The sequence below is a fragment of the Aphidius gifuensis genome, linkage group LG2 (assembly GCF_014905175.1).
Source record: "Aphidius gifuensis isolate YNYX2018 linkage group LG2, ASM1490517v1, whole genome shotgun sequence".
NCBI lineage: Eukaryota > Metazoa > Arthropoda > Insecta > Hymenoptera > Braconidae > Aphidius > Aphidius gifuensis.
Window position 1 is genome coordinate 15668578 of NC_057789.1, and position 144179 is coordinate 15812756.

The 144179-nt window shown below is 31.2% G+C and overlaps 9 protein-coding genes and 1 long non-coding RNA gene across 22 annotated transcripts; 6 read left to right on the top strand and 4 right to left on the bottom strand.

The window, feature by feature from the left end:
• Window positions 1–2587: 2587 nt before the first annotated feature.
• On the top strand, window positions 2588–35738 carry LOC122849193 (heterogeneous nuclear ribonucleoprotein A1, A2/B1 homolog). Of its 5 annotated transcripts, none has more exons than XR_006373530.1 (7): window positions 2588–2962; window positions 4592–5116; window positions 5320–5641; window positions 5995–6210; window positions 6943–7091; window positions 35021–35259; window positions 35344–35738. XR_006373530.1 is itself a non-coding variant. In XM_044147813.1 (6 exons), the coding sequence occupies exons 1-5, from the start codon at window positions 2942–2944 to the stop codon at window positions 7062–7064; spliced, it is 1206 nt and encodes a 401-aa protein (XP_044003748.1). In that variant the 5' UTR covers window positions 2589–2941; the 3' UTR covers window positions 7065–7091; window positions 7784–8841. The 5 variants fall into 5 exon arrangements, 3 of the variants coding, with proteins under 3 accessions (XP_044003748.1, XP_044003747.1, XP_044003746.1); XR_006373529.1 differs by having other exon boundaries at window positions 2590–2962; window positions 35024–35259; XM_044147813.1 differs by lacking the exons at window positions 35021–35259; window positions 35344–35738 and adding an exon at window positions 7784–8841 and having other exon boundaries at window positions 2589–2962.
• LOC122849196 lies at window positions 13778–17535 on the bottom strand. 2 transcript variants are annotated; one of them, XR_006373532.1, is made up of 4 exons: window positions 15001–17535; window positions 14847–14904; window positions 14404–14558; window positions 14149–14327 (listed from the first exon to the last, which is right to left on the bottom strand). It is a non-coding gene; the product is annotated as an uncharacterized LOC122849196 (long non-coding RNA). The 2 variants fall into 2 exon arrangements; XR_006373531.1 differs by adding an exon at window positions 13778–14133 and having other exon boundaries at window positions 14207–14327; window positions 14404–17535.
• On the bottom strand, window positions 30314–32801 carry LOC122849195. Of its 3 annotated transcripts, none has more exons than XM_044147814.1 (7): window positions 32058–32801; window positions 31461–31961; window positions 31264–31384; window positions 31087–31190; window positions 30914–31023; window positions 30626–30831; window positions 30314–30535 (listed from the first exon to the last, which is right to left on the bottom strand). In XM_044147814.1, the coding sequence occupies exons 2-6, from the start codon at window positions 31662–31664 to the stop codon at window positions 30765–30767; spliced, it is 606 nt and encodes a 201-aa protein (XP_044003749.1). In that variant the 5' UTR covers window positions 31665–31961; window positions 32058–32801; the 3' UTR covers window positions 30314–30535; window positions 30626–30764. The 3 variants fall into 3 exon arrangements, with proteins under 3 accessions (XP_044003749.1, XP_044003750.1, XP_044003751.1); XM_044147815.1 differs by having other exon boundaries at window positions 31461–31615; window positions 31904–32801; XM_044147816.1 differs by lacking the exon at window positions 30914–31023 and having other exon boundaries at window positions 31461–32801.
• Window positions 35739–52944: 17206 nt separating the features above from the next.
• On the top strand, window positions 52945–80401 carry LOC122849197 (protein arginine N-methyltransferase 7). The gene is made up of 8 exons (XM_044147818.1): window positions 52945–53496; window positions 53567–53716; window positions 74722–74943; window positions 78247–78615; window positions 78839–79068; window positions 79164–79722; window positions 79919–80079; window positions 80149–80401. Exons 1-8 carry the CDS (start codon window positions 53365–53367, stop codon window positions 80399–80401), a joined length of 2076 nt encoding a protein of 691 aa, XP_044003753.1. The 5' UTR covers window positions 52945–53364.
• On the bottom strand, window positions 80148–94255 carry LOC122849203 (ATP synthase subunit C lysine N-methyltransferase). Its single transcript, XM_044147828.1, has 4 exons — window positions 94015–94255; window positions 93677–93849; window positions 93415–93603; window positions 80148–80932 (listed from the first exon to the last, which is right to left on the bottom strand). The coding sequence occupies exons 1-4, from the start codon at window positions 94109–94111 to the stop codon at window positions 80777–80779; spliced, it is 615 nt and encodes a 204-aa protein (XP_044003763.1). The 5' UTR covers window positions 94112–94255; the 3' UTR covers window positions 80148–80776.
• A 2840-nt stretch (window positions 94256–97095) lies between these two features.
• Window positions 97096–98834, top strand: LOC122849199 (torso-like protein). Its single transcript, XM_044147824.1, has 2 exons — window positions 97096–98376; window positions 98436–98834. The coding sequence occupies exons 1-2, from the start codon at window positions 97732–97734 to the stop codon at window positions 98829–98831; spliced, it is 1041 nt and encodes a 346-aa protein (XP_044003759.1). The 5' UTR covers window positions 97096–97731; the 3' UTR covers window positions 98832–98834.
• Window positions 98835–99172: 338 nt separating this feature from the next.
• On the bottom strand, window positions 99173–132524 carry LOC122849198 (tetratricopeptide repeat protein 5-like). 5 transcript variants are annotated; one of them, XM_044147821.1, is made up of 11 exons: window positions 132301–132524; window positions 101783–101953; window positions 101573–101715; window positions 101244–101421; window positions 100985–101157; window positions 100685–100927; window positions 100550–100603; window positions 100294–100479; window positions 100062–100231; window positions 99834–99978; window positions 99173–99441 (listed from the first exon to the last, which is right to left on the bottom strand). In XM_044147821.1, the coding sequence occupies exons 2-11, from the start codon at window positions 101907–101909 to the stop codon at window positions 99322–99324; spliced, it is 1539 nt and encodes a 512-aa protein (XP_044003756.1). In that variant the 5' UTR covers window positions 101910–101953; window positions 132301–132524; the 3' UTR covers window positions 99173–99321. The 5 variants fall into 5 exon arrangements, with proteins under 5 accessions (XP_044003756.1, XP_044003754.1, XP_044003758.1 ...); XM_044147819.1 differs by lacking the exon at window positions 132301–132524 and adding an exon at window positions 102036–102222; XM_044147823.1 differs by lacking the exon at window positions 132301–132524 and having other exon boundaries at window positions 101797–101995.
• On the top strand, window positions 106060–107617 carry LOC122849200 (ultraviolet-B receptor UVR8). Of its 2 annotated transcripts, XM_044147826.1 has the most exons (6): window positions 106060–106221; window positions 106328–106585; window positions 106701–106830; window positions 106933–107059; window positions 107164–107335; window positions 107408–107617. In XM_044147826.1, exons 2-6 carry the CDS (start codon window positions 106375–106377, stop codon window positions 107575–107577), a joined length of 810 nt encoding a protein of 269 aa, XP_044003761.1. In that variant the 5' UTR covers window positions 106060–106221; window positions 106328–106374; the 3' UTR covers window positions 107578–107617. The 2 variants fall into 2 exon arrangements, with proteins under 2 accessions (XP_044003761.1, XP_044003760.1); XM_044147825.1 differs by having other exon boundaries at window positions 106060–106585.
• A 773-nt stretch (window positions 132525–133297) lies between the features above and the next one.
• On the top strand, window positions 133298–135241 carry LOC122849202. The gene is made up of 7 exons (XM_044147827.1): window positions 133298–133440; window positions 133534–133707; window positions 133827–133964; window positions 134053–134311; window positions 134392–134597; window positions 134697–134919; window positions 135005–135241. Exons 4-7 carry the CDS (start codon window positions 134101–134103, stop codon window positions 135115–135117), a joined length of 753 nt encoding a protein of 250 aa, XP_044003762.1. The 5' UTR covers window positions 133298–133440; window positions 133534–133707; window positions 133827–133964; window positions 134053–134100; the 3' UTR covers window positions 135118–135241.
• Window positions 135242–143654: 8413 nt separating this feature from the next.
• Window positions 143655–144152, top strand: LOC122850426. Its single transcript, XM_044149577.1, has one exon. It carries the CDS (start codon window positions 143655–143657, stop codon window positions 144150–144152), a length of 498 nt encoding a protein of 165 aa, XP_044005512.1.
• Window positions 144153–144179: the final 27 nt, after the last annotated feature.

The window sequence follows — 144179 nt, forward strand, 5'->3', positions numbered from 1 at the left end:
AATACACGGGTGCTGGTAAGTTTCAAATGTTAATACCGTTGGCATTAATTCCTTGACAAATACATTTGCATAGTTTTTTCAAATTTTCATATGTGAAAAAGGAAAATTGACCATGTCATTAACCGAAAAAGTCATTATATGTTTTTTTTGTCATGTGAAGATTCTTAACATTGATATAAACCGACTTCGAAATGCAATTCTGAATTTAGAAAGAGAACATTCAAGTAATTGTAATTTTGAACCTTGGTTCGGTCATTTATTAGATAACGGCATTCTCAAATCTTTGGATTATTGTTGTGAACCCTGTCTTACTTGTATAACTCTTATCTATCAAAATAGAATAAATATCATAAATAGAAAATAAATCGAATATAATAAATAGTATGATATATCAATAAATGGGTGCATTCCTTTAATAAAAAATTTTTTTTTGCTCTGCAATTTCGCCCTGTAATACCGACAAGTAGCTAGAAACAGAAACAACGACAAAAGTGATGAAATTCTCCATGCAATATCCTAGACTTTACTAATGTCTAGTATGACCTATGTGACAATAGCAAGCAAGTACAACAAGTCTATTTTCTATTTATTTCAGTTTGATATAACAATTGAACAGTCATTTAGGTAATTCTTCCAATAATTGGAAGCTTAAAAAAATAATGTCATGTGTCAGTACTGCCATTACAAGAAATAGCATTTTCCTATAAAATTTTGGTCGGTATTACAGGGCGAAATTGCAGAGCGAAAAAAAAATTTTTATTACAGGAATGCACCTACTTATTGCTGATTATTGCTTTCCCATTTTCATCTGGTTTCATTTAGTAACGGCGCAAAAAAAAGGCGGTGCGTGATGGCAGTGTAAATCATGCTTCATGCGCAATAAGCTTGTGCGCATACATCTAGTGAATTTTAACCCATTCTTCAATTATTAATTATTCATTAAACTATGCATTCCCAAATTATGAGAATCATTTTCCAAACGTTCCCAAATCATTCCCAAACGATTCTATATCTTAGTTTTTTATTTTTCATAATCCTGCCAACCAAGTATATGGAGCCCCATCCCTGCCCATCACTGCTGCCAGCGAAGGAAAAAAGCCGTGAATTGAACTACAGCACCCGTATTCAGAGGATGTTCTCATTAGGGCGTTTTTTTTCCGATGGTGGCGTTTGTGAAGCTTTTCTATGTGAAATCTATATAAAAAAAATTTTGTCAAGCGCCATCAGCGGAAAAAAAAAGCCCTAATGAGAAAGATCAATCTTCTTCTAATTGCCAAAACAACTGTGATTATGACACGTTCGGTTTGGTGAGTAATTCACGATACTATAACAAATGTGACTATGATGTGTAGCTGTGTTCGATGGTCGTCTCGGCTCAGTTCCGTCTCACTTACGGCTCACTTATGGCGCTAGCGACGTACGGTTGTTTGAAGAACTACAAAGGCACAAAATCTCAATACAGGTGCTTATCTATATCATCACTGTATCAATGCTTCAATAAATATTGTTTATTTACTTTATGCAAACAGTGTCATCATAATAATCTATTACAATGAGTTGATAAATATATAATCAAAATGAATATAGAAAATATAATTCAGGTGAGAGCAAATAGTGAATGAAAGAAATAAAAATGAAAATACAAATTTTGGAGATGGAATTATTATCTGTGCTATTGAACAATAATTTTTTATCTTTTATACATAGGAAATAGATGAAAACAATCAAAATAACATTATGAACTCATTTTGTTATTACAAAATTAAAGTTTTAATAAATAACAATAAATTTTGAAACGACAACGAACAACAACAACAATCGTCATTTCGTCAATCAACAATATTTATTGGGGCATTGATACAGTGATGATATAGATAGGCACCTGTATTGAGATCAATTGAGATTTTGTGCCTTTGTAGTTCTTCAAACAACCGTACGTCGCTAGCGCCATAAGTGAGCCGTAAGTGAGACGGAACTGAGCCGAGACGACCATCGAACACAGCTTGTATGCAGTATATTGTGTTGTACTAGCAATTTTTACGGCTCCTTGAAATTACTCGAGTGAACCCCTGTTTGTTCTTGTCGGCATTACTGTTTGGCGTCGTATTTAATGCATGAAATGAATGTATTGTGAAGATTAGATGTTCAATTAGAAGCTACTTTTGAGATGATAATGAAGGGCATTTTTTCGACGGTAGTGGCGTACATGAGCGGTGAGACCAGCACCCGTATTCAGAGGATGTTCTCATTAGGGCGTTTTTTTTCCGATGGTGGCGTTTGTGAAGCTTTTCTATGTGAAATCTATATAAAAAAAATTTTGTCAAGCGCCATCAGCGGAAAAAAAAAGCCCTAATGAGAACAATTTTGCCCCATGAATACGGGTGCAGCACGGGTGTATTCACGGGGCAAAATTGTTCTCATTAGGGCTTTTTTTTTCCGCTGATGGCGCTTGACAAAATTTTTTTTATATAGATTTCACATAGAAAAGCTTCACAAACGCCACCATCGGAAAAAAAACGCCCTAATGAGAACATCCTCTGAATACGGGTGCTGGTCTCACTAGAGTGGGTATAAGTGCTTATACCCACTCTAGGTCTCACCGCTCATGTACGCCACTACCGTCGAAAAAATGCCCTTCATTATCATCTCAAAAGTAGCTTCTAATTGAACATCTAATCTTCACAATACATTTCATTTCATGCATTAAATACGACGCCAAACAGTAATGCCGACAAGAACAAACAGGGGTTCACTCGAGTAATTTCAAGGAGCTGTAAAAATTGCTAGTACAACACAATATACTGCATACACATCATAGTCACATTTGTTATAGTATCGTGAATTACTCACCAAACCGAACGTGTCATAATCACAGTTGTTTTGGCAATTAGAAGAAGATTGATCTTGAACGAGTGCCCGTCATTGATAAGCTTCATTAAGAATGGTCAAAATGGAACATGAAGTAAGTATCTGCAACTTATTTCTTTAACGCTTTTATTTCTTTGTTTAGTATTTATTGAAATCATGTTAATCATACTGAAAGCTACGGCTAAGAGATAGAGAAAAATGTTTTTAGTTATGTCAGGTACCATGATACTGTTATTGAAAATTCTAAAAATGATCATAGTCCACGAAATTTTTAAAGTCGTTAATCAATAATAATAATATTATTAGAAAGTTTATGTAGTTTTAATGTATCTCAAGTCATCAGCTCTTGAAAATGTAAAATCAGATCAATACATTGATCACCTGGTATTAGGACATGAAGCGTCCTATGGTGTAAAACTTGGTGTTATCATCAATCTATACTAACTGTGCAAGTCTACCTTCCTTATAAGTTTATTTTTATTTATTAATCAAAAAATTCTGATGTTGAGGTCAAAGTAGTAATGTTTAATAGATAGTAAGCAATAAAATAACTCGAATGGTGTGTATCGTTGATACAGTAACATGCTCAGGTTTAATTATTCTTAGACTGAAGCTATTAGCTCTATTTTAACTTGTTTTACGAAGGCGTAAGAGAATATTATTAGAGATTGCGGCACCTTTTCAATCTCAAAAAATTATTTTCCCATATAACCCAATAAACTTGAAACTATTTTCGTTATTATTAATTCTTCCGTTTAATATTACAACAAATCGAAATGCAATAGGTATATATTTTATAACGTTTCGTTAACTTCGTATGCATAGTCACGTTACGCAGAAAAGTTATAGATATCGAAAATCACTCAATACAAGTATTTTTGGCCATGCTCTCTATGTTTTGCTTAAAAGACATAATCAAATTTATCTTTACAATAAACAATAATACAATTTACCAAAGTTAGTTTTTAGCCTTCCCCTACTCTTTCTTAAAAATATTTGGTGTTCCCTTCTCCCAAACTAACTTTGGTAAATTTTGCTCTATCTTTTTTTGGATATCTCTAGATATTGTTATAATAATCGAATAGAACACAAAAGATACTGGTGCTCTCGAATATTGATACGACTACTTGTAATTGAAGGTATCCCCTTTCACATGCAATTTTTGTGGGTTTTTTTGTTATTTTTCAAAATTGTGCTAGCTTTCCTCGTAAGCTTGCACAACTCAACTTTTTGACCTAACGTTTTTTTTTGATACGATGAAATTTTTTACATAAACTTACGTGTTGAAATTACTACTTCATAGTTTAATTAAAGATTTAATTAAAGTTTTTTAATTGAATTTTTAAATGAAAAAAATGAATTGTTTATTTGAAAGTTGTGCTAGCTTGAAACCAGAGCTAACGTAACTTGAAAATTAAATTTTTCAGTTTTTTATTTTTGTGTTAGAAAATGTGTTAATTATGTGCACTGCACGCGAATTTTTTGAATTCATTTGTGTGGAAAAAAAAGCTGAGAAAATTTACGAAATTTGATAATAAAAAAAACTTAAATCTGGGTAAAAAACAGTGGTACAGTTGTTTGGTAAACTCATAAGCGTGTACCGGTACTTGTACTGGTATTTAGTTATCTGAATAATGAAATCTCCGTTGCCCAATTTAAAATACTTCTTTTCTAATACTGTGTATGATGTATCATATTTTGTTTGGATATTTGTTTATTTTAGGATGGTAAAAATGAACCTGAGCACGTCCGCAAGCTTTTTATTGGTGGTCTTGATTACCGCACTACAGATGACTCTCTCAAAAAACATTTTGAGCAGTGGGGAGAAATTGTAGATGTAGTGGTGATGAAAGATCCGAAAACAAAAAGATCAAGAGGTTTTGGTTTTATTACCTATTCTCGTGGCCACATGGTTGATGATGCCCAAAATGCAAGACCCCACCGAGTCGATAATCGAGTAGTTGAACCCAAAAGGGCAGTCCCCAGGCAAGAGATTGGACGACCTGAAGCTGGAGCAACGGTTAAAAAGCTCTTCGTTGGTGGCTTGAAAGATGACCACGAAGAAGAGGATTTAAGACAATATTTCCAAGTATACGGAAGTATAAATTCAATTAGTGTCGTCACTGACAAAGAGACTGGAAAAAAACGAGGATTTGGGTTTGTTGAGTTTGATGATTACGATCCGGTTGACAAAATTTGTCTTCAAAGAAACCATCAGATCCGTGGGAAACATGTTGAGGTCAAAAAGGTAAAATTATTGAATACTTTCATATTCATTGATATTGGTCAAACAAACTTCGATACGTAAATTTATCTAGTTCATTTTTTTTATGACAATTGATTTTGATTTATTCAATTGAGTAAAACTGCAATTGATTTTTTAAACACCGATTTCGGTAGTTGAACAAGTTAATATTGAGTAACTAATGTTTTTCTTGAATTTTTATCCAGGCCTTAAGCAGAGCAGAAATGGCATCAGCGTCTGGAGGTAGTGGTGGTGTCGGCGGTGGTGGTAATGGCGGCGGCGGTAGTGGGAGCGGAGGTAGTAATAGTAGTAACCGCGGCGGTCCAGGTAATACTCGCGGAGGCCAAGGTGGTGGCAGAGGTCCTCGTAGTAGTGACGGTGGAAGTTGGGGTGTTCGTGGAGGAGGTAGTAATGATTGGAATAACGGTGGTGGAAATCAAGTGGGTGGGGGCAATCAAGGTGGAGGTTATGTTGGTGGAAATCAAGGATGGGGAAGTGGCAACGGACCATGGGATAGCCAAAATCAAGGTGAGTCTCACTATTTAACTAACAACAATTTATCTAGTCAACGACCAAGTCTTTTACTCCAAAAAAAATGGCGTCAAGCTTTTCATCAAAGATTTATTTCATCTATTGCTTTATAAATTTAGTTTATTCATTAGGTTGTTGACTTGAACATAAATTCGCAAATATTATATTTCGATAACAAGTGCCTAAAACTGTTTTTCGTAGTTTTGAGAGAATTTGTGGCATATGAACCTAAAGTCGAGAAAAAAGATTGATTTCGCCAAAACCGAAGACTCAGCGTAGTCAAGACATTTTATCTTCAGTTTTGGGTTTTATTTTTATGATTTACAAACTATTTTCCATTACTCTGTTAGGAGGAGGATGGGGAGGCCAAGGTCAGGGTTCATACAACAGTGGAGGAAACTGGAGCAATGATAACTTCGGTAGTGGATACCAACAAGGTTATGGCGGCGGACCAGTTAGGAACAATTTCAACTCCGGTGGACGGCCGGCACCCTATGGTAGTAGTATGGGTCCAAGTGGTCGACAATCTGGAGAATCGAGGTGGATTCCTCAATTTGGTGGACAAGGTAGCTTTTAACTTCCTAATAATTGGAGCTCAAATCCTTTCTGACCGAAAATTTATCTATAAGTCATCAAAAAAAAAACTCTTACCGAGTATATTTAGGCATATTTTTTGTTGGGGAAGTAGTCTATTCGTCCTGCTCTCTCGGCTGGATCGAAGGGCTAAACAAGCGGCCGTAATGAATATATATGAAAGCATATGACATTATATTTATTTATTTTTTAATCAAACTACATTAATAATTATCTGTGTGTTAATGTGTGCCAAAATATTTTTAAACGATAAATTTTTTTTATCAATTAAACAACTCATAAACAGCCGAGAATTTTCAATTGTTTTACCTTCTGTAATGTTTCACTGATTTTTATACAGCTATCTCTCTTCAATACTTAAAAGTTATACATAGTAGATATAGGAGATATTTAGGTCTATTCTGTTATTCACTTTCTAATAATATTAAATAAAACAATTAACATGGAATAGTCTTTTACCATGTTTGTTATATTTTCAGTTTTATTTTTTACTTTAATAACCATTGAAATTCTTCATTAATAATGATCAACAATTTTTTCAATTACAATAACTTATATTTGTTTCATAGTTGAAATTCAAATCTACTACGGTAATCGCAGCTGTTTTAGATGAATATTAGAATATATGTAGGGTTTATACATGTATATATATTTTTATTCAAAAGAAAACTAGCTAATATATTTCATTATTTTTTTTTGTTTAGGACCGATGACCGGAAACTCTGGCGTCGGTGGTGGCTATGGAGGTGGAAATCAAGGTGGTTATGGCGGGAATATGGGAGGAGGTGGCGGCAACATGGGCGGAGGAGGTGGAAGACGATACTAAAAATCAACAGAACAACTCTCTTGAACGGTAAGTTTTCTTTGGCTCATACTCATCGTGATCAATCTTTTTTTGGATAAAAAATTTCCATTCATACATACATTGTCAGTTCGAGTCAACTATTTTTGGTTAATTATTAATTTTTCCCAGAGAAAAAATTTTTATTATTAAATATTAAAAGTACATTGTTTCAAAACATCATATGATCCGTTAATTAAGGTTGAAATTGACTTATTTTGAAAGTGATCAAAATATAAATTAAACATTCAACCATAAGAAAGATATTTCAAACCTTTATGTATGAATAAGTTAATTTTGTGAAGACGTTTTAAAGTATTAGAATAGAAAAACCAATAATGGTTATATGATTTGCTTTAGTTTAGAACCTACACTTTGAAAATTTTTCAATGTTCTAATTCAAATTTTTCTTAGCATTATCCAATCTTTAGGATTGGTTGTTGAACCATAAAGAATTTTCAGATTCTATTCTGGAGGGTTTTCTTAGATTGAAAAGTAAAAAAATTCCGTAAATATATCGCTTTTTGAATTATTTAATATTAACTGTTTTTTTCTTTATTTAGTAAATTACCATTTAAATAAATTTATTAAATTTTTTTATCAGGTTGAGTAAATCGGCCGTAACCTTAAAAAGAGAAAATAAAAAATTTATGCGAGAACGTATCAACTCGAACTAACGTGATTTTGTCAATTTTGAACCTTAGGTGATCCCCTACTACTTGTCTTCTAGTCACACCGTACAATCTGTTTAGTTGAAGGAGCAGGCAGGCAGGGCTAGACAGGACATGGCAGGACAATCAGGATACTGGCCAAAGTGTGAACGAAGTCATTCAGCCCTAGTTGTATAGTTTGCAATTGGGGGAAGGTTTAATAAAATAGAAAAATTTCACTGTATAGACATTTTGTAGCATCAAGACAAAAAGAAGAAAAAAATATCGAAAATTTGAATGACCAATTTATGGGAAATCCATCATATAAGTATGTTATGTTTTATATAATAAAACCAAAAGTAAAGATAAATCAGCTTGGATTCGATTGAGGGATTAACGATTTATCTAATATCATTAAATGCATGTCAGGGTTTATGTTCATGCGTTTTGTATTGTTCAAGATCAATAGGTGTGATTGCTGAATAGAAGTGCATTTCATAGTAAGAATATCGATTTTTTTTACACAGACGAACCGTTCGAAGAGTATGTTGATAATATTTAATATTTAGCAAATAATAAGATAAAAAGCAAACTGAGGAAAATAAAAACAAATAAGTAAAAACAGATTACATACAGTTGAGCGGCATTTTTTGTATCGGTGTCTAATTTAAGCATTCAATCACTGATAGTGTTATAGTTGTATGGTGTAGATTAATATATACTTATAATATATCGTTATATATTATGATATATTAGTATTATACGTAACTAGTGGGTGTATTGGCTATGTAGTTCAATCGAGTGTCATATGCGGTGCTCGAAGCTACAACGAGAGAAAAGCCTCGAGTGAGGGCTGAGAGTGACGCAGATGGCACGAGAAAACTACACCAATGCATAACGAGTCACGTAGTTTAATATATGTATATATATATAACATTTAGTGATAAAAAAATTGTGAAGAGCTAAGCAAAGAAGTTGAAAGAAATTTAATTAAAAAAAGAAATAAAGCAAGCATGATTTGTATTCTTGACGATAGTAAACGCGATTCAATACAATTTAAAACAAGAAATAAAAGCCTCTAAAAAGACAACCACTTTAAAAACAGAAATCTATAAATACAAAAAAAAAAAAAAAAAAAAACACCTAACTTTTATTTGTAACCTAAAGAACGAACTAAAAATTTTCATAATCGACTGTGAACTCGTATTTGAAGTACACTTGAGCTTTATAAGTTTGTAAGTCATAAATTTTTAATTACTTGACATGGAATTGAATAATAAATGTAAAAAGAAAACTTGATGTCCACAATTCCAAGATTGGCGAAGTTTTTTTTTAAATTGACCCTAAATAGCAATTTTTTTTTCATGCTATCGTTGTCACTTGACATGATTTTTTATATAGCTTTAAACAAAAAAAAAATGAATTTTCTAGAAAGAAAAGATGAATATAAAGAAGGGTTGATTGAATCACGAAGGCGCCATGTTTGAAATTTCAAATGCAATGGTCAGAATTATAGCAGCCATGTAAAAACGCAAAACTTTAGACAAGCAAAAGTTTGCGTTTTTTCATGGCTGTCGTAATTCTAAATGTAAAATTCTATGTATTTCCAATACGACGATCATGTTCGCCCGCTCGACAATGTTTAGCTGGTAAACATTGCCGTCGTATTTCCTAAATACATGGGATTTTCCATTTATAATTACGGCAGCCATAAAAAAAACGCAAACTTTTGCGTCCTATAAGTTCGCACCCTTAATGTGCAGAGGTTCGTTCCACCCAGGTAGGAGTTCTCGGGCTTGAACAACTGTGCCAGGCTTGTGCGAGGGTCGTGTATCGAGCCTGGGGAGCACAGGCTTGACACAAGCTTGTGCCCATTGTTTTCTCCGGCCTTACACGAGCCTCGTTAACACAGGCTTGACACAAGACTTTCCCCGTTGTCTTTAACCGGCCTCACACAGGCCTTAATAATTCAAGCCGGTGTCAAGCCTGTGTTTTTTGTTTTCCCCGGCCTCACACGAGCCTCGTTAACACAGGCTTGACACAAGACTGTCCCCGTTGTCTTTAACCGGCCTCACACGAGCCTCGTTAACACAGGCTTGACACAAGACTTTCCCCGTTGTTTTTAACCGGCCTCACACAGGCCTCAATAATTCAAGCCGGTGTCAAGCCTGTGTTTTTTGTTTTCCCCGGCCTCACACGGGACTTGACTTGTGCATATATTCAATTAAAAAAAAAAAATAAATTAATTAGATCTATAAATTGTAAATAGACATTTTAAATAAAAATTATTAGGTTTTGACTATCGTGCCAGGCTTTTACAAGGACTGTGTATTGACTCTCGAATAAATTCATTCATATAAAAAATTTTGACTGACTCTTTCATGAATCCCCCGTGGTCGACTTGATAGAGCATTGGAGTTCCACGTGAGAGACCTAGGATCGATCCCCCGTTACGCCGTTTATTTTCGTTCATATAATCATCGTTAATTCAAATTGTATCGCGTAAAAAATAATAATGTCAAATTAATAAATTAATAATAATTGTTTATTTATATTTTTTTATAATTTTTTTTGCAAGCCGGTGTCAAGCCTGGGAACACAAGACTGTGTCAAGCCTGGGAACACAAGACTGTGTCGAGCCTGGGAACACAAGCCTGTGTCAAGCCCGATACACTAGTCCGACACCAGCAAATACATCGTGAACATTCCAGACTTGACACAGGCTTGTGTCTCAGGCCCGACACAGGCCCGAGAGCCGGGTAATCAGGCTTGTCCCAGGCTTGTGCCCGTCGTCACTTCCTACCTGGGCATGGTCCGTTCGACTGAAGGTGGATTCATATTCATTACATTGACTTACGACATAAAGATGACAGCTTCACGACGATATATGCAATACTCCTATATTGCTAGTAAGGCTTGATTGTAGCAAGTCAGTGTGAATCCACCTTGAATCAGTCTAGTCGGATCGACTCAATAAATTATTTCCTTATTAGTGACAAGAGATGCATTTATTTATTAAGGGATTCTTTTCTGCCCTGCAGTATCGGCAATTTACTGGGTAAGCTGGAAACAGCAAGAACTATAAAATTCTCTATATAATTTACCATTTTTATCGTATTGCAGAGCAAAAAAACAATTAAATAGTTAATAAACGGACGCACCCAAGCTTGTATATGTGTAATTAAAAAAACAAGTTACTCCGAAATATCAAACAACAATACTTCATTATTATTATTTTTGAGGTACAAATTGTAATTTTATCGGTACAAATTAGCCTTTGTTCTGCTCTTTAAAATAAAAGAAAAATTATTAAAAAATATTAATTTTTAAAAGCGCCATGCAATTGTTTATCAAATATTTTTATTAACAATTGCATAGCGCCTTTAAAAATCAATATTTTTCAATAATTTTTTTTTTTTTAAATAACAAAGCAAAAGCTTATTTGTACCGATAAAATTAGAATTTGTACCTCAATACTTGAAGTAGATATGCAATTGTTAATTATCTTTTTGGAGTAAATAATTTTTTTTTGTTGTTATTCTTGAGGTACGAATTCCGGGCTTGGTGGTACAAATTAGTACAAATTATTCTGCGTCTGTAGCAATTTTTTACCTGTCATCTAGAAAAAAGTCGATATTTAACCCTTTCTGAACTTTTAATTTTGAGGTACAAATTGGTGGTACAAATTATACAAATCCTTTCTAATGAAGTATCTAATACTAGGACCAGGTACAGGACTATCATGCAAGTTACCAGATTTTAAAGGTATTATAAGAGACTTGAATTTTTTCGCTTAGGCCTTAGATACTTTTATATGATTGGCCTTTTGTTGTTGAAAATGTTTTCTCAGCGGATTTGTTGCTGAGTTATTTCGTAATCTGAATTTATTCCGCAGCCATTTGTTATGATTATTTTAATTTGTATTGCGAAAATTGCTAAGTAATTAATGAAGATTACTAATTATATTATTTGGCTACATCCTTTCCTTTTCCGAAATCAATAAAATAAAAAGCTATTGGCAAATGTATCTAAAGAAAGGCTGTAGCTAAAAAGATTAATTTGTAGTTCAAGTCTATTCCTCAGCCATTTGACATAATAATTTTAATTTATTATTCAGTGCCAATTAATTTATTCGATTTCATCTATTCCTTACCCATTTGTCAATCAATTTTTGATTTATCATGGCAGATAAATTAATTAGTATTTTTTATGAAAATTCTGACAGCTGTATGATGCTGCATTCGGTTTTTGCTACAGGATGTTTGATGTGCGCATTGTAAAACAAGTTACGCACATTACCGGTAGAGTGGGTAAAATCAGAGTGACGCCAAAAGCAGTTCAGGTCCGCCATATCGTGCTTTTTGTATGGAGGGGGATATAGAATATACGTCACTTCTGCACCCGTATTCAGAGGATGGGGTGCGTTCCGTGGCTATCCAGTCCGTACGAACTTCAAAATGGCGGAGTTTGGAAATTTTTTGATTATTTGTTGTGGTAGATCTGATTTTTTTTATTTAAAAACAATCTGATCAAATTTGACATTAGCCAATTTATTTGACAGATTTGAAATAACTAAATAGAAACTTTGCCAACTTAAACCTAAAAAAAAAAGTAATACTTAATATTTTAAATTTTTATAAATCTCTGGCCTTCTCTCTGCAGTCTAATTCACAGGGCATTACAATTTAGGGCTTTTTTTCACCACTCACGGCGCTTGTGAAGCTTTTGTATGTAAAATCTATATAAAAAAAATTTTTACAAGCGCCATTAGCGGCAAAAAAAAGCCCTAAATTGTAAAAAATTTGCCCTGTGAATTGGACTGCTGGCTATAGTGATGTATCAGAGTAACTTTTAACATTATTAGGGTTTTCATTTTTTTCGTCGCCGTTTTGAAGTTCGTACGGACTGGATAGCCACGGAACGCACCCATTTTCTCAGGGCTTTTTTTTCCGATGGCAGCGCTTCAAAAACTTTTTGTCAGAGTTCTGTATGAATCCAATTCTATGACAAGAGAGCTCATTTTTATGCTGTCGAGCTGGATAGTACGGAAGCCCGGTCCGGCCATTCCAAAATATTATACATGGTGCAGGAAGCGGAGTAAGGGGCAGTAACTTTAAGGTGGGTTTACAAAAAAGCATCTTTAATATTTTCATGTAAACACAAAATATAACCTGATGTTATTGTTTATATGTATTAAATGTCACCTGTACATTTCTAATATTATTTTTTAAAATAGACAAAATTAATTGATTGAATAGATAAAAATGAATAAACTAAAATCTAGAGGTCACAGGAGCTTTAATATCAACAAAATTAAGTAAGATGTACAATATAAAATAATATAGGTACTCAATGTTTTTATTATAAATAAATAATGACTTGCTGATATTTTATTTACTTATTTTATGTTTTTTTTTTCTCTTCAGAACAATCACGATAAAACCTTAGATATTTTTGCTAATTGATTATTATAAAAGAAGAAATTGGTAATATATTATTTCTAGTTGAACAAATGGTAATTGAATAATTTTTTTACATTCATAAAAAAACCCCATTATTTATGAAAACAATTTTTGTTTATTTTATTACAGTGTATGTTGTGGAGTTGGTATTTGGCTGATGATACATAGTTTGATATTATTGGAGAAGTTAATTTAGTCGTTGCAACAAATCATTATAAAATTTCAGCATTTACAGTTGTTACTTTGTTGATAAGTTCATGGATAATAACTGGTCTCATAATCTAGAGGTCATAAAAATTAAGTAAGCAATATAAAAATAATATTCAAGTGTTTATCATAAATAAATAATAACTTGCTGGTATTTTATTTACTTGTTTTCATGTTGTTTTTTTTCTCTTCAGAACAATCACGATGAAATCTTAGTTATTTTTGCTGATTAATTATTAAAAGAAGAAACTGGTAGTACATTATTTCTAGTTGAAATAATGGTAATTAAATAATCATTTTACATTAATAGAAATAACACAATAATTCATCAAACCAATTTTTGTTTATTTTATTAATTAAAGTAACAACTCTGTAATGAAAAAAAAAAACAAAAATAAATAAACGATACGTATTTATTTGAATTATATAATAAATAATAAAGTTATTATTTACTCTGTATGTTCTTGAAAAACAGATAAAGAATGTAATGTATCTAATACTTCTTTTGGTTCCTTCCACTCTTCACTTAATCTATTCAAATATCTTTTTTCTTTTTTTTTCAACTAGAAAAAAATTCAATAAACAATAAATGATTATTCATAAATAAAATCTATAAATATTCTTACCTCTATATAAAAACTTTCTTGGTGACGTTCTTTCCATGCTTCGAGTTCATCAATAATTTTGGAAGTCAACCTGTCATCAAGAATTGATGCTCCTATCCAAAATTATCTTCTACAAAAAAAAAAAAAAAACCAAATAAATACTGTTTATTGTAATTATTTGATTATTTTATTTCTTTTGTTACCCCAAGCTTGTAGATCTGTCTTTTTGTAAGGTCCAAGATCAACAAGCTTCATCGTCATCCAAACACCTCCAATTACATCACAACTATTACATGACAAATTACTATCATCCTGACACTGCAACTGTACCATGAATGCTATTAAAAACAATACGAATAAAATGAAAAAAAAATACAAATATGTATTTTCAATAAATTACCTCTTTATAATAAAACAATATCTCAACATCAAGAACACCCATACAAATTTTATCAGATGACAATACGAAATATAATTTACATTCAATGTCTTTCAATTTCAACTGACTGTCAATGGTAATTGGAATTTTTGAATGTGTTGTTGACATCTTCTCAGCTTTTGAATGATAAAATTTAATAAAACAAATAATACATTTAAATTTCATTTATATTTAACAATTAAACATTGTCAATTAAAAAAATTATCCAGACTATTCTGTCTGACTGATATAATCCTGATTTTGATTTGAGACTATTTATGGTATTTTTAAACAATAACAATGATAAATATCTGGATTTGAACTACTTTTTTTACTACACTGGTGTATTAGGCTACATAATTATGTGAGCTTAATGTTATAAATTTTTGAACAATTTATAAATTATATTAGATATTATTATTTACCAATTTCTTCTTTTAATAATCAATCAGCAAAAATATCCAAGGTTTCATCGTGATTGTTCTGGAGAAGAAAAAAAAACAGTAAATAAAATATCAGCAAGTCATTATTTATTTATGATAAACATTGAATAATGAATATTATTTTATATTGCCCTACATAATTCTGTTGACCTCTAGATTTTTGTTTATTTATTTTAATTAATTTAATAAATAAATTTTATCTATATTTTATTAAATAATAACAAGAATATGAGGTTAGTTGTACTGACATATAAACAATAACATCAGGTTATATTTTGTGTTTACATGAAAATATTAAAGATGCTTTTTTGTAAACCTGCCTTAAAGTTACTGCCCCTTACCCCGCTTCCTGCACCATGTATAATATTTTATAATGGCCGGACCGGGCTTCCGTAGGATAGCTATTCTCGACATAATTATCCCTTCAGTTATCCCCGGCGACTGGGATAACTATTTTGTGGAAATTCACCTTAATTTATGGCTTTATTTGTATCTTTTTCAATGGTTTCCATCAAACGACTATATCGCTTTCGAGCGTTTTCATGTTATCCCCGGTACAGGGGATAATTATGTCGAGAATAGCTATCCTGGGGTTCACATCGATGTATATACGACATGTTTTGATGATTTTGAGCACTATAACCCTATTAAGAATGTAAACAAATAAAGCTGTCAAATTTTCAAGTTGATTGTTGTTACTGTTGCAGACAAAAATAGAAATAGAGAAGGACTAAATGAATATTCCAGGGAGATTAAGATGAATTAATATGAGGTTAAACAATAATATTCGAAATATGTCTGATCCTATTGAATATATGAGTGAGCAACAGTTTTTAGAAAAATTTAGGTTTTAAACAAGATATTTTTTTTATTATAAGTGTTAAAAAAAAATAAACGTGTATTTTTATCAAATAAATTTTTTAAAAAAATTTACTTCTTGTCATCATTGTCCTAAATAGTATAGGTATATATACATCGATGTGAACCCTAGCTCGGCAGCATGAAAATGAGCTCTCTTGTCATAGAATACGATTCATACAGAACTCTGACAAAAAGTTTTTGAAGCGCCGCCATCGGAAAAAAAAGCCCTAATGAGAACATCCTCTGAATACGGGTGCCCGTATTCAGAGGATGTTCTCATTAGGGCGTTTTTTTTTTCGATGGTGGCGTTTGTGAAGCTTTTCTATGTGAAATCTATATAAAAAAAAATTTGTCAAGCGCCAACAGCGGAAAAAAAAAGCCCTAATGAGAATAATTTTGCCCCGTGAATACAGATGCTGGGGCTGCTTTTAGCCTTTGGCATCACTCTGCTTATACCTACTCTAGTTACCGGTAGAGTGTGTATAAGCAGAGTGAAGCCACCGAGGTCCCATTAGTCCGACATTTTGTGCTCGCCGTATGGAGTGGGTATAAGAGCTTTTCGTCGCTTCCGAGCTCACCGTATGGAGTGGGTATAAGGGGGTTCCGTCACTTCCGAGGTAAAAATCATCTATGGTTCCACTCTGCTTATACCCACTCTAGTTACCGGAATACTGCAGCGCTACTCAATTATGCGGCGATCATATAGCGATACGGTTTCCATATACACACACAGAGAAGGATATGTTAACAGTTAACATATCCTGTTTAATGTTAACATATGCCATGTTAAAATGGGTGGTGGCTGATAAGTTTACATCAATGATATATATATTAACATTAAACATACGTATCTTAATAGTTAATATGCGTATGTTAACTATTAAGATATCTGTAATTGACACAATTTGAAGGTTAGGCTGATAGTTGAAGACATTTACGTATGTAAATATGAAAATTGAATGTAAAATTAAGAATGAATTTACAAAAAAACTAAATTTAAATAAATTTATGACAACACGAGTACATATTATATTATATTACAATTAGAATAGTATCACAATATAATGTCAAAAAAAAAAGATGACAAGAAGTAGACTGGCGCATCAAAATATTTGGCCGCGTAAAGATACATATGTTAACTGTAAACATACGTATGTTAACAGTTAAGATATCTATGTTTATTGTTAATATATATATCTTAACATTAAACTTTTGTATGTTTAATGTAAACATATTGGTATGTTAACTGTTAACTTATCCTTCTCTAAGTGCAGGCGAGATAGGGACTTCGTCCTCCTGTATTTCTAGTCTTCTTGATTGCTGAAGCGGTGTCTCCCCGGTATAGAAATGCTTGCAAGATCTTTCATCACTAGATAATTACTAGAATTTTGGTGGAAATAAGCCTTTAAAAGCCTTGCAAGACTATCGCAGCTAATGGGACATGTTCCATTTTTTCGTGCAACATCTTGCTGCAAGAACTTGCTGAGATTTCTATTGGGAAACGCACAATTCACCACGACGTCTGGTGGTAAATTTCTGGAAACTATTTCATACACCCATTCATATGTGGTATACACAGTATATGTGCTAAATTAATAAACGAATAATATTTTTACAAATTGTTTAAAAGGTCTGGTACAAAATTTTCCGCAAAATTGATTAAAAAAAATAAAAAACAAGACTTTACGTTTCTGGGTGCAACAGTAATTCCAGGAGAAATAGAGATCTGAGTTTCTATGCATTTTTGAGGTTAGACAAACAACAACCTGTCAAAGTAAAATCACATTTTGATAATATATCAAGTGGCAAACACATGATACTGCATGTTACTCATCACTTGAATCAATTTTTACACCAATACTTGTAATATGTTCCGCATATATAATACGATTTTCTTCAAGGGAATTTCGTGAGGAATTCGTTTTTCGTGCCCATGAAAGTATATACTCAATAGTTAATAACGCCCACAGTGCGTTTCCCAATAGCGTGAAGACACCGCTATAGAAATGCTTGCAAGATCTATCATCACTAAATAATTACTAGAATTTTGGTGGAAATCAGCCTTAAACAGCTATGCAAGACTATCACAGCTAATGGAAAGCGGTGTCTCCACGCTATAGAAATGCTTGCAAGACCTTGCAGCAAAATCTTTCATCACTAGATAATTACTAGAATTTTGGTGGAAATCAGCCTTAAAAAGCCTTGCAAGACTATCGCAGCCAATGGGACATGTTCCATTTTTTCGTGCAAGAACTTGCATAAAGCGGTGTCTCATATGGTCTCATATGTCTCCACGCTATAGAAATCTCATGCAAGTTCTTGAACGAAAAAATGAAACATGTCCCATTGGCTGCGATAGTCTTGCAAGGCTTTTAAAGGCTGATTTCCACCAAAATTCTAGTAATTATCTAATGATGACCGATCTTGCAAGCATTTCTATAGCGTGGAGACACCACTTAAGAGCGTCAACGATATATCCTTCTTTTTCAGAGGTGTAAAAAATGAGAAAGAGTAGGGAGCGATAAAAGTCAACCACGTTACCGGAATACGGCAGCGCTACTCGATTATGCGGCGATTATATAGCGATACGGTTTTTTGAGGCAAGTTCGTCCTTCTGTATTTCTAGTCTTCTTGGGGCCGATGTCTAGTTTTCTTGTAGTCCATAGTTACAGTTAGCCCGGAAAAGACCGATCAATCAGCCGAATTTCTGTCTGGTACAGTAGACTGGCTCCACCTGGATCCCAACGTATATGGTCCCATAAAAGCTACCCCCACGGTCGAAATTTACTCTCCTGGTCTCTAGTCTTCTTGGTTAAAATATTTAACTACTAGTTTGTGATTAACTTTTTATCGGCTGCTTTATCATATTGATACAAATCTCACATCTGGATGTCAGTACGTCGTCTTTTTTGAAAATAGAGTCGAGAACAACATAAGGAAGGACTTTTGGAGGTTATAAGATTAGTTATGTATATATGTATAATATGATTTATTTATTATTTATTAACAACAATTATTAAATAAATTGTTAAAAGTTGTATTAATATCCTTAACTGTTGGCGTTGTTGTTGTAATTGATCATTATTGGTTGATTATTTATATCAATTGATCATGTGATGATTTTTCTATTTCAATTATCATAATATATGGATTTGCGTTCATATTGGAAAAATAAATTGAACGTACTGATGAATCATTAAATGTATAATATTGTCTAGCTGATACTTGTGCATCAGCAATATAATGACCACAATTAAGAGATGGTCTCATATGTCTTACAATTGACATTACCCAGGAAAAAATCGCGTAGATCTACGTAGATCAAATTAGATCTAACTGCTTTAGATATAATTAGATCCGCAAAGTGGCGCGATCTACTCGTATATAACTAGATCTAATTAGATCTAATTAGATATACTTAGATCTAATTAGATATACTTAGATCTAATTAGATATACTGAGATCTAAGTGGATCTACTGAGATTCCAAAAATTTATTGATTAAAAAAAAAAAAAATTTCAAATTGTTTGAACAATTTTATTTTTTTATTTATATAATTAATGATCTATTGGACCGAAAGATTTAGACCACAACTTTTTACCATCACCTGGACTTGAACATAGTATCTTCTTGATGAAAGTCCAGAGCCTTACCTACTCAACCATAGCAGCAATAATCAAAGACAACGAAAATTTGTTCTACTTGAATATTTATCATGACAACCCTCAGCTGATGATCGGCAAATTATATATGCATAAAATAATATTTATAAATATAAACAATTAAACATAAATTTCATTTGTATTAGTTTTATAGACCCCGGAATGTATTTTTAAAATTAAAAAAAAAATTTTTTTTTTATTGGAATTTTCGTAACATGAAAAAAAAGCAGCAGAATAACAGCAGCTTTCTATGAAATTCCGACATATATAAGTATATATCGAGATATAATCAGAACTTGCCGCCTTTTCGATATGATTACATCTGGGGTGCTATTCTCGGTTCCGTATTGCGGGAGTTATGGCAGGTCCCGAAATAAAGGCTTGTGGCCACTAGCATAGTTTTTCGACCAAGTTCTATGCCATAGTGCTATGGAAGGAAAAGTTCACATATGACGGCTATAGAGCGGCGTTTTAATCGTTTCTTGAAATTGTTTCAGCTGTACCAACTTGCTTACAAACACATAAAAGATAAATAAAAATATAACCTTTTTTATTTGTTGACAATTTGATATTTTGACAGTCAATCATTATATATATGTACTATACATGTGTAAATATAAACAAAGAAATTTATTAACAACGCTAACCATTGTTGTTGTATTTTTTTAATGTTGGCTGTATCAAAAAAAACTAGTGTGAAGTTAGCGGTTCTATGCTGAAAATGCTGCATGCAGCATTTTTTCAACATAGTCCTCGGCGGCCATTTTCTAGTAAATTTCTAGTTAGATATAGTGACACAAGTGCTATGGCATAGAACTTGTTCGAAAAACTATGCTAGTGGCCACAAGCCTTAACGATTCGCCGACAAGAAATTTTAGTCGCAATAGAAAAACATGAAGGCGCTTGTTGTTGTTTTCATGTGAAGCTGCCATAGTGGTATGCATATGCAAAAATAAGGTAGAATTTACATAAAAGCAACAACAAGCACCTTCATGTTCTTCTATTGCGACTAACATTTCTTGTCGGCAAATCGTTTTTGAGGGACCCGCAATAACTCCCGCAATACGGGATCAGATCTAATAAGATCTTGTTAGATGTAATTAGATCTTAATAGATGTAATTACATACAATTATATATATAATTAGATCTTGCCTTATTTTCGATATGATTAGATCTGAATATATCTATTTAGATCTGATTATATCTACGTAGATCTGATGAGATCTCGTTAGATCTAATTATGTATGCTTATATATAATTAGATCTTGCTGCATTTTCGATACGATTAGATCTGATTATATCTACTCAGATCTGATTATATCTACTTAGATCTAATTATATTTACTTAGATCTAATGAGATCTAGTTAGATCTCAATAGATCTAATTACATTAAGCATATATCGTGCCGCATTTTCGATATGATTAGATCTGATTATATCTACTTAGATCTGATTATATCTACTTAGATCTAATGAGCATATATAATCTAAGCATATATAAGAAGATCTTGCTACTTTCGGATCTAATTAATCTAATTTAAGTAGATCTAATTTGATATACGTAGATCTACGCGTTTTTTTTCCTGGGTAATTTATAATTTAATTTAAGTGCTTGTTCATTATTTTCACGCTATAAATATATCGTCTCATATTAATTGTTTGTTTAAATCCAATACAACGTGAATCCAATAACACCAAGTACACTAAAACATGTTAATTGCACACATAAAACTTTGGGTGTTTTTTATAAACTGAATTGTTTGGTTAGTGGTACACATCTTTTACAGAATTCCTATTGATAATCATTATTATCAAGTTGTTAACGACTAAAATAATTTGATGATGCTTCATCAAGTGTACTTGCTTTTATACTATCAACAAGTGAATCTTAAAAATGTAAAAATGTTGTTTAAATATGACGGCAATGACGACATCCAACTCAAGTACCTATATAACCACCGAAGATTTGATTAATCGGTGTTGTTTTTATCAAGTTAACTTACTTCATTTAAATATATGCACGTTCCATACCCTCAAGAAGATTACGTAAAAGTTCATGTGCATTTTCTTGGTGTGTCTTCTTTGTATTTGTCAATTATTATACCTGATCTACCTGTTGTTGATATTGTCGTATCCTGTTTAAACAAATTATTTATTTTAATAATTTAATTACATTTTAAGGATTAGAATTATAATGTATATGTTCGGATAACAACTTTATCATTATTAGTGGCTCTCAAATGAACACGCTGACCAAGTGGTGAACCAGATACATGTTCTGGTGTTCGCAAACCAAATATAAATCTTCTTCCTTCTTGTATCTGAACCAATAATCTCTTTTTCAATTAAGGAATTTAAATTTTTAATTAGAAAAATATTTATACTTAGTATATTTTTGAAATACTATTACAATTTTAGTGAAACACACAATATTTATAATTTTTTCTAGCTAACTTTTTTCTTTTACAAATTTTTACTTAGCTAGGACATTTTAGTTTAAAAATCTTTTAAATAGTCCAATTATCTCCAAAAACAATAATATCTAAATAATCTTACAAGTTTAATTTTTCAAAAAAAACTACATTTATAAAAAAGTTAAAGCGTAACTTGTAGACAAAAATTAAAAAGTATGTTAAAAATATATTTTAAGGAATTATTAAAAAAATCTAGGAGACTTGCTTCGAAATGATTCTAAAAACCACGGTAAATTTACCTTAAAGTCACGGTAAACTCACCTTAAAGTCACGTTAAAATCACAAAATGGTGCAAATAGCCGCGTTCATTTGTCAATTATTATACCTGATCTACCTGTTGTTGATATTGTCGTATCCTGTTTAAACAAATTATTTATTTTAATAATTTAATTACATTTTAAGGATTAGAATTATAATGTATATGTTCGGATAACAACTTTATCATTATTAGTGGCTCTCAAATGAACACGCTGACCAAGTGGTGAACCAGATACATGTTCTGGTGTTCGCAAACCAAAATATAAATCTTCTTCCTTCTTGTTCATCTGAACCAATAATCTTTTCACTATGAATTTGGAAGCTTTTTTCGGAATATGATAAAGAAATGAAATTTTATACAGTAGATTTTTGAAATACTTCAATACATTTTATGTGATTTTTTGGTAATTGTTTGAAGCTCTTTGAACTTTTTATTAATTTTTTAAAGTTGACAACTTTAACATTGGTTCTTATAGAGAATGCGATTTTCGTCAAAAAATCCATTGCAAATACCTCTAATATTCCAATCGACAATATGGCACTGCGAAAAAACTATCAATTTATAAAATGAGACAAAAGAAAACGTATGGAAAAAAAAAAAAATAAAAGAGGTTTGGACATAGTTTTTTACAATTAATAATTTCAAAAGTGGCCAAAAAATAGCATTTTTTATGAGGAATTACTGAAAATCACTAGATACCTCTTTGCGGACATTACACTCAGAAACACAATATTTCTATGTTTGCTAAAAATACCAAAAAGAGCAAAATATTGTTCTCCATTTTAAAAAGCGTCAACCAGCTTAAAGCAATTAAAACTTGACTTTTATTTTTCAATTAACAAAAAAATTCTTAACCCGTTTAATTGCGGAATTAAAATTGTGATCCTAAACAACATTGCCGACAAAAATGTCAGTCGCGATGGAAAACATGAAGGCACTTGTTGTTGTTCACGTAAGTTCTACCCATTTTGCATTTGCATACGACTCTAGCATCACATGAAAGTTAAAAAAAGCGCCTTCATATTTCACTATCACTAGAAAAATGGCTGCCGGCGAATGTTAATGCTGCATGCAGCATTTTCAGCATTAACTAATTACTTTTTTGATACAGCCAACATTAAAAAAATATAACAACAATGGTTAGCGTTGTTAATAAATTTGATTGTTTATATTTACACATGTATAGTACATATATATAATGATTGACTGTCGAAATATCAAATTGTCAACAAATAAGAAAGGTTATATTTTTATTTATTTTTTATGTGTTCGTAAGCAAGTTGGTACACAAGAAGACTAGAAATACAGGAGGACTTACTCCCTATCTCGCCTGTATATAAAAACCGTTCCGCTATATGGTCGCCGCATAATTGAGGGGCGCTAGTAGTACCCGGGTAACGTGCGCGACTTGTATCGCTTTTTTTTTTACAATGCGCACAATACAAACATACTCTGACAAACATCATGTGTATATGCTCTATTAGTGTTTGTCAGAGTATGTTTGTATTGTGGCGACCACATAGCGGAACGGTTTTTTGAGGCAAGTTCGTCCTCCTGTATTTCTAGTCTTCTTGTTGGTACAGCTGAAACAATTTCAAGAAACGATTCAAACGCCGCCCTATAGCCGTTATATGTGAACTTTTTCTTCCATAGTACTATGGCATAGAACTTGGTCGAAAAACTATGCTAGTGGCCACAAGCTTTGACCGCCCAGCACCCGTATTCAGAGGATGTTCTCATTAGGGCTTTTTTTTCCGATGGCGGCGCTTGTGAACTTTTTATATAGATTTTACATAGAAAAGCTTCACAAGCGCCACCATCGGAAAAAAAACGCCCTAATGAGAACATCCTCTGAATACGGGTGCAGATAACCACTGCGTACCACTAGGAATTTGTATCAGCTATATACCGGTATCTTACTGGTACAGAATATTACAAAATGGCAGTGGATTTTACTACTAGTATAATACTAGTACAATACTGGTATAATATACTAGGAACTAGTGAAGCTATATTGCCGGTAAAATACCAGTACATATTACCAAGATGTTGCAGAAAATAAAAGAAAAGAAATTTACCTATAAAATACCGGTACACTGTAGCGGTATTGAATACCAGTATCATAACGGTATAATACCTGTCCTTTGTATAGACGCTAAGGATAGCGTTCTTTTAGCGTGATTATAGCTAGCGTACTCGTAGCTACCTCGAAATTTTTTTTCTTTTTTTTTTTTCTATTTATATCAGAACGTGTACCTTAATTTCACCCCGCAGAACACGACGTAGAGGAATGAAATTTTTGTAGGTGCTTAAAATTACATCGATTATAATTTCGGAAAAAAAATTTCGAGGTAGCTATGCGTAGTTTCGGAGAAATTAATTTTTTTTGTATAAATATAGTGTGTACCTTAATTTCACCCCCTAAAACACGACGTAGAGAGATGAAATTCTTGTAGGGGGTTAGGATCCACGTCGTGTTCTGGGGGGTAAAATTAAGGTACACGTTTTAATAAAAACAAAAAAAAATTTATTTCTCCGAAATTACTCGTAGCTACCTTAAAATTTTTTTACCGTAATTGTTATCGATGTAATTCTAACCCCCTACCAAAATTTCATCCCTCTACATCGGTAAATCTACGGTAAAAAATTTTCGAGGTAGCTACGAGTATTTTCGGATAAATTAATTTTTCTTTATTTTTACTAAGATATCCTTTTTCTTATTTTATGACGCTGAAGCTGGCCGCCACTCTGGCCACCAAACGTAAATTGGACCTGAAAACATATGGTGTGTCGGGTGCCCTGCGCTTATTTTTTTTTTTTTTTTATTGTTATTCAACAAAATTGGGCCTGTTTAATATTATCTGAATTAAGAGTCAACTAATTGAAAGCCAAAAAAAAAATATCATCCCCCAACATAGCGTTTTAGGAGGGGCCAGGGAGGACGGAAACATTAATTATTTTTTTTACTAACGTTAAGATGAAAATTGAGACATGAAAATATTATCTAAATTCAAAGTCCACTAATAAAAAGCTAAAAAAAAAAGTACGACCCTTAACATAGCGTTTTAGGGGGTGAAAAGGAGTGAAAACGCGGATTCTAGACAATTTAATTTTTTTTTCTATCTTAAAATAAAAATTGGGGCATGAAAATATTATGTAAATCAATAGTCGAGTGATTGAAAGCAATAAAAAAATATCAACCCCCAACATAGCGTTTTAGGGGGGGCCAGGGGGGACGGAAACTTTAATTATTTTTTTTACTAACTTTAAAATGAAAATTGGAGCATGAAAATATTTTCTAAATTAAAAGTCAACTAATAAAAAGCTAAAAAAATAATTGCAACCCCCAACATATGCCAGGGGACGAAAACTTTAATTTTTTTTTACTAACTTTAAATAAATTAGCATGAAAATATTATCTAAATTCAAAGTCCTAATGAAAGTTACGACCCTTAACATAGCGTTTTAGGGGTGGAACCGCGGATTCTAGACAATTTAATTTTTTTTTCTATCTTAAAATCAAAATTGGGGCATGAAAATATTTTCTAAATTAAAAGTCAACTAATAAAAAGCTAAAAAAAAAATTACGACCCTTAACATAGCGTTTTAGGGGGTGAAAAGGGGTGAAAACGCGGACTTTCGACAATTTATTTTTTTTTTCTATTTTAAACTCAAAATTGGACCAAGCCGTATTTATCCAAGTTAATATAGGGACAATAAAAAGCTTTTTTTTAGTCCCATATCAATTAAGATAATAATTTTTTGCCCGAATTTTCATTTTAAAGTATGTAAAAAAAGGCTCCATCCCCTCTACTACCCCCTAAAACGTTATGTTAGTGGTTGATATTTTTTTTTTATCTTTTAATTAAAAATTTTCATGCCCCTTTTAAAGTAAGTAAAAATAAAAGCTACCCCCCCAAACGCTATGTTGGGGTTGATATTTTTTTTAGTTTTTATTATTGACTATTAATTTACCTTTTTTTATGCCATTTTGATTTTTAAGAAAAAAAAATTGTCTAATCCGCCTTTTCGCCACCCTCACCCCCAAAACGTGTTAAGTGGTTTTAGCTTTTTTAGTTTTGTAACTTTTGAATTTAGATAATATTTTCATGCCCCAATTTTTTTTTTAAAGTTAGTAAAAAAAATAATTAAAGTTTCCGTCCCCCCTGGTCCCCCCTAAAACGCTATGTTGGGAGGTGATTTTTTTTTTCTAGCTTTCTATTGTTCTAATATTAATTTAGATGATAACCGTTTGGTCCAATTTTCTTTTTAAAGTAAGTAAAAAAAATAATTAAAGTTTTAGTTCCTCCTACCACCCCCTAAAACGCTATGTTGGGGGTTGATATTTTTTTTTTAGTTTTTAATTAGTTGACTATTAATTTACATAATATTTTCATGCCCCAATTTTGATTTTAAGATAGAAAAAAAAATTAAATTGTCTAGAATCCGCGTTTTTACCCCTTTTCACCCCCTAAAACGCTATGTTGAAGGTTAAAATTTTTTTCCTAGCTTTTTATTAGTCCCATATCAATTAAGATAATAATGTTTTGCCCCAATTTTCATTTTAAAGTATGTAAAAAAAATAATTAAAGGTTCCAACCCCTCTACTACCCCCTAAAACGTTATGTTAGTGGTTGATATTTTTTTTAATCTTTTAATTAGTGGACTTTTAATTTAGAAAATATTTTCATGCCCCAATTTTTACTTTAAAGTAAGTAAAAAAAATAATTAAAGTTTTAATCCCCCTTACCACCCCCAAAACGCTATGTTAAGGGTCGTAATTTTTTTTTTTTAGCTTTTTATTAGTGGACTTTGAATTTAGATAATATTTTCATGCCCCAATTTTTATTTTAAAGTTAGTAAAAAAAATAATTAAAGTTTCCGTCCCCCCTGGCCCCCCCCCCTAAAACGCTATGTTGGCGGTTAATTTTTTCTTTCTAGCTTTGTATTGTTCTAATATTGTTTTAGATGATAACCGTTTGGTTCAATTTTCGTTTTAAAGTAGTTAAAAAAATTATTTTCAAACAATTTCGCGTTTTTACCCCCCTTTTGCCCCCTAAAACGCTATGTTAAGGGTTGATTTTTTTTATCTAGCTTTGTATTGTTTTAATACTAATTTAAAAAAAAATGGCTTAGTCCAATTTTCGTTCTAAAGTAGTTTAAAAATTAATTTACTGGTATACGCGTTTTCACCTCTTTTTTACCCCCTTAAACGCTATGCTGATGGTAAATAATGTATTCCTAGGTTTTATCTACTTCGTCTATGATTTAGATAATAGATTAAGTAGTGAAACATGAGACCGAAGCAATTTTCGGTATTGTAAGCACGGGGCCCCTATACGTCCCTCTGCACCTAGTATTTTTGCGGAAATAACTGAAAAAATAACTAACTTTATACGTAGAACCCAATCAGCGCCAAATTGGCAAATTTGAGAAGCTCGAGGTACAGGACATATTTTGTCCCATTTCCAATGTACGGAGTTGACTCTTCTTCTTTCTAGTCTTCTTGGTAGAACCACAAATGTGAATTTTAGAAGTGGGTATTCCTTTGATTAAGCAATTATCATTTTTACTTGACCATTTAAATTTATTGATGTAGAGGAGACTTAAAACAATGATATCATTAATTTTGAGGACTTTAATCTTTCTTAGAATTTTCGTTGATCTAAAACAACCGACACATGTACCAACCCCTTCGTGCCACAATGATAGTGATTGATCAATAAGTTTCTTGTAAAGTGAATGTGTTATTTTTATTTGGTATTAAAAGATTTATCATAAATTCGTTTGACAAGGAAACATTTGCATATGAACACGATTCACATTTTTCTAAATACTTTTGTTCGTAGCTACAATTGTAGATTGCAAATGAAAAATGAATAACACCATAGAGCTGTGAAGTCGTAGAGACCGAGCGGAGACTCGATTCGTCAGTGAGCGAGAAAACTTACCGATGAGGGCACTCATTCATGAAGCATAAAGCATTGCAGCGAAAACTTGCGTGTGAACACACAGCTCTAAAATTGAATACACTTGACAACAATAGAAAAATATATAAAATATCGATAATTGATAAAACAATAATAAAAAAATATTAATAAGCCAAAAATAACAAAATATAAAATACACTTTATTTAACATGGAAATATTTCAAAAACAGTTTTTTTTCGAAAATTAAGGGTTTTCTACAATCAAATAACCAATACTTGACATCAATTTTAGGGTGCGAACTCATGACAAGCTAAAATTTCCGCTTGTAAACATGGCGGCTATAAAAAATCACCAAAAAGTAACTAAATTTACTAAATTTATCGCGAACGATATGGCCATGGTGGTGTCAAGCTTGTTCTGCAGTCACGGAGAGACACCACGGATTTGCAGTTAATTCAGTAAATAGTAGTTAATTCAGTGATAATTTAGTGAATTTAATTACTTTTTGGTTATTTTTAATAGCTGCCATGTTTATAAGCGGAAATTTTAGCTTGTCGTGAGTTCGCACCCTTACTTTGATTATTATTGTCAGGATCTTTAACACCTGTAACATCCATCATAGATGGACATACAGTGGTTTTGTATTTTTTAAGGTTGCAGTTGCAGATGTATTGTCTTTTGGTGTTGAAATTACCAAAACTCTGCTCTTTGTATCTTTTATTATAAAGGTGCAGCCTTTTTAGTTTTAACTCTACCCTTCCAATCCATGAAATCTGTATAAATAATATATTTTACAATGAATAAATATAATTCATATTAGAAAATATCACACTAATTATTATTAATTAAATGAATAAATGAACAAATAACATTGTAATCACTATCATCATTAAGAAAAGCGAATTCTTCCATCTTCACTGGATAATGATGCTTGTTTCAAATGTGTTTTCTCAGTTTTAAATAAGTATACTTCTATATTCACAGATTCATCACAACCTACGAATGGACAATTTATAGTTTGATAATCTGAGACTTGATGACAATGTGAATAGTGATAATCCAAGTTTGTTTTATTTGCATATTCTTCATCACAGTATACACAAGTTTCGTTTTCAGTTATTGTCTTAACCAGCTCAATTTTATGAATTCAACTTGTATAAGCATGAAGACTTCTTTTTCCACTAAAAATTTTATTGCACTGGTTACATTTAATTTCATTCTTTTCTTCTATTGTTTTTCATTTGTAAATGTAAATGAATTGTCACCAAAATATCACACAATTGCACACAATACAAATTTATAAAATTTACTTAATTACTATATGCATCAATCTATATTGATATTATTTATTTATTGTATTGATATAATATTAATTACCTTGACAATTAATATTCAAATTCAAATCAAATAAGTATATAATTATGAATATTTTTTATATATAATAACATAATAATAGATATATATTCCCAAAAGCACAATAAATACGAAAAGATATATAAACAAAGGGTTACGTTCATAAGGAAACATGTGTATGTTGTATATATTAGCATAATTAGCATGACAGGATTTGCAGGTATGTGAAGTTAGCACATACATTATAGCACAATCAAACCGGACTATATCAGGAGTTACGTGCGAGTTATATGCGTTTTTTGTGCGGAATCCGCAATTTTTGTGCGTTTTTTTTGTTTTTTATAGTCTGGTTTGATTGTGCTATAATGTATGTGCTAACTTTACAGACCTGCGATTCGCGCCTATATCCCAACAACATATGGCGCGCGCACCATCGATGCGTACGGAAGCCCGGTCCGGCCATTCCAAAATATTATACATGGTGCAGGAAGCGGGGTAAGGGGCAGTAACTTTAGGGTGGGTTTACAAAAAAGCATCTTTAATATTTTCATGTAAACACAAAATATAACCTGATGTTATTGTTTATTAAATGTCACCTATATTTCTATTATTTTTTAAAATAGACAAAATTAATTGATTGAATAGATAAAAATGAATAAACTAAAATCTAGAGGTCACAGGAGCTTTAATATCAACAAAATTAAGTAAGATGTACAATATCAAATAATATAGGTACTCAATGTTTTTATTATAAATAAATAATGACTTGCTGATATTTTATTTACTTATTTTATGTTTTTTTTTTCTCTTCAGAACAATCACGATAAAACCTTAGATATTTTTGCTAATTGATTATTATAAAAGAAGAAATTGGTAATATATTATTTCTAGTTGAACAAATGGTAATTGAATAATTTTTTTACATTCATAAAAAAACCCTATTATTTATGAAAACAATTTTTGTTTATTTTATTACAGTGTATGTTGTGGAGTTGGTATTTGGCTGATGATACATAGTTTGATATTATTGGAGAAGTTAATTTAGTCGTTGCAACAAATCATTTTAAAATTTCAGCATTTACAGTTGTTACTTTGTTGATAAGTTCATGGATAATAACTGGTCTCATAATCTAGAGGTCATAAAAATTAAGTAAGCAATATAAAAATAATATTCAAATGTTTATCATAAATAAATAATAACTTGCTGATATTTTATTTACTTGTTTTCATGTTGTTTTTTTTCTCTTCAGAACAATCACGATGAAATCTTAGTTATTTTTGCTGGTTAATTATTAAAAGAAGAAACTGGTAGTACATTATTTCTAGTTGAAATAATGGTAATTAAATAATCATTTTACATTAATAGAAATAACCCCATAATTCATCAAACCAATTTTTGTTTATTTTATTAATTAAAGTAACAACTCTGTAATGAAAAAAAAAACAAAAATAAATAAACGATACGTATTTATTTGAATTATATAATAAATAATAAAGTTATTATTTACTGTGTATGTCCTTGAAAAACAGATAAAGAATGTAATGTATCTAATTCTTCTTTTGGTTCCTTCCACTCTTCACTTAATCTATTCAAATATCTTTTTTCTTTTTTTTTCAACTAGAAAAAAATTCAATAAACAATAAATAATTATTCATAAATAAAATCTATAAATATTCTTACCTCAATATAAAAAATTTCTTGGTGACGTTCTTTCCATGCTTCGAGTTCATCAATAATTTTGTAAGTCAACCTGTCATCAAGAATTGATGCTCTAAAATTATCTTCTACAAAAAAAAAAAAAAAACCAAATAAATACTGTTTATTGTAATTATTTGATTATTTTATTTCTTTTGTTACCCCAAGCTTGTAGATCTGTCTTTTTGTAAGGTCCAAGATCAACAAGCTTCATCGTCATCCAAACACCTCCAATTACATCACAACTATTACATGACAAATTACTATCATCCTGACACTGCAACTGTACCATGAATGCTATTAAAAACAATACGAATAAAATGAAAAAAAAATACAAATATGTATTTTCAATAAATTACCTCTTTATAATAAAACAATATCTCAACATCAAGAACACCCATACAAATTTTATCAGATGACAATACGAAATATAATTTACATTCAATGTCTTTCAATTTCAACTGACTGTCAATGGTAATTGGAATTTTTGAATGTGTTGTTGACATCTTCTCAGCTTTTGAATGATAAAATTTAATAAAACAAATAATACATTTAAATTTCATTTATATTTAACAATTAAACATTGTCAATTAAAAAAATTATCCAGACTATTCTGTCTGACTGATATAATCCTGATTTTGATTTGAGACTATTTATGGTATTTTTAAACAATAACAATGATAAATATCTGGATTTGAACTACTTTTTTTACTACACTGGTGTACCAGGCTACATAATTATGTGAGCTTAATGTTATAAATTATTGAACAATTTATAAATTATATTAGATATTATTATTTACCAATTTCTTCTTATAATAATCAATCAGCAAAAATATCCAAGGTTTCATCGTGATTGTTCTGGAGAAGAAAAAAAAACAGTAAATAAAATATCAGCAAGTCATTATTTATATATGATAAACATTGAATAATGAATATTATTTTATATTGCCCTACATAATTCTGTTGACCTCTAGATTTTTGTTTATTTATTTTAATTAATTTAATAAATAAATTTTATCTATATTTTATTAAATAATAACAAGAATATTGGTTAGTTGTACTGACATATAAACAATACCAATACGTTATATTTTGTGTTTACATGAAAATATTAAAGATGCTTTTTTGTAAACCTGCCTTAAAGTTACTGCCCCTTACCCCGCTTTCTGCACCATGTATAATATTTTGGAATGGCCGGACCGGGCTTCCGTAGATGCGATATTAAATACTATACTGACATATATAAAGGATTTTTTACACCATCTAAATATGTTAGTTTTTTTGCTCTATAGACAGATGCTTTTAGCAGCTGATTTTGATATTGAAAAATAAATCCTTTCGTAAATAATTTCGAAAATAAAAATATTTTATATTTCTTTTTACATATCCTGTAAAAACAAAACTCATTAAACTTGACAGAAAGAAAAATAAACGATAACAACATGAGACTTGGGAACATAGGTTGAAGTATCATTATTTGATTCGCGCCATCGATGCGATATTGAATACTATACTGACATATATAAAGGTTTTTTTACACCATCTAAATATGTTAGCTTTCTTGCTCTATAGACCGATGCTTCTGGCAGCTCATTTAGATAATCGAAAATAAATCCTTTCGTAAATAAAAATATTTTATATTTTTGTTTACATATGACGTAAAAAAAAAAAAACTCATTAAACTTAATGAAAAAAAAAATAAACAATAACATGTGACTTGGGAACATAGCTTAAAGTATCATTATTCAATTTGCGCCATCGATGCGATATTGGATACTGTGGTAAATATAAAGGTTTCCCACACCATCTACTACTACCTTGCACAATTTCATTTTTATAATGTTGTCAAATTGCTCTGGACTTGGAAACCATATTGCTTTGATCTGATTTGGTTTTATAATATTTGTCAGAGCCATGCAGGTTTTAAATAATCTTCAAGAAAAACCAATTTCTAAAAATGATTTTAAAGTTTAAAAAGGTATACATCTCAAAAATCTGTTTTATTTTTATTAAAAAGATTCAATTAATTTATAAGATGATCAGAAGACAGAATATTTTTCACATCAATCAAATAATATATTCCAAAAGGCACAAGAAACAAGGGGCACGATAAAGACAAAAAGTGTATAAACAAAGGTTACGTTTATCAGTAAGCATGTGTATGTTGTATATTAGCACACATTAGCACTCCTGATGAGTAGGATTCGCGCCTATATCCCAACGGCATATGGCGCGCGCACCATCGAGTCCAACGATGCGATATTGAATATCCTATATATGATATAAAATAAAGGTTCTTTCACACCATTCTACTATTATTGCTCAATTTTTATTTTATAAGGTTGTGAATTTGCTCGGACTTGGCACTTGCGCCAGTAATGCTTTGATCTGATTTTGGTTTTATAATGTTTGTCAGAGTGCGGTAAGGTTTTATAAGAATTTCAAGAAAAGCGCAATTTCTGAAAATGATTTTGAAGTTTAAAAGAAAAGTATACATCTAAAAAATCTGTTTTTTTTTTTTATAAAAAAGTGTGATATTGATTTAATAAAATGATCAGAAGACATAATATATTTATCTGATCAATCATATTTTAAAATAATTTCCCGAGGAATTGGAGGGTTAGGGTTAGCTTTGTGTCGATAATATATAGGCACGGTAGTTAAATCTCGTTTCTCCCACTTTTTTTTTTTTTCTCATACTTGACGCGAGGCACTACCGTGCCTCTTGATTATACATTCATTGGATATATGTATAACATTATTTAATACTAAAGAAAAAATAATTAATGTTTTTACAATAATTTGTAAATAAGTAAATAAATAAAAAAATTTTCTTAAAAACGTAAATAATTTATTTTGGTGTTTGTATTAAAATTTAAAATTCCGTACTTCAATTTTGCAAGATATGCAATGACAGTGTAAGAAAACATTTAACATAGGGAAATTTAAAAAACTACGGGTAAAACCGTACAAAATAGTAACTTGGTAAATTACCCCCGTATTTCTTATCTCTCGGTAACTTACGCCCGTATATTTACGTTAATTCTACGGGTCACCCGTATAACGTGCCAATATCGACATCGAAAAATAATATAATAATCCTGATAAACTATTAATATTATCATTCAAATAATAATTATTATTAAAAGTAATGAACATACCGTGACATCTACCGTTTGAACATAAGAAATAAGTTGACTTATGGTAACAAATTCAGTTAGTTACTTAACTAGTAGTTAAAATTTTTTAAAGAAAAAGTAAAAAAATTTGAACTACTAGTTAGGCTAGAATAAAATTTGTTATAGTCCATTTATTACTAAAAACAACTGACTTTTTCAGTGATAACTGAGGATAATCTAGATGTTTCTGGTAATAAATGGACTATGGCATAGAACTTGTTCGAAAAACTATGCTAGTGGCCACACGCCTTAACTATGAACTACAAAACCGGCCCTTATTAGCAATATAGTAGTATTCCATATACCTGTATGTCCAGAACCGTCATTCGGTTCGGTCATGGAGTTTAACACACCTCCATGGGTTCGGTATATCAAGGTGGCGGCGATTCAAATCGAATATCAAAAAATTTCAAAAATCCCTATTTCTTTATTTGTCAGACGTCAGTTGATGTTTTTCCGTAAACAAAGAAGAATACTAGACGTCAGTTTTTTTTTTTTGAATCAATAATAAGTAAAAATGATTGAATTATTATGGCGATAACAAAAATGGCAAATAACGTGTTGTCAGCACGAAATTTTATGCAATGAATTTATTCAGCCATTACCTTATCGGGATAAAATATGTTTGTGGAATAAAACAAGTAAATACAAGTTTTTTCTCTGTTGATTTTTAATATTATATTTTGACATAAACTTCAAAATAGATTCAACAATTTATTCAAACTTTTTTAAATATAGCAGATAAAATGGAGCTTCATTGAGCAATGACGAAACTAAAGGGTTATTTGGTTTAGAAAACATATCAGTCAGTAAAAATAACTTCACTGCAATTTATCATGAATATGCTTTAGATGATGATTTTGATAAAAATGGTTTAAATTAACCTAATAATGATAAGCCAAGTGATGTAAATGACAACGAAGATCTTGAAAGTTATTTACTCTCGACAAACTTCACCTTTCCAAGTACCACTGCAAGTATGTTGATGATTTATTCACTTGTTATTTTCAATAAAATTCAATTGTTATTACTACCTGTTAAAATTATTTTATATTTCACAGGTTGTCGTGCTTCACAAACTACTGATGGTCAAAGTGATGTTGTATTACGATCTTCCAAGAATTTTCTTGCAGTTCGATTAGTAATAAGTCGAAACAATATAATAAATTACTCGATGTTGCAAGGAAATTATCATCAGACATGGTCACTATAACTATTTGTTTTTTCTCCGATTGGATATTAAAAAATAATTATGTACTATTAAATAGATTATTAAACTGAGCAAGCTTTGAAAATTACTATTGGCCGGAACGATGCTGTACTACGATCTTCCAATTGTTTCCTTGGTGTACTATTTTTCTTTATTACTTTTGCAAAACATCTTGATAAAAAAGATTTTCTCATGTCAAATCAGTATCTAACTGACCTGTCAATAAATACAACATAACAAAAATAATACGTTCTTCACGTAAGAGTTATATACAATATTTTATCACACGAAGTTTGTAATATGGACGCCATTATGTGCCAATATAGTGCGTAAGAAAATACTTTACGCACTATGATTGGTGCGTAATGGCGTCTCTTACAAAGTGTCAAATAAAATATTTTTATTGCAGTTTGAACCAATAAAGATCTGGTGTAGGCAAAAGTTCCCATCTAATTAGCCTAAGTTTCATGGAATTAGAATAAGCTGTTATACTTCTTCTATTGGAGTTTTTTTGGAGAATATTGGAGTGAAGTTAATTTTCTTTGGGAGTTAATAGTTTGATTAATATTGATTAATTAAGATTTAGGGGTGCAGGCAGCCTGAACTTTTTTATTTTTCAACTTATTTAGGTTTTTTTTTTTGCAATCGATAGATAATTCTTTGAAGTATTATAATATGCAAGAAAATCCCATTGGGAGTTCTTGGATTTATTATTAATAGTATATTATATAACTAGTTCAAAAATTTTGTTCAAAAATCGTGCGTAAAAGTATTTCTTTACGCACTATAATTGGTGCGTAATGGCGTCTTCTACAAACAGAGTGTCAACAAAAAAAATATTATAACTTCAATTGTTGCTATGTGCTGATTAATCATTTCAGTCCATTGCGCATCCCTACTCCAAATTTTCTCTCCATGCAGTCTATCGTACTCCTGGTTTTTAAAGATTAAATTATAAAACAATAAATTTATTTTCAAGAACTTTTTTTATCATATATAAACATTTCGGAGTAGTTTGGAGCAATCATAAAAATAATGCTGTCAATTTGTCAATGTATGGGATTTGAGAGTAGAGATGCGCAATGGACCGAAATGATTAATCAGCACATAGCAACAATTGAAAAGTTATATTTTTTAATAATAAATTGAAGAACTCCCAATCGGATTTTTTCGCATATTATAATTCTCCAAAGAATTATATCTATCGATTGCAAAAAAAAAAACCTAAATAAGTTGAAAAATAAAAAAGTTCAGGCTGCCTGCACCCCTAAATCTTAATTAATTAATATTAATTAAACTATTAACTCCCAACGAAAATTAACTTCACTTCAATATTCTCCAAAAAAAACTTCAATAGAATAAGCATACCAGCTCATTTTAATTCCATCAAACTTAGGCTAATTAGATGGGATCTAGATAAAATCCACAAAACAGATAATAATTTTTTAGGTACAGATATAGTAGATCGATCACCAACCCCATTATCTTGTCTCGTCAACACTAGTCCAAACTCAAATTCGAGGGCATCATTAGTTGGAATTGTTAAACGAAAATGGATATGAAATACAGCCTGCTATCTAGATTCTAGGTATGAGGTGTTTAAAATAAGTTTCTATCCGTACTGGTTGTTGCGAATTTTCTCTTCGTCAAAAGTAATAATCTATTAACAAATTTTCATCATCCTCATCTTTACTACTTGATGTCTCATCAGCATTAAAAATAGCATAAGCGTTGACAATATTGCATTTGATAATAAAGCTCTTGCTCCAGCCATGAAACCTTGATCTTCAACTGGTACACCAGCCTGTCAGCATTAGTGTTTTACATCAAAACATATATTTCTAATTTAAAAATTCAATATAACTAAAACATATTTCACAATTCTCAATCATAATTATACTGCAATCAAGAAGACTAAAAATAGAGAAGGACAAACTGCCTGTCTTGCCTGTATATGGAAACCATGAAAACCGTATCGCAATATGATCGCCGCATAATTGAGTGGAACTGCAGTATTCCGGTACCCGGGAAAAAATTAGACGATCGCCAATGATCGCCAACGATCGTCAGCGGTCGTTGAAGATGTCATATTTGTCCACATCTTTGTCGATCGTTGTCGATCGCTATTGATGTACAACAATTTACAGAAAAATAGACAAACATGATTCTACGGCCTTAATTTAAATAAAAAAAAAAAAATATTCCTGAGTATATTATAATTATGATAAATTCTCCAGCATAAGCTAATAATTATTATAATTTGTCTATTTTTCTGTAAATTGTTGTAGATCGATAGCGATCGACAGCGTTCGACTTTGATCGACAGCGATCGACGGCGATCGACAAAGATGTGGACAAATATGACATCTTCAACGATCGTTGGCGATCGTCTAATTTTTTCCCGGGTAACTAGAGTGGGGGTGCGAACTCACGACTAGCTAAAATTTTCGCTTGTAAACATGGCGGCTGCAGTCTCCGGAAGTCTCAATTACGTAGAAAATCCGGAGAGAAACTCGGCGTAAGTCCGGAGAAATCTGGAGAAAATCCGGAGAGATTATTTCTACCAGGGTATATAAAGAAAATCATATATCCATCACTCATATGGTAATATTGAGCATGCTGCAGATAGACAGATTTCTATAGATGATGTATTAGACTTATGAAAATGATATATAACTGATATATAATGGATTATCAGATTTTATTGTGCCAACGTCTGGAGTTCCACAAGGATCAAATCTGGGTTTATTATTATATTTAATTTTTATTAATGACTTAATTGTAAAGATTAAAGGCAACATTTCATTCTCTGCTGATGATGCCAAGGTTCATTTCCCGGGAAAAACGGTTTGTATACAACCATATACAATCATATACGACCATATATGATTGTATACAAACTCATACAGTTGTATATCGCCATTTTCTGTATACAAATTTATAAAGTTGTATACAACCATATATGGAATTTATAGATCAAATTCAAGAATGGTTGTATACAAACATAGATAGTTGTATACAAGTTTATATGCCGTGACTTTCAAAAGTTTATTAATATCATAAAAAAAAAAAAAATTTATAATTATTTAAACAATTTAATTTTTTTGTCTATATATTTATTTGACCGAAAAAATTACACCATAAATACTTGACTTTACCGGGACTTGAACACGGTATCTTCTAGTTGAAACTCCAGAGCCTTACTTACCTAACCACGACAGCTACAATCGAAAATTATGAAAATTTGTTCTACTTAAATATTCATTATAATCATAGCAATCTAAGGATCAACTAACACTCGACCGATATATGAATTTCATTTGTTTCGTATACCCCGGAATGTATATTGTCATAATTTATGAAAAAAGTTTTTTATCCCTGAAATTTTCGTTTCGTAAAAAAAATAAGTAGCTGTTATATATTATTAAACAAACACCCTTCCAATATTAAATACATAATAGCGGTTCTTAATATATTTTTATATACATGGAAAGAATGAGAAAAAATCAGTCTTAGTGACCCGAATAAAAATTAATGAATGGCAAGTCATAGGTTGGTCAGTCTTCAATGTGTTACTGAGTTGTAAAATTGTATATAATTTTAAAAATGTCCATATATGTTTGTATATATAACCATATATAATTGTATACAAGATAAATAAAGTAAGCTACCAAGTTGTATAGTTGTATATGATTTTATAAATTCATATATATAAACATATATAAATATATATACAGTTGTATATGTCCATATATATGTTTGTATATAACCATATATGATTGTATACAAGATTAATAAACTAAGCTACCAAGTTGTATGGTTGTATATGATTGTATATAGTTGTACATAGTTGTATATGGTTGTATATAGTTGTATATGGTTGTATATGGTTGTATATAGCTGTATATGGTTGTATATGGTTGTATATAGTTGTATATGGTTGTATATAGTTGTATATGGTTGTATATGGTTGTATACAAACAGTTTATACCTCATATACAAGATTATATAGTTGTATAAACTTATATACAAATTTATATGATTGTATAAACTTATATACAACTGTATATGGTTGTATACAAAGTCACTAAAATAATCAACTTTCCATATACATCTATATACGATTGTATATGTTTGTATATGATTGTATATGATTGTATATGGTTGTATATGGTTGTATATGGTTGTATATGGTTGTATACAAACCGTTTTTCCCGGGATATTAATAAATTTTTGAAAGTCACGGCATATAAACTTGTATACAACTATCTATGTTTGTATACAACCATTCTTGAATTTGGTCTATAAATTCCATATATGGTTGTATACAACTGTATACAACTTTATAAATTTGTATACAGAAAATGGCGATATACAACTGTATGAGTTTGTATACAATCATATATGGTTGTATATGATTGTATATGTTTGTATATGATTGTATATGGTTGTATATGGTTGTATATGGTTGTATACAAACCGTTTTTCCCGGGCTATCAATAAGGAATGAGTTCGATGCAAGAGAACTTTGATTACAGTGAAATAGTATCTTACACTCGAAATAGAGAATTAATAATTTTTGACTATGAGTTAAATGGAATTAAATTGAAAAGATCATGTTGTAAAAAAGATTAGGGTGTAATTTTTGATAAAAAATTAACATTCAAATTGCATATACATGAAATGTTAAAGAGTGCGTTTAGAACACTAGGTTGTGTCATTAGATATTGTAAAAATTTTAAAAATATTAACACTTTAAAATGTTTATTTAATAGTTTGGTATATCCAAGTGCTGAATATGCTGCGTCAGTGTGGAGTCCAAGGGTTAAATATTTAATTAAAGCAATAGAAAAATTACAGAGACGGTTCATGAGAGTGTTAGCTTGGCTATTTCATTTAGGTACTTTTGAGCAGGGTTATGATAATGACTTGATGTGTAAGAGATTAAATATGGTATCAATGGAGAAAAGAAGAGAGTATATTTTAGCAGCAACTTGTATTAACTTAATTAATGGACAAATAGATTGTAGTAAATTATTAAGCTGTTTGAATATAAATGTACCAAGTCAAAGACCAATGAGGCAAGCTCTATTACCATTTTATCAGTTCACGTCAAACTCTGTATTTATGGTAAATAAGCCATTAAATAAGTTAATGTATGCTGTAAATAATCTAGCAAAAAAGAATACTGTGGATATGAATTATTTAACACTAACAAAGCCAGTTAACATTCAGCTATTAATAAGACTATTTAATGCATGAAATAAAATATGATAATTTAATTAATTGCAATGATTATAATTAATTCAATTCATTGTTTTTCTAATAGATAATAAGTTATTATTTTAAGATTCAATGATTGTATCCACCATTTGGTAGAATAGCATAATTTAAACTGTAATTATTTTGTATTAATTTCAGACCCAGTAATTTGGTTATTACCAGTTGGGTAAATAAAGGAATTATCTTATCTTATCTTATCTTAACTGTCGGAAACTGCTGGGTACATAATATAATTATGCAGACAACATAAATTGACATGAATAGGTTTTTTCTTTTTCGTCAATTCAAATAATTTTAGCAAAATTTGGCAAAACTTGCCAAAATTAGCCTACATTTGACAAAATTAGTTTGTCCGTAATTGTCGTAAATTACGAAGTCCCAATTTCCTCAAAAATTGACAAATTTTGACTAAATTTGACAGATTTTGACAAAATTTCTCATAATTATTGGACAAAATTTGAAAAATAATTTTTTTGTCAAATTTTGCCAAAATTATTTTAACCTTTTAGAATTAATTATGACTACAAATTCATTTATTTGCCTACATCCTTTTCTCAGATACATTTGCCAATAGCTCTTCAATTTTCCATAATGAATTAAAATATTATCGGCAAATGGCTACGGAATTAATTTAGAGTGCGAATTAATTTATTCGGTTTCATCTTTTTTTCACCCATTGGCCATTTGGCAATAGTTTTTGAATTATTATGGCGAATAAATTAATCAGTAATCTACATTAATTTCTTTGCAATATTTTCCATAACAAATTGAAATATTATTAGCAAATGGTTAAGGAATTAATTTGGAGTGAAAATTGATTTATTCGGTTTTATCTTTTTTTTCCCCCATTTGTCAATAGCTTTTCGGTTTATTATGGCAAATAAAATTTATTAGTAATTTTTATGAAAATGCTGAGAGCTGTATAATGTTCCGTATTTAGTGTTTGGAAAAGTATGTCTGCGATGCGCATTGTAAAACAAAAGTGATGGGTATAAACAAAGTGACGCCATAGATCTTACCTCGGAAGTGACGGAACCTCTTATACCCACTTCACACAACGAGCACAAAATGTCGGACTAATAGAATTTCGGTGGCGCCACCCTGCTTATACCCAGCACCCGTATTCAGAGGATGTTCTCATTAGGGCGTTTTTTTTCCGATGGTGGCGTTTGTAGAGCTTTTCTATGTGAAATCTATATAAAAAAAATTTTGTCGAGCGCCATCAGCGGAAAAAAAAGCCCCAAGAAGACTAGAGACCAGGAGAGTCAACTATGTACATTGGGAATGGGACAAAATATGTCGTGAAATAAGGCTTGTACATTTGGCCACAGAGAGGCGCTTTCGGCGTCTCGTGAACCAAAATTGTTCACAATTGTTGTTGATATTTTAATGCTGATTTGTTCTATTTTACGTATATCAATTTGATATCAAAATACGCCACAAGTTTGTTATCTAAATTTATACAATTAATTGACTGTATGTAATAATTTTTGCTAAAAGAAGGACGTAGCTAAATAAATTATTCGTAGTCTAAAAAAATTGCTCAACTATTCGCCACAAATATTTTAATTTATTATAGAAAATGTTGCCAAGAAATTAATCTAGACAACATATAAATTTATTTGGCCACATCTTTCCCTTAGATACATTTTCTAATAGCTATTCAATCGATTAATTATGGAAAATATTTTCTAAGAAAAGGATGAAACCAAATAAATAAATTAACAGTCTAAATTAATTCTTCAATTATTTGCCGCCAATATTTTGATTTATCATATATAATAATTTATATATGATAAAATAATTGATTTAGCCAAATAATTTAATTTGTAGTCTATATCATATTTTTTATGATAAATAAAAATATTGGTGGCAAGTGATTAAGGAATTAATTTAAATAGACTGTTAATTTATTAAGTATATGTATTATATGTATTATATTCAATACATGTGTGCGTGGTTCGTGGGTCGACAACAGCGCTAAAACGGCGTTTTTATAAAGCCTGCCCCTGTGTAAAAGTTTACGACGTTTTTGGTCCCATCCAGCCTATCCCCCACTACAGGGAGTTGACTCTCCTGGTCTCTAGTCTTCTTGAAAAGCCCTAATGAGAACAATTTTGCCCCGTCAATACGGGTGCAGGGTGCGAACTCACGACAAGCTAAAATTTCCGCTTGTAAACATGAATGATATTGATAAATGAACCTTGGCATCATCAGCAAAGAATGAAATGTTGCCTTTAATCTTTACAATTAAGTCATTAATAAAAATTAAATATAATAATGGACCCAGATTTGATCCTTGTGGAACTCCAGACGTTGGCAGAATAAAATCTGATAATCCATTATTAATCAGTTATATATCATTTTCATAAGTCTAATACATCATCTAAAGAAATCTGTCTATCTGTTTAATATTACCATATGAGTAATGGATATATGATTTTCTTTATATACCCTGGTAGAAATAATCTCTCCGGATTTCCTCCGGATTTCTCATGATTTTTCTGGATTTCTCCGTATCTCTCCGGACTTACTCCGAACTTCTCCGGATTTTCTAGGAAATCGAGACTTCCGGAGATATTTACGGAGTAATCTCCAGACTATTTCTATAAGATCTCCGGATTGTTTCCGGAATTTTGACTTAAAAAAACAAACACAAAAAAATGGAAAAATTAATAAGAAAAAGTAGAAATAAGAGTTTACATACGAAAAATAAAAAAGAAATTTTTTCTGAAAGAATCCGGAGAAAATCCCGAGAAAACCCGAAAAAACTCTGGAATAATATCTCCGGAATCTCAATTGCGTAGAAAATCCGGAGAAATCCGGAGAGATTATTCCTACCAGGGTACTATCAGAACATTACATGCCTGCAAGCGAGAAACATTTATCAAGATATTATTTTTTATTTTCTTCTGTTTGATTAATATCATCAATGGCAATGATGGTCACAATTCAACGATACCTTCCAGTTTATAAATAAATTTTGAAAAATTAAAAAAATCATATAGTTTCTTCTAGTAAACAAAAACACCATCTGACTTCGGATCTTATTGCTACTAGCACTGTCGCTGGCGATAATGTGTACTGACTTGTTCCATTTCGTGAGCTTCAGTAAAATTCAAGAGATTACACATCTTGTAGATCTCCATACTTTTGCTGAAAGGTTTCATTTCAATGGGCATGGGTATACACATGCGCATATTATGCAAACTTGTGGAACATTGGCGTCGAATAAATCTTGAATAATAAGAATTGAAACAGCTGATCCAGCACCCGTATTCACAGGGTATTACAATTCAGCAGTCCAATTCACAGGGCATTACAATTTAGGGCTTTTTCCTCCACTGGCGGCGCTTGTAGAGCTTTTGTATGTGAAATCTATATAAAAAAATTTTACAAGCGCCATCACCGGCAGAAAAAAGCCCTGAAATGTAAAAAATTTGCCCTGTGAATTGGACTGCTGGGCTTTTTTCATTCACCGGTGGCGCTTGTGGAGCTTTTATATTAGAGTGGGTATAATCAGAGTGGTGCCAATAGCGGCTTCAGTTCCGCCATATCCTGCTTTTTGTATGTAGTTGGTATAGCAGAGTGACGTCACTTCTGGGCAGCTTTTCGCCTTTGGCACCACTCTGCTTATACCCACTCTATTTTATATGCAATGTCTATATAAAAAAAATTTTATAAGCGCCATCAGTGGCAAAAAAAATCCCTAGAATGAAATAAACACCCAAAAGAAAGCAGGGGTCAGCACCCGTATTCAGAGGATGTTCTCATTAGGGCGTTTTTTTTCCGATGGTGGCGCTTATGAAGCTTTTCTATATGAAATCTATATAAAAAAAATTTTGTCAAGCGCCATCAGCGGAAAAAAAAGCCCTAGTGAGAACAATTTTGCCCCGTGAATACGGGTGACGTTTAGGAACTCTTAATTTTTTGGATCTTCAAGATGGCGGACATCAGTGGCTATCTATATTTCTGGGCTGAATCGCCGCCATCTTGAAGATCTGAAAAAATGAGTTTGTGAACGGACCCCAGGTACTTCAAGTGCTTAACTTTTTTTCCGATTTATTTTCGCGCATGTGCAGTTGAATGCGCAGTCAACAAAAAGTCAGTTTGCAACAGCGTAGGACATGAAGGGCTGGATGAGCCATATTTTAATTCTTATTTTTAAAAAATTATTTGTTCGACGCCACTGTTCTCTCCTCAAGTTTGCATAATATGAGCATGTGCATGATCATGCTCATTGAAGTGAAAAAAATTAATACACAAAAGAAAGCACCTAACAGCGTAGTACATGAAGCGTAGTCCATTAATGGCATGCGTTTTTCAACCAAGTGCTATTCCATACACTTGTGTCACTATATCTCACTAGAAATTTACTAGAAAATGGCCGCCAAGGACTATCCTGAAACCGCTAACTTCACACTAATTTTTTTTTGCTACAGCCAACATTAAAAAAATTCAACAATAATGGATAGCGTTGTTAGTAAATTTGTTTGTTTATATTTACACATGTATGGTACATTTATATAATGATTGACTGTCAAAATATCTTATTGTCAACAAATGGCGCTTGTAAAATTTTTTTTATATAGATTTCACATACAAAAGCTCCGCATTCGTCGACAGTGGAGGACGAAAGCCCTAAATTGTAATGCCCTGTGAATGGGACTGCTGAGTTACACAAAAAAAAAAAAAAATGTAAACAAAAACAACATGTGACTTTGGGCAGTCAGCTCACTGGCATCACCACCGCCAAAAAAACGTACTGACTTGCTCCATTCTGTGAGCTTCAACCGCACCCGTATTCACGGGGCAAAATTGTTCTCATTAGGGCTTTTTTTTTCCGCTGATGGCGCTTGACAAAATTTTTTTTATATAGATTTCATATAGAAAAGCTTCACAAACGCCACCATCGGAAAAAAAACGCCCTAATGAGAACATCCTCTGAATACGGGTGCAGCAGTCCAATCACAGGGCAAATTTTTTACAAATTAGGGCTTTTTTTTTGCCACTGATTTTGGCGCTTGCAAAAATTTTTTTTATATATATTTTACATACAAAAGCTTCACAAGCGCCGTGAGTGGTAAAAAAAAGCCCTAAATTGTAATGCCTTGTAAATTGGACTGCAGCTTCCTATGCCAATACACAGTGTGACGTCACAGAATACCCTTCTTATTAAATTCCATGAAAAAAATAAACACCTAAAGCGGTGTCTCCACGCTATGGAAATCTCATGCAAGTTCTTGCAGCAAGATCTTGCACGAAAAAATTGAACATATCCTATTTGCTGCGATCAGTGATGGGCTTGTGATTTACATTGTAAATTGCACGTGTAATTTACAATGTAAATTACAGTAATTTACATGGCTGACTTTCATACATGGGGTAATTTACATAAATTTCGTTGCGCCATCTTACAGCAACCTCGGAACCTTGATTTTACAGTTGGTAATTTGTAAGTATTTGCTTTTTATGTTTTTACAATAGGTGCTTTCTTTTGTGTATTTATTTTTTTTTCTGTTTATTTTTATGCATGCGCAATTGAATGCGCAATCAGAAAAAAGTCAGTTTGCAACAGCGTAGGACATGAAGGGCTGGATCAGCCATGTTTTAATTTTTATTTTTTAAGAATTACTTGTTCGACGTCACTTTTCTCTCATCAAGTTTGCATGACAGGCGCATGTGCATGATCATGCGCATGAAAGTGAAAAATAAACAGCGAGGGCGTTAGTAGTCGTGTGCGCGACTTGTATCGCTTTTTTACAATGCGCACAATACAAACATACTCTGACAACATCATGTGTATAATGCTCTATTAGTTTTGTCAGCAGTCCAATTATTAGTATTGTTACAATTTAGGGCTTTTTTCTCCACTGGCAGCGCTTGTAAAGCTTTTGTATATGGAATCTATATAAAAAAAATTTTACTAGCGCCATCAACGGCAAAAAAAAGCCCTAAATTGTAAAAAATTTGCCTGTGAATTGGGCTGCAGAGTAGGTGCTTTCTTTTGTGTATTTATTTTTTTTCCTGTTTATTTTCACGCATGCGCAATTGAATGCGCAGTCAGCAAAAAGTCAGTTTGCAACAGCGTAGGACATGAGGGGCTGGATCAGCCATGTTTCAATTCTTATTTTTTAAGAATTATTTGTTTGACGCCACTGTTCTTTCATCAAGTTTGCATGACAGGCGCATGTGCATGGTCACGCGCATCAAAGTGAAAAAAAATAAATACACAAAAGAAAGCACCTAGTATGTTTGTGCTGTGCGCATTGTAAAAAAAAAGCGATACAAATCACGCACGTTACCCGGGTACTACTAGCACCCCTCAATTATGCGGCGACCATATAGCGATACGGTTTTTTGAGGCAAGTTCGTCCTCCTGTATTTCTAGTCTTCTTGAATTGAACTATGCATTCCCAAATTATGAAAATCATTTCCCAAACGTTCCCAAATCATTTCCAAACCATTCGATATCGCAGTTTTTCATTTTTCATTATTTTGCTAACCAAGTATACGGAGCCTTAGTACTGACACATGGCATAATTTTTTTTGGCTGTTTTTGGCTTTTTATTAAAAGATAAATAAGCTTAATGACTGTTTCGATGTTTATATACAACTGGAATTAACAGAAAATTGACTTATTGTAACCGTTCGTTATTGTTTGTTATTGTATCATAGGTTTTACAAGATCTTATCGTAATAAGTTTGGAGTCTGGAGAATTACATAGAGTAATTTATCACTTTTGTTCACTGGTAGGTAATTCGACGATTTTTGGGGTACATATCATCAGTGATAAGTCGATTCTTGAGGTTTCTTACTCTTACGGTAAGATTCTATAAGTTACTGTCAGAAACTGTAAGATACCTCGGACGCCATTTCGAACATTTCTACCGACTGTCGACTCGACATTCCGCTGTCATTGCTCGCTATATGCAAGAAGACTAGAGACCAGGAGAGTCAACTCCCTGTAGTGGGGGATAGGCTGGATGGGACCAAAAACGTCGTAAACTTTTACACAGGGGCAGGCTTTATAAAAACGCCGTTTCAGCGCTGTTGTCGACCCACGAACCACGCACACATGTATTGAATATAATACATATAATACATATACTTAATAAATTAACAGTCTATTTAAATTAATTCCTTAATCACTTGCCACCAATATTTTTATTTATCATAAAAAATATGATATAGACTACAAATTAAATTATTTGGCTAAATCAATTATTTTATCATATATAAATTGTTATATATGATAAATCAAAATATTGGTGGCAAATAATTGAAGAATTAATTTAGACTGTTAATTTATTTATTTGGTTCCATCCTTTTCTTAGAAAATATTTTCCATAATTAATCGATTAAATAGCTATTAGAAAATGTATCTAAGGGAAAGATGTGGCCAAATAAATTTATATGTTGTCTAGATTAATTTCTTGGCAACATTTTCTATAATAAATTAAAATATTTGTGGCGAATAGTTGAGCAATTTTTTTAGACTACGAAATAATTTATTTAGCTACATCTTTCTTTTAGCAAAAATTATTACATACAATCAATTAATTGTATAAATTTAGATAACAAACTTGTGGCGTATTTTGATATCAAATTGATATACGTAAAATAGAACAAATCAGCATTAAAATATCAACAACAATTGTGAACAATTTTGGTTCGCGAGACGCCGAAAGCGTCTCTCTGTGGCCAAATGTACAAGCCTTATTTCACGACATATTTTGTCCCATTCCCAATGTACATAGTTGACTCTCCTGGTCTCTAGTCTTCTTGGCTATATGTTGGTACATGTATTACATGTATTTTATTTGTTGAGTAAATGAATATATACCAAAGAAAAGCAGTAGCCAAGAAAAAGATAAAGCTAACGAATAAATGTTGCTTATCACATAATTTTTTTGGCTACATTAATTCCTTAGCTCCTGCTTGTCCTTGGTATTTTTATTTATTTAATAAATAAAATACATGTAATTTATTTTTTTGAAACAGAAATGTCCAAGGAGAAGCAGTAGCTAAGGAAAAGATGTAGCTAAGGAATTAATGTTGCTCACCACATAATTTTTCTGGCTACATTAATTTCTGAGCTTTATTTTTTCCTTAGATACTGCTTTTCTTTGGTATTTCACATTATTTAGAAAAATTAAAAAGTAATTATCTAGTGATGATAGATCTTGCTGCAAGATCTTGCAAGCATTTCTATAGCGTGGAGACACCGCTTAAAACCTGTTAAAACCCTTCTTTCCCACAAATCATCTGTCGGTCTACTATTCCCCTTTTTCGTTATTTCTGAAATTATTAAAAACAAATTATACAAAATGATTATTTATTTGTTGTGTTCAATGAATATTGATAAATTTGGGCGATTATATATTTTATTGACATATTGCTTTTAGGCACCAAATATACGATGGCGATTGGCAATATGGCGCCAGCACCCGTATTCACGGGGCAAAATTGTTCTCATTAGGGCTTTTTTTTTCCGCTGCACCCGTATTCAGGAGGATGTTCTCATTAGGGCTTTTTTTTCCGATGGTGGCGCTTGTGAAGCTTTTCTATGTAAAATCTATATAAAATAGAGTGGGTATAAGCAGAGTGAAGCCATAGATGATTTTTATCTCGGCACCCGTATTCAGAGGATGTTCTCATTAGGGCTTTTTTTTTCCGATGGCGGCGCTTGTGAACTTTTTATTTAGATTTTACATAAAGCTTCACGAGCGCCACCATCGGAAAAAAAACGCCCTAATGAGAACATCCTCTGAATACGGCAGTCCAATTCACAGGGCATTACAATTTAGGGCTTTTTTCCTCCACTGGCGGCGCTTGTAGAGCTTTTGTATGTGAAATCTATGTAAAAAAAAGTTTACAAGCGCCATCACCGGCAAAAAAAGCCCTAAATTGTAAAAAATTTGCCCTGTGAATTGGACTGCCGGTGCTGATGGCGCTTGACAAAATTTTTTTTATATATATTTCACATAGAAAAGCTTCACAAACGCCACCATCGGAAAAAAAACGCCCTTATGAGAACATCCTCTGAATACGGGTGCTGTAAAATAGTCAGAGAAAAGTATAATGTAGAGGTGCTTTAAATGTATGATACAAGGCGTATGATACTGGAGATATACGATACAATCTATGATACACCGGCAGTCCAATTCACGGGGCAAATTTTTTACAATTTAAGGCTTTTTTTTGCCGCTGATGGCGCTTGTAAAAATTTTTTTTATATAGATTTTACATACAAAAGCTTCACAAGCGCTGTGAGTGGTGAAAAAAAGCCCTAAATTGTAATGCTCTGTGAATTGGACTGCCGTAGGGTCGGTTTTCACTCACAGCTTCATGACGCACGGCACCGAGCGTCTTGACGCAAAGCAGCCAACTTCTTGACGCGCTGCTTTTTTTGGCCGCCATTGTTGTTTACATTCTGTCAAAAAGGTCACATGTTCTAAATTGGACAGAATGTAAACAACAATGGCGGCCAAAAAAAGCAGTGCGTCATGAAGTTTCATGCTATGCGTCAAGAAGCTGGACACTTTGCGTCAAGAAGTTGGCTGCTTTGCGTCAAGACGCTGCGTGCCGTGCGTCATGAAGCTGTGAGTGAAAACCGACCCGTATCATAAGCTGTGTTCGTTCACTTTTCACACCGAGCGTACGCACGGAGCGTTATGCAAGGAAGCGCTAGAGTCGTGCGGTCATTTAATGAATCTTTAGCAACTAAAATTTACCGACGCATTCGTTATTTTCAGTCATTGTGTTTATTTTGTTAATTTAATTATTTTTTCTAAGACGCAAGAACAAATTACCAATTATTGATGAATAACGAGAACGAAAGAGCTAGAAAAAACAAATAACAATAAATAAATAGTAAATTTTAGTTACTAAAGTTTCTTTAAATGACCGCACGACTCTAGCGCTTCCTTGCATACGCTCCGTGCGTACGCTCGATGTGAATAGTGAACGAACACACCTATACTTGCCAAACACTGGCATAGGGAGTTGTTGAAGGTCACGGAATAAAACAAGTCAGTAAACATTATCGCCGGCGAGGGCGCTAGAGGCAATAAGATCCGAAATCACATAGTATTTTTGTTTATTATTTTTTTTTTGTGTAGCTCAGTTAGTAAATAATACATTATTCATTTAACAAATAAAATTGAAGCAATTTATTTTAATAGAAAAAATGCCAAGGACAAGCAGTAGCTAAGGAAAAGATAAAGCTAAGGAATTAATGCAGTCAGAAAAATTATGTAGTAAGCAACATTTATTCTTTAACACCATCTTTATCTCAGCTACTGCTTTTTCTCGGTTTTTTAATTTATTAAATAAATAAAAAACATGTCATTTATTTAATAAATAAATAGAAATGTCCAAGAAAAAGCAGTAGCTAAGACAAAGATGGAGCTAATGAATAATTGTGATCGAAGAAATTATATGGTAAGCAACATTAATTTTTTAACTTCATCTTTACCTTAGCTACTGCTTTTCCTTGGTTTTTTTTGTTAAAATAAATAGCATGTATTTTATTCATTAAATGAATAACAAGGAAAAGCAGTAGCTAAGAAAAAGATGAAGCTAAAGAATTGGTGTTGCTCACCACATAACTTCTTCGGTCACTTTAATTCTTGAGCTCCATCTTTTCCTTAGCTACTGCTTTTTTTTGGACATTTTTATTTATTTAATGAATAAAATACATGTAATTTATTTATTAAATGAATAAAAATACACGACGAAAAAACCAACTCTTAGCCACGCAAAAAAAAAAAAAAAAAAAAACAAAAACACCATGTGACTTCGGATCTTATTTCCACTAGCACCATCGCTGGCGATAATGTGAACTGACATGCTCCATTCTGTGAGGTTCAGTAAAATTTAAGAGGTTACCCTTCTTGTACCTCTCCAAGGTTAGTTGGCAGTTACGCATTTATTCAGAGAGTTTAAATATAACCTATACATGTTCTTTTAAATTGATTAAATTATGAATTTTAATAATTTTATGTGCAGAAAGAATGATACTATTATTGTTATCATTATTATTTTTATCATTAATATTATAATTAAATTTACGTTGATTATAAAAGTAAAGTGATTATGATTTAGCTACATTTTGCGTTCAAATTTTGGATTAATTATATAAACAACTTAATTCACGACGCGTAACGACACACGTGGTTTCAGACGCTACAATGCTAAGGGTGATTCCTTCAATAAAATGTTTTGTCGCTCTGCAACTTTGCCCTGTAATACTAACCGAACCTTTAAAGAAAAGAGCTGTTTCTTGTAGTGGCAGTACTGGCACATTAAATGATTTTCATTAGCTGTGTTCGATGGTCGTCTCGGCTCAGTTCCGTCCAAGAAGACTAGAGACCAGCAGTCCAATTCACAGGGCATTACAATTTAGGGCTTTTTTTCACCACTCACAGCGCTTGTGAAGCTTTTGTATGTAAAATCTATATAAAAAAAATTTTTACAAGCGCCATCAGCGGCAAAAAAAAGCCCTAAATTGTAAAAAATTTGCCCCGTGAATTGGACTGCGGGAGAGTCAACTCCCTGTAGTACGCTAGCGACGTACGGTTGTTTGAAGAACTACAAAGGCACAAAATCTCAATACAGGTGCTTATCTATATCATCACTGTATTAATGCCCCAATAAATATTGTTTATTTACAGTGATGATATAGATAGGCACCTGTATTGAGATTTTGTGCCTTTGTAGTTCTTCAAACAACCGTACGTCGCTAGCGCCATAAGTGAGCCGTAAGTGAGACGGAACTGAGCCGAGACGACCATCGAACACAGCTTTTGGCTTTTAATTATCGGAAGAATAGCCTAAAGGACTGTTTAATGTTCAATGTTTATATCAAACTGAAATAAATAGAAAATTAACTTGTTGTGATTGTTTGTTATTGTCACATAGGTCGTACCACACATTATCGTAAGCTGTAAAGCCTGGAATATTGCATAGAGAATTTTATCACTTTTGTCGTTGTTTCTGTTTCTAGTTTTTAGTCGGTATTACAGGGCGAAATTGCAGAACGAAAAAAAAATTTTTTATTAAAGGAATGCACCCCAGGGTGCCAATTCCAGGGTAACAATTTAGGGCTTTTTTCTTCCACTGGCAGCGTTTGTGATGCTTTTGTATGTGAAATCTATATAAAAAACATTTAACACGCGCTATCAGCGGCAAAAAAAACCCTAAATTGTAAAAAATTTGCCCTGTGAATTGGACTGCCGGATAAAACGTATAATACGACGCTGAAAATAAGAGCCGTATAATACGGAATATCATACATTGCCTGAACATTGTGAACATGTAAACAAGCCAACATGTTAACATGTGAACGTGCATGCGTGTGGGCTGTGGCCCTACCCGCATATATTTAATACTACGTACATATGCCTACCCGAGTACCCGGCTTCCGTATTGTAGTATTGTACACCACTTTATCACACTCTAACACCACTGTAGTTGTTAAGTTGTCACTTGTTCTGATAAATAATGTTTGCTTAGTGGTTGGTGATACTAATTAACTTATTATTTTATAACACATTGTTTGAATTCAACATTTGGTTCTAAGAAATGAGTATATTCACTCGAAGTTTTGATCCAATTACTGGGTGCTCAATTTGGGAGGAGAAACATCCTGATTATGATCATCATCAAGAGGTCGCAAGATCAGCATTTGCTGATATGCTGCATGATCATGAAAGAGTAAGTTTGTTTTCCTATTTTAATTTTTTACAAATATCCATTGCATATTCATTCTTTTCATTGTTTGAAGAATGAAAAATATTTCGTTGCACTAAAGCAAGCAATCGAAAAGGTGCATAGTAAAGGAAAAAAAGCTAATGTTCTGGATATTGGAACTGGCACTGGATTGCTTTCGATGATGGCTGCAAAATCTGGAGCTGACTCTGTAACTGCGTGTGAGGTAAATTAATTCACTTACCCAATTATTCCATTTATTTAAAAAACCTATTATATTTTTCAAGATATTAATGATAGTAAAACCCATCAAATCATTCTCATATGTTTTGCCCGAATTTGTATTTGATGAAATATTTTTTTCTCCAATTTTTTATAAAATGAGATTTTTAATAGGATGATTTTTGAAGAACTCATGAATACCTACCGTGATTTTTGGTGTGGAGACGGTTTCTCATGATGGTGGGGGCATATAAAATAATGATGGATATGAAGTAAGCAGGTGTATATCTGACTACATTGTCCTCGACACCAAATAAAAATTCTTTCAACATATGTTTCATTTGTTATTTGTTAACAAGTCGAACTGTTATGTCTAAGAATTGATCCATTTTCTCCAAGCGAACTGGAATTTTTGTACCATATTAATGACACCGTTTTTGTGAATATAATGATTCATCGACACTGAAAATTATAGATCAGTGTCAATTCATAATTATTTGAGTCTCAGCAAAGTATATGAAGAAAAAACAAAAACTCACGTGACTATCTGTGCAGCGTGAATCGTTCTCTTATTAGCAACCGAATCATTTGACGAAAGAAAAATATTCTTACTCCTAGCTTAGTTATTCCGATCTGACCTCCATACTGTAAACTAGAGTGGGTATAAGCAGAGTAAAGCCATAGATGATTTTTACCTCGGAAGTGACGGAACCCTCTTATACCCACTCCATATGGTGAGCTCGGAAGTGACGAAAACCTCTTATACCCACTCCATACAGCGAGCACAAAATGTCGGACTAATGGAACCTCTGTGGCTTTACTCTGCTTATACCCACTCTACTGTAAACTTAATAGAACCCAACATTATAAGAATGCCCCAAAATTACTTCTAACTCACTCTAACGCCTTGGTAAAACACGGAAAAAGGTGCAAATACCTTTATTCTATTATCTTAGCCTCATCGTTTCTCGTCAAGCATACAAGCAACAGCTATTCTTTTCTTGAAATCCAATAATTATTTCCTAAACTTTCCCGAACTAATTTATCCTTTCATCACATGACAATTTCAATTCAAGGCAGTAGGAACACGTAAGGACTTTTTGAATTCTTACCGTTACACTTGGGTCGTTGATTTACCGGTGTTTCATTTTTTTAGCATTTTTAACCAGATTTTGTACCGGTAAAAAATCATTTTTAACCAAAAAAGGCGGAGCTTACCAGAGCCAATCACCGTTTGCGCGAGTGATTTCAAATAGTTTATGTCATCTTTAATGTGGATATATTAATAAATTAATAATTAAATTATTAATTTATGATCAAATTTATTAATTTATTTATTTATTGTTTAATAAATAATTGATTATTAATTTATTATTTAATAAATTATATTTTTATTATTATTAAACTAATTAATAAATGGTTATTTGTATTATAATAATTAATGAGTATATTCAATTAAATTATTATTGCAAAAGAATTTTATTATTTATATTAATAACAATTTACCTCTTGAGTAAATTTTTTTTATATGTATATGTGAATACATAAATAGTGTTTATTTATTAAATATATAATATCATGTATCATCAGTCATCACATCGTTTTTAATATTTACATATTTCATATTATTATTACTATTATTATAATGTAAATATTATTACATATAAAAAGTAATTGAAGTAATTGACTGTTTTCTTAAATAATATTAATTTTTTCGGTACTAATTGCATAAATCAAGAATATTAATCGAGAATATTAATATCATGTTCAATACAAACATGATATAAATAATATTTTTTTTTTTTTAAAGTACATTTTAAGCTTAACACAAGAATTTAAGTTCGATTGAAACATATACATTGACCTCTTAATATATTTTTAAAATGTAGCTTACTTTTGTCGATTTTGGTATGGAAGTAACTGATATTTTTTGTTTTGAACGAATAACATAATTAAATGATATGATAATCATACGTTAACTCAATTTCTGGACATTTATTGCACTTGAAAATCAGGCATTAGTTATATATTCTTGACTACAAAACTTGCATCGTCCTTTTTTGTATTTACTAGTATTTGCATTGTCTGTCAAAGTGACTTGGTCGAAGTATCGCCAAACCACTGACTCAGACCTTCCCATGATGTTTTTTGAGCCTTGAATTTTTAAAAACAAATTAGCTTTACTATTAATTCAAATTATTATCAAATAACAATTAAAAATTATTCATTGTTTTTTTCTGACCTTGACAACAATAATGTATAACCTCTAAACCTGAAATCCAGAATTGTTTTTCATTTGTTGAAAAAATATTTACCAAAGTTGATGAAAATAATAATAATAAATGATATTTTATCAACACTAAATTAATATATATTTTATACAACCCGTATTTTATGAATTTTTATCAATTAATCCCAAAATAAATTGATAAATTAGTTGTAAATAAATTAATAAATAGTAGAAAGTGAAAACAAAATTAACGGATACAAGATGCGCAGTATAAATCGGCGCAAGTATTTGGCTCCGCTTCTTGGTGGTTAAGAAAAAAAAATTTTTTTTCCGGTAAATAATCTGGTTAATAATCGGTAAAAAAATCCAGACTCACAACCCTACATGGTACATTGGTGTAACCGTTACACCAATGTACCATGATTTTTTCCACGTGTCCTCAACTTTCAAGTCGTTAAAATTAGTGAATATAAGAATGAAAATATTTTTCTCTCACCGACATTTCTCAAGTTAGTATTGATGTCTAAGTTGAATAAAGATATATTGAATCATATTTTTTAAGTAATTTTTTACTTTGTTTAAATCGAGATAATTAGTGTCAAAGTTGACAATAGTTAAACACTTGAACACGCAAGCATAGAGAGTATCGGTACGTTTTCACTTGTATCTTTTAAAACCTCTAACAAAAATTCTTCATTTTGCTACAGCTTACACGGAGAAAAAAAAATTCTAAAACTAATACAAAAACTTCTTCATAATAAAACTTTTGTTCTTGCAAATAGACGGTAAGCTGATGGCTAAAAAACTAGACTCAACCGTATACAAAAAGAATGTGTCAAATGGTAGTCCTTGAGACCTAGAACACATTGCACATACTCTCAAGCAGTTTTTTGGTCACTCATCCACAGGTTAGCTAGGTAAAAAATCGATTATTCAGACTCCTCATAATTACATAATTTTTTGTTTAAATACTTTTAATTTTAATATATTAACTTAATTTTAAACTCTCAAGCAAATTAATTGTAGCCCTGCCGAGATATTAATTTTTGAAAATTAAAAAAATCACGAATTATAAGAGACGTTACAATTGCTTGGCGAGCTAGGATATTTTTTTTTAATGTATTTTAAAAATAAAAAAAAAAATCTCAAGCAAAAAAAAAAAAGCTAAAAGGGTTAAAAAAATTATTAAAAATTATATTATAGAATTTAAATTATAGAGCAATGCGGGGGCTGAGCGATATGGGGATTACAGAGCGGCGCGAAAAGAACAGAGTGGTGGGGAGTTTGGCAGTCAGCTTGGAGTTTATATTAGAAGAGGAAAACTATAGAGAAAAAAAAGCAAAAAACTTCCCACTACTTTATTTTTTTCGCGCCCCTCTGTAATCCCCATGCCGCTCAGCCCCCGCATTGCTCGACAATTCAATTTAATTTATAATAATTTTTTAACCATTTTAGCTATTTTTTTTTTGCTTTAGATTTTTTTTTTTATATTTAAAATACATTAAAAAAAAATATCCTAGCTCGCCAAGCAATTGTAACGTCTCTTATAATTCGTGATTTTTTTAATTTTCAAAAATTAATATCTCGGCAGGGCTACAATTAATTTGCTTGAGAGTTTAAAATTAAGTTAATATATTAAAATTAAAAGTATTTAAACAAAAAATTATGTAATTATGAGGAGTCTGAATAATCGATTATTTACCTGGCTTACCTGTGGATGAGTGACCAAAAAACTGCTTGAGGGTATGTGCAATGTGTTCTAGGTCTCAAGGACTACCATTTGACACATTCTTTTCGTATACGCTTGAGTCTAGTTTTTTAGCCATCAGCTTACGGACTAAAAAAAAGTTCTTGGATTATGGAAAAATTTTCTTATATTAAATAAAGAATTTCGTAATTCGGGAACAAAAAATTTCTTGAATTATGGAAATATTGTCTTGAATTATAACAAATACGTCTTAAATTATAAAAAAAAATTCTTAAATATTAACAAAAATTTCTTGAATCATGGCAAAATGTTCTAACTTTTAGAAGTAAGGTTCTTGGTTTATGGCCAAATAGGTCTTGAATTATAACAAATACTTCTTGAATTATAAAAAAAAATTAATTACTTACTGAGTTATTAATATGACGCTGAAGCTGGCCGCCCGATCGACCGCCAGTAGGCAGTCAACCCAGGGATCCATAGGTAGAGTGGGTATAAGCTTATACCCACTCTATCCATAGGGATGGTGTAGCGCCCCGCTCCATACAATAGGAAACACAACACAAGCCGGTTACCACGAGCTTTGTTCTTTTATTAATTATCAATTACACATACTAATACATTGAATAACCTTTTAAAAATTTGACCAGAGGTTTATTATTACATAACAATGATAACACAATAAATATTTTAAAGTTATTAAATGTAATTGTATATAATAATAATTATTCAAAGTCAAAAAAATAAAAAGAAAATTTTTTTTTTTTGCTAATTTTTTTTTTTCCGAGTAATTACGTCTAATAACTTTACAATGTTAATTGTTTTATTAATGACATGATGTAATGAACCTGTGGTCAAATTTTCATCAAGTTATTCAATGTATTAGTATGTGTAAATAATTTTCCAAGTTGTATGTGTATGTATAGTCGAACGCGTTGTCCCGCAGTATTTTTATTTTTTTCTAACACTAATACATCGAATAACCTTTTGAAAATTTAACCAGAAGTTTATTATTACATAACAATGATAAAACAATAAATATTGTAAAGTTATTAGATGTAATTGTTTATAATAATAATTATTCAAAGTCAAAAAAATAAAAAAAAAATTTTTTTTTTTTGCTAACTTTATTTTTTACAAGTAATTACGTCTAATAACTTTACAATATTCATTGTTTTATTATTGTTATATCATAATTAACATCTGGTCAAATTTTCAAAAAGTTATTCGATGTATTAGTGTTAGAAAAAAATAAAAATACAGCGGGACAATGCATTTATACACACTTACACATACAACTTGGAAAATTATTTACACAGACTAATACATGGAATAACTTGATGAAAATTTGACCACAGGTTCATTACATCATGTAATTAATAAAACAATTAACATTGTAAAGTTATTAGACGTAATTACCTGGAAAAAAAAAAAAAAAAGCAAAAAAAAAAAGTTTTTTTCTTATTTTTTTGATTTTAAATAATTATTATTATAAACAATTACATCTAATAATTTCACAATATTAATTGTTACATTGTTGTTATATAATAATGAACCTTTGGTCAAATTTTCAAAAGGTTATTCGATGTATTAGTGTTGGAAAAAAATTAAAATACCCCGAGACAACGCGTTCAACTATACATACACATACAACTTGGAAAATTATTTACACATACTAATACATTGAATAACTTGATGAAAATTTGACCACAGGTTTATTACATCATGTAATTTATAAAACATCTAATATTGTCAAGTTATTAGACGTAATTACTTGGAAAAAAAAAAATTAGCAGAAAAAAATATTTTTTTCATTAATTTTTTTGATTTTAATTAATTATTATTATAAACAATTACGTCTAATAACTTTACAATATTAATTGTTTCATTATTGTTATATAATAATAAACTTCTGGTCAAATTTTCAAAAGGTTATTCGATGTATTAGTGTTGGAAAAAAATTAAAATACCCCGAGACAACGCGTTCAACTATACATACACATACAACTTGGAAAATTACTTAAACAAAATCATTTGAAAGAAAGAAAAAAGAAAGATTTCTAAAAAAAAAATAATATTTTACATTATAAAAATTATAGAATGAAAAAAAAAAAGAAAATCTATCCAATTTTTTTTTTCACTAAAATCTTGGGGCAATGGAGTTTGAGCCGGCCCTGCTAGAGCGACCGATTCGGCGGCGAGCTTTAGCGTCATTTATTAATTTAGCAACAAATTGCGAGCTGCCATTAAGGCTATATATGCGTGATCGTCAGCTTTCTCTCTCGCGAACGCCTATGTTCGCGCGTTCGTATATATCTATATAAATACAAACATTATACGCGCAATTTGTATTTAAAACATGACACTGAATTTCGCAGCCACGTTTAGCAGCCAGATATTTTTTTCCAGGGGTGAAGTGCCTCGTAGTGCCCCGACATATTATAGAAACTTATTATAGCTTTTACCAGGATAATAAAATATTAAGAGACCTCCATCCTCTGATTTTTTTTCCTAGATTGTTGTAGACAATATTAACAATGTCTATGAATTTTTCTACGATTTTTCCATGTGGCATTCCATGCAAAAAGAAATTTTCAAGTTTTTGTTTTTTTATTTTTTTTTTTTTTGCATAGAAAAGCCACATGGAAAAGTTCTGAAAAAATTCATGAACATTGTTAATATTGTCTGCAACAATCTAGAAAAAAAAAATCAGAGGATGGAAGTCTTTAAATCTATTTTTTTTTGTAGTATACCGTGTCACAAGATATTTAGACTTTGTATCAATTAAAAAATACATTTAAAGACCTTCATCCTCTAATTTTTTTTTCCTAAATTGTTATAGACAATATTAACAATGTCTATGATTTTTTCTAGGATTTTTCCATGTGGCATTCCATGCAAAAAAAAAATTTTCAAGTTTTTTTTTTTTTAAATTTTTTTTTTTTTTAACAGAAAGCCACATAGAAAAATCCTAGAAAAATTCATAGACATTGTTAATATTGTCTACAACAATCTAGGGAAAAAAAATCAGAGGATAACATTTTATTATCCTGGTTGAAAGTTATAATAAGTTTTTATCAATCATTATAACGCGCCTGAGTGCCACCTGGTGCTTCGCCCCTGGAAAAAAATATTTGGCTGCTAGAAGTGGCTGCCAAATTTAGTCTCATTTTAAAACAAGAGTATATAAAATTTGAAAAAAAAAAAATATTGTGTATCATATGCATTAATATTATTCATACAATAAAAGATTAAAATAAATGTCTCCTAAATTTTCTTTGATATAAATATTTTAATAAATGAATAAACTAATTTTTTTATTTTCATTATATTTATTTGTAATAATTTAAACACATTCGTGTTTATTAATATTTCAGTACATAAATTTTATTAAATCAAGTCATTAATTTCTAAATAAAAAAATTTGGTACCATAAGGAGAATAAAATCGTAGTCGTATATATAATCGCGTCGTGGTTAAGTCGGTAAAGCGTCGGAATTAGAATAGGTAGATTTAGGTAGCGTTGTTAGTGTCAGGAGTTCAAGTCACTTCTCAGGTAAAATTTTCTAATACAAAAAAAAAAAAATTCAACCAACAAAGTTTGAATCCCTTATAAAAAAGGACAAGACACTTTCAGTTAACTTCACGTGGCAACGTTTATTCGTCATTCTATTGGCTGACGCTGTCGACACATCCATTTTCATTAGTTCTCACACACACACATACACGTAATACGTTCGATACATTCAATAAATCGATATATTTAAAATAGTGGCTAAGTTAATTTAATAGTTATGAACACTATTGGGTACATTGTAAACAAAATAATAGAAAAATACCTTGCCTCATTGTCACAGATGCAATAATGTCAAGTATACTTTATTTATTTATGAAATATTTTCAATAAAAGTGCCATTGGAGTATGTTATTAAAACATTAACCAGATGCAACAATTAAATCAATGTCAAGTGTCATTGTATTCGGTGTTAACATGTTGTGAGCAGTGTTGCCGGATCGCAATTCTCTCATGTCCTCTCGTTGCGAGAAAGACGAAAATTTCAAAATTTAACATTAAATATCTTTAAAAATCAACGTCAGAAAAAATTTAAATTTTTTTATCGTATTCGTCTTGCCGAGCACTACAATTTGATAGTAATTTGGAAATTTTTTAGTGAAAAAAAACTTGTTAAAAATAAAAATGTACGGTATATCAACTTATAGTCCTATCCTCGCGTATTTATAAGCAACCTTAACAGTTAAGATATCTATGTTTATTGTTAATATATATATCTTAACATTAAACTTTTGTATGTTTAATGTAAACATATTGGTATATTAACTGTTAACATATCCTTCTCTGAGTGTAACCATTCCCAAACATATGACATCGACATTCAAGTTAAATAAAAGCGACCGCGCAAGCGGGCGCTCAGTCTCGTAGTAATAAAAAACAATCAAAAAAATGATTGTTAACATATTTTTGTTTTTCTCTTATATTTATTTATGTAAAAGAATTTTTTTTCTCGATTTGTTTAATATTTTTCTTGGATTATAAGAAATACGTCATAAACAAAGAAGCTTACTTCTAAAATCGCCTACATTTTGTTATAATCCAAGACCTATTTGGTTATAATCCAAGAACCTTACTACTAAAAATTAGAACATTTTGCCATGATTCAAGAAATTTTTGTTATTATTTAAGAATTTTTTTTTATAATTCAAGTAGTATTTGTTATAATTCAAGACCTATTTGGCCATAAACCAAGAACCTTACTTCTAAAAATTAGAACATTCTGCCATGATTCAAGAAATTTTTGTTATTATTTAAAAATTTTTTTTTATAACTCAAGACGTATTTGTTATAATTCAAGACAATATTTCCATAATTCAAGAAATTTTTCGTTCTCGAATTACGATGTTTTTTATTTAATATAAGAAAATTTTTATAAGTAAAAATAAAATTGAAAAAAAAAACGAAGTATTTTCTGGGCGCGCGGTCGATTTCCAACATAATAAATCTTAGATCTCCAAGTTTATGGTGGTTTTCTGGTAGCTTTTTTTATCCTCTAAATAATGGTGTATATGGATTTCTTCTCAACAATTTCTTTCGGCCACGACAACACCATGAACAAATAACAAAAAAAATAAATTAGTTTTTTCAATTATTTTTTCGCTTTTTTTTTTTTGTTTATGGTGTTGTCGCGGCCGAGGGAAATTATTTTAAAAAAATTTGTTCAGGTCATTATTTAGAGGGTAATTAAAGCTACAAAAAAATCACCATCCCGAGTGGAAATTTCAGTCCGATTCGGATCCAGGACGGATCCGGTTTACCTGATTACATATCCGAATCGGATCAGGCTGGCCGGATCCGATTCGGACTGAAAATGTAACGCCGGCTAGGCTCCGAATCGGATCCGGTGAACCGGATCCGGTTACAATAAGGACTCCGTGGCTAAATCGGATACCAAATTATGTATCCGAAATTACATTTAAATCGGATCCGATTTTACATCCAAAACGGATCCGATTTTACATTCAAATCAGATCCGATTTTACATCCAAATCGGATCCGATTTTTTATTTAAACCGGATCCGAATTTTGTTTTAAAAAAATTTTGATTTAAGAAAAAAAAATATTTTTGCTTTTTTCAATTATTTTTTTTAACAATCATTATTAACAATATTTTTATCTTAGAAAATTCAACCTAAACTAAACTAAAATTCCGGATTTTGCGGGGATCGATCTCGGGGCTATTCTGTTCAAAGTCGGCAACTCTATCCTATTGACCACGGCGGCGTACGTGAAACCCATAAAATCAAAAGTCCTTTACAAGTGTAGAAAGTTATTTCAAAATTACAATAGAAAAACTTGATATGATTAATACTATATATATCCAACAATGTATTTATTATTATCAAAAAATAAAATGACATTCTGAAATTAATTTTTTTTTTTTCAAATACTTCTAAGTTGGATCCGTTTCAAATCAGGGAAACCGGATCCGGCTTACCTTAGCCAAGCCTGACCGAATCCGGAAGTTAACTTTGACAAAAAAAACAAACTTCAATCAAAGTCCGGCATTCCGGATCCGATTCGGATCAGGATAGAGTAAGGGAAACCGGATCCGGTTAGCCTTAGCCAAACCTGACTAAACCCGGAGATAACTTTGAAAAAAAAAATAAAGTCCGATTAAAGTCCGGCAATCTGGATCCGATTCGGATCAGGAAAGAGTAAGGAAAGCCGGATCCGGTTAGCCTTAGCCATAACGGATCCGAAAAGGGTCAGGAAACCCGGATCCGGATTACCTTAGCCATACAGGATCCGATTCGGATCAGGATCCGGCCAAGCCGGATTCAATTTCCACTCGGGATAAACCAGAGGATCTAGAATTTTGTATGGGAGAAATCGACCGTGAGCCCAGAAATTACTTGGTTTTTTTTAATTTTTACCTTATTCTCCTGACTCTAAGTGGACGCGGAACTGTCGGGCACTAGTTTCAGCTCCATAAGTTCGATTATAGATTCAAATCCCTCACGACAATAAAATAAAAGAGAAAACGCGTGTCTTTTACTGAGTCAATATAAAGTAAAATTAAAATACGAAAGACCCGTTAATAAACGTAGCCCGAAAATTAAGCAACTAATTGTAAGGCAAATTAGCTGAGACTAAATTCAAAGACTGACTCTACAAATATACGTAATAGACACTGGTAACTTCGACAAAACTCTACTTGAAAATTAGACTATAAAATCGCGGACAAAACACTTGAAATAATATACAATCGTACTTACAATTTAGTGGTTGATTACATTTTTTCAAAGTGACGTGAGCGTAGATTGGACCTGGATTGGTTTAGTGATTGATTATTAGAATATTATTTTATTTATTTTAAAATAAAATAATATGTCAATTCAATTGAATTGATTACAAGTTGCGAATAAATTTAAATTATAATTACACAACAAATATGGTGCACTTGAACGCGTGGTTAACACTGAGTTTATATTTTATTTAATTATTTAATTGTTTGTAAACAAATGTTGGATTAACTTGAATAAAAAGACGCTACTGACCATGTGGTCGACAAGACTCTCAGTTTAATTTAAAGACAAAATTTGATAAAATAATATAAATTATATAATAAGGATTATATAATTATAATGAATAAAATTTATTTAATAATTGATAACCAGAATAATCAAATTAACTTACAAGTTTGCTCATTATTCTGCTAGAGAATAATTCCAAGTCTCAAGCCTTGATTTAATTGACAAAAACGTCGAAGCTATTAGAGCTGATGAGAGCTGGGTCAGTGCACCTGACCAACTGGCCGAGATATTGGGTCAGTCGGTCAAACTCCGCTTGGGGTAGGTTGGGATTATTCGAGGATACTAACAATGTTTATGAATTTTTCTAGGATTTTTCCATGTGGCATTCCAACTAAAAAAAAATTTTCAATTTTTTGTTTTTTTAATTTTTTTTTTTTTAAATAGAAAGCCACATGGAAAAATTCTAAAAAAATTCATAAACATTATTTATATTGCCTACAATAATCTAGGAAAAAAAAAGTCATAGGATAGAGGTCTTTAAATGTATTTTTCAATTATTACACAGTCTAAATATCTTGTCGCACGGTATACTAAAAAAAAATCCAACTTGAGGCCTCCATCCTCTGACTTTTATTTCCTAGATTATTGTAGACAATATAAACAATGTTTATGATTTTTCCATGTGGCTTTCTATTTAAAAAAAAAAAAAAAATTAAAAAAACAAAAAATTGAAAATTATTTGTTTTCAAAGAAAAAAGTCAGAGGATGGGGGTTTTTAAACATTTTTTATCCTGGTTCAAAGTTATAATAATTTATTATCAACCATTGTAACGTGCCTGAGTGCCACCTGGCGCTTCGCCCCTGGAAAAAAATAACTGGCCGCTAGACGTGACTGCCAAATTCAGTGTCATATTTCATTATTATACCAGCATTCGATACATATTTTTTACCACAATATTGACAACTTCCTGTCTTGTACTTACATTGAGGATTTGCAGAAACATTAAAATGTTTCTTGACTTCGAATTCTGATTTGATGCCTTATTGTTAAAGTTTGTGTCTATAAACTATATAAATTATTAAACTCTTTTAACTTGATTTAATGACTTTTTTCACTTACACATATGACATATCAACATGAAAAATCTAGACTGTCGACTATGGATTTAACTTTATTTTTTTTTTTTTGTAGTAACAACCCGAGTAGAAATTCAAATCAGGATATCCTGATTTCAAATCCATTCCGGATCCAAATTCCGGATCCGAAATGGATCAGGATGGTAATGTTTTTTGGTAAGGTTCGGATCCGGATTGGATCAGGATACCTAATGTCGTCTTCAGGATAACGTAAGGATGCATGATCCAAAATGGATCCGGAATCTGGATCCAATCCTGAACAGGATACATGATCCGAAATGGACCACGAAACATGTTTTCATTTATATTTCTTTTTATAACATATAGTGGCAAATATGTGACGGTTAAATGAACGTTATGATATGGAATCAACCTAAACCTAAACCGAATTATTTTGCTCTAAAACCTGACCTAAATTAACTTACAGTGACCGGGTCTCGAACCCTCGAACGCAGAATTGGAAATTTGCGGTCGACGCTCTACCCCCTGAGCCATTCTGACAAACGATACTCGGGACGATTTTTTTATTTTTATGAATTAATAAATGATAAATGGATGAGTTAGTAAATAAATAAACAAAAAACATAGATAAATAATAATTTACTATTAAAAACATGAAAGAAAAGTTGAAACATAATATAATTATTTTTTCTGTCCGTGTTCAGTCCGGAAAATATAAAAATTACTTTATCAGTTTGTGATCAAGACATAACCACAATAAAAATATTAAATTCAGCCAATTTTTAAATACATAATTACATATATGTATATACATATATCTATATATACATAAATAAAACGTTATGTTGATGTATAATAAATCTATATGTTAAGGGTGTAATGACATTATCCTGATACTATCTTTAACAAGAACATAGTAAAAAATCAACTTATTCTTTCAATATTTTTACTTCAGCAAGTCTGGATCCAGATTGGATCAACATATCCTTAATAAGGATAAGTTAAGGTTATCCTGATGCTATCTGGATCCGGCAACTTCTATTTTAAAAAATAAATTATGTGGTAATTTTTACTTGATCAAATCTGGATCCAGATTGGATCAAGATGTCCCTATTAAGGATAAGTTAAGGTTATCCTGATCTAGAATAGATCAAGCAAATGGTATTAAAAAAATAAATTATTAGATAATTTTTACCTGATCAAATTTGGATCCAGATTGGATCAAGATGTCTCTGTTAAGGATAAGTTAAGGTTATGGTGATGCTATCCGGATCAGGAAAATTGTATTTTAAAAAATAAATTATCAGATATTTTTTCCTGATCAAATCTGGATCGAGTATGGATCAAGATGTCCCTGTTAAGGATAAGCTAAGGTTATCCTGATGCTATCGGGATCAGGCAACTTCTATTTTAAAAAATTAATTAATATCAGATAATTTTTACCAGATCAAATCAAGATGTCCCTGTTAAGAATAAGTTGAGGTTATCCTGATCTAGAATGGATCAAGCAAATGGTATTAAAAAAATAAATTATTAGATAATTTCTACCTGGATGCTTTTTTATACAAAAAAAATACTATTATTATTATGTTAATTTCATCCTATATAAAATCTATGGGCCTTACCGGTAAAACAGGACAACTTGTGTTGGCCCTTAAGGTACAACCAGAGCAAATCTAGAGACATCTGGCGGATGTTTGCTAAAAACATTATATATTCATGAGTGCGAAAAGAACGAGATATCAGAAAGAGAATACTGTTTCTCACTTTTACTCAAGTAGTTAGACAAAGATAAAAATTTATTATCCTCTATCAATTAAAACTGAAAATAAAAACCTATATTAAATTTAGGTGATGTTTTTGGCTATTTTTCTAGTTTTATCCTTTAGTTTTTGGTAAATATGGCATCATTTTTTCAATTATTTCGATGGGGTATTATGTAAATCCGAACATCATTTTCCTTAAGAGCCTATATTTAACCTCGAATACATCATCTTCAACAGTTAATTAATCAAAAAAAAATATAGCAACAAAACATCCGATTAAATAAAAAGGTGTATCGTTATTTTAATTATCTAGTCTATAAAATTCGTAAAATCGACATCATTTTTAATTTTCCCTGGTTGTACCTCAAAGTATACTAAAATATATGAATTTATATCTGTTATCATTCATCAGAAAGCTCAGCCGATGAAACAGATGATTTCATACTTGTGACTACTGGAAAAAATAGTTCACGTATAACGGCTATAGAGCAGCGTTATAATCGTTTCTTAAAGAGGTTTCCGCTGTACCAACTTGCGCAGAAACACTGAAAAATAAATAAAACTATAACTTTTCTTATTTGTTGACAATTCTAAATTCTGACAGTCAATGTATAAAATTATGAAATAAATTTTTGTCTTTATGTATACAAAAAAAAAAATTCTCTGTCTTCTTATTTTTTATTTAACTAATAAATTCTCCATTTTTTTCTCTATATACTATGGCTAAGAAAATAGCAACTTTAACAATTAATTATAAATAAACAAAGGTTTGATTGCCAAAAGAGAGTTGACAAAAACATGTATTTTTTTTCAAAAAATCTACTTATATAAACTATATTAATAGTTTACCATTATGAGTTTTCTGTGATAACGCTCTAACGTGATTAACATGATATATATGTACTAGTTATCATTGCGTAGATGTCGGGTGAAAAAAAACAGTCGATACAAAAATCAACAGAGCATACATAAAAATCGATTCATATGTATATAAATTTAAATATTATTATGAGATAAAATGCAGGACTGATATAAAAATTGAATTTAATATTTTGAAAATCTACTTCAATATTTTTTTAAAATGATCCAGGAAAGATCCCTTTTAAATGAACATTTTAAAAAATTTGGTTCCATTTTTATAAAAAAATTATTATAACTAAATTCGACCCTTCTGATTTCAATAAAAATATTTAAAAAATTCTATCCCCCCGGGAAAGGGTTAACAAAAATTAATTAAAAATAAAATAATTGATTCCGCGATCCCTTTTAGAATTAGATAAAAATGTTCCAAATAAAAGTTGTAAAGAATAATATTTTAGGGGGGGTAAGTTGGTGACATAAACTTTTAAATTCGATTTCTATCAATTCTCTCAATTCTCGCGTCGTCGGCTCGGACTAACAACAAAAGCAATTGTTAATAAAAAAAGAATCTTAACAAATAGCCCCACCATTCAAAAATGCATCGATTTTAAAAATTTTTTTTTCGTCATATTATAAATTAAATAAACTATCGTATGCGCATAATAATATTGCTATTTCTATTTTCTCGTGGCCCGTAATTATTTTTGGGAGAATAAGGATGGTTTTTTCGTGAAAATGTCCTACAACGAAATTAAAGTACTACAATTAAAGAAAATTTTCCCGTTTTTATTTTATTTTTCGGTCAACTATTTAAAGAGTTATTCGATATTTTTCCGATCAAAATATTTTTTTTTCTATTCTTTTCGCGACGCGTAATTACTTTTGGGGGAAAAGGGGTGGTTTTTTCGTGAAAATGCCCTACAACGAAATCAATGTACTACAAATAAAAAAAATTTTCCCGTTTTTATTTTATTTTTCGGTCGATTGTTGAGAAAGTTATTCGGTATTTCTCCTATCAAAATATTTTTTTTTCTATTCTTTTCGCAACGCGTAATTACTTTTGGTGGAAAAGGGGTAGTTATTTCGCGAAAATGCTATATATCAAAATTGATGTACTACAATTAAAGAAAATTTTCCCGTTTTTATTTTTTTTTTCCGTCCATTATACTATATATAACAATTTTTTTTTTTGTAAATATCCCAAGATTGAATTGTTTAAACAATTTAACAACTAGAAAAAAGTATAAAGTGTATAAATTTGATAATTTTAAGTTATTAAATTGTTTAAACAATTCAATCTTGGGATATTTACAAAAAAAAAAATTGTGAACATTTTTATCTAATTCTAACAGGGATCGCGGAATCAATTATTTTATTTTTAATTAATTTTTGTTGACCCTTTCCCGGGGGGATAGAATTTTTTAAATATTTTTATTGAAATCAGAAGGGTCGAATGTAGTTATAATAATTTTTTTATAAAAATGAAACCAAGTTTTTTAAAATGTTCATTCAAAAGGGATCTGTCCTGGATCAAAACTTTCGAAAAATTTTGAAACCTTTTAACGGTTTCGTGCCAGTCCGTGTGAGAGTCAAGTTCGTTTTGGACAACAAAATGAAATCAATATTGTCATGTACAATTTATTAATATAAATCCGACTTAAGCCCCAGATTCAAAACAAATCATTGATGAAAATTGTAATAACTATCAATAATCTGGGCAAGAGTAAAATGCTAACTGGTATTTTAATTTTTAAAAATTAAAACTTCAAAATAAAAGAAATGAACAGTTTTCTTGAAAATCATTGAGATTTATAAAAAAATAGTTCATATTATATTCACATCCTATTTTAATTAATATTCAGTTCATCTAGTTACTGTTTGAGTTTTCTAAAATTTGAGCACTCTTTTCATTCTGAGTATGAAGGCTAAATGTCAAAATCTTTAAAAAAATTCCCCTCAGCTATTTTTTTTAAGTAAACTCATTTTTTAAATTAGAGATCTATTTCATCAATTTTTTTTTCAAATCTTCTACCTCGTTTAACCGAGATAATTTGTATCAAAGTTGACAACAGTTTAGCAGTTTGACACACGAGCATAGGAACATCGACAGGGCATCAGAATATGATGTAGTGAGAAAAACGATAATCACGTACAAGTATGTGCCCGCGTGAAATTGTCCCGTGATTCTTTTAGAAAAATTATTGAATATACTCATTAGAAGCGTCTTGATTTGTACTAATTTGTACCACAATTGATTTAATTTGTACCTTAAAATTAAAGGGTTAAAAAATGACTTTATTTTAGATGACTTAAGACGAAAAAAATAAAGACAAAAAAAAAATGTTTTGCTCCAAAATCCTAATTAACAATTGCATAGTCTTTTCAATGATTAACATTTTCTAATGTTTTTTTTTTTTCGAAATAAAAAAGAGGTTATGCTTCAGTTTCTACCACCAAGCCCGAAATTTCTACCTCAAAAATAACAACAATAAAAAAATATTTACTCCAAAATTTTTCTATACTGCCTTTGAATATTTTAAAATTTTTTTTTCATCTTAAAAAGATAGATCTGGGCTAATTTGTACCGATAAAAACAGAATTCGTGTCTCAAGAATAGAAAAAAATTGATGTAAATTGAAATTTTGGAGTAAACTTTTTTTTATTTTTACACTGAGAGAATTTTTTTGTTATTTCTACGGGGCAACCACTACAAAGTGGGCTGAGTCGACATTCCCGTATTTATTTATTTATATACACTAATATTTCTGCAAGTGGTTCCTGCTATTTACAAAAAAGGTGCCGTAAAAATTAAGAAATTTATAATTACGAGATTATTATGTAGAAAATGTCAAATTTTCGTGGAATTATTCCGTTGCGCATTGACTATTTTACGGTGTATTCACGAGTTATTCTAATTTTTATGAAGGCTATATAAATTATTTTTGAGTATATCATCAAATATTCCGATAAGACTCCGTAAATATCAAACGTTTTCTAAGAAATTTATAAATACGAAAAAACTCCAAAAAAGTTAGTAAAACATTGACAAATTTTCAAGTTACCGAATTATATTTACGGGGTACCCCGTACGTTTCGGCTAAAGTCATTATTTTTACACGCTGTAACATTTATATGTACAGTGTACCCCGTACTTTTACAGCTCCCTTTATTTTATTATAACAACAAACAGATTTCACAGGAAAAATAGAGAATTTATTTTTACGGGGCACTCTGTACTTATAAAAAAAGTATAAACATTTTAACGAGTCACCAAATTTATATTTACGAGATACCCCATAGTTTTGTCTAAAAAAAAACAAAAAAAATGTTGTTAACGAAATCGTTTCCCGTTGAAAATTGAAAATTTTCAAAACCCCGGCGAATGCGGGTTTTTTAATTACGGAACCATATTTATCATTATTATTATTATACATAATATATTTTTTTTAAAAATATTTATTTGAATATAAATATTGTACACAATAGAAACAATGATAACATTTGAACCTAACCTCAATATAACATGTATATATTTTAAACTATATATACAATATACAATGGAGCTGAAACTAGCGCCCGACAGTTCCGCGCCCACTTATAGTTAGCGAAATAGAGTATAGACTATATAAATGAGAAGCGCGTGGATTTTTTTTTTTTGTTTATGGTGTTTTTGCCGAAAAATATAAAAATTTATTTATATCAAATTAAGAATATAAGACACCATAAAACATGAGGGATCTAAGATTTATTATATTTAAAACCGCGCGCCCACAAAATATTTTTAATATTTTTCTTTTTTTTTTTACGTTTTTGCTGTATTTTTTAAATTTTTATTCCTCTACATTTTTTACACAAAAAAAAAAACAAAATTAAATTACTTTAAATTATATGTTTTGATTTTCTTTAGCTTTTTTATTTCTAAATTTTGGTATATATAAATTTTTTGAACAAATTCTCGGCCAAGACAAATAAACAAAAAACAAAAATAATTTATTTATTATGTTTTATTTTGGGGAAATTTGCTAAAAAAAACCATATATAATGGGGATCTAAGATTTATTATGGTGGAAATAGACCGCGCGCCCAGAAAAACGTAAAAATAAAATTGAAAAAAATTACAAAATATTTTCTGGGCGCGCGGTTCATTTCCACCATAATAAATCTTAGATCCCCATGTTTATGGTGATTTTCTTGTAGCTTTTTTTATTCTCTAAATTTTGGTATATATAAATTTTTTTTAAACAAATTCCCTCGGCCAAGACAACACCATAAACAAAAAAAAAAACAAAATAACTTGGTTACTTTAATTATTTTTTCGTTTTTTTTTTTTGTTTATGGCGTTGTCTTGGCCAAGGGAATCTAGTTAAAAAAAATTTATATACATCATTATTTAGAGGATAAAAAAAGCTACAAAAAAACCACCATAACAATGGGGATCTAAGATTTATTATGGTGGAAATAGACCGCGCGCCCAGAAAAACGTAAAAATAAAATTGAAAAAAATTACAAAATATTTTCTGGGCGCGCGGTTCATTTCCACCATAATAAATCTTAGATCCCCATGTTTATGGTGATTTTCTTGTAGCTTTTTTTATTCTCTAAATTTTGGTATATATAAATTTTTTTTAAACAAATTCTAAACCCAAAATTTCATTCTAAAAAAAAAAAAACAAAAATTAGTTACTGTTACTTTTTTTTTTTTTGTTTATGGCGTTGTCTTGGCCAAGGGAATTTGTTTAAAAAAAATTTATATACATCATTATTTAGAGGATAAAAAAAGCTACAAAAAAACCACCATAAACATGGGGATCTAAGATTTATTATGGTGGAAATAGACCACGAGCCCAGAAAAACGTAAAAATAAAATTGAAAAAAATAACAAAATATTTTCTGGGCGCGGGGTTCATTTCCACCATAATAAATCTTAGATCCCCATGTTTATGGTGCTTTTCTTGTAGCTTTTTTTATTCTCTAAATTATGGTATATATAAATTTTTTTTAAACAAATTCCCTCGGCCAAGACAACACCATAAACAAAAAAAAAAAATCCACGCGCTTCTCATTTATATAGTCTATACTCTATTTCGCTAACTATAAGTGGGCGCGGAACTGTCGGGCGCTAGTTTCAGCTCCATCAATATACATATACTTATATATTTGTTGTTTCTTTTCTAGTTTTAATTTAATATCTAAAAAAATTTAAAAAAGTCAACAGTTATCTTATTTTTCTACTTAGATCAAAAACTTTTACTATTTTCATTTTTTTACTCGACAGTCGATATACACTGTAAAAAAAAAATTCTATATTTGATAACAAAACTTCTTGAAAATAGAATTTTCGTTCTAGGAAATTTTTAGATTTGAAAGAAGAAAAAAAGTTCTTGTTATGAATAGAAAACTTCTTGTTAAAAGACAAAAAAATTCTTAAAACATGACAGATTTAGATTCGAAATAAACCTAAAATAAATTTGAAAAAAGAAAAGTTATCCTTGTAATGATAATAAAACTTCTTGAAATAAATGCTAAAAAGGTCTTGAATTGAGACGCATACTTCTTTAAAAAAATCTTTTTGTTCTCACTTCATGAACAACAGTTCCAAATTTTAGAACAAGGCTTCTTGGAAATAATCTAAAATGGCCTTGAATTGAGACGCATACTTCTTAAAAAAAATCTTTTTGTTTTCATTTCAAGAACAACAGTTTTAAATTTTAGAACAAGACTTCTTGAAAATAATCAAGTTGTGTCTTGAATTGAGAACAAAAAGATTTCTATCAAGTCAAAATTAGATTCAATTCAAGAAGTAAATTACTACTGATTTAAATAAATAAAAAAATTATTTATTTAACATTACTTTTGTTAATTACCAGAAGTACAGTGCAACTTTACATTGTACACCATATTTTCTATGCACTTGTTATAATTATCATAATCCAGCAATATCTTATTTCTTATTGCAATTTTAATTTGTTTCAGTTTATCTTTATATATTAACGAGTGTTTACATTTAACTAGCTTTCTGATATTATCTTTTTGTTTGATGAGACACCTCAAGTCAGAGGAGTACCATTTTAACTTTTAACACGCAATTAAGGCAATAAATTTGAAATTAAAAAAAAATTACCATTTTGTATAATTTAACAATCTATACATAGAAATAAAATACGAAATACAAAAACTACATGCAACTTCAAAAGAACTACTTACGACTTACGAGAGTGACACCATGATTTCAAACTTGGATAGCCCCTCGCTGTCCATTTTCCAATGACAAAAGTTTTAATAAATGATATTTCAAATAGGCTTTCACTCCAATGGCAGAGTGCGCTTTCGAGATAATACAAAAAAATGGTTTTGAATCGAAAGTAAAATTGGTACAAAAACGATCGACGGAAATGACTGTTGGTGAGAATGGTGACATGAAAACTAGAGCCAACATTTTGATAACCGAAGTTTTTGACACTGAATTAATTGGAGAAGGTGCATTATCAACTTTTAAACATGCTCAGCAGTTTCTCTTGGAAGTAAGCATATTAATTTTTTTTTCAATTGATTTAAGGTAACGGTAGGGGTAACTGACCCATCTAAGGAAAACATCTGACTGAAACATGCGTAATTAATTCTCATTGTCGAAAAAATTAAAAATAGTGATTGATATGGGTAGTTTAGGTCATAATGAACAATATAAAATTTAGCTAATAGCTTCTTTTATTTACTTGATATTAAAAAAAAATTATTTATATTTATCCTCAAATGAAGTAGTTACTGACCGTCAGAAAACTGAGTGTTAAAGTTAGTGACCGTTCGTGATGTAGTTGCTGACCGACTGTACAAGAATATAGGAAAAAACACAAGGGTGTCACTTACAAATTACATTAGATTTATTAATTAAGTAAGCACTCAAGTCGTTAATCATAAATAAAATTTAAAATTTTTTTAAAACAAAATATCAAAAATTAAACATTTTAAAATATATTTATTTTTTACTTTCTGTTGTTTAGAACTCATGTATGACAAAAATTGATTCAAATTAATATCAAATAGACTGGGTATAAGCTAATTGAAAATAATAACTATAATCAAATATTCATGAATACAAATCAAGTAAGCTTAAGATAAAAAGTGAGGTTAGATGTCACGAAAAAAATAGGTCATGAAGTGTAGCACGACCAAAATAACGTGAAGGAGTTTCATGACCTACCCATTTTACACATTAAATAAAAGAATTTTTTTTTTTTTTTTTTTTTTTAAATAAAACTGAATATGTTTAATTTATATCAAAATAACATTGAAGTTATTTTTAACACCCACATAATTAATATTGTCTTAACTATACGAGATCGTCACCTAGCTCCACCATTAAGAAAATGGCCGATGTTGTTCGATCAGTGGCACTCACTTTTGAAAATTAATTTTAAAATACTTATAAATAATAATATATTTTTCAATCGTGTTAATAAGGTGCAACATAAATTAATTTCTCGTTTTAAAATAAATTTTACATCTGTCAAAGTGGCAAAAATTAAATATACACATTTTCAGCCCAAAACGGTCATTTATTACTTCGCGGTCAGTTACCCCTACCGTTACCTTACTTTCGAAAATAATTACCATTCACAAGTTGAACTCATTGATATTTGAGGGTCCGGATCGTAGAACCCGCTTAGCGCTCGGAGCCGAAGAAAACGCGACTTGCTCTGGGTAAAAAATCAAACATGAAAAATTAAAACAAAAAAAATACAATCATCTAAAGAATTAAAAAATGCATATTTTCCTTCGAATAATTTTGTTTTATGATAATTAGTTAGCGCGTTAAAAAATAAGAACAAAAATTTTTTTTTTGGAAAAAATACTTTTTTCAAATATATAACTTGAGATAACTTTTTTAAAAATTAATAAATCAACTTGAAAATTTGACTGTAGCTTCATAACAATCTGGCGATGCCAACAGTTTTATTAAAAAAATAATTTTTTTATATTGTTTAATTTTTTTTATTTATTGTTATATGTCGACGCAAAACTTCAATTTGTCTAACTTTAAATGAAAAAAGAGTCGGAGAAATTTGAAAATTGAGTGGGTGCATTCCTTTAATAAAAATTTTTTTTTCGCTCTACAATTTCGCCCTGTGATACCGACCAAAATTTTATAGGAAAAAGCTATTTCTCGTAGTGGCAGTACTGGCACATGACATCATATTTTTTTAGGCTTTCAATTATGGAAAGAATAACCTGAATGATTGTTCAATGTTTATATCAAACGGAAATAGATAGAAAAATGACTCGTTGTAATTGCTTGTTATTATTGTCACATAGGTCGTACCAGATATTATCGTAAACTGTAAAGTCTGGGATATTAAGTAGAGGATTTTATCACTTTTGTCGTTGTTTTTGTTTTTAGCTTTTAGTCGGTATTACAGGGCGAAATTGCAGAGCGAAAAAAAATTTTTTATTAAAGGAATGCACCCAGTAACTTGTCAGTGACAATATTGTGAAGCAGTATATCAAGAAGTTTTATGCAAATTTTTGGGTATTTTCATTAATTATTTACTAAGTTATTAATTTAACAACAAATTGCGCGTCTTTGGTTTGTATTTATAGGAATATGTATACAAACGCGCAAGCATACTCGTTCACCGGAGAGGGGGTGACGATCAAGCATATATAGCCTTAATGGCGGCTTGCAATTTATTGTTAAATTAATAACTCAGTAAATAATTAATAAAAATACCTGAAAATGTGTATAAAACTTCTTGATATACTACTACACAATATTGTCACTGATAAGTTACTCAATTTTCAAATTTTTCCGACTCTTTTTTCGTTTGAAGTTAGACAAATTGAATTTTTCCGTCGGCGTGAAACAATAAATAAAAAAAATTAAACAATATAAACAAATAATTTTTTCAATAATGCCCGTTGGCATCGCTAGATCATTATAAAGCTGCCGTCAAATTTTCAAGTTGATTTATTTATTTTTAAAAAAGTTATCTCAAGTTATATATTTAAAGAAAAATATATTTTTTTTTTTTTTAAGGGAGTTCGAACAACACTCGATTCTATTTAACTTTTTATTAAATTTTTAGAGTAGGTTTATGAAATAGTTATCCATCTTATGCCAAAATTTCAGAAGTCTATACCTGCTAGTAAAATAGTTATTAATGTTTAAAGTCAACAACTTTTAACGTGTACGTTTACGGGAAAGTCGAAAAATGTTAAAAAAAAAACAACATATATCAAATTTTTACCGTGTTCTCAAATTCAGACCTAAATAACAAACTATCTGTATGAAACTTTAAAATCTTAGAATAATTATAGAAAAAAAAAAAATTCAAGTTATCTGCTAGAAAGTTAAACAATCATTGTTTAAAAAAAAAAAAAAAGTCAAAGAGTGAAGGAGTGGAGGTAACAAAATACGTTTGTGTGCATGTAGATACACACAACCGCACATGTATTGGTGGAAAACAGGACCGTCTACGCAAAAAAAAGTGAAGGGTGCCGCATAAAATTTTATAAATTTTTACTATAGCATTGAGGGGCCCACTAGGTCACATTTCTTGTTTGTACTTTTTTCGTTCGAACTCCCTTAAATTTTGTTTTTATTTTTTAACGCGTTAACTAATTATCATAAAAAAAAATTATTCAAAGGAAAATATGCATTTTTTTAATTCTTTAGATGATTGTATTTTTTTTTTGAATTTTTCATGTTTGATTTTTTACCCAGAGCAAGTCACGTTTTCTTTGGCTCCGAGCGCTAAGCGGGTACTACGATCCGGACCCTCATTTGAGATCGTTAAAAACAATGCTTATTGTCATTTTTCAAATTTAAGGAAGATCGAATCGTTATACCAAACAAGGGAACAGTATGGATTCAGGTTGTAGAAAGTAAAACAATACAAGCATGGCAAAAAATCAATGAAATTCGAGATCCCGAATCAGAAAAAGTATTAATTTCACCACCTATTGCGATGAACCAATGCCATGGTTCTTCTGCTGTCCATGATCTTCAACTTTCACAGATGCCTTATGACTCATTTACCTTTCTCTCAAATCCCGTGATAATGTTCAATTTTGACTGGTCTGGAAAAGAACCACTCATTTTCAACGAAAATGTTACGAAGTCTACCAAAGCAATTGCTTCAGGTACTGCACAGGCGATATTTATGTGGTGGAGCTTAATCATGGACCCTGATAATAAGGTTGGGTATAGAAATATATCTCTATTTAAAACTTCATTACATAGTAGATTATATTAATAACATAAGTATTGAAAAATTATTAATTTGTTTTATGATTGTACGTGATAATAACATTCTGCTATATTACTACTAGAAGAAATAAAAACTGTCTTTTTTTGGTTGTTAGTCCATCAGCTAAATTACTCCAACTGAAAAATAAAAACAAATCGTTTATATTTTTTAGGTAAATCTGAGCTGTGCCCCGGTGTGGCAACATCCAGATGCATTGTTGAGTGAAACAAAAGATGTAGAATCAATGTTTAATGCTGCGGACAGAATTCCTTGGCGAGATCACTGGATGCAAGCAATCTATTATCTTCCAAATGAGATAAAAGTAGACAAAGATCAAGAAATTGGTCTTGTTGCTTGTCATGACGAATATTCATTTTGGTTCAAAGTAGAACCTGACCCAACGTGAGTTATAATTCATCTTTGAATAATTTCTTTTTTTTCTTCAGGTGTAGAAAGTAGAGTGCCTCATTTACGTTACATACGTATTATTATTTTAGGCAAAAAGTTGAATATCCTCGGAGCCCTGTATGTGACTGTTCAGTACACTTGGCTTTGTCAAGGTCACGAATTGGGCAGCTCAATGATAAAGAGAAACAAGCAAAATACCTGAAAGTATTGAAAAAATACATCACTCCAGATACAGTTTGCTTCTGTTTCTCAGACAACTCGCTGATTGGCTTATCAGTATCAAATCTTGGTGCTAAAAAAACAATTATTCTAGAACCTAACAACCTATCGTGTCGAGCTTTGCAGAGTTTTATTACTGCCAATCAACTGACAGATAAAGTTCAAATTGTCCAAAAAGTTGAAGACTTACCAAAGAACATGAAAGTCAATTTGGTTTTTGGTGAACCTTATTATGTGAATTCAATATTTCCGTGGGACAATCTAAGGTTTTTATATCTTTCTCAAAAATATGCTCCTGGTATTCCGACTGTACCAATGGGAGGAAGTATACGAGGTGTTGCTGTTGAATTCAAAGATTTACATAAAATAAGAACACCTTTGGGCATTTGTGAAGGTTTCGATATGAGCTGCTTTGATAAACTATTGCTGGTAATTATATTTATTTCTTTTCATCAGTAATTCTTCAGAGTTTGGTATTACATTTATTCTGTTTCATCTGAAAAAAAGAGTTGATATACATTTTCGAGTTCAATGCTCATTTTCTGGCACATGGAGCCATCTGCAAATATTAGATGAAAAAAAATAAAACGACGCACATTTATCTTAAACGAAACTTCTATTGTAGGATTCCAGTAAAATTAGTGATAATCCAGTGGAGGTCCATCCTCTTTGGGAATACCCTGCCAAAGCTTTGACTTCAATCTTCGATCTTGCATATTTTGATTTCCGCAATGAGTTTGATGAAACTCAAGAGATCAAATTTAAAGGAAATACTCCAATTTTTGGGTGAGTTTATTTCATTTATTATAATTTTCAAAACTTATTAATGACTTTCTAATTGAATCGTTTTTACAGGGCTGGATCTCTTAATGGGTTAGCATTATGGATAGACTGGCACTTAGATATTGAAACTACAGTTTCGACAGGACCGCTTACGCAAGTTATTCCAGGTGAGAGAATAACTTGGGACAAAAATACTCGTCAGGGCGTTTTTCTGTTCCGGAAAATCAAAAATGTTACATGTCAAAATGCCATTGACTGGTCTCTTACATTTAATTTAAAAAAAGATAGAATATTTGAGTTCAATTTCAATGTAAAAAAAAGTTGAAGTCTTATGGAAAAATAAAATAGTTTTTTTTAAGTTTCCTAACTATTCTCATCATACTTTCTATTCTCAATGCTAAACGAACCTTGTAAAAACCATCACGATAAATAAATAATGCTTGAAGGAATGTACAAAAGTGAGTCTTTTTCGACTCGATAAGCCGAATAATGTTTTTTTGTAAAGCCTCGTAGAAACAAATTATAAAAGTCAAAAAATTAAGTTTAATTAAATGCTGGTTGTATTTATCAATTTTTTTTTTTCAAATTTTTCTACTTTTGCAATCATTTCATGTATTAGCTAACATAGCGGCAAGCCGCATGACGATAAGATTTCATTTTCCAATAGAAAATGTAGACGACAGCTTCTCATCAAAATAAATCAAAATTTTTTTTTTTGAAATTTATATATCCAAACTGAGTCGATTCCGTGTCCAACGATTTTTATCGGTGTCAAATTTGGTAGTGGAAACCGACAAACAATAACAGTACAATCATCTTTTAACTCACTAATGAATTTTCGCTCCAGTTCCTCCATCTGAATAAAAAAAAAAAGAAAAATGTCATCGCGGTAATCAGAAGCAAACATAATGGAGATACCCGGGGAAAAAAGTTCTATGCATAACTTTGCGTGGCCATGTAGAATTCTATGTAATTATGTGAAACCATGCATAATTCAGCATATCTTCTCATGAGAGTTTTAACTTAATTATAATTATATGTAACAACGCATTTAAGATTGTTCATTGTGAATACATCGTCGCCCTAGGAACAAAATGGGGTAAATGCCAAAACTCTTGTTTTTAAAGTAAAAGAGCGTATCTCCACATAATCATTCCATTATATTTATTATTGAAAGATGCAGAAAACTATAATAAATGAAAAAAAATAATATTGAAAGGGTGTATCTTTCTATTTTTGAAGTTCCAAAATGAGCAAGTCGTATCTTCTATTTTATCATCATTATTGAACAAAATCAAAAATAACAGAAAGTCTTATGTCGTACAGACACGCTCTTTTCACTTTATGCGATTGGATATGTATACGCCATTTCGTTATTACTTGAAGTTTTCCGAAAAATGACACTTACGCCTCTTTGTTACTAAGGTGGCGACATGATGACTAGAACAAAAAAAAATATAACACGCTGAAGCATCATATAATTAGATGCAGTCCGATTCACAGGGCAAATTTTTTACAATTTAGGGCTTTTTTTTGCCGCTGATAGCGCTTGTAAAAATTTTTTTTATATAGATTATACATACAAAAGCTTCACAAGCGCTGCCAGTGGAGGAAACACGCCCTAAATTGTAATGCCCTGTGAATTGGACTGCTGTGTTCGATGGTCGTCTCGGCTCAGTTCCGTCCATGGAGGTGTATTAATGCCCCAATAAATATTGTTTATTTACAGTGATGATATAGATAGGCACCTGTATTGAGATTTTGTGCCTTTGTAGTTCTTCAAACAACCGTACGTCGCTAGCGCCATAAGTCAGCCGTAAGTGAGACGGAACTGAGCCGAGACGACCATCGAACACAGCTATTATAATTATAAAATGCCTATATAAATCAAGTCAACTAAAATATTTCATCTAAAATAAATATCCCAGATAACCACAACTGGTAGGACGATATGCTACCGGTAAGCTACCAGTAGATGTGGCCACTAGCTTATACTCACTCACATGTGTGCATGTGTGCGTGGTTCGTGGGTCGACAACAGCGCTGAAACGACGTTTTTATGAAGCCTGCCCCTGTGTAAAGGCATGTGGCCACTAGCATAGTTTTTCGACCAAGTTCTATGCCATAGCACTTGTGCCACTATATCTCACTAGAAATTTACTAGAAAATGGCCGCCGAAGACTATGTTGGCTATGTTGAAAACAAGAAGACTAGAAATACAGGAGGATGAACTTGCCTCAAACAACCGTTCCGCTATGTGATCGCCGCATAATTGAGGGGCGCTAGTAGTACCACGGTAACGTGCGCGACTTGTATCGCTTTTTTTTACAATGCGCACAATACAAACATACTCTGACAAACACTAAATAGAGCATTATACAGCTCTCAGGATTTTTATAAAAATTACTAATTTATTGAATTGCCAGAATAATTTAAAAAACTATTGAGAAATGGGTTAAAAAAAAGAAAAAACCGAATAAATTAATCTGCACTCATAGGCTATTTAATATTTAAACAATTTTTTTCAACTTCATAAATGGAAGATTTAAATTACTAAAATTTAAAAAAACAAAAAAATATAGTCTATATTTTTTCGACTGATAAATTGAACTTGAACAATTACTTTAATTTATAAATAAACCAATAAATTCATATAATATTAATTTGTTCTTTTACATATAAAACTTAACAAATTTATACGATCGAAATTTATTAAAAATCTAATCCAGCCTTATTTTTATAATTTTATAAATAAAAAAAAAATTGTAAGCAAGTAAATGTGAGCATTGTACATAAGAGAAAAGAATGTAAGCAAATTAATTAATTTGCACTTTAAATTAATTTCTTAGCAGTATAATTCCTATATTAAATTAAAATTCTTGTGCCAAATCATTGTGGAATTAATATAGATTATAAAATATTTTATTTGGCTACATCCTTTCCCTAGCAGTTAATAGCCCATAATTAATTAATTAAAAAGCTATTGGCATTAAGTTATTCTTCCTTAACTAAAGAATTAATAAGGACTACTTATTAATTTATTTAGCTACCTCCTTCTCTTGGATACATTTGCCAATAGCTTTTCAATTCATTAATTATGTATGGCGAATATAGCTGAGGAAAGGACGTAGCCAAGAAAAAATAAATTGTACTTTCCATTGATTTCTTTGCTTAATTTCTTTAAATTAATTAGTAATTTTTATAAAAATCCTGAAAGCTGTATAATGCTCTATTTAATGTTTGCCAGAGTATGTTTGTATTATGCGCATTGCAAAAAAAAGCGATACAAGTCGCGCACGTTACCGGGGTACTACTAGCGCCCCTCAATTATGCGGCGACCACATAGCGATACGGTTTTCATATACAGACGAGATAGGGAGTAAGTCCTTCTGTATTTCTAGTCTTCTTGGCTGCACGCAGCATTTTCAGCATAGAACCGCTAACTTCACACTAGTTTTTTTTGATATAGCCAACATTAAAAAAATACAACAACAATGGTTAGCATTGTTAATAAATTTGTTTGTTTATATTTACACATGTATAGTACATATATGTAATGATTGACTGTCAAAATATCAAATTGTCAACAAATAAGAAAGGTTATATTTCTATTTATTTTTTATGTGTTCGTAAGCAAGTTGGTACAGCTGAAACAATTTCAAGATACGATTAAAACGCCGCCCTATAGCCGTTATATGTGAACTTTTTCTTCCATAGTACTATGGCATAGAACTTTGTCGAAAAACTATGCTATTGGCAAGAAGACTAGAAATACAGGAGGACGAATTGTTTCGTACCAGAGCGCCGCATTGAGTAAGTATAATGTGTATAATAAACATACTCTGACAAACATCATGTGTATATGCTCTATTAGTGTTTGTCAGAGTATGTTTGTATTGTGCGCATTGTAAAAAAAAAGCGATACAAGTCGCGCACGTTACCCGGGTACTACTAGCCCCCTCAATTATGCGGCGACCATATAGCGGAACGGTTTTTATATACAGGCGAGATAGGGAGTAAGTCCTCCTGTATTTCTAGTCTTCTTGGCTATTGGCCACAAGCCTTAACTACTACTCGTAGATAACTGCACCCGTATTCACAGGGGTACGTTCCTAAACCTCGTTCGGTTCGGTATATCAAGATGGCAGCGATTCAAATCAAATATATGAAAATTTTAAACAACCCTATAAACTTTTCTATATTAGTGTCAGTTGATGTATTTTTAGAAGAGAAAGGAAAATAATATGAGTTAGTTATTTTTTATTCTAATCAATAATAAGTAGAAGTGATTAGCCTATTATTGCGATAAAAAAAATGGCAAAAAAAACACTGAAATCCGCCATCTTGATATACCGTACCGAACGAAGGTTTTCGAACGTACCCCAGGGCAAATTTTATACAATTTAGGGCTTTTTTTGCCGTTGATGGGGCTTGTAAATTTTTTTTATATACATAGATTTCATATACAAAAGCTTCACAAGCGCTGCCAGTGGAAGAAAAGAGCCCTAAATTGTAATGGCCTGTGAATACGGGTGCAGGTAGCTCCTATCAGTAATTTCCAACCAGTATATTACTGAAACTCTACTGCAGTCCAATTCACAGGGCATTACAATTTAGGGCTCTTTTCTTCCACTGACAGCGCTTGTGAAGCTTTTGTATGTGAAATCTATTTTAAAAAAATTTTACAAGCACCATCACCGGCAAAAAAAAGCCCTAAATTGTAAAAAATTTGCCCTGTGAATTGGACTGCTGGTAGGAACTACCAGTAATCTACCAGTAAAATTCCAGTGAAAAAATTCCAGTAAAAATCTACCAGTAAATTTCCGGTGAAAAATTATTACCGGCAAGAAAAAGCCCTAAATTGTAAAAAATTTGCCCTGTGAATTGGACTGCTGGTAGATACTACCGGTAGGAACTACCTGTAATCTACCAGTAAAATTCCAGTAAAAAAATTGAAGCAATACATTATAATAAAAAAAAACACCAAGGACAAGCAGTGTCTAAGAAAAAGATAAAGCTCAGGAATATTGCTTATCACATAATTTCTTTGGACACATCAATTCCTTAGCTTCAAAAAAATTTCCGGTAAAAAATTACTGGTAGCAACTACCAGTAGTCTACTAGTAGATTAGTGGTAAATCATTTTAGTCATGGAGTTTTATAAGGAGGGTAATCTGTGACGTCACATTGTGTATTAGCATAGGGAGAGCTGTTGAAGCTCACGGAATAGAGCAAGTCAGTGCATTTTTTTGCCAGTGATGACGCTAGTAGCGAGAAGATCTAAAGTCACATGGTGTTTTTGTTTACATTGTTTTTTTTTTTTTTGTGTGGCTCAGTTAGAGTATTCCTTTATGTTGTAAAAAAACAATACAACTCAATAATACATTATTCATTTAACAAATAAAATTGAAGCACTACATTTTAATAAAACAAAATACCATGGGTAAGCAATGGCTAAGAAAAATTTAATGTTTAATAAATAATTTTTTATTAAAAAGATCATTCCAAATAAATTTTATTTCAATTACATGTGATGCAAATGTTGACATAAAAAATAATAATAGTCCAATTGAAGTTTTAAAAAAAAAATATAAAAAATAGACAACTTATTGAGGATGAATATCAAATAAGTGTTGTACAAAATTTACAAAATGTTTATGATGACATTAATGCATAAAAACTAGGAAAACCAAGTTTTTTACATAAATTAGTTATATGCTAGATAAATAAATAAATAAATAACTAAATAAATAAATAAATAAAAAAAGACAAAAAAACCACCAAAGGGTTTGTATTTGCATTGTGTTGATGGTGATGGAGAAACCATGTTAATGGATCTCTCTTATGATTGTTGTAAGATAATTTATTACAATTATTACAAAGAAAACAGTAGCTAAGAAAAAGATGAAGCTAAGGAATTGATGTGTCCAAAGAAATTATGTGATAAGCAATATTAATTCCTGAGCTTTATCTTTTTCTTAGACACTGCTTGTCCTTGGTGTTTTTTTTTATTATAATGTATTGCTTCAATTTTATTTGTTAAATAAATAATGTATTATTGAGTTGTATTATTTTTTTACATAAAGCAATACTCTAACTGAGCCACACAAAAAAAAAAAATGTCAACAAAAACACCATGTGACTTCGGATCTTGATGACACTTGCGCCGTCAGTGGCGATAATGTGTACTGACTTGCTCCATTCTGTGAGCTTCAGTAAAATTCGAGAGATTACCCGCCTTGAAGACCTCCATGATTTTAGTAAACCCGAGAGCCTCAACATTAGAGTATTTGCCATAATAAATAACACGCTTGCTTGTAATTATATTAATAAATAAATTGATATTTTACGGCATACATCTGAAGTATAAATGCAGCTTAGAGGATTTATTTTTTTTTAAACAAAAACGTCCCAGAAAAAGATGTAGGTAAGGAATTATTGTTGCTGAAAATATAATTTTTTTAGCCACATTGATTCTTGAGCTACATTTTTTCCTTAGCTATTGCTTGTCCTATAGATATATTTATTGGATTAATAAATGAAATACATGAAATTGAATTTTCAAAAAATAAAAATGTCGAAGGAAAAGTAGTAGCTAAGTAAAGGATGCGGTTACGGGACTAATGTTGCTTAAAACATAATTTTTCTGGCCGCATTAATTCCTTAGCTACATTTTTTCCTCAGCTACTGCTTTACTTTGAGATTTTTTTTTATTTAATGAATAAAATACATGTAATTTTATTTTGAAAAAATAAAAATGTCCAAGGAAAAGCAGTAGCCACCCTGGTAGAAATATTTCTCAGCCATTACTCCGGCTTTCTCCGGCATTACTCCGTTTTTGGCCTATTTCGAAGAAATTACGCCAGCGTGAGGTTGGTGGCGGAGAAACTATTCCGGCATAAAAGTAGTGGCGGATTAATTTTTCCGACATTAATCTCATGCCGGAGCAATTACTCTGCCACCAACCTCATGCCGGATTAATTTCTCCGAAAATCAGTCAAAAACGGAGAAATGCCGGAGTAATATTTCCACCAAGGCAAGAAAAGGATGTGGCAAATTAATGCTGAAAGTCCTTTGCCACATCTTTTCTTTAGATACTGCTTGTCCTTGAGATTTTTATTTATTTAATAAAAAAAATACATGTTATTTCCTTGTAAAAAAAAAAAAAATGGCCAAGGAAAAGAAGTAGCTAAGAAAAAGAAGTAGCTGAGAAATTAATGTTGCCAAAAATCTACGTTTTAAGAAACATTAATTTCATAAAAAAAAATTTTTTGGCAACATTAATTTCTTAGCTACATCGTTTTCTTAGCTACTGCTTGTCCTTGAAATTTTTATTTATTTAATGAAAAAAAAATATGTCATTTTATTTATTAAATAAATAAATATATCTAGGACAAAAAGTAGCTAGGAAAAAAATGTAGCTAAGGAATTAATGTGGCCAGAAAAACTATATTTTAAGCAACATTAATTCCTTGGCTACTGATTTTCCTTGGACATTTTTTTTTTTTTAAATAATATAACATGTATTTTATTTAGTAAATAAGTCAAGGACAAGCAGTAGCTATGGAAAAAATGTAGCTAAGGAATTAAAGTTGCTTACAAAATAATTTTTCTCGCCACATTAATTCCTCAGCTACATCTTTTCCTTAGCTACTGCTTTTCCTTGGACATTTTTTTTTTTTTTAAATATAAATACACGTATTTTATCTATTTAATAAATAAAAATGTCTAAGGAAAAGCAGTAGCTAAGGGAAAGATGTAGCTAAGAAATTACAGTTGCCGAAAAAATTATGTTTGAAGCTACATTTTTTCCTTAGCTACTGTTTGTCCTTGACTTATTTACTAAATAAAGGACATATCATTTTATAAGAAGAAAAAAATGTCCAAGCAAAAGCAGTAGCCAAGGAGTTGATGTTTCTTAAAACATAATTTTTTTGGCAACTGTAATTCCTTAGCTACTGAATTTCCTTTGAACTTTTTATTTTTAAAAAATAAAATGACACATTTATTATTCATCAAATAAATAAAAATTTCAAGGACAAGTAGTAGCTAAGGAAAAGACGTAGCTAAGAAATTAATGTGGCCAGAAAGACTATGTTTTAAGCCACTTCAATTCTTAGCCACATCTTTCCCTCAGCTACTGCTTTTCCTTGGACATTTTTATTTTTTAAAAATAAAATGACATGTATTCTATTTATTAAATATACAGTATACTGCTTGTCCTTGGAATTTTTATCATCTAAAAGTAAAATAACATATTTTTTATTCATCAAATAAATTAAAATCCCAAGGACAAGCAGTAGCTAAGGAAACGATGTAGCTGAAAACTTAATGTGGCCAGAAAAATTATTTTGTAAGCAACTTCAATTCCTTAGCTACTGCTTGTCCTTAATTCATTTAATGAATAAAATACATGTTATTTTATTTTTGAAAAATAAAAACGTCCAAGGAAAAGCAGTCGCTAAGGAATTGATGTTGCTTGAAACATAAATTTTCTGGCCACATTAATTCCTTAGCTACGATTTTTTCTTAGCTACTTCTTGTCCTATATATATTTATTTATTTTATAAATAAAATACATGTTATTTAATTTTCAAAAGACAAAAATGTCTGAGGAGAAGCAGTAGCTAGGGAAAGAATGTGGCTAAAGATTCAATGTTGCTTAAAACATAATTTTTTTGGCCACATCAATTCCTTAGCTACTTCTTTCTCTTAGCTATTTATTTTTATCGAATTTTTTTTATTAAAATAAGTTGCATTAATTTTATTTGAATAATATTAAAATATTCAGAAAAAGTCAATGGATTTAGTTCTGCTAATATGAAAGTAATTCAACAATTATTGATACATTTAATAGCAACTTATTATTCTCCAAACTGTAAATTAATTGACTGACACAAACTACCAGTAATCTACCAGTAAGACCTATCAGTAATCTACTGGTAGATTACTCGTAGGAATTACCGGTAGTTCTTACCAATCATCTACCAGTAGACTACTGGTAGGTCTTACTGCACCCGTATTCAGAGGATGTTCTCATTAGGGCTTTTTTTTCCGATGGTGGCGCTTGTGAACTTTTTATATAGATTGTACATGGAAAAGCTTCACAAGCGCCACCATCGGAAAAAAAACGCCCTAATGAGAACATCCTCTGAATACGGGTGCCGGTAGCTACCAGTAGATTACTGGTAGGTGGTTATCTGGAATACTTTATTAATTAAAATAAAGAGAGAGAGAAAGAATATCAAGCTAGGAACCCGAGAGACAACCAATCACACAACGAAGAACCGGCATTACAGTTCTTTTTTTTTATAATAGGACTGCGCTTCTTATGTTCGTTTTTTTTTCACTTTCTGCTTTTACTTACTGCTTTTTACAATTAATTTATTAATTATTTCAATTTAGTATGGCGAATATTACTGTGGAATTAATGGAAATTACTACCCTAGCGGATGCGTCGACACCTATTCGATCGGGATTTGACTCTCCAATGTAGCATTCAGTCGACAGCGATTTGACAGCCATTCGACAGCATATATAAAACGTAATTCACGAGCACCGGATACTCAAAATAAGTTGGAAAAATATGAAATAAATATAAGATTATAATGACAATAACTTAAACTGAATGAAACCTTGACTAGTACATGTATTTAATATTAAATAAGAGTTTGAATTATACAAGGGAGAGAGGTTAGATTAACATGATTCGCATATCTACTGGAGTCGGAAAGCTGTCGTGCCTTAGACCATTCATCGGTAATTGACTCGGTCATTATTACCGAGATATTTTTTCACTAAATCGACGGGCTTTCGACAACGAATTGAGTGGTGTTTAATTTATTCATTTTTCATTGTTTTCAATTGTTTAAACATCATAAAGGACTTTATTAATGGTAAATTTGTATTTTTTTTATAAAAAAATTGATAGAATATATAAAAAAAACTTGTAAAAATTTAAACAAAAAAATTTTTTTTTTGTTTATAATTTTTAAATTAATTGTTAATAACAATTGCATGTAAAAAACAAAATAAAACAGTATAATTAAGCGTTTAAAGATTAAACAATCGCAAAAATGACTTTTTTCCAATTTTATAGCGCTATATACCTATTGACTCTGTCTCGACACCGTTTCGATCGCTTTTCGAATTAAATTTAGGAAAGAATATTACAGTAGAACATATGTTTGTTTATTGTCTGTATTAGGTAGTGTTTACCTTTTATTTATATTAATTTTTGAAAATTGAAAAGTATACGAATTATTATTATTATTTTCAACGTGCCTCATATAATGATAATAATTCGTATACTTTTCAATTTTCAAAAATTAATATCTTGGTCGGGTGCCAATTAATTCAGTAGGGATTCCATAATTAACTTAAATTAATAAAATTAAAAGTATTAAATTAAAAATTAAGTAATTTCGAGTTGTGCAAATTATCGATTTTTTACCTGGCTTACCTGTGGACGGCAGGTCATTAAAACGGAAACCAATAGGTGCAACGTGTTCTGGGTTTCGAGGACTACCATTGAACGTATTTTTGTAACATACGGTTCTGTTCAGGTTTTTTGCAACCTACTCACGGACTATTCCAAAGGCTTTCGACATCGAATTGAGAGGTGTCTAATTTATTCATTTTTCATTGTTTTAAATTGTTTAAACATTATAATGGACTTTATTAATGATAGATTTGTATTTTTCTATAAAAAAAGTAATAGAAAATGTGAAAAAACTTGTAAAAATTTAAACAAAAAAAAATTTTTTTTGGTTATAATTTTTAAATTAGTTCTTAATAACAATTGCATGTAAAAAACAAAATAAAACAGTATAAATAAGCATTTAAAGATTAAACAATCGCAAAAATGACTTTTTTCCAATTTTATAGCGCTATATACCTATTGACTCTGTCTCGACAACGTTTCGATCGCGTTTCGACAGCTTTTCGACAAGCTTTCGACACCGAATTGAAACTTTGAAAGGTTTCTAATTCATTTATTTTTCATTGTTTTAAATTGTTTAAACATTATAATGGACTTTATTAATGATAGATTTGTATTTTTCTATAAAAAAAGTAATAGAAAATGTGAAAAAACTTGTAAAAATTTAAACAAAAAAAATTTTTTTTTGTTTATAATTTTTCAATTAATTGTTAATAACAATTGCATGTAAAAAACAAAATAAAACAGTATAATTAAGCATTTAAAGATTGAACAATCGCAAAAACAACTTTTTTTCAATTTTATAGCGCTATATACCTATTGACTCTGTCTCGACACTATTTTGATCGCGTTTCGACAGCTTTTCGACAGGCTTTTGATTGGTTGAGAGGTGTAAATTCATTTTCATTAAATTGTTTAAACATAATGATGGACTTTATTAATGATAGATTTGTATCCTTTTTTAAAAAAAAACTAATAGAAAATATAAAAAAACTTGTAAAAATTATAAACAAAAAAAAAATTTTCTTTTTTCAATTTTTACAAGTTTTTTTACATTTTCTATCAATTTTTCTATAGAAAAATACAAATCTATCATTAATAAAGTCCATTATAATGTTTAAACAATTTAAAACAATGAAAAATAAATGAATTAGACACCTTTCAAAGTTTCAATTCGGTGTCGAAAGCTTGTCGAAAAGCTGTCGAAACGCGATCGAAACGTTGTCGAGACAGAGTCAACTGGCATATAGTGATATAAAATTGAAAAAAAATCATTTAGGCGATTGTTTAATCTTTGAATACTTAATTATACTGTTTCATTATTTTTTTCACATGCAATTGTTATTAACAATTAATTTGAAAATTATAAACAAAAAACAAAATTTTTTTTGTTTAAATTTTTACAAGTTTTTTTTATATATTCTATTAATGTTTTTATTAAATTTTTATTAAATTAAATTCATCATTAATACAGTCCTTCATGATGTTTAAACAATTTAAAACAATGAAAAATGAATAAATTAAACACCACTCAATTCGTTGTCGAGAGCCTGTCGATTTAGTGACAAAATATCTCGGTAATAATGACCGAGTCAATTACCGATGAATGGTCTGAGGCTCGACAGCTTTCCGACTCCAGTAGATATGCGAATCATGTTAATCTAACCTCTCTCCCTTGTATAATTCAAACTCTTATTTAATATTAAATACATGTACTAGTCAAGGTTTTATTCAGCACCCGTATTCAGAGGATGTTCTCATTAGGGCGTTTTTTTTCCGATGGTGGCGCTTGTGAAGCTTTTCTATGTAAAATCTATATAAAATAGAGTGGGTATAAGCAGAGTGCGGCCACAGAGGTCCCATTAGTCCGACATTTTGTGCTCGCCGTATGGAGTGGGTATAAGAGGTTTTCGTCACTTCCAAGCTCACCGTATGGAGTGGGTATATGAGGGTTTCGTCACTTCCGAGATAAAAATCATCTATGGCCGCACTCTGCTTATACCCACTCTAATATAAAAAGTTTACAAGCGCCGCCATCGGAAAAAAAAAGCCCTAATGAGAACATCCTCTGAATACGGGTGCAGTTTAAGTTATTATCATTATAATCTTATATTTATTTCATATTTTTCCAACTCATTTTAAGTATCCGGTGCTCGTGAATTACGTTTTATATATTCTGTCAAATGGCTGTCAAATCGCTGTCGACTGAATGCTACATTGAAGAGTCGAGCCATCCGCTAGGGTAATCAATTTATTTGGCTACATCCTTTCCTTAGCAGCGTTTGCCATACATGATTAATTAAAAAGCTATTGGCAATCCCTCAGCTATATTCGCCATAATAAATTGAGATTATTGTGTTAAATAGTTGAGGAATTAATGGAAACTACGAATTCATTCATTTGGTTACACTTTTTTCTTACATACATTTGCCATAATTAATTAATTAATTAAAAAGCTATTGGCAAATATTGCTGAAGAAGAGATGTAGCCAAATAAATTAATTTTTAGTCTATAGCTAAGAAATTAACGAAGATTACTAATTAATTTATTTGGCTACATCCTTCTTTTAAATAAATTTATTCAATAAATTAAATACTACTGGTGAATGTCTGAGGGAAGGATTTGCATTTGCCAGCAGTATTTAATTTATTGAATAAACTAATTACTGCTGGCAAATGTCTAAGGAAAGGATTCCTAAGGAATTAATGTAATTAAAGTAATTAATAGATCATTCACATCTTTCCTTTAGACATTTGCCATCAGTAATTAATTTTATTAAAAAAAAAAAAAAAAAATTCGAAAGTAGATGTTATTTTTTCCATATATAATGCTTGTTCCACTTAGCGTAATCTATATTTAAATGAAAATATTAGTTCACTATTATTATTCAGCTTACCATTTGTTCGACCCCAAAGATTATCACGTTGTCATATACATTTAAATTTTCTTTCCAAAGATCTTTCCTGATAAATTTAGCATTCGATGATAATCCATGAATATAAGTTGTCAGTTTTGAATAACAAACTAGCCACAGATTTAATTCTACACCAGTAGCGTTGAAACCTTTTCTCGCTGCTGAAATCACCTGGGATATGAAAAAATGATGCAGGCACAAATTCAGTTTACACCATTATGAATAAGTTTAAATACATACTTACCAAACGTCCATCGCCACTTCCCAAGTCTATTAAAGATCCCGATCGACCTCGTAATGCATGCGTGATATTAGAGATCTGCTCATTTGTTGCAGGTACGAAAGGTAAGCATATTTTGCGTAGTGCCGGGCTGATAAACGGTATACAAATTACGCTTAGCGCTACACCAACTCCTCCTACAAACGCGGGTGTTATCAGGGACTCAATTCTGGACGTGATCAGGCGAAAAAATTCTCCTACAACTCATATAACTCACTAAGGGTCGTAGAAGGATTTTTTCGCCCGATCACGTCAAGAATTCACGCTTTGGTTGAAAGTAAGAAGCAAAATAAAATAAATACCTGTCAAACCAATTAAAAAGTAGCCTTTTTTTGATAATGACTGTGAAGTTTTGTCATTAGTGACCTTTTTGCGTTCATCTTCCACAATCAAGTTCATTGCTCACAACCAATGAATATTAGGTTCAATCATGGAGTTTTATGTAGACTCCATGGGTTCAATTTACCAAAAATAGTTCAGGCAAGAAATAGTATTTGTAGTCGTCTTGGATGGGTATTTCGACGATTTTTGGGGTATCATACAATCGTACATATGGTACGTATCATACAATTTAGGGCTTTTTCCTCGACTGGTGGCGCTTGTGAAGCTTTTGTATTAGAGTGGGTATAATCCGAGTGACACCAAGGTCCCTAGATGAGTTACTGGATTTAGACAGGTCATCCGAAGTGATCCGAAGCTAGAATTTGGGACGCCATATTGGGGATCAGTAGTTGTGTGCATGCGTATATGTACACAAGATAGGTACGTATGTATGCGTGGATAGCACTGAAATCAAGAAGACTAGAGACCCGCACCCGTATTCAGAGGATGTTCTCATTAAGGCGTTTTTTTTCCGATGGTGGCGTTTGTGAAGCCTTTCTATATGGAATCTATATAAAAAAAATTTTGTCAAGCGCCATCAGCGGAAAAAAAAGCCCTAATGAGAACAATTTTGCCTCGTGAATACGGGTGCAGGAGAGTCAACTCCCTGTAGTGGGGGATAGGCTGGATGGGACCAAAAACGTCGTAAAATTTTTCACAGGGGCAGGCTTTATAAAAACGCCGTTTCAGCGCTGTTGTCGACCCACGAACCACGCACACATGTATTGAATATAATACATATAATACTTAATAAATAAACAGTCTATTTAAATTAATTCCTTAATCACTTGCCACCAATATTTTTATTTATCATAAAAAATATGATATAGACTACAAATTAAATTATTTGGCTAAATCAATTATTTTATCATATATAAATTGTTATATATGATAAATCAAAATATTGGTGGCAAATAATTGAAGAATTAATTTAGACTGTTAATTTATTTATTTGGTTCCATCCTTTTCTTAGAAAATATTTTCCATAATTAATCGATTAAATAGCTATTAGAAAATGTATCTAAGGGAAAGATGTGGCCAAATAAATTTATATGTTGTCTAGATTAATTTCTTGGCAACATTTTCTATAATAAATTAAAATATTTGTGGCGAATAGTTGAGCAATTTTTTTAGACTACGAAATAATTTATTTAGCTACATCTTTCTTTTAGCAAAAATTATTACATACAATCAATTAATTGTATAAATTTAGATAACAAACTTGTGGCGTATTTTGATATCAAATTGATATACGTAAAATAGAACAAATCAGCATTAAAATATCAACAACAATTGTGAACAATTTTGGTTCGCGAGACGCCGAAAGCGTCTCTCTGTGGCCAAATGTACAAGCCTTATTTCACGACATATTTTGTCCCATTCCCAATGTACATAGTTGACTCTCCTGGTTTCTAGTCTTCTTGACTGAAATATAATAAAACTGGAAGGTGAACTCCTATGCTTAGCCAATGCACGGAGTGTCGCTAGAGATAGCAATATATTGGATGGCTTTCCCTCTCACTCACGCATGCGCACATTAAATCTTGTACAGTCAACGTCAAAACAAACTAGTACTACACGATATAAAAGTTACATTATATTTCAGTACAGTCTCAACCAACTTTAGTTGACGTGACTGTACCGACAAGGACAAAAGCCCATCCATTAAATCTCTCTCTCGGCGACGCTAAGTTCGGCTTCCAGTTTTATTATATTTCAGTGGTGGATAGTCACACACATTCACACATGTTTATCAATGTTTATATTTGACATTGTCCGACGTTGAATTGAATTTAATTTGTTAATTATAGATACTTGATATTTAATTATAAATGCAATTTGTGTGATAATATTAGTACTCCTATATTCAAATAGACAAAGTTAAATTAATATACTATCATAATTATATTTTATTTAAAAGAAAAAAAAAAAAAAAATTCGTTCAGGTTATTTTATTCAATAATATTTTATAAACATTAATATTCTTATTATTATTTTATTTCATATTAATATATTGATCATTAATGATGATTACAGATGCAAAAAAAAATTTTAATCATTTATTTTGTGACTGCAATTCATATAACTTGACGCCGTAGCAGTTTGAATTTACGCGGCTCCGCCATATTGGGGATATCAACGATTTTACTTCGGATGACCTGTAAATTGGGAATCATTCTAGGGACCTTGGAGTGACCATATATGTAATACTACTATATTGCCAACATCCTATCTTCCCAATAAGTGGAGCTTCTCTGGAGGCAAGAGCGTCGACGATATGTCCTTCTCTTTTCAGAGCAGTAAAAAATGAGAAAGAGTAGGGAGCGTAGGGAGGGTTCGGATTAACTCGACAACTCACTAACTGACCAACACTATTTTTACTTTCTCACGTATATTAAATAAATAAAATAAAATATTTTAAAATAATTGAAATAACTAAATGAAAAAAAAAAAATGAATGAAAAAAATTATTTTACTTTATTCAATATTTATTATTCAAATAATATAATTATTCGTACATTTAAATATATTTGTATACATATGTATACAATATACATATACATATGTATACATTGTGTTGGTGAGTAGTCGAGTTAATCCGAACCCTCCCTACTCTCCCTACTCTTTCTCATTTTTTACTGCTCTGAAAAAAGAAGGAAATATCGTCGACGCTCTTGCCTTCAGAGACACAAAGCGGCCATATTAGCAATATAGTAGTATTATATATATGAGTCTCAACCAACTTTAGTTGACGTGACTGTACCGACAAGGACAAAAGCCCATCCATTGAATCTCTCTCTCGGCGACGCTAAGTTCGGCTTCCAGCAGCTTCCAGCAGCCCAATTCACAGGGCAAATTTTTTACAATTTAGGGCTTTTTTTGCCGGTGATGGCGCTTGTAAAATTTTTTTTATATAGATTTCACATACAAAAGCTCTACAAGCGCCGCCAGTGGAGGAAAAAAGCCCTAAATTGTAATGCCCTGTGAATTGGACTGCAGTTTTACTATATTTCAGTGAATAGCAATGATTGCAGTGTAAATGCATGCTTCATGCGCAATATGCTTGTGCGCATACATCTAGTGAATTTTAGCCCATTCTTTAATTATTAATTATTAATTAAACTAAGCATTCCTAAATTATGAGAATCATTTCCCAAACGTTCCCAAATCATTCCCAAACGATTCTATATCTCAGTTTTTTATTTTTCATAATCCTGCCAACCAAGTATATGGAGCCCCGTAAGTGAGACGGAACTGAGCCGAGACGACCATCGAACACAGCTAATCACAGCTAATGTCTTAATTCATTTTTCTACACTCACGTCAACTATGTTTAACAACAGTCGAGACAATAGTTTTTCAATTACGATTTAACAACAAGTTACCAATGAGTCAACGACAATGTTTTAATCCTTCTATATCTCACCCCCTCTTTTCTGAAACACCGTCAGATATTACTTCGAAAGTGTTTATTTATCTATTTCTGTACCAATTATTGAGTAATTTAGTTTTTAAAATGCGAATTTATAAATGCTACTTTATGAATAATTTCAAACTATTCTTTGTAATGATTTTACATTAACAATTTACATAGCACTGTGATTTTTTTTCAAAATCAGATACAAATCATAAGAAACATGAAAAGTAGATATCGAGAAATGTGTAAATTCTGCTACTGTTTACTCCTAGTGATTGTTATAAAAGTACATCTCTCATTTGGACAACGACCTCAGCTTGGTGGCACGGTGAATGTTTTTAGCCGATATGGCTATCTGAGCATAAGTATGAGAGTCGTGCCAAGAAATGATTCCGACACTTGGGTATTTCGTGAACCAACGCTCGAAGTGTTTCTCGATTCAATTGCTGCAACACCACGGCCAAGCAGAAAAAACAAAACAGTATTTGACGGTGATTTCCACATGGAATTTTGTGATAATATTAGACAACTTTTGCAAGCATACTTCCGAGACTTTACGTTTGAAAGATTAGAAAGACCTTGGAAAGCATTTACCGGAAGTTGGACCAAAGCAGCTATTTCGAAACATCTCGGTATTAATTCATCTTACATTACTGGTGAGCATTGTTACGTACTTGTTAGAGTCGCCAGATTCAGAGATGATAAACAATTGGCTGGGACACCTGACACGCTTATTTTGGATGATATTGTCACGAAAGAAGCCGATAATGTCACTATTGGAGATACTCCTAGTGTTATTAGGTTTATTAAAAACTTTGGCTCACACTACATATCTTCATTTGTTACTGGAAATTCTTTGTACCAGGTAAAAATTTTTCTAAAATTTCTTATGAATTATTGTGATCAAAATTTATAATTTTGCAGGTTTTTGTTTATACACCAGATGTTTATAAGCGAATAAAAGAGCGATTTAAGACCCGTGGTCTTAAAAATTTAACTAGTCTAGAATTGAGTAATTATTTTTCGCCATGGTATGCAGAACATATGGGAAAAATTCAGACAGCTAGTGGAAATCGATCGGTTGAAACGTGGGCGTCAAAACGACTTCGAATTCAATACTATATTTTTACATACGCGAGCCTATTAAAATTGCATGGTGATGCAACACTGCTACGTGAACTTGATGGCCTTCTAGGTGATGAGGCATTACTTCAACTACAACTGCGGACACTCGCGCCATTTTTTAAGAATTCAAAGCGTCGTGATTGGTTTCTTGAAGTCATCGATAACTACTTTAGACTTTGGGAGGTCAATATGTGATACTACTCAAAAAAACGGGTGGATAAACTTTGCTTTAAAAATAATAAAAGATATTTTTTGAAGCAACAATTACTTTCAAAATTGTATATTGTGATGTATTGATTCGAATTAGCAGAAGTATGACAATGCTGAAGTTTGTAAATTGAACAAGATCAATATGTTAAATATTCTTCCCATTACTTCGTTATATCAAGAATTTTAAGAACAAACTCATGAGGATTTTAAATTATAATTATTATTATTATTGTGTAGCAGAAAGATTTCATACAAGACTTTGCATATTTGTTAATTAAATTTTTTTTTTATATACCACAAGCAGTTATTTTTTCTACTTGAAAAAATATTTAAATAATTGTTCTTGCTTTCTTTCAAGTCCATACTTTAGATGGATCACAATTGAAGCCTCATTATAACAACAAAATATATTTTTTTTTATTATAAAATATTTTTATCTTTTCAAATTAATTTTTAGCCACTAGAATTTAGCAGATTAGTCTGTTTTTCTATAGCTTGAAAGGTTAGCACTTGCTTGTTGTTCTTTACCCAAATTTCTACCGTTCACAACTAATACCACAGGTGTCTCAACGCGTATAGATTTAAAGTCAATGTCCTGGAAAATTTCAAAAGTAATTATGAGTTGTGTCGATCGCAGCTGAGCTACATTTTTATTGAAACAGATGCTTTTTTTCATTTATTGAAATGATAATGATTGTCATATATCATTTTAAAATAGGATATATTCAAAATTATGTAAAGAAGGTATTACAAGTTACAGGAACTTCTGCAAAAATACTCAATTTTTGAGTTTTATATGAATTCACTTTCTATTCGATAACCTATATGATAAGGTTAGTTGATACGATACGGTTTATGTACACTGAAATAAAGCATACTAATTTTTGTCACTTTTTCGAACGGTTTATTCATTACTTTTCGAAACGTATAAAAACTGAGTATTTTTTCTAGAAGTCTGAATGTAACTTAGTTGTTTATTATACTTACGTTACCACAATAAGAAAATTTATTATAAGACAAAAAAGGTTCTGGAATGGCTACTGTGTCACCAAGAATTAAACCACGGCCTTCAGCCAAGTTGTAAACAGTCACTGCCAAAGTTGTCTTTTCTTTGTCTACCAGACAAAATGCACTGAAAATAAAAAATTGATTCTTCCATTGACAGACCATAGCCGATTGTTAATAAAATACTACAGAAATTTTCGATGGACTTACAATGGCACTGAATCAGCATTCTGAATCCAACAAATCACTTTACCGAATACCACTTTTCCAACATTTGAACCAATTGTCAAGCTTCTGAGTTCTACCAGCTGGAGCTGTACTTCTTTATTCTTTTCAAATGATGTATTTTTATAAGAGCCTATATGTTTTTCATCAAGTGCCTGAAGTGATTGTAATTTATACTATACTCGTAATGTAAAAAAAACATAATATCAATGCATACTTGAACCATTTGATGCAATCTCTTAGGTTTTAATCTTCCTTTACAATGTATTGATTTCTGCATGTCTTTTAGATATTTCAGTAAATCTTCGAACTTATTTCGAGGGGATTGCCAAGTGGGATCCAATAGCATTGCACGATCTAATGCTTCTAGAGCTAACTGATATTCTTCTTGATATTTAAAAACCTGTGAAAAGCAACTATTGTCAAATCAAATGATGAACAACCTACGTTAAATAATTCAACATAATAATTACTGTTGCTTTGCTGAAATATAAATCAGGTTTATTTTTGGCTACAACATCTTTTTCCTACAAAAAAAACAAAAAAATTTGGAATTAGATAGAATAAGTTACAAGTAATTAGAAAAATAATTCTCAAAAAGTACTTACGGCTTGTGCATATGCACACATGCAAAGTTTCAGTGTGGCGGGATTTCGTGCAACTGTAAAAAATGAAGACAGATAAGCATTACCTAAAATTGTCCACGATGTACCATCGGTGGTATCCATCGAAACAGCCTCTTTGGCATATTCAACTCCTTGCATTACATTGTCAATTTTCTGCTTGTGCGTATTAACTAGTTCTTGTCTTAAAACCATTGATAGGTTCCTTAGAGACGTTTTATTTCTTCCCTACAGACAAAAATATAGTAGTTTTTGAATCCAAGATTTTTTAACTAAAATATTTACATGGGGTAAAGCTCCAACAAAACAATTTTTTGCTTGTTCTATGTCATCATTTTTCCAGTAACATTCCCCTAGCTCATTCCAGGCATCGATTAATTTCGGCTCAAGTTTGACAGCTTTACTCAAAAGTTCCTCAGCTTGGGGAACAAATCGGTCAACTACATTTAATGCTCTTCCTGTGATTATGACAATATCCTCTTATATAACAACAACCGTTTCGGATATTTCTTATAGTACGATTCATTAAAAAAAGTCAAAGTACCTTTCAAATAATAATAGTTGGCGCGTTGTCCTTCAATTTCATATCCTTTACACTCATCGAATTTTGAAATGGTTTTTTTCATTTCTTTTTCGAGATCACTACTCTTATTAATTGCATTACTAATCGGATAATTATCAAAATAGTGATCACGATAATCATATAACAATCGAACTTGTTCCTATAGAAAAAAATAATTCAACGACCAATTATAAAAAATTATTTGAAAAGTGGAGAATATCAACATGAAATAGTAGATGTATGTATGAAAAAAGACAAATTTTCAGTTAATAGTGAATCAAATGACAAGGAAAATGTTTGAGAATACTTGCGGTCAAGGCAATAATAGGATCTTTCTTTAGATCAGAAGAGCTGCTAGCACCTGCAACAACTTTGTCATCTATGGTCGTAGACATCGTGAGTATACTATAGTTTAGGAAATAAACTAGGCACGGAGAAAAAACTACCGCATAACCTATAATAAAAAAAATTAGATTTTTCTGTTCTCATGCAAGAGATAAATTTATACGTTTTTGTTATACTTTGCAAAGTGTACCCGGCCAAAGAGTACGGCGACAGTTTTAGCGTATGGCTCAACCGCGGAAAGATTCCTTTGGTATCCTGCACAGCGGTGCGTTCCGTAGGGGGACCGCGGTCCTTTTTGGCCATAATCAGAGTGGATCCATAAAAATTAAAAATCTCCCTAGGAATCCCTAAAAAACAACCAGTCTCATGTATACTCTTTTTTACACCTTTCTATGCATGTATTGTTAATGTTGTGGATGTGGTGCTTACTGAATTTTGTACTGAATAAAATTATTAAAACAATAAATTTGTTAATAACAGTTAACAAAATGAAAAGAAAAATTCCACTTCAAAAAAGTAAAAAATGAACAGCAACATCAGCCAGTTTAAGATCTTGAAAGATAACAAAAATATGAGTGCTGTCCTAACCTTACATTTGAGTTATGATAGGTTTGGAAGCATTAACTTTGAAAAGAAATACAATTTACAGGCTAAATAATTGAGATAACAACAATATACACCTACTATTTTAATTGACAATTTTTTTTTTGATGCCAAATTATTTTTTTCTTTATAATATGTTAATCATATTTTTCGATGTTTACGTTTGCTTATGTTTGTTTACGTTTTCTAATACATAGCAGTGCTGACACTACAACGAAATTAAATTCACCATGATAAACCACGCCTATTTTTGGTAGACCGCGGTCCTCTACGGCACCCGTATTCACATGGCAAATTTTATACAATTTAGGGCTTTTTTTTGCCACTGATGGCGCTTATAAAATTTTTTTTATATAGATTTTACATATAAAAGCTCCACAAGCGCCACCGGTGGATGAAAAAAGCCCTAAATTGTAATGCCCTGTGAATACGGGTGCGGAACGCACCCCAGTGCACCCGTATTCAGAGGATGTTCTCATTAGGGCGTTTTTTTCCGATGGTGGCGTTTGTAGAGCTTTTCTATGTGAAATTCAGTGAAATTTATACAAAAAAAATTTTGTCAAGCGCCATTAGCGGAAAAAAAAAGCCCTAATGAGAACAATGTTGCCCCGTGAATACGGCAGTCCAATTCACAGGGCATTACAATTTAGGGCTTTTTTTCACCACTCACAGCGCTTGTGAAGCTTTTGTATGTAAAATCTATATAAAAAAAATTTTTACAAGCGCCATCAGCGGCAAAAAAAAGCCCTAAATTGTAAAAAATTTGCCCCGTGAATTGGACTGCAGGTGCTGCGATGAGGAGTGGGCAGTGTTGCCAGACTTGACTAAAGGCATGTGGCCACTATTTAGCAGTGATGGGTAAATGGTCGATTTTTGAGGTTTCTTTGAGGTAAGATACTGTAAGATAGTGTAAGAAACCTGAGACGCCATTTTTGAACATTCTTACCGACTGTTGACTCGACAATTAAAGCTGTCATTGCCCGATATATGTTGGTACATGTATTTTATTCATAAATAAATATATAAGATATCAAGGAGAAGCAGTGGCTAAGAAAAGATGTAGCTCGGAAATTAATGTTGCCAAACAATTATGTTTTAAAAAAGTAATGTTGCTTGAAACAGAATTTTTTTGGCAACTGTAATTCCTTAGCTACATCTTTTCCTTAGCTACTGCTATTCCTTGGACAGTTTCATTTATCAAATAGATGATATACATGTAATTTTGATTGAAATAAATAAAAATGTTCAAGGAAAAGCAGTAGCTAAGGAAAAGATGTAGCTAAGGAATTAAGGTTGCCAAAGAATTATATTTTAAGCAACATTATTTCCTTGAAACATAATCCTTTGGCAACCTTAATTCCTTAGCTACATCTTTTCCTTAGCTATTGCTTTTCCTTGGACATTTGTATTTTTAAAAAATAAATGTACATGTATTTTATTCATAAAATAAATAAAAATGTCCAAGGAAAAGCAGTAGCTGAGGAAAAGATGTAGCTATGGGATTAAGGTTGCTAAAGAAATATATTTTAAGCAACATTATTTCTTTGAAACATAATTCTTTGGCAACCTTAATTCCTTAGCTACATCTTTTCCTTAGCTACTGCTTTTTCTTGGACATTTGTATTTTAAAAAAATAAATTTACATGTATTTTATTCATAAAATAAATAAAAATGTCCAATGAAAAGCAGTAGCTAAGGAAAAGATGCGTGGCTAAGGAATTACAGTTGCTCAAAAAATAATTCCTTATACCCACTCCAGCAACTGTAATTCCTTAGCTCGATCTTTTCCTTAGCTACTGCTTGTTCTTGGGATTTCTATTTATTTAATAAATAAATGACATGTATTTATCGAATAAAAAAAAATTTGTGGCATAAAGGTTCTACTAAAAAATCATAGGAGTCGCTGGGAACGCAGTGTAAGATACCTCGATGTATGAAACCAATGATGTAAGATACAGTATCTTACCTCCCAACACTGCTATTTAGCATAGTTTTTCGACCAAGTTGCATGTCATAGCACTTGTGTCACTATATCTCACTAAAAATTTACTAGAAAATGACCGCTGAGGACTATGTTGACTATGTTGAAAACAAGAAGACTAGAAATACAAGAGGATGAACTTGCCTCAAAAAACCGTTCCGCTATGTGATCGCCACTAATTTTTTTGGATACAGCCAACATTAAAAAAATACAACAACAATGGTTAGCGTTATTAATAAATTTGTTTGTTTATATTTACACATGTTTTGAACATATGTATAATGATTTACTGTCAAAATATCAAATTGTCAACAAATAAGAAAGGTTATATTTTTATTTATTTTTTATGTGTTTCTAAGAAAGTTGGCACAGCTGAAACAATTTCAAAAAACGATTAAAACGCCGCCCTATAGGCGTCATATGTGAACTATTTCTGCCATATCGCTATGGCATATAACTTGGTCGAAAAACTATGCTAGTGGCCACAAGCTTTAAACATTTGCCCTGTGAATCGGACTGCGGAAAAAAAATTTTTATTAAAGGAATGCACCCCCTAATGAGAACAATTTTGCCATCCCGGCACCCGTATTCACAGGGCATTACAATTTAGGGCTTTTTTCCTCCACTGGCGGCGCTTGTGAGCCTTTGTATGTGAATTCTATATAAAAAAAATTTAACAAGCGCCATCAGTGGCAAAAAGAAGCCCTAAATTGTATAAAATTTGCCCTGCACCCGTATTCAGAGGATGTTCTCATTAGGGCTTTTTTTTCCGATGGTGGCGCTTGTGAAGCTTTTCCATGTAAAATCTATATAAAAAGTTCACAAGCGCCGCCATCGAAAAAAAAAGCTCTAATGAGAACATCCTCTGAATACGGGTGCAGTGAATACGGGTGCCGGTGCAGCAGTCCAATTCACAGGGCAATTTTTTTCAATTTAGAGCTTTTTTTTGTCGGTGATGGCGCTTGTAAAATTTTTTTTATATAGATTTCACCTACAAAAGCTCTACAAGCGCCGCCAGTGGAGGAAAAAAGTCCTAAATTGTAATGCCCTGTGAATTGGACCGCAGGTGGACTCTTATGAAAAGAAAGACAAGAAATGTGGAAGGGGCAGTTTCCCCATCATAAACTCTTGCCTGCTCTTGCCAGTTCGCCCAGTAACACCCAGTTGCACCCAGTACATACATGTAAATAGGTGCGTTCTTTGACTTGCGAGAGCCTGCGGGTATCCCCACCTTTAGCGATCCCTCTCTACTCTTTTTCCCTTTCTTTTTCTAACTTGCGTGAAATTTCGTTATTGCGCTTCCAGTTCCACGCAAATCAGAAGAAAAAAGGGAAAAAAAGTAGAGAGGGATCGTTAGAGGTGGGGATACCCGCAGGCTCCTGCACCCGTATCAAGAAGACTAGAAATACAGGAGGACGAACTTGCCTCAAAAAACCGTTCCGCTATGTGGTCGCCGCATAATTGAGGGGCGCTAGTAGTACCCGGGTAACGTGCGCGACTTGTATCGTTTTTATCGCACAATACAAACATACTCTGACAAACATCATGTGTATATGCTCTATTAGTGTTTGTCAGAGTATGTTTGTATTGTGCGCATTGTAAAAAAAAAGCGATACAAGTCGCGCTCGTTACCCGGGTACTACTAGCGCCCCTCAATTATGCGGCGACCATATAGCGGAACGGTTTTTATATACAGGCGAGATAGGGAAGAAATCCTCCTGTATTTCCAGTCTTCTTGACCCGTATTCAGAGGATGTTCAGAGGATGTTCTCATTAGGGCTTTTTTTTCCGATGGCGGCGCTTGTGAACTTTTTATATAGATTTTACATGGAAAAGCTTCACAAGCGCCACCATCGGAAAAAAAACGCCCTAATGAGAACATCCTCTGAATACGCGTGCCGCTAGCGAAAGAACGCACCTAAAATTCAGTAGCTCGCCTGTAATAGATTCCAGCCTTTAGTAGTAGCAAGTAGTAGGATCGAAGCTTAAAATATGTTTCTTTATTTTGGGCTAAATCCCTGTCCCAAATTGGTAGGACACCATAATCCAGTAGTCGATTCACACTCGGAAATTTTCGGAAGCAATATTACTTCAATCACAGGTAGCTGGAATTATTTAATAATTTCTCAAGATACAGGTGTTACTTTCTGTGGAGACGCTTCGATCAATGAACTCAAAAACTTGATGGTTCCGGACCATAGCAGAATCCAATCGGTTATTGCAGGGAAAGAGCATATTACATTCCTCACAGAACATCACGAAATTTGGCAACTTAATATTTACACGTATAGATGGAACAAAATTGACCGTTTAATCTCAAATAATGTTGACCACAAGCTGGAGTATGTTATTAAGATTGGTGAACATACATCTGTTCTGGCTCTTACTAATTTAGGTATTATACAAATAGCCGCATTCGAATATTAATGCAAGTCGACTGGATTTGAACTGTAAAATTTTTTAAAAGGTGGAGCGTCTAAATGAATTTAATAGGTATGTCTCTTTTTCAGGACGTATTTTTAATGTTCATAATCCAGTTAAAATGCCAAAAAACGTCAAATTCACTGATTTTGCATGTGGTTTGGAACACGCTATAATGTTGACAGACGATGGAGATATTTATTCGATGGGCATGGGCACGTTAGTATACCATTGTTATGTGACTTCATTGCATCATAATTCATAGATATCATTAAAGTCTATTTGATGACTTTTGATGACTCCATCTTCAAAGTTTTCCAGGAAGGGTCAGCTTGGACATGAGAACCTTGAGAATTGCAACGAACCTGAATTGATTAGGGCTTTGGCAGGTCTCAAAATCGCGAAAGTATCAGCTGGAGGATGGCATAGTGCTGTGGTAACGGTTGAGGTGAAAAGAATGACAATTAGTTACTCAAATCATCATATACTTTAACGCTTATATTTACTATAGTTCGACATTTAGGTGGTAAATATTATCTGTTCATTTTACAGGGAGATTTATACACTTGGGGATGGAATAAAAATGGAGAACTTGGAATTATCACGAATCAGCAAATCATCAATTCCCCTACCCTTGTTATTTTTAACGATAAGAATGGACATGTGATTGATATTAAAATCAAAGAAATTGAATGTGGAAATTGTTTTTCTGTTTGCAGAACAGGTAGCTTTTTTACATTGATCAGAATTGTAAATTTTTCTTTCGAAGACTTATTTTGTTTTCTTTTTTTGTCAGACGAGGGAGAGTTGTGGGGCTGTGGATCCAACAAATACGGACAACTTACTCAATCAAAACTGAAATTGTTAAAGTCGGCGATGTTTGTGAAGCTCGATATAAATTATTCCGGGAATATAAGCAATTTTTATTGCACTCAGTTTGGGAGCATAATTAAAATAAACGAGTGATGAGGCAGAACCTGTATTGAATAAAATATTGTAAAATTCAGTTGTTTTAACTTAAGGTTTATTCTGGAAATCTGAAATCGCAACAGTTTTTTTTGAAGTGAACTTCTTTACGGAGGGTAGTGACAAAATTCGAGGCGCCGCTAGCGTCACACTCTCTGTTATACGCTCTACGCTTGGTCACACTCTCGGTCACAAGCGGATAAATAAAGAGGGGAGAATTACATAGAGAGAGTAGGGAAGCTGGCAAGCATACAACCATGAAGACTAGAGAAATTTTTTGTAGAGCGTTTCAATACTTAAAAAAAAAAAAAGAAAAAAAGGGCGTAACAATCTTTGATAAAGGATAAAAGGCGTATGTCCGAGGATATACGCGTTTTTTCCGTTATCAAAATAATTTTTAATAAAAGATGTAGAGCGTATTTCAAATATTATTTGAAATTCATTTAGTGGCAGGATTTTTTAAATTATTGATTGTTTATTGATAATTATGAATAAATTATTATTAAGAAAAAAAACATAAAAATAATTACAAATCTTCATCTTTTATTAAAATCGATTTTGATAGTGAAAAAAGAGGCGTAAGTCCGTGACCATACGCCCTTTATCAAAAGTTGTTACGCCCTTCTTCCTTTTTTTTTAAGCCTTAGAATTAGATGCGAAGCCCGAAAATTCATAAATTTGCACTTACGCTCTTTTTCCATTAATGTGATGATATTAATAATAAAATTTATAATAATAATATTCGAAATATAAATACTAATAATTATTATTAACTAGTTTCACTTCCCCCGCGCATACTCGCAACACGCTAATTTTTTTATTTTTTTTTATTTTATGTTTAAATGAAATAATTATCTACATTGTCAATTTTTTAAAAAATTTTTTTTTGTGTGGTTTTTTTGAGATATTTACGTTCAAAGTTGACAACTTTAACACGCAAAATATAGGCGGTACCTCATATTTTTATTAATAACTTTTTCAAAACGCAACAGAAAACGTTAAATTTTTATCAGTTTGTAGTGCTAGAAAAGACAAATTTTACAATATAAATTTTTAGTATTTCGTCTGTTGCGTTTAAAAAATAAATAACTTTAAAATTCAAAAATTTCGCGAGAAGCGCAGCACACAAACATGAACACAAGCATGGTTTCAGTGTAGGATCATGGTAGAAATATACAAGTAGGTCCATGCGCATACGTTTTTTAAGCCAATAAAGCGGTGTCTCAACGCTATAGAAATGCTTGCAAGATCTTTCATCACTAGATAATTACTAGAATTTTGGTGGAAATAGGGTTACCATGCGTCCTGATTTTGTTTGGCTTGTCCTGATACGGTCCTGATTTGTCAAATGTCCTGATTTTTGGGACTCGTTCACAATTTAAAAAAATTTTTTTTTATTATAATTTTTTTTTTTAATGAATATAATATAGAATTTATCATTTATGCTAACTATGATAGACTCTTGAATACCTCTAATTATTGAAATTAAAATGGCGTGCAGAATATGTACCTCGTCCTATAGAGTATAGAGGGCCCGATGCAAAATTTCTATAGCGTAGGCAACCCTTCTTTTATTTTTGTAAATTTTGTGGTTTGCCATTTAATTTCTTTAGCTAAATTGAGCTAAATTAATTCTTCAAAAATTAATTGGTAAGCAACTTCCTTTCCTTAGCCATTTTTTCTATAGCTTTCAATTTCCCTGGTAGAAATAATTTATCCGGATTTCTCATAATTTTCTACGCAATTCACAATTGAGACTACTGGAGATATTAATCCGAAATTTATTCGGATTTTCTCCGGATTTTCTTGGAAGAAAATTCGGTTTTTATATTTCGTATGTAAACTTTTATTTCTGGTTCTTTTATTGATTTTTCTATTTTTTTTTGTTGGTTTTTTTTAAGCGAAAATTCCGGAAAAAATCCGGAGATATTATGAAAATAGTCTGGAGATTACTCTGTAAATATCTCTGGAAGTCTCAATTACGTCGAAATCCGGAGAGAATCCGGAGAGATTTTTTCCACCAGGGTTGTTTAAATAGATAAAAGGCTATTCACAATTAATTGGTAAGCAACATCTATTTCTTAGCCATTTTTCCTATAGCTTTCAATTTGTTTGAATAAATAAAAAGCTATATTGTCAAGTTGCTAAGAAAAGGATGTAGCTCGCTAATTATTTTAGCCAAATTCTTTCAAATTATTTGGTAAGCAACTTCCTTCGTTAGCCATTTTTCTCATAGCTTTCAGTTTGTTTAAATAATTATTAATTTAACAACTTAAAAGCTATAACAAAAAAGCCTAACGAAAGGATTTCGCTTACCAATTAATTTTCGATGAATTAATTTAGACAAAGAAATTAACTACTGTAAAAAATTTTTCTATCGTTTGTGTAATTTTAATGAATAATTATTGAATAATTAAAAGAAAACAAATGAATAAATAACATATAATCAAAATAAATGAATTCTTATGATTAACTACTTGAAACATAAATTTATAGGTGGAGGGGGTAAAATTTTGGAGTGGGAGGAAAATGTCCTGATTTGGCTTTTTCGAGATATGGTAACCCTAGGTGGAAATAAGCCTTTAAGGAGGTTATGCACAAATTACTCTTTTTTTAAAAAATATAATGAGAATGTTCTGAAATTTTGTACATAAGTAGATCTTTTCATTCTGAATACAACGGTATAATTATTTTCTTATGTTGATCGGTTAAATTTTTTGTAATTAATTATTGAAAATAATATTTAACATTGGCTCTTATGGAGATTTCAACTATTTTTTTCGGATAGAAAAAATGATGAAAAAGTCTTGAAAAAAATCACACATATACTAGAAACCGAGTTTTATTAATTGCGCGAAAAATTTTCATATGTTGATCGGTCAATTAATGAGTAATTAATTATAAACTTTACAAAAATTAGATGTGGCAACGTATGGCATGTTCAAACACACACACATACCCGCAATTCCATATATTGTATATGGGGCGCAGGCGCTTTTCACTTTATTTTTTTACAGTGTAGTCGGATTTCAGTTTTGTCTGTGACGTCAGAAGCGCCCCGCAACACCCGCAATGAATTTGTGCATAACCTCCTTAAAAGCCTTGCAAGACTATCGCAGCCAATGGGACATGTTCCATTTTTTCGTGCAAGATCTTGCTGCAAGAACATGCATGAGATTTCTATAGCGTGGAGACACCGCTTAAGAAATGCGGCCCCTACGTCGCCATATTGGCTAAACTAGCGCGATTTTATTTGAATCATAAATTGAAATACATATGAAAGATGATCTCAATAGAAAATTAAAATAATAAAAACACAAACAAATAATTAATTTTATTTTATATATTCAACATAAAAATACATATTAATCGTTTGACAATTGGAATAAGTTTGCAATAATTAAAATAAAAAACATCCATAATTCATATTTTGTGTATATTATGGGTTTAAAAAAACAATTTGAGCAACAGTATTTTATTAAACATATATATTTTTATATATTTCATGCCGATAATATATTATAAATTGAAACAGTCTTTTATTCTTATTATATTCTATAATAAGAATATATTGTTGATTATACCTACAATAACACAGTTCGAAATTATTAATATTTCCATATTACATATTTTTATTACATATTTTTTTTAACTTTTTTTTCTTATTTCTTTTTCTATTATCTTCTAAAATTTCCTCATTTGAAACTCTGAGACGAATGTACGTACGGGTGCGTATCAAACATTTGATTGCATCCAGTGCAATATTAATATTATTTTCTTTTATCCAAACTACTAGTTTATCATTTAAATACATAAAAATTCCTTTTTTTTTCCCCAATTGGTTTTTGTGAAAAAGTAAAATTCAATTTCCAATTGTTTTACAACATACATAAAAGTTTGGGATGGATATGTTAAACCTCCTCTTGAAAGTAGACTAATAATATTTACATCAGGAATAAAATCAAAATTTTTCGTTGGTTCTCCTAACGACGGATATTTATTTTTGTATTTATGAGCCACGTAACCTGTTACGTATAATAAATAATAGAAATATATTTAGAATTGGTCTTATGTCTTCTTCTGATAAATATTCTATTTGTCACCCGGTTTTATATAAGTTTAAATCAAAATGAATAGAGCATACACGTGTTGAAAATAAGGAAAATTCCTTTACAATTCTTCACAGATCAAATCTATTATTATTCACTCACCATTATTCAATTCGATATTTTTAGTTTGACATATTTCCATTCAAACTTTGCATGCATCCAAATTTTTTGGAAACCTATGAAAACTAATTTTGTCATTGTGCTTTATATTTTTTCCAATTTTTTAAAACGACTGCTTGATGTATTTTGACAATATTTCATGACAAATTTTACCATTATGCATACATGAGACCTACAATATTAGTTATAAAATAAATGAATAAATAAAAAACTTATTCAAATAAATTTAGAATATTATAGTTATTAATAACAAACAAATTACTAATTAAATGATTATTAAAGAAAATAAACAAATAAATAGGTATAGGTATCCAATGTATAACCTCCAAAATGAAAAGACTATGTCAAACAAACATAATAAACAATAATAAATGAATTTTTATTAACTGCCATTTCATTTATTACATTCCTTTAAGGATCAGTTTCGTATTTATAAATATGTTCAAATTATTAAACAATATTTTTAAAGCTTTTTAATTAAAATTAATGTAACTTTTAAACAAGTCGTGCATAAATAATTAACAGTATAACAATAATATGATGGGCACACAGATTTACACTCATGCAGGCAAGATGGCTACTTAAGCGGTGTCTCCACCAGCATTAATTCCTTAGCTACATCTTTTCCTTAGCTACTGCTTTTCCTTGGACATTTTTATTTTTTTTAAATAAAAATGCATCTTAATTCCTCTGGCAAAATTAATTTCGTATAAATTAACATGTGACAACATCCTTTTCTTAGCTACCATTTTTCCTATGACCATTTATTTATTTAAATTAATAAAAAGCTATGGAAAAAATATTAGCTAAGAAAAAGAAGTTGCAATATGTTAATTTTTACAGAATTAATTTTGCCTCACTATTGCCACCACTTTCATAGCTTTTTAATTTATCTAAATAAAATTAATTAATCACGTGCGTCTTTTGTATTTAAATTCATCTTTTATTCCAACCACACCCGATAACGTAGGAATTAAACAGATTTATCATATGAATACAAAATGGCGTTTCATCACTAGACTTTTCCTGGGGAATCGACTCATCTAGGGTGACAAACTACAGCTCATAAAAATACATGTAGTGCTACCCCCCTGGAGATTTCTATAGCGTGGAGACAAGAAGACTAGAAATACTGGCGGACTTACTCCCTACCTCGCCTGTATATGAAAACCGTATCGCTAATGCATTCTAAAGAAGTTTCACTTCAAAAAAAATTATATTAATTAGATCTATAAATTGTAAATAGAAATTTTAAATAACAATTATTAGGTTTTGACTATCGTGCCAGCCTTTTACAAGGACTGTGAATTGATTCTCGAATAAATTCATTCATATAAAAAATTTTGACTGTTTCTTTCATTAATACCCCGGTGGTTGACTTGATAGGTCATTGGAGTTCCACGTGAGTGACCTAGGATCGATCCTCCGTTACGCCGTTTATTTTCGTTCATGTAATTATCGTTAATTCAAATTGTATCGCGTAAAAAATAATAATGTCACTTTAATAAATTAATAATAATTGTTTATTTATATTTTTTTACAATTTTTTTTGCAAGTCGGTGTCAAGTCTGGGAACACAAGACTGTGTCAAGCCTGGGAACACAAGACTGTGTCGAGCCTGGGAACACGAGCCTGTGTCAAGCCCGATACACTAGTCCGACACTAGCAAATACATCGCGAACATTCCAGACTTGACACAGGACCGAGAGCAGGGTAATCAGGCTTGTCCCAGGCTTGTGCCCGTCGTCACTTCCTACCTGGGATGTACATTATACATGCAACACAGTTACGGCATGAGTTTGTCATTATTTTATATACTGCACTGTGAAAAATTATTTCTAATATTTAGAAATAAACTTCTTGGCAAAATACTTTTTGAAAGAATAAATAAATTACTTAATAAAAATAATAATTGTTTTATTAAAAGAAACAAAAAATCTTGAATTAAACAAAATTTGTTTGTATCATTCAGACAACGTTTTGTAACAAACGATAAATGGTATGTGTTAAGGAAAAAACTTCTAAACGTCAACCATTGTTACTCCTTGACACTAACACCATGATGATTGTTATAATAGATAAGCTTCTTGTTTCAAACGTTAGAGGGACAGCAACAAGAAAGAAACTCCTAAATTTTTGCTACTAGCTGTTTGATACAAACAGTATGAGGATTTTTATTACAGACTAACGCTTTGTTTCAATCAATATTATTGTTCAAAACAAATCAACTTAGGTTAAATTCGAATAATTAAAAGTTTAATAAAATTGTAAATTAATTCTGAAAAAAACAATAAAAGTATTTTTTCCGTATTTAAATATGAAATATAGCATGAAAAAAAAAAATATATCTGTGTTTATCGAGCTTTTTAAATAGATGAAAAAAAAGTTGTCTTTACTTGAGCGTCGTCGTGGCGCAGCGGTCAAGCTATCCGCTTTCCACTCGGGGATCGTGAGTTCGAAGCTGGACTTCGTCGACCAAAGTGAAGAATTAACTTCAATCAACAAATAAAACATATAAAACATGAAAAAAAATAAATAATAAATAATAGATAAAAATAAATTTATTTTTAAATAATTTTTTTTGAAATTAAATTAAAAAATATTTAAACTTTTAATTATTTGAATTAAATTAAAGTTGATTTGTTTCAAACGATATACCTTGTTTGTAAAAAGAATCCATTTCTTTATTGCAAAGCCATATTGAGGCATATTTTTAGAAGTTTATTCCTTGTTAAAAGTCATCAATCGTTTGAAACAAAGAGTTAGTCTGTAATAAAAATCCTCATACTGTTTGTATCAAACAGCTAGTAGCAAAAATTTAGGAGTTTCTTTCTTGTTGCTGTCCCTCTAACGTTTGAAACAAGAAGCTTATCTATTATAACAATCATCATGGTGTTAGTGTCAAGGAGTAACAATGGTTGACGTTTAGAAGTTTTTTCCTTAACACATACCATTTATCGTTTGTTACAAAACGTTGTCTGAATGATACAAACAAATTTTGTTTAATTCAAGATTTTTTGTTTCTTTTAATAAAACAATTATTATTTTCATTAAGTAATTCATTTATTCTTTCAAAAAGTATTTTGCCAAGAAGTTTATTTCTACCGTCAAGAAATATTCTTCTTTTTTTCATCAAAAAATTTTCTCAGTGTGACTAAATTGTTGCTGGATGCATATTGTTACAAGGAAAAACTCGATGTTTAACCTGTTAATGGTATTGAATACAATTTATAATAACTTGCTGCTTAGATTTTTATTGTAATAATCATTTTATTTTATTAAATTAATTAAATTGCAAATTCGTACTGAGTGTATATCTGAAAATGTACGAGATCAGTATTTTAAGGACAGTCCCTGAATTCGCTGTTATATTAATGGACTAGTCCGCAAACTAAGACATGTACAAATTCATATATTATACGTATGAACTGATGAATTTGTGCATATTGCAGTTTGAGGACTAGTTCATGGATATAACAGTAAATTCAGGGACTGTCCTTGAACTACTGATTTTGTATATTTTCAGATATACACTTAGTACTAATATGCAATCTAATTTATTTAATAGAATAAATTGAATTTTACAATAAAAAATCCAAGCAGCAAGTTATTATTAATTCTATTTTATATCATAAACGGGTTGATTATTGAGTTTTATTTTGTAACAATATGTATCCAACAACAATTTAATCAGTGTGAAATAATGACAAACTCATGACGTGAAAATGTCATGCACACAGAGAAGGATATGTTAACAGTTAACATATCCTGTTTAATGTTAACATATGCCATGTTAAAATGGGTGGTGGCTGATAAGTTTACATCAAAGATATATATATTAACATTAAACATACGTATCTTAATAGTTAATATGCGTATGTTAACTATTAAGATATCTGTAATTGACATAATTTGAAGGTTAGGCTGATAGTTGGAGACATTTACGTATGTAAATATGAAAATTGAATGTAAAATTAAGAATGAATTTACAAAAAAACTAAATTTAAATAAATTTATGACAACACGAGTACATATTATATTATATTACAATTAGAATAGTATCACAATATAATGTCAAAGAAAAAAGATTACAAGAAGTAGACTGGCGCATTAAAATATTTGGCCCCGTAAAGATACGTATATTAACTATAAACATACGTATGTTAACAGTTAAGATATCTATGTTTATTGTTAATATATATATCTTAACATTAAACTTTTGTATGTTTAATGTAAACATATTGGTATGTTAACTGTTAACTTATCCTTCTCTGAGTGTGTGTTGTATGTACAATTGTACATGCATCCCCGAGAAATTATTGTTCATTCTTTTTTTCATTATTGCGTACTTAATCATCAACACCTAATTTTTTAGTGGACTTACAGTTGACATTTTTCCAGTATCCATACTATTTCAACATCATTCTGGCAGAATTAGTGATGGATGAGTTCTGTCATGAAAATAATGAATATGATACAAGTAAGGGATATAAAATAAAATTTATAATAGCTTGCTGCTTAGGTTTCGCTTGTAAAAATAATTTAATTACATTAAATTAATTAAAACCGCAAATTAGTATTAAGTGTGTATCTAAATATATACGAAGTCAGTATTTTGAGGACGGTCCCTGAATTCACTGTTATGTCAATAGACTACCCTGGTAGAAATATTTCTCCGCCACTACTCCGGCTTTCTCCGGCATTACTCCGGCATTACACCCTTTTTGGCCTATTTCCGGAGAAATTACTCCGGCATGAAATTGATGGTGGAGGAATTACTCCGGGATGAGATCAGTGAAGGAGAAAAAACTCCGACATGCAAGGAGTGCTGGAGAAATTATTTCGGCATTGGATCAGTGGAGGAGAAAAAACTCCGGCTTCAAACTAGTGGCGGATAGGTTTTTCCGACATTAATCTCATGCCGGAGATATATATATTATATTCATTCAAACTAATTATTACATTTAAGGGAGTACTTTTAAGATAATCCGAATAGAAAGTTTAGGAAAAAGCGTAGTGTTAATTGCAACAAAAAGTCTTTATCGGAGCCTGAAAATTTTGCCTGATACTGTACAAATCCCAGCCAATCACAGCCAAGTTGTGTTCGGGAAAACGCTCGGATTAATGTGTACTTGTGTTTGTGTGAATCTATGATGCTTGTTGTGACAGCTGTTTATTTAGTTGTAAATTGAGATTATCAATATTGGAATATGCATTTATTCATTTATTTCATTAGTTAATATAATCAATTTGTTTAAAAATAATTGGAAATTTTAATTCAATAAAATTATAGTTTATTTATTATCTAGATGTTTGTATGTATATGTGTGATATATAAAATAAGTGAAGAGTTGCGCGCGACCCATCATTGTCACTCGGATACACTCGGCCTCACGTTCATGTCAAATATTAATAAATATTGCAAACTTTAACTAACAATATCTCTGATTCTAGAAAGTTCAAGCGTTTAATTTTCTTTCCAAAATTTTCTAAATTATATCAATTTTGACATATTAATTTTTTATCAAATTTGTAAGAACCGGTTTTTTTGTTAGAACTAAAAATATAAAAAAATTAAAAAAAAATCCTATACCTGCAATGTTAAACCACGTAAAAAGTTCACCTGTTCAGACTCAATTATCTCTAATACTAGATTGTTCATCATCACAAAGTTAAGATCATTAGATGCAGAGGAATTTCAAAATTTATATATCCAAAAATTAGAAAAATTGTAAGAAAACTAATCGACGGATGTACTCCCTTAATGACTGTAAAAAACTAAAATCTCATTTTTGCGAATGTAGTACGTTTGTAATTAACTGCTTTTCAAAGATCTGTACATTCATCATCAACTAAATAACGTACCCACCCGACGAATTTAAATGATGAAATTACTCCATCATGAGATTCATGGTTGAGTAATTACTCCAGCATGAGATGAATGTCGGAAAATTTAATCCGCCACTAGTTTTATGCCGGAGTTTTTTCTCCTCCACTGATTAATTTCTGCGCCATCAATTCCATGCCGGAATAATTTCTCTGCCATCAATTTCATGCCGGAGTAATTTCTCCACCACCAACCTCACGCCAGAGTAATTTCTCCGGAAATCGGCCAAAAACGGGCCTTCCACCAGGGCTCAAACTACGAATTGCACAAATTCATATATTATACGTATAAGTATATAAATTCTTGCATATCGTAGTTTGAGGACTAGTCCATTGATATAACAGCGAATTTAGGGACTGTCCTTGAACTACTGATTTTGTATATTTTTAGATATACACTTAGTACTAATTCGCAATTTAATATTAATTAAATGTAAATACATGATTTTTACAATAGAAATCCAAGCAGCAAGTTATTATCATTTTTTTTACATCTCTTACTAGTGTCATATTCATTATTTTCAGGACCGAACTTATCCATCAACAATTCTGCCAATTTGGAATTGTGACTAATCCATGATGTAAAAATAGCATGGATTCTGAAACAATGTCTTCAAATAACGTTTAAGTGCAGGTCCACTAAAAAATTGGATTCCACGACAAAAAAAATTTTCAAAAAAAAACTCGACAAAAAAAATCACGACAAAACAAATCACGACAAAAAAAATCACGATAAAAAAAATCATGACAAAAAAAATCACGACGACAAAAATTTAGAAAAAAAAAATTTAGACAAAAAAAATCTAGCAACTGAGTAAAAGATTTGGTTGGTAAAATAAGGTAGATAGTGATTGTTTAGATTACAATTACAGCTAAGTAGAAAATCTAGCTACGTGAAAAATCTAGCTGCAGCTAATTACAGCTATTTTCATTTTTTTTATTTTTTTTGTCATGATTTTTTTTGTCGTGATTTTTTTTATCGTGATTTTTTTTGTCGGAATTTTTTTTGTCGTGATTTTTTTTGTCGAGTTTTTTTTGGAAAATTTTTTTTGACGTGTAACCAAAAAATTGAGCCTTGATGATTAGGTACAAAATAACAAGAAACAAAGTTAATAATGTATTTTCAGAGATGCATGTAAATACGTTCTCACGTCATGATTTTGTCATTATTTCACACTGACTAAATTGATGTTGGATGCATATTGTTACAAGAAAAAACTCAATGTTCAACTTGTCTATGGTATAAAATACAATCTATCATAACTTGCTGCTTGGATTTTCATTGTAAAAATAATTTTATTATATTAAATCAATTAAATTGCGAATTCGTACTAAGTGTATATATTAAACATTTACGATATCAGTATTTTGAGGATAGTCCCTGAATTCACTGTTATATCAATGGACTAGTCCTCAAACTACGATATGCACAAATTTATATACTTTGTAACGAAATTTATTATTTCGCTGGTTCTCGAAATAAATAATTAATAGAAAGAGCTTGTATGCTCTAATTATTTATTTGCTGTCAACTGAATTGTTAATAATTAATAGGAGTTGATTAATAATTCTAAGGTTCACCGCATAAAGCACTGTGGAGGGTCAAGTCTACTAACGAGTGGTGTCAGTGTGGCACATGTTTCGTATATATTCGAGGTCCCGTAAGTAGACTTGATACGTTAAACCTCGACCAGTGCTAGTTTTCCCCTCCATCCGTCGAAAAGACGAACTCTCCGAAGGCTACGGGCTGGATCGGATACCTATTCGTGTTGTGGGCTAGGAAAGCTCACAGTAGCTTAGCACAGAACGCTATCGTTGGACGACACAACTTGTCTGGCTCTCGAACTGATCACTACCTTCTCTTGACTGGCTCTCTTGGTTCACTACTGGTTCTCTCGACATCGTTGGATCTCTCGTAAAGGCTCCCTAGGTATCAGACGTTAAGTCCTGGTGAAGATCTGTCCGGATTTCCAATGGCAGACTAATACTAATGATCACGCTATATGGTTCTCTTATTATAATAATAATTATTATATTCTCACTACATGATGTGTATGTGATGGTTAGACCATCATCACACATAAATATGTATGTGTGAGTCACGAATGGATCGCTGTAAATAATAACAATAATAATAATATTAAGATATATTATTATTGCAACGGCAACGTATGTGTAAGACCTGGTCACGGATGGATCGCTGTATGGTTCCCTATACGAAATACTCATTTCATATGTAGAATATTTGCTCCTACACTTATGATACTTGTGACGTCAGTATTTTGTTATAGTATAGTCGCAATGTGATATAGGCGTATGTAACACACTTGGTTCACGATAGTTCCCTCAGGTTTGGTTACGGATTTCATAGTCTCAGCAGGTGGACCGCGCCCCTCTACCATTTCTAAGACTGAGTTAGGTTCTCGTATTTTGTTCTCGTTACTCCTACGGCTGTTGGCTTCCGAGATAACCAACATGGCTCTCCCGGGTGATTTTGAGGAGGATGGTGAGAAATCCTCGTTGTTAACCTTGGCCGGTAGTTCTCGCCGCGCAGGTCAGAAAATCGGTTACAACTTATACGTAAGTAGTGTACCTAATAGAGTTCTGTGACAAGGGGTGGTCGAAAAAAGGTAGATCGGCGAGGGGACAGGGGAATGAGACCGTGTAGGTAATGTAGAGATGGTCAGAAATTTGTGTGCATTCTTACCCTGGGTCGGTAATTCAGATTTTAATTTTATCATTTGAAATTGCAATTTGTCATGTCCTATGTGTTATGTTCCCATGTCCCATGTTCCCATGTCCAATGTTTTATGTTCCCATGTCCCATGTTCCCAAATCTTATGTCCCATGTCTTATGTTCCCATGCCGCTTAAAAATGTAAAAAGTAATCGGGTAACAAAAATAAATGATATAAATTATTTAATTTTTTTATATTAATTAATTTTATTAATTTTTATCTACTCGTTAAATATAAAATATAATTCTCTTAGCATTAGAATGATGATTCAAAAGGCAGGGCATATAATTATCAAAGTTTATATCTTTTAAAACTGAACCCTTAACACCTTTGGCTTTTTTGTAAGTTTTATCATCATCAATGCTCATGACTTTATAACTATATAATTTGGCTCTCAAGCCAGCAAACTCAGTCATAATTGTGCCATTGTTTTCGTCTTTCATAAGACCAATAACTTTTTTGTTGACTCTTGGAGTCTTGGCATATTATAAATATTATTTGTTGGATAATCTGATGTATCGAATCTTTCTAAATTTTCCTTCATTTTTTCATAAATATCAGGAACTTTGAAATTTAAAATGAGTGAATCAGTATCTATGTAAAGTGCTTTGACATCATTGTGATTGAATTTTTTCTTGATATAATTATAATAAAATTCATAGATCCAGATTTTCGAAAGGTCTCGTATTGTAAATCCAGAATAAATTGGTTTATTGAAGATTATTTTAACTCTTGACATTTCAATAATTGCAATGTCATCTTTATAAATTGAGCACCTGTTAAAATTCGGCTTTGGTATTAGTGATTTTGCTCCATAGCGACCTTCCCATTTTGTCACTATTTTAACATCTTTTTCTTTTCTTACATTTTGCATCGTTTTACCATACAACTGTTGTTCATTAATTTGAAAAAAATTTTTCCAAAATCAGTGGTTGCTTGCTGACGCATACCAGTTTTAAGATCAATATATTTTTTCAGCCACGAGCTTTGTTTAAATTTCAATATCCGATGAATTTTGTTTAACTTCATGCTAAGACCCAAATATAGCTTTAAGTTTCTATAATGTATAACATAATTTTTTTTGTCATAAAGAGTTGTCATTAATTTTGATTGTTTCGAATTTGGTGCTGTGAATTGCTCTGGACACAACGGTAAATCTTTATGCCATTCATGTAAATATTTTGGATAATCCAAGTCAACCTCTAAGATATATCCAATTTCAGCTTCATCAGATATATTTCTCATATCAATATTTAAATTGTCTTCCCTTTGGAAACCTCCATAAGGCAAATATTGACTTATACCAGCACCATATAAATTATTAACATCAAAATACATGATGTATGATTCTTCTTCTTCTGGATTGTATTTTTCACCCATATATCGGTTGTTAGCTTTTGCGTGACGGTTCATGCATTGTGCAACACCACCTCGAATTCCTTTTTCAATGAAAAGATGCATTGCTGGGTCTGTCAAAAGTTCAAGTTCCACACCTGTATATTTTAACATTGCATCAAATGCTAGACCTGGTGCGGTAAAATAATGGAGTGCATCTATACTGTATGTTGATAAACAGCTCAAACGAAAATTTTTAAAAATATCAGCCAACAAAAGCACATCAGTTTTCAAATATAAATCTGAATATTCACCCAACGTCTTTATTTCAAATTTTTCCCAAATATTTTTGGCATGTCCATAGTCTGTATTTGAGATGTCAGAATTATTTAATTTTGAGAAAAATTCTTTTTTTGGTGGAAGAGTTGTTTCAGCTAATTTTTCCCATGAGTCAATATATTCATAGAGAAATACTCCTTTCCTACACAATGAATCAAAGTATTCGCTATTACATTCACTACGTGTTATAATTTTTTGATCATTGCTCAAATCAGATGATATCTATCAATACTACTAGACATAAATCTAAATGAGTCAATGAATCTTAAACTTACAACAGTATTACCACTTTTTTTGTGAATGAAATGTATTTTTCTTTGTTTATTGGTAATATATGTATGCGACCATCGAATGCCTTGCAAAGTAAGTCGTATCCTGATAAATTGTGCATGACTACAGGTATGTTGTGAGACGTTGTATAGTTAATATTGCATCTAGCATGAGCTGGACCTCGATATGATCCCCGAAAATGGTCGTGATCATGGTGCTTAACGTCTTGCTCCATGAAAATCTCCTCACATATATGACAAATTGTAGCATTTTGAAATTCGTGCTCTTGTTGCACAGTCAATTTTTCCATTGGTATTGGATTTAAAAGTATATCATTGACCTGGTGAGCTAATTTTTCCAATTCCCCAAAAAACCATTCAATACAATTTTCACTACGATTTATTCTGTAGAATAATAATGTATTATCATAGGTACATTTAACATAGTACGCAACACTGTGTGGAATATGCTCTTCAGAGTCGGTATTATCAATCGGTTTTAAAATACACTTCAAATCAGCATAGACGAGAAAAGGTACAAGTTCTCTGTATCGATGATTTTTAAATTTTAGTATATTGGCATCTTTTCTTGGCATAATCATCCGTGCATGATTAATTTGACAACAGTCAGCCATATGTTTTTTCAAAAATACTTGTGATGTAAAATGATTGAGACATCTGTCACATATGTATAAACGACCATTACCTTGTCTGACTTGTGAACTGACGAGACGTGATAAATTTTTAATTAATGCAAAATGGAAAATTTTTTTTCCTTTTTTCTGCTTTTGAACATAATTTTCATATTCTTCATCAACTTCCATATTATTGTCATCATCATCATCATCATCATCATCATCATCATCATCATCATCATCATCATCATCATCATCATCATCATCATCATCATCGTCAGCTGAAAAACATTCATCATCAAAAATACTGTCATCATTATTGGTAACATTTTTTTTTTTATTATTTTCGTTTTCATCTACCGCCAACAGATGAATCGTTTGACTGTCATAAATATTATCACTTAAAAATATAGGAGCAATGATACTTTTTTTTGAATTATTTGAAACAATTGCGTAAACATTTATTTTCAAATTGTTGAGTTCTTCAAATTTTGGTATATCTCGCAGCTTCATTGGAAAAGATATTCCATCATATGATAATATTGTATTGAAATGTGGATATGAGTTCACACGACAAGGATTTTCTTGTACAGAGTGCGAAGCTGCAGTCACAGGATGTAAAGCTGCAGTCACACACCACAAAAAACAAAAATTATCTCTATTTTTGATATTCAGCACAGCTTTTTTTTTTTTCAATGTCAGCAGGCATCTGTACAAATGTCGAATCAACACCACGCAACGGTTGATATTTGCATACCGTAAAGATGATGCTCTGAATTTTTTTCAAGCTCCAACCAGAAATACCAAGATTAAATTCCTCTATTTTCTTCAATATAGGATCATAAAAATATTCATCGAACCAGTCATCGAGATTTGTTGTTGGAAGTATAACAGCATTTTTCGTATTAAATGATTTTATTTCTCTGACTTCTTTGTCATCTTTAATGAGCTCATATTCACAATGTAAGCATGAATTGACCTTGAGATTTATTTTTCTTTTGAGAAATTCTTTCAGTTTTTTACTAACCACAGTTTGAGCATCTCTCAAAAAATTTTCATTCCTTATATGATAAAGATTTGTTACACTTCCAGTTATGATATTTCCCTCGAAAATATTTTTCAAATCATTCCATTTTACTCTGTCATGCAATGTTGGTTCATCATAATGAGTGCTCATGCCAGCACCATGGTGGAAAGTTTTTTTTCTTTTCACTTGTAACTTTTCAACTATAGTTGTAAGCCTAACTACGACTAGTTGTATTCTTTTTTTTACACCCACTGAATCAGCTGAATTTTTCAAAAATTTATTCAGTAATTTTATATTTACATTGCCCCATTTGATCCATCGATCAATACTGGCGATAGTATTAGCTGATTTGTAACCAGAATTTAAAATATTAACAAGTTTTTCACACCTTTCGATAGAATACATTTTTAAATATATAATTTTTTTATTAATCGGAAGGAAGTAGTTGTCTCAAGATCAACTGACCACTGACTGATGAGACAAGATTGACAAAAGAATGAATTCAATAAATATGATTATATATTGTTTGAAGACAAAAGAAAGGAAGTGGAAAAAATTATTCTATTATTTTATATGTAAAATAAAAAAAGAGAGAAATAATAATGTGCCATGTAAGCAAAAAATGAATCTCGATACATGATTAAGACAATGCAGCTAATAAATGAAAAAGAAAGCAATAATATTATCCGAAGGTCAAAGAACAGGAAGATGAAAAAAAAACATTCAATTATTTTATATTTAAAATAGAAGAAGAGAGAAATAAAAATGTGCATAGTAAGGAAAAAAAAATAATCTCGATGTATGATTGAAACAATGCAATGACCGCACGCGTTAAAAAAGGAAACATTTAATTATTTTCTATTCAAAATATATGAAGAGAGAAATAAAAAATATGCATAGTAAGGAAAAAAATGAATTTTATATCCAAAATATAAAAGAGAGAAATGAAAAAAATAAATCTCGATGTATGATTGAGACAATGCATCTGGAATTACCGCGCGTGCCTGCCGGCCGTCAACAGATCATGTTTCGATGTTCGTTCTCCATGTAAATTGTTTGTCTTTTATTAGACATATATATGTATAGCATAAAAGAATTATATATTGAATCGGAAAGAAATATGGATATCTCTACTTTTCTAATTATCTTGCATTTTTTGTCTTTTTATATCATTTACCGGGATGATTTATGTCACTTTGTTCGGGATTGTTATTCAAGTAAGAAGCTGCTTTATTTTTTTATTTTGTGTGAATTAAAAGTGCTAATCAAAAAATGGATATGGAATCGTTGAAAACTCTGGTAAATATTTTTTTGAATATTATATTAATTTTCTTAATTTCAACACAAGTATTATAATAAATTTTTAATCCTCTAAAATTTGTTTAACAAAGTTGGCTCCTCATCGAGACGCTCTTCACAGATTATGTGAAACGGAAATAGATTGGCGATATGCACAACTCAGCTAGCGCTATGTTTCCAAGACTAAGTGGTTTTCAAATGTATGATGATGATGATTTAGATGCAAGACCACGATTTAGAGTTTGTATGTATTTTATTTTTTATTTGTAAAATTTAAGATTCTAAGTACCACTGATAATAATAAATTCATGCTTTTAGACAATATTCTTGCTAACGAGGCGAATGATAATAGTACAGTAATGGAAGATGAGTCTGACTTGGCTATGGATGAGTTGGACCATCTAATAATATTCCCATCACTTGGAGGTAATAATTTGTGTGATTTTTTCTGATATAATTTTTTTTTTATAATATTTATGTCAATATATAAATTTTTTCTAGCAGAATATTCATTGATACCAGATGATCGATATGGTACAACTATAACTGTTGGTGAGTAAATATTTCTTTATTATAATGAAAAAGGTAGTAATATGAATGCTAATTTATATTTTTTAGATTTTGTTGTAGAACTTTGCAGTGTTACGTATGTGTCAGATCAAGAGATGGATGTATATCAAGAATCTGATACTGAAACTGACAAAGTTTCAAGTACACAAAATAATGATGTTGCCATGGAAGAATAATATATAAAAAGGAAAAAATATAATAACGAATTCCTTTTTTTTTAATGCTGAGAAAATTATATTTTGTATTTAACTAGTAAATAATAATTAATAAAATTGATCAATATAAAAATTAAATAATTCACATCATTTATTTTTTGTTAACCCTATGACTTTTTTACATTTTTCAGTGGCATGGGATATAAGACATGGCACATAAGATATGGGACATAAGACATGGGAACATAACACACATGGGAACATACGAAATGGTAACATACTACATGGGAACATACTGTTCCGTCAGAAAGAGAGGTAAGTGAGAAGAGAGAGAGAAAGAAAAAGGTAAAATTTATTTGAGAAAAAATAAATTTGAAAATGTAAAATAAAATAAAAAATAAAACATACAACACATTGAGCCAGCGTGTCTAATCCTCTGACGGCACGAGTCGATGCCGACTAATCCCTCAAACTGACAACGTTTGCCATTAGAAAAATGTTGCAGCTTGAGGACAATGAGGATTAGGCCGCTGATCTCGAAGACCACCCAGTCTTTCGAGGAATACTATAAAATACATGTAAAAACATTTTGGAAGTTTTGTCGGGTCCAAGCGACGCTTGGTTATACAAGCGTCGTTTGGCCTTCTAGAATTTTCCAGAATTTTCATATGCTAAGGCCCAGAAGCTGGTTAGCGTCCTGGACCTTTTTACAGAATCAGTTCCATTCGCAATCCCGTAGCCTACGGAACTCTCTCTTGTCACTTGCTCTTACAAAAAAATCAACTTAAATAAATTCACAAATTAACAAAGTAAAATTAAATTACTTTAATAAAATAATTAAATAATAATATAAATTTTGAATAATAATTTAAATGACGATAATTAAAATTAAACGATAAAAAATATAAAAATTATTATTGTGTTGATTATTTAAATTACTTATCCTAAATTTCATTACCAGATATGAATCCCTTAACGGGCAATATATCCAACACATACGATATGGGAACATACTACATGGGACCATGGGACATGGGACATGACAAATTGCAATTTAAAATGATAAAATTAAAATCTGTATTACTGACCCAGGGTAAGAATGCACACAAATTTCTTTACCATCTCTACATTACCTACACGGTCTCATTCCCCTGTCCCCTCGCCGATCTACCTTTTTTCGACCACCCCTTGTCACAGAACTCTATTAGGTACACTACTTACGTATAATATATGAATTTGTGCATATTGTAGTTTAAGGACAAGTTCACTGATATAGCAATGAATTCGAGGACTGTTCTCAAACTACTGATTTTGTATATATTCAGATATACACTTAGTGCTAATTTCCAATTTCATTAATTTAATATAGTAAAATTATTTTTACAAGGAAAATCCAAGCATCAAGTTATTATAGATTGTATTTTATACCATAAAGAAGTTGAACATTGAGTTTTTTCTTGTCACAATATGCATCCAACAACAATCTAGTCAGTGTGAAATAATGACAAACTAATGACGTGAAAATGTCACGTGTTTTATTTATATGAAAAATCATTGTTAATTTTTTTTTTTATTATTTTGTACTTAATCATCAAGACTTAATTTTTTAGTGGACCTCCACACAAACATTGTTTGAAGACATTCTTCTAGAATCCATGCTATTTCTACGTCATTTCTATTTCTACAAATTTCGTTTCTATCGGTACAAAAAGAACCACGTCTATCTCATTTAAATAGAAATTAATTTTCTGAACAAATTTACCTTTAGAGGTATCATGTAATTGTTAATTAAACATCTACTATTGCCGTAAGATCGAGTACACTAAAACTTCAATTTATATATATCGAAACGTCCTCATAATATTTTATCTATAGTTTTTCGTTTGTATATGGGCGTAAAAAAAAAAATATCTTCATGAAAGCTGTAATATATATTTTCTTTAGTAATATATGGTCTACATATGCCTAAATTATTCATTTATATACTTTTATATATATATATATATATATATATACATACAGTGGTGGTTTCGGGGACTACTTCATATATACAATGGTGGTTTTGAGGACATTTGGTGGTTTTGAGGACGGTCCTCAAAACCCCATTTGAAAAATATGCTTTGGTGGTTTTGAGGACTTTTTATTTTACCAGGTATAATTTTCATAAATTGAAATGTGAAGTAGGTATTACGACCGATTTATCTTCAATTGATTCCATCTTAATCTATAAATAGTAATGATTCGATGAAAAAATTCATACTATTGACCAAAATAAGAATTTTTTCGTGTGTCCCTGAAACCTCCATTCCAAGAACATCATTTTTCGATCTAATGGAGGTTTCAAGGACTTTTGATAAAAAAGCAACATTACTGCGCTAAATGCATTTTTACGATTCAATTCAAACTACAAACATGTAATGAACAAACATGAATTTTCAGTATAAAGAAAATATCACTATGCTTTATAATAACATTTAACATAATTATATCTGTTTTAATATTGCATGTCCCCGAAACAACCAATAACTACCTTTTTTTTTTCACACAGAGGCAGTTTTGAGGACTTAATTTTTTGAACCTCAATTCGATGGAACAGTCGAATTTATGAATTTCGATATGAATTTTCTGGCAGTTCTCAATAAGATTCTTCCCTTTTCATGAAATTCATCGTTGAAATTGCAGTCAACTGGATAATAACTTTCGATTCTACTTCAATCTAAATGTCCCCAAAACCACCATTTTACGGATTTCGTATCTCCAGCTATTGGCAGTTTTGAAGACATTCTGTAAAAATAGAAAATGCACAGGAATATGCAGAAATAGTGTACTCGTTTTTGAGAATCTTTACGGATATCTGTAATCTATAAGACATAACAACAAGTTTCTTCGGAAAACACAAAACAAAAATTGTTCATCAAATAATTGTTGAAAGTCCTTGAAAGCACCGTGACATACAATTTTTATAATTGTGGAATGGTTGTTTTGAGGACGTATGCTAAAATTTGAATAATAAAAAGAGTTTGTTACGAGTTCTACTGAAGCTTTCTTTGTGTCCACAGAACGTAGAAGTTTAGAAATTTTATAGAACCTTTCTGATAATCTCAAACGATACTCAAATATGAACGGAATTAACGACGTAACTTCAAAACGTCCTCAAAACCACCATACTATGAAATTTCTTTAGTCGTAGAACGGTGGTTTTGAGGACTTGCAACCTATACCGGAAATTATAAAATTAATCTTACAAACTTAAAATGGAGCCATTCTTCTACACTGTAACTTGTTATAGTTTTAATAATTTATTGGACAAATCAAATCCTAAAAACTATCACACGAGACCAGAATATAAAGAAATTCTCCGACGAAAAACGCGTTGACTGGAAACACGGTCGTTCTGTATTTTTTCGACACGGAAAGTTGAGACAATTCTTTCCGGTTTTCCGGAAGCTCAGAAATGATTGATCACTTTGAACCAGTAGCCGGAACAACGAGATACCGCCTTGATTTAGTAGCATTAGAAATTCTTAGATACCTTCGGGAAAACCGAAACTGAATTCGTTTCGATAGCAAAAACTGAAACTATTTGTTAGACAGTAGGTATTCAGCGAAAAACCGTTTTCTTTGTTACAAGTTCTACTTTATTTTTCTCGGTGTCCACGGAACGAGCGGGTTTGGAAATTTCATAAAAGTTTTCTGATAATCTCAAACCATACTTGAATCAAAACGGAATTAACGACGTAATTCTGAGACGTTCTCATAACCACCATACTACGAAAGTTTTTTATCCGTAAAACGGTGGTTTTGAGGACTTGCAGCCTATACCGGAAAGTATAAAATAAATATTTCAAACTTGGAATAAGGCCATTCTTCTACACTGTAATTTATTATAGTTTTAATAATTTATTGAACGAATCGAATCATAAAGACAATCACATAAAACCAAAATATAAGGAAATTCTCCGACGAAAAACGCGTTGACTGGAAAAACGGTCGTTCTGTATTCTTTTAACATAAAAAGTTGAGACAATTTTTTCCGGTTTTCCGGAAGCTCAGAAATGATTGATCACTTTGAACCAGTAGCCTTAGCAACGAGATACCGCCTTGATTTAGTAGCATTAGAAATTCTTAGATACCTTCGGGAAAACCGAAACTTTTTCGATAGCAATAACTGAAACTATTTGTTGGACAGTAGGTATATAGAGAAAGGCTGTTGTCTTTGTTACAAGTTCTACTTAATTTTTCTTGGTGTCCACGAAACATGCGGATTTGGAAATTTCATAGTAGAACCTTTCTGATAATCTTAAACCATACTTGAATCAAAATGGAATTAACGACGTAATTTTGAGACGTCCTCAAAACTACCATACTGCGAGAGTTTTTAATTCGTAGAACGGTGGTTTTGAGGACTTGCAGCCTATACCGGAAAGTATAAAATAAATAAAGACTGTTGTCTTTGTTACAAGTTCTACTTAGATTTTCTTGGTGTCCACGGAACGTACCAAACCATAAACTTCTTCCGTTAGTGCTTTTAGGAACATGAAGCCCAAACTGAAATTCATACAATCGTTAAGTATGACTCAAAAAATGGCCGCATTGTATGTTTACTCTCAGAACTCTTTAATTGCAAGTTCAAAAATTTTTCTTCTAATATTTCTTTTATTCTATGATATTTTTCCGTTTTTCTCTGATATTTTTCCATTTTCTCTCGATTTTCTCGGATTCATTTCACTTCGTAGAAGTAGATGATGTCATACACGTATTCCAAACAGTCATAACTCTGTACTCTATTTTTAATCATTAGTTCGTTTAAGTTCTATGAAGACTTTTCAGAACGACCAACATAATCCGGATAAAAAAATATAATAAAAGGCTCCGAGGACAACATGTCAGATATATTAATAGTGTTTTATCTTCAAGTCCTATCATATGGCCCTAACACATTTTATAAATTATCATTCAATATAAGTATTAATTAACAGATATAAGAAATATTGCAACCTTCAAGGTAGTCATTGGGTTGAATTAAAGTGATAATTGAATTTTCGAAAGTAAAGTCCTTGAAACCTCCATTACATAGTTTTTTAAAAAAATCTATCGGAGGTTTTGGGGACATCAAGTTAAAATGATAACAAAGAAGTCCTATTATATGGCCCTGATACATTTTATGAATCATTATTCAATATAAGTATTAATCAATAGATATAAGGACTATCGCCACCGTCAAAACAGTCATTGAGTTATTTTAAAAAGATAAGTAAATTTTTAAAAGAAAAGTCCTTGAAACCTCCATTACATAGTTTCAAAAAAAAATCTATTGGAGGTTTTGGGGACATCAAGTTAAAACGATAACTAAGAAGTCTTATCATATGGCCCTGATACATTTTGTGAATTGTTATTCAATATAAGTATTAATCAATAGATATAAGGACTATTGCCACCGTCAAAACAGTCATTGATTTATTTCAAGAAGATAAGTGAATTTTTAAAAGAAAAGTCCTTGAAACCTCCATTACATAGTTTTTTAAAAAAATTTATCGGAGGTTTTGGGGACATCAAGTTAAAACGATAACAAAAAAGTCTTATCATATGACCCTGATACATTTTATGAATTGTTATTCAATATAAGTATTAATCAATAGATACAAGGACTATTGCCACCGTCAAAACAGTCATTTGGTTATATTAAAGGGATAATTAAAATTTGAAAAGAAAAGTCCTCGAAACCACCATTACATAGATAAATTCTTCATGCATCGGTTGTTTTGAGGACTTGTGTCAAATCTTAAATTTTATGTATTAAAAATGTAAAATTTACTACATCTATTTTTTGTACCTTCTAAATTCATGCCAACACAATACTAAAATACAAAGGATTCGAATAAATAAGGTAAGTGAAGGGTTGAAACAGTGTCATAACGATAGTCCTCAAAAGTACCAATCGATGAAAATTTTTTTATTTTGGTGTATACAATAAAATCGTCTTATACATGAATGTACATTGTTGTACAAAGTTCAATTACTGAATAAAATCGCAAAAAAAAAAAATGTCCCCGAAACCACCACTGGATATATACATATATATATATTTTATATTTACAGAAATGAAGATGAATAAACGAAATTATGCACAGTTTTAAAATGATTATGAAATTAAATGAAGAAGTTATATAGGTATATATGTATACATATAACAACGGGTCTGAGCACCTGAATTATGTTGTAAAAAGTTGTTTCATACTCACGTTGTTACATTTTGTCCAGGATCTATACTTTTTCCTCGACGGAGGTGCTTCATCGTCATCAGATGAAAATTTGTCATCATGAGTTAAATTCTGCGTGTTATATACAAATTAATGATTATGCAAATGTTTGATGTTCAGCTATAATAGGTTGGATTTATTTATTCATCAGCGAATACGTTCTCTTGGATTGTTGATCGAAGTTTACATATCACGACTGATTTATAAAAAAACCTGTGAAACATACTAAATGTTTGTAAAAACCTCAGATACAAAATAAATTAGTCAATTCAAAATGGGAAGAATAAGTCACGCATACATCGATGTGCTGTGTTGCATGCTGGACGTTGTTTTGAATAAGTAGGATTCCATAATTTCGTTATATCCCTATAATTATATATTAAAATCTAAGTGTTAATTGCAATATAAAATATGTTTATAATAAAGTTTGATGACGAAAATGGCATACGCTATAACAAACTTGTAGATGATGAAGTTTTATTCGATGAAAATACCATAAAAATTGGAGACAAAGTAACCTGTTTTCATCAAGGCAAAAAAGTTCGAGGTTTTGTTGAATTATATACTGGTAAGGAAACTATTGATATTATTTTTTAAAGATTATAAACATTGCTTCCTCGATATCTTAATTTAAATTCCTAATGTGTATGTTAAAATGACAATATTTTACTATTAAAACTCTTCAATATATAACCGAATGATTGTAGATGATGCTGATACTCTAAATGAGAATTTCAAAATTTTGACACTGCCAAAGAAAAATAATGAGTTATTATCAACAAAATATGGCCGAGGAAAGCGGCAAAAACTTGTTAATGTACCATATACACCAGAATCCAGTACATTCAAAAGAAAAGTATAAGTTCTTTAGCTATATGTGATGAAAAATTATTAGCAACTATAAAATCAACTTGATTATATCTCCTATATTTTTTTTTTTTTTAGAAAAAACAAGTGTTCAGTGAAAGTCACAATAATAAAAATGTTGAAAATATCCACTCATCGAATAAAATAACTCAAAAACTTCTTCATCATCTCGACTCATCAAAATCGAAGGGTAATGACAATGACAAGTCACTTGATACTTCAAATATTATTTTATCGCCTCAAAATAAAGTCAGAGTAAGTGAAGTTCAAATTATATTTTTGAAACAATGTCAGGATTATGCAAACGTGTACGTTACAGATTTTTTTTTATTATATCATACGTTACAGATTGAAAATAAAAATAAAGAGCTCAAGTCTCTGCAAAAGTTGATACTTCAACGAGAACGTTCATCAGGTCCAAATCTATTGGGGGCCAAAAGTATTGAATCTATTCTTGATCCTCTTTTTATCAACGTGGATATGGACGATTCTTCACCTGACTCTTCCCCCTATAAAAAAAATGTGAATAATATTTGTCTTTATTCTAATTATTTTTAGATTTTATCTTGCACACTTTATAGTAAGTTGTTGAATACATTCATTGCATTTTTAAATTGACCGATTAATTTGAAATATTCTAGATTAAAAACAACAATTAAATCATTGAATCCTCTCCAGAATCAAGTCCAAAGCAATACAAAGTCACAGCACAAGTTCATAATTATAATCAGGAGGATACTGACTCAAATCAGAGTAATCGTTCACCATTGAAAGAGAAAGTAAAGTGTTCATTTTCCTATTCTATTAACCTTGTAAATTAAAGTTGTATATTTCTTGTTTACTCAACAATTTTAATTTAACATCTAGATTGAAAATAAAAAACAGAGCCTGAAAAACTTCAAGACAGTTGATGATATGAACGAAGTTGATTCCCTTTCTACTGATGAAGATGAAAATATGCCTTTTGACATGTTACCAGCTATTCTCAGAAAAAACAAAAGACAGTTCACGGAAACATTGCAGTCCGTGGAAAAGAAAACGCAACAACCAAGTCCTACAAAAGAAGAACTTCAGTTGCAGATTAAAGAATTATTGAAAAAAGTAAATTCTAAGAAATTGAAAAAAGGTATATAATTATTTATGCTTATAGAAGCTAACTATCATTATCAGCAATACAATTTAATAAAATACGAAATTTTATTACAGCTCATGTAAGACCAATCACCTGGGAATCAACTGATGATAATAATGATAAATCTCAAAAGAACCATGACACAATCACCTCACGATATGATGATCATCGCAGTGGATCTCAAGATAAATTAAGTAATAACACAATAAAATCAACTAAATTGAACTTGATTGATGATGATTTGGATCAACTGTATGGGAAAGACTTTCCTAATGAAACGGTAAACTTTATTGATTCATACGTCTTAATTCTTAATATTTGATATAATACTTTTTTCATTTTCCAACGAAATTGTTTATTTTTTTTGTAAATATTGTAGATGAAGCACATTGGCCAAAATATTTACTGCAAAAGAAACATCTATAAATTCGCTTTAACAGCAACAAGTGATACAAGCATTGCGCGGCGTTTACTAGAAGGCGTGTTCAAAAGAGAGACGTTGCTAGAAGCAACAATAACTGGACGATCTGGAACTAATAAACCAGGAGCAACAAGAGGACATATGGTTACTCTTTCTATTCCAGCTGTTGATCGTATCATTGGTAGGTTGTTTTACACTGCATTAATTTTATATATTTGTAGATGTCGTATTTTACAACACGAATTTATGGTTTGATCATTCCTCAGAATTTGCACATGATATTGCAATAACGAAAACAAGTTTACCCAGTATAAGAACTGCTATGGCTCAAAGACTTGGTGAATTACGCAGAGAAGCACGAAAAAATGCTAATGTCTAAGTAATTCAATTTTTCTTACGGTCGATGGTTGAAAGGTGATTATTGATTTTCTTTTCTTGTCAAATCAAGTGATCTAATCATTCGAATCATTCAAGCGAATATCATTTTTTTTTTTAGTTTTAAATTTCCAGTTTGATATCGTATCAAGACTGTATTTTTTTATACCATAAATATTCAGTTCAACTATATACATATCAAATTAATAATAAGAAAAAACAAAATTACTGAAAAAATTCCTAAATTTTACTAATTGCTAAGTTCTAAGCGTGATATGTTTTGAGTTTACATTTGTTGCTTATCGTTCAACAGAATATTGATTATTCAAGATTGAATAATTAAAATAAATCACAGAGTTTTATTTATTTAATTTAAAAATTAAATTTAAAAGAAAATCACAGAATTCTTTTGGTTTAATTCTGTAATCATTCATGCTACGTAGCATTTCAGTACTGACTATATTCAAAAGTGCAAGTAAATTTTAAGAAATACATGAATGATGTCTATTAGATGGCAGATTGCAATTGAATCAAGTCAACCAAATCATAAAAATAAACCCAAAAAAAAAAAAAATGATTAGCATCGATATATTATTAATCGTTAATTTCATGTTGCTTTGTTGACTTTTTTTAATTTAATAAGAAAATTATTATTAATCTACTTGTTTAAAATACAAAAAAACAAACCAAAAAATTGATATTAATCTTCCAAATTTAAATGTTTAAATGTTAACTCTAAATTCTAGGCTTCATACGCAATAATTGTAAGTTATTAAGTGTTAACCCTTATAAGTCTTGAAATATATAGGTACAGGGTTTAAGTAGGTTGGTCTATAAGCTAGATCAAGTGAATAACAAGAACTGGTCAATTTATTCATTAGTAAATTAAAAATCACAAAAATAAAAAAACAAAAAAAAATTGATTTATTTGATTCAGAATCCTGCTTTGTTCGTACTTATTATTAATCGGAAAATTAATGTTGAAATAATCTCTGTAATAAAAAACATTTAATTATGAAATATAAAAATAAAGTCCATGACAACATAAATGTGAAATTTATTTTTTATACCTAAATTTTTCTATCTGAAATTATGGATTGCTTTGTATAACTCTACATAATTATGCCTTCTCATCCATGATGATGCATGGCCATGCCGGCTCATTTTCAGCGGATAATAACGCATGACCATATTATACATAATAACGCATAATTCTATATAATTTTTTTTCCCGGGCAATTGTTTATTACAAATTTGAAGTTATGGTGTTGTGGCAAAAAGAGTGCACTGCTTTTGAGTCCTCGTTTTATTGCTAAAGAAATCTATGATTTATTTTTTTCATACTTACCAGTCATTTTGAGTATGTAGTAAAACACCATGAACTTATTATTCTCAATTTTGCCATATTAAATCCCCTTTTTAAAATCGTCAGCACTACGAGGTAAAAATGGTCGATATGTAAAATCAGAATGCAACTCAACCAAATCTGAAGACAGTAATTGCTTTTTTTTTCCCGTAAACAAATTTTTTGCATACACAGCAAAATACGACATTGTTCAATAAAGATATTTTTCAATAAATGTAACGCGTTAAATTCTGAGGATGCGTACACAAGCACAATGTTACCACAGTAGAAACCGGTATGATTTAACCACAAAAAGACGCTGTCGGTTTCGTGCGGCGAGGAGAGGCGGGGGTTCCTCTACGCATGCGCATTAGCTCCACTCACACATACGAGCAATACCATCCGATTCGGTGACATCCCATATGTAGGTCATCATGACACCCATGTGTTTTTTCTACTAGAAAACAAACAAAAAAACATTTGCGGCAAAAATTACTGTCCAATATGTCTGATGATAAAAAACTTTTGAAAAAAAAAAAAATTAAGGCATCCAAGTCGCTCAAAATTCATGACAATTGTCGATGGAAAAGGTAAGTTTCTGTTTTTAAACATATGAACTTTAAATTCAATGACAATATTTTTCTTTTCTTTTCATCATCTATAACAATTAGATTCATATATTTTAGTTTTTGTCAAGTAAAAATTTAGATAAGTTTGTTGCATTTTCAAATTTTCGAATTTTTATATCACCTTCTAAAATTTCAATGCTAATTATTTCGATTGTATTAAGTGCATCAAAAAAAAAGTTGAATATGGAAAGTTTTCTTTTTCTTAAAATTGTGAAAAATGAATTTTTTAGCGGTATCGAATTTTTACCGAATCATTATAATAACTAGAAGGCTACTTGTTTTCCGATAACCGATTAATGACCCAAATATCAGTTATCGAATTTAATAATTCAATGTTTTCATACTAACGTGACATTCACTGATTTACAGGATGGTGCTGATAATTGTATTTATTTTAAAGATGGAAGTATGACTGATATAGGAAATTTTAAAAACGATATACCAAAACATTCAAGACATGAGCATTCTGGTTTTCAAGTAGATCTAAATAACACTGCGGAAGAGAGAAGTGGATTACACGATGAGTTGCTTCATTTTGGGCGTGAAGAAAACGTTAATTCTAGTGCTAAGATAAGTATAGACAATGTTTCTAATGTTGAATCCGATGAAACATGAATTTCAAGTCATGAAGGATCTGCTGATACACACAGAGATGTAAATACATCTATGGAAAAACAATTTCGATAGATGATGCATTAAATAATACAATGGAAGAAGAAGTTGATAAAACTGACGATGAAGTGAATAAAGAAGATTCAGCTAGTGACTCGGATGATGATAAACTCATTAATCTTGAACCGAACCGTCTTAATTTTATGTTGAAATTTACAGCAGCACGCAGCCCTAGCGGATGCGTCAACACCTATTCGATCGAGATTTGACTCTCCAATGTAGCACTCAGTCGACAGCATATATAAAACGTAATTCACGAGCGCCAGATAATCAAAATGAATTGGAAAAATATAAAATAAATATAAGATTATAATGACAACAACTTAAACTGAAGAAAACCTTGACTAGTATATGTATTTAATATTAAATAAGAGTTTAAATTACATACGGTAGAGAGGTTAGGTTGACATGATTCGAATATCTACTGGAGTCAAAAAGCTGTTGAGCCTTAGACCATTTATCGGTAATTGATTCGGTCATTATTACCGAGATATTTTGTCACTGAATCGACAGGCTTTTGACACCGAATTGAGAGGTGTCTAATTTATTCATTTTTCATTGTTTTTAATTGTTTAAACATCATGAAGGACTGTATTAATGATAAATTTGTATTTTTTTTATAGAAAAATTAATAGAAAATAAAAAAAAACTTGTAAAAGTTTTAAAAAAAATATTTTTTTTTTGTTTATAATTTTTAAATTGGTTGTTAATAACAATTGCATGTAAAAAACAATATAAAAAACAGTATCATTATGCATTTAAAGATTAAACAATCGCCAAAATAACTTTTTTTCAATTTTATATCACTATATGCCAGTTGACTCTGTCTCGACACCGTTTCGATCGCGTTTCCACAGCATTTCGACCGCCTTTCGACACCGAATTGAGAGGTGTCTAATTTGCTCATTTTTTATTGTTTTAAATTGTTTAAACATTATAATGAACTTTATTAATGATAGATTTGTATTCTTTTTTATAAAAAAATAATAGAAAATATAAAAAAAACTTTAAAAAATTTTTTTTTTGTTTATAATTATCAAATTAATTGTTAATAACAATTGCATGAAAAAAACATAATAAAACAGTATAATTAAGCATTTAAAAATTATACAATCGTAAAAATAACTTTTTTTCAATTTTATATTACTATATGCCAGTTGACTCTGTCTCGACACCGTTTTGATCGCGTTTCGACAGCATTTCGACCGCCTTTCGACAGGCTTTTGACACCGAATTGAGAGGTGTCTAAGTTATTCACTTTTTATTGTTTTTAATTGTTTAAACAAAAAATAAACTTTAAAAAAATTTTTTTTTTGTTTACAATTTTCAAATTAATTGTTAATAACAATTGCATGTAAAAAACAATATGAAACAGTATAATTATGCATTTAAAGATTAAACAATCGCAATTTTTATTTTAGTTTAAACAATTTAAAACAATAAAAAATGAGCAAATTAGACACCTCTCAATTTGGTGTCGAAAGCCTGTCGAAAAGCGGTCGAAATGCTGTCGAAACGCGATCGAAACGGTGTCGAGACAGAGTCAACTGGCATATAGCGATATAAGTTTTTTTTTATTTTCTATTAACTTTTTTATAAAAAAAATACAAATTTATCATTAATACAGTCCTTCATGATGTTTAAACAATTAAAAACAATGAAAAATGAATAAATTAGACACCTCTCAATTCGGTGTCAAAAGCCTGTCGATTCAGTGACAAAATATCTCGGTAATAATGACCGAATCAATTACCGATAAATGGTCTAAGGCTCAACAGCTTTTTGACTCCAGTAGATATTCGAATCATGTCAACCTAACCTCTCTACCGTATGTAATTTAAACTCTTATTTAATATTAAATACATATACTAGTCAAGGTTTTCTTCAGTTTAAGTTGTTGTCATTATAATCTTATATTTATTTTATATTTTTTGAATTCATTTTGATTATCTGGCGCTTGTGAATTACGTTTTATATATGCTGTCGAATGGCTGTCAAATCGCTGTCGACTGAGTGCTACTTTGGAGAGTCGAGCCATCCGCTAGGGAGTGTTCGTGAACCTCTAATTTTACTATTGGCTTTATCAATTCACCATTACTGGATATACGAAGGACTTATGCAAACAGCACAGCCAATAAATGTATTGCTCGGAAACAAACTTTTACCAGAAAATAAAAAGCAATTGTGGAAAATTTTGAATAAAAAATTTGCAGGCATCCATTTTTATGCTTACTGTCCAATAAAAAATTGTAGAGCATACTTGGGAAGGTATAATCGTTTGGGAGAAGGAGGGAGATGCATATGTGGGTGGCAAATAATAAAAAAGAATGTCAGTTATTTCGTTAGTCTTAGTTTGAGATATCAGTTCCAAAATTTCCTAGATTCTCCTGCTCCCAAGAACTTCTGGAATACAAAAACACAAGACAAAAAAGGAGTCCTATGAGTCTTGAAGATATATATGATGGGAAATGTTATCGTAAACTGCAAGATAATGATATCATTTCAAATAACGACTTTGTGTATATTTTCAACACAGATGGCTTTGAACTCACGAAATCTTCAAACGCTAATGTGTGGCCTTTGTTTGTTCGGTTCGTTGGTCTGCCAGAACCTTTAAGGCAAAGATATATGTTTTTAGCTGGCATTTGGATCGGCACAGGTGAACCTAATATGATGACATATTTACGGCCATTCATGGATCAGGCCAATAAATTGTCAGTCACGGGTATTCTATGGAAACCAGACGGATTAAACGAAATAGTAAGTAAGTTCATACCAGCTTGCTGTGGATGTGACACACCAGGCCGAAGTGAGGTCTTAAACATGATGATGTTTAATGGGCATCATGGTTGTACATTTTGCAATCCTCCTGGAGTTTATATTGGGGGAAGTATGAAATATCCTTTCAATATGGGTGCTTTTGAAATTCCTCAACCATACAATCGTAGTCACGAAAGTATATTAAATGGCATGATCAACGCCCATAATTCACGTAAAACGATACAGGGAGTAAAAGGACCATCCGAGTTGATGAATTTACAGTTTTTCGATTTATCCACGGGCCAAATAGTAAATGACTTACATGCAGCTCAACTGAGATGTGCTCAATTTCATACTGAATTGATACTGGAAAATATGACGCCGGAGCAAAAAAAAATTCTTAATCAGCGATTAATGGAAATAAAAACGCCAAGGGAAATCAGTAGAAAGCCAAGGATTATTGATTTGATTGCTCAATGGAAAGGGTTCGAATGGAAAAATTGGCTATTAAGTTATTCCACCATTTGCCTAAGACATCTTGTTGATAATCGTCACATATTCCTCCTAGAAAGATTGGCTCAAGCTGTTTTTTTTACTTTCGCAAGAAGTCATTACGCCTAGTGAAGTGATTCAAGCGAGGCGACTATTATTGAGATATGTCGAATTATTCGAAAAATATAACGGCGCACATAAAATGCGTTTCAATATCCATTTATTGACACACATTGTTATAGAACTGGGGGCCATTATGGGTTTACAGTCTAGCAGGATTCGAGTCTTGGAATTATAAACTACGAGTGATGGTCAAATCTCCGAAAGGAATAATGGAACAGATGATAACTAGATTTCAAATAACACAATTTGTTTACAACCTCTCAGACGATACACGACTATCAGAAGATATTAAATCCCAAAGTAAAAACAGTTCTCTTCAAGAAAAGGTACGATGATGCTCTAAAAGTGGGCGACGTATACGTGGTTAAAATGATAAAAATACGAAAACCTACTGATAATGAATCGCGTCTACTACTAGATATAGATGTAACAAACCGACTATACTTATAAAATACTGCTTTTGAATAACTCAGAATATCACAGCCACGAAGAACCGAATTCTCGATCAAATAATAAATTCTGTCAAACATGGGATGGAGGTTTTGCAGAAGTGGATGAAATCATAACTTTCAGTGAACCTAAAATTTGTGGTGCATTTCGCAAGAAATTAGCTGTGAGACGAAAACTTACGTATGCATCATACATTGCCGAATGGACTAATGGGCATGAACGGTCTTTCGTTATAGCATCTGATATAAAGTGTCCAGCTATAGTTATAAATATCTTAAATGAACAATATATAATACCGATAGCAAACAGATTTGAAATTGATTAACTAGAATTAATAAGGGGCATTTTTTTTATAGTACTACATCATTGTAAATAAAAGAATAAAAAATTTTTTATTAGAAACAGACTTCAATGAGTATTGAATAAAGAAATAAACTATCAAAGGTCGGACTCTGACAAATTTTGAATGAAGACAGGTTATCCAGTGGATAACGACTGGATCGATTCTGGATATCCGCTGGATAACTGGGGGATACTCAGACTCTGACAAATTTTAGATAGACAGTTTATCCAGTGGATATCCGCTGGATAACTGGGAGATACTCGGACTCTGACAAATTTTAGATAGACAAGTTATCCAGTGGATAACAACTGGATCGATTTTGGATATCCGCTGGACGAATTCCAGATACTTAGCCATCCCTTTGGATACAAGGATATCCTGCGGATGAGTTCTGGATGAACTTTTATCCACAGAATAACTTCTGGATGATATTTCGTATCCAGAAGTTCCATTAGGGCTCTATTTTCAGCATTGGCAACTCTCCAACAGCTCGAAAAGGATAAACGTAAAAATTATCCTTTGACCAGCTCAGTCATATCACAAGAATCATATGTTGATGATATTTTTTCTGGTGCCAATACACCATTGGAGTATATGAAAAATATTGAACAGTTACGTGCACTGTTCAAGGCCGGAGGATTTCCATCAAAAAAATGGTCATCAAATAATGATACTATTCTCAGTGTAGTACCACCTGAGGATAAAAATGATACATTTACATTCAGCTCACCAACAGTCTTGAATAATACACGTCTTAATGCAACAAAGCGAAAAGTTTTGTCAAAAGTTGCACAACTGTTTGATCGATTAGGTTGGATCACACCAGTCATTGTTATTGGAAAAATATTCTTTCAAAAATTGTGGAACAAACGTGTTGACTGGGATGAACAGCTTGACAATGAATTACAACTTGAATGGCAGACATACTGTAAACATTTACAAGACGTTAATTGTCTAAAAATACCAAGATGATTACATACAGCTCCAGATAACTTATCAGTAGAAATTCATGGTTTCTCTGATGCCTCCAACGTCGCTCTTGGTGCAGCCGTTTATTTAAAAGTTAAACAACATAACAACATAATAATATCAACACTCGTGTTAGCCAAGTCCAAGGTAGCATCATTACAACACCAAAACAACTCAAAGAACAAGAAGATTCGAATTACAACTCCACGTCTGGAATTATTTGCAGCTGTCTTATTGGTACAGAGTATAAAACAAGTCCACCTCAGTCTTCAACTCAACAATGTACCAGTGGACAGATTCAACAATTGCCCATTATTGGATACAAAATGATCCTGATAAATTTAAACAATTTGTCAGCAATCGATTAAAATTAATCAAGAACTCATTCAACTCTAAAACAACTTCTGTTACATGGCATTATGTACCTGGTCATGATAACCCAGCAGATCTGGCATCAAGAAGTTTGCAGCCAAAACAATTATCAACCAATTTGATATAGTGGCATGGTCCACAGTGCCTTTGTCAAGAACAAGACATGTGGCCTACACTACAAGCAACTCACTGTGATAAAACAATCGATATCGAAATCAAACTTGTGCTAACAGCAACAGTCACGACTCAGCAAGATACAGACAACATCCTTGAACAACAGTTTTACATCACTTCGAGGTGTATTTAAAAACTTGTATAGTGATTGTGGTACCAACTTTGTTGGTGCAATAAAAGAGCTTCAATCACTTAAATGTCAAGCTAACGACATGTGTGACTTTGCTCATCAGATCAGCCTTGAAGGCACAAATTGGCACTTAAATCCTCCTCGAGCACCACATCAAGGTGGAAAATGGGAAGCTGGTGTTAAATCAATGAAACATCATTTATCAAGAATCATGGGAGCAACTCTATATACGTATCATCAACTTGACACACTAGTTAAACAAATATCAGCTCAACTCAACTCAAGACCTCTTTGTCCAATGACAAATGATCCAAATGATCTAGAAGCATTAACGCCTGGACATTTCTTGATAGGTAGAGAAATGAATGCCATACCTGAGGGTCAATTGCTTGATGTTAATGATGGTAAACTATCAAAATGGCAATTGATACAAAAACATAGTCAACAAGTATGGAATCAATGGTCGAATGACTATATTAAACAATTCCATGTACGTACCAAATGGTGTACGTCTAACAACTCAATACAACTCAACTCAATGGTAATAATGATGGATGAAAGAGTTCCACCAACTAAATGACCGCTCGCTCGGGTCGTACAACTTCAC

Excerpts from the sequence above, each read along its gene's own strand:
- LOC122849197 (XM_044147818.1), top strand. The coding sequence starts at position 53,365 with ATGAGTATATTCACTCGAAGTTTTGATCCAATTACTGGGTGCTCAATT. Across the intron at positions 53,497-53,566 it reads TGCTGCATGATCATGAAAGA|AATGAAAAATATTTCGTTGC; the intron begins GTAAGTTTGTTT and ends CATTGTTTGAAG. Across the intron at positions 74,944-78,246 it reads CTCAGCAGTTTCTCTTGGAA|GAAGATCGAATCGTTATACC; the intron begins GTAAGCATATTA and ends TTCAAATTTAAG.
- LOC122850426 (XM_044149577.1), top strand. The coding sequence starts at position 143,655 with ATGTGTGACTTTGCTCATCAGATCAGCCTTGAAGGCACAAATTGGCAC.
- LOC122849193 (XM_044147813.1), top strand. The coding sequence starts at position 2,942 with ATGGTCAAAATGGAACATGAA. Across the intron at positions 2,963-4,591 it reads TGGTCAAAATGGAACATGAA|GATGGTAAAAATGAACCTGA; the intron begins GTAAGTATCTGC and ends TGTTTATTTTAG. Across the intron at positions 5,642-5,994 it reads ATGGGATAGCCAAAATCAAG|GAGGAGGATGGGGAGGCCAA; the intron begins GTGAGTCTCACT and ends TTACTCTGTTAG.
- LOC122849195 (XM_044147814.1), bottom strand. The coding sequence starts at position 31,664 with ATGAAATTTAAATGTATTATTTGTTTTATTAAATTTTATCATTCAAAA. Across the intron at positions 31,024-31,086 it reads AAGAAATTTTTTATATTGAG|TTGAAAAAAAAAGAAAAAAG; the intron begins GTAAGAATATTT and ends ATTTTTTTCTAG. Across the intron at positions 30,832-30,913 it reads GTTTTTCAAGGACATACACA|AGTTGTTACTTTAATTAATA; the intron begins GTAAATAATAAC and ends TTTTCATTACAG.
- LOC122849199 (XM_044147824.1), top strand. The coding sequence starts at position 97,732 with ATGAAAAGTAGATATCGAGAAATGTGTAAATTCTGCTACTGTTTACTC. Across the intron at positions 98,377-98,435 it reads CTGGAAATTCTTTGTACCAG|GTTTTTGTTTATACACCAGA; the intron begins GTAAAAATTTTT and ends ATAATTTTGCAG.
- LOC122849198 (XM_044147821.1), bottom strand. The coding sequence starts at position 101,909 with ATGGCCAAAAAGGACCGCGGTCCCCCTACGGAACGCACCGCTGTGCAG. Across the intron at positions 99,979-100,061 it reads AATGCTGATTCAGTGCCATT|TGCATTTTGTCTGGTAGACA; the intron begins GTAAGTCCATCG and ends TTTTATTTTCAG. Across the intron at positions 99,442-99,833 it reads AATTTTCTTATTGTGGTAAC|GACATTGACTTTAAATCTAT; the intron begins GTAAGTATAATA and ends GAAATTTTCCAG.
- LOC122849200 (XM_044147825.1), top strand. The coding sequence starts at position 106,183 with ATGTTTCTTTATTTTGGGCTAAATCCCTGTCCCAAATTGGTAGGACAC. Across the intron at positions 106,586-106,700 it reads TCTGGCTCTTACTAATTTAG|GACGTATTTTTAATGTTCAT; the intron begins GTATTATACAAA and ends TCTCTTTTTCAG. Across the intron at positions 107,060-107,163 it reads GTGCTGTGGTAACGGTTGAG|GGAGATTTATACACTTGGGG; the intron begins GTGAAAAGAATG and ends TTCATTTTACAG.
- LOC122849203 (XM_044147828.1), bottom strand. The coding sequence starts at position 94,111 with ATGAACTTGATTGTGGAAGATGAACGCAAAAAGGTCACTAATGACAAA. Across the intron at positions 93,850-94,014 it reads CTTTTTAATTGGTTTGACAG|GAGGAGTTGGTGTAGCGCTA; the intron begins GTATTTATTTTA and ends CCGCGTTTGTAG. Across the intron at positions 80,933-93,414 it reads TCTTTGGGGTCGAACAAATG|ATGGAGGAACTGGAGCGAAA; the intron begins GTAAGCTGAATA and ends TTTTTTATTCAG.
- LOC122849202 (XM_044147827.1), top strand. The coding sequence starts at position 134,101 with ATGAACGAAGTTGATTCCCTTTCTACTGATGAAGATGAAAATATGCCT. Across the intron at positions 134,312-134,391 it reads TTCTAAGAAATTGAAAAAAG|CTCATGTAAGACCAATCACC; the intron begins GTATATAATTAT and ends ATTTTATTACAG. Across the intron at positions 134,920-135,004 it reads AGCTGTTGATCGTATCATTG|AATTTGCACATGATATTGCA; the intron begins GTAGGTTGTTTT and ends ATCATTCCTCAG.